The 144,179-nt window shown below is 41.3% G+C and overlaps 2 pseudogenes; one reads left to right on the top strand and one right to left on the bottom strand.

Moving 5' to 3' along the window:
• The first annotated feature begins 28,069 nt into the window (after window positions 1-28,069).
• On the top strand, window positions 28,070-111,030 carry LOC100761547 (annotated as a pseudogene).
• Window positions 111,031-120,585: 9,555 nt separating this feature from the next.
• Window positions 120,586-126,755, bottom strand: LOC100761256 (annotated as a pseudogene).
• Window positions 126,756-144,179: the final 17,424 nt, after the last annotated feature.

Genomic DNA, 144,179 nt, shown 5'->3' with positions numbered 1-144,179 from the left:
CAGGTATAGTACTCCTTCATAACCCTTTCTGGGCTCTCTGAGGATATATGTGCATTTATGTTCTAGCTCTATCTAGCTGAACATACACTCCATGAGCTAGTTCTGTTTCTTTCTCTACTACATATACTACCTTACCCTTTCACTTATTCAAAGTAGAGCATGTGTTCTTTCTTTTGCAAAAAGATGCTGAATGAGCCGACTGAGCCAAGGCTTAGAATCTTGGTGCTCCAGCTGGCTGCTGCCTTTAAGATGGGGTTACTTTTCCAGTAGCCTGTAGTGGACAGACCTGAAATCGGCATCCATGGTCCTCACTTTCCACTGTTCATTCTCTGTGTGACTGTCTCCTTGAGCACAAGGGTGCTCTTGGATTCTCATCTACCAGTGGAATTTGATGGGAAGTGTAGGACCACTTGCCTCCAACTGTGCAAGACTGGGGTGCCTGCCTTGCTGCATCTTCTGGTGACTTTGAGTGTCATTGGGAGCTGCCCATGGGCAGGGCCAGGTGGTAAGGACTGGAGGGTGGCATGCAGTCTTCATATCTAGGAGGTAGTGAGTATGCAAGTGAATCCCCCAGGTGACCTTCAGATGGGACCCCATCTGGACAATAGCCTCATGAGACCCCAATAGAGAACCCAGCTAAACCCCATCTGTATTCTCCATTCTGAGGAATAGAGAAATGAGGAGTAGACTGTTAAAACCTGATGCTATAATTTGTTACCTAGTAGTAACTGGCAATATTTAGTTAAATTATATTTGAATGAATCTACTTATCATGTCCATCTAGTCATATTTCTTTCTTTGGTTATCCACAAAATAGCATAGTAAGTCAGACTTGTATAACTGTAACTCCAGGTTCATAATTTAGGAGAAGGCAAAGCTATCTGAAAATGAAAATGTTTCAGGCTGTGTTCTGTAGCCTGCAGAGCTACAACAAACCCTTTATAATGTAGCTGTGCTTCTTCATGGCCTCCTCATGGAAGTCAGGGTTTGTCTCTCTTTAGTTCTGAGTCCCTGGTTGACAATTAATGCAAAAAAGAGATGTTGGGCATCAGAGTGAGAGCATCTGTTTATATCCACACACAGTTTAGAACCATTTTCCTGGTACATTGGTACTTCAGGTTGGCCTCACCAATCCAACAGTAGGTGAGTAACAAAATGCTATTCTCTAAACTTGCTTTTCACTTACCATGGCTTATTTGTATTACTGTGTGCATTAGCAAGGGTTGACAAAGCCTCTTAAAAATATAAAGGCAGTCACTAACTTTTAGGAGTCTAAATGATTACACTGATTTTTATTACTAATTTTTGTGGGTTTGACAGCTCCTTTGTGTGATAAAATTGAGCCTTTGTATTACTCCTAAGCCAGACTGTTTAAAGCAGCTTGTGTGTGATTTTGCATGGTACTTGTTCTGTCTCTTTATTTTCATGAGTAATTGATTATATCAGTGTCTTTTTCTTTATGAAATCAGGGCCACTTAGTAAAATTGGCTTTATATCAAATCTCATTTTTCTCCAACTGATTGTACAAAATGTTACTTGGATATCCATAAGTCACCACACAATAAATTGAAATGTTATATGAAAATGATGTTTATTTGGTAGTCAGCTATGTGGGCTTCTTGAGAAATAGAATAACTTTTTTCTTTCTTTCTTTTTTTTTTGGCTAGTCTTTGGAAGCACTATGACACTTAGACACAGTTTTCTTTTATTGCTTCCTTTATCTTTCCTACTGCACAATGAAAGAACACAGTTTTCTTTGGAGAATGTCCTTTTTCCTATTTTCAAAGCACTTGACTTTTCTCAGGCTTTTCCCGTCCAGGCAGTGTTCACTGCCTTAGAGCTAGCCTGCAATTCCTGATTCTAGCAGTAGGTGCTGCTCTTTCACACATGGCATCGAATGCCAGGCTTTGTCCCCGCCCCACACCCTCCACTTTGAGCGTGCAGAAATAATCTGTTTTTGTTTTTTTTGCATGTTCAGGCTTTTAAAAAGTTATTCATTTGAGGAAATCTTTTCTTTCCTTTTTTTTTTTTTTTTTTGAGACAGGGTTTCTCTGTGTAGTCTGAGTGTCCTGGAACTTGCTCTGGAGACCAGGCTGGCCTCGAACTCACAGATATCTGCCTGTGTCTTCCTCCCTGAGTGCTGGGATTAAAGGTGTGTGCCACCACCACCCAGTTTGTGCCACCACAGCTTTTCTAAACAAATCAGAAGCCATGGTCTTTGCTTGAGAATCTCTCAAGTTCATTACTTGAGTTTATGTGAAGAAATTAACAACTCATTCTAATAATGCCAAAGGCTTTACTTTCACAGAATACTTTTGACTCTTCAACAAGAATATATTTAAAATTTATTCAAAATGCATAACTTGGGAATCATATTTGAGCTGCAATTTTAATTCAAATTTTCAGATTTTTTGATTAATAGAAGTAGAAAGAATTCAGTAGAACTCTCGTTGAAAGGGTTTGTGATGGCTAATTTTGGTGTCAGCTTGACATACCTGGGAAAATGGATCCTTGGTTGAAGAATTTCCTTCATCATGTTGGCCTATGGGTACATCTATGGAGCATTTTCTTGTTAACTGATGTATGAGGGCTCTGCCCACTGTGGGCATTATCATCCCTAGGCATGTGGGTGGTCTGTATAAGAAAGCTTGTTAACTGTGACCTGAGAGCAAAGCCGGAAGTAGTGATCATCCAAGGCTTCTGCTTTGGTTCCTGACTTGGCTTCCTTACATGATGGACCCATAGTCCAAACAAAACAAAACAGAACAAAACAAAACAAACAAAACAAAAACAAATCCCTTTTCATTCCCAAGTTGGTTTTGGTCAGTGTTCTTTCACCCCAACAGAAAACCGAGTAGAAGAGGGTAGTACTTCTAATCTTGGTTCTCCCATATTAAATCTGAAGTTATTGTCCACTATTATCCAAGTTGGATCTGAATGCTTTGGTGTTCTCTTGGTCCATGAAAACTTGAGGGATATCCCAGGGTTCAAATACTGCTTATGACAGCAAGCAGCCAACAGGCCTTGGCAGAACTGTGGTGGGTTCACCCTGTGAATTCTGTTAAAGTTGGTAGTTCATTTGTATCATTCCCTTCTCTGTGCAGTGGAAGACAAGAGTTAATCTGGCATATGGGTGAGAGGTATAAAAAACAAGCAAAACAAACAAACAAACAGACAAACAAAAAAAAAGCTGGAGAGCTCACTATAGTTCAGCCTAGAGGTTCTTATATTTGTGTTTAAAATTGTTCTTTATTCTTTTTTTCTTTATAAAAACAACTTGCTGATTTCAGACAAATTGTTTCCTGTGAATGAAACTCTTCACTTTCAGGTTGATGTGTTGTGACTTATGAAAATTTGAAATACCTGTTATAGAGCCGCTTTCACTTTGCAAGGGCCATGTGTGTCAGCTGATGACTGAAGCTGTAAATCAGTATCTCGGATCCGGAATCTCCTATAGTGAGCAAATCACCACAAACAACAGCTTTAAGAGTAAAATAAAATGAAACAAGCAGTAATAATAATAAAAAAAACCTTGACAGGCAAATTTAGTGTTATACATTGTGCACGCTTTTCAGTCTTTCAAACTTTCTGAACACTATAATTTGTTTGTGCTGCTGTATCACTACCATCAAAGATCCAGGACTTTATTAGCTTTTCTCACCCAAGAATGCCATTTTCCTTCTTAAGAGGAAAGGATGCATAAAAGCCCAGATACTTGATTCTGTGTGACCTCATCCATCCTAGCCAATGTTGTCTACTTTTTGAGAAAAAGTGAAAGAAAGAATATAAATATGTAAGTAAGGAAAGCTGAAAGGGTAAAAGGAGATAGGAAGGGAGGCAGAACAGGACAGAGAGAAAGAAACCCAGGGACAAATGTTTATCTTGAAAGAGTAAAGCATTAGGAGTAATGGTAGCATGTGACGAGGCTGAGCTAGCATCCAGACCTTGCCAGTCACTTGTCTTTCTGAGTTCAAGACTCATTGGAATAAATAGCTCACCTGAGATCATAGTGTTAGTGAACCATGGGGTTCACTCTGCTAGCTGATGGTGGAGACATTGTCCTTGATGAGAAACGGGCTGAATGCCATCTTATTTTTGTTTGAGCATCTCTACAAACCCAAGGGGAATTAAAGTGGCACAAGCTGCTCATTCAACCTTAAATTCATACCTAAGTAGTCTTTGCCTGCTCTCCACTCTGGAGGTTGTGGTCAGTTCTTAAGACAGCTGAGCAGGGGACAGAGGAAAGGTAGATGGTTAGAGGCACCTTACACCAACTGCTGGGAAAAACTACCAACTTTTTTTTTTTTTTTGTATTAGCCATCAGCTTTTCTCCAAATTCCAAGCTCCGCACTGCAGAAAAGACACTCAGTGGCCTATGTGGTGGCTATGCCATCTACCATCTGCCAAAGTCCGGCCCCATGTCTCAGTTATCACCCCAAGATTCACTCTTCTGTCACCTCCCAGCTTGTTCTTCATTCTCTGGATTGTCAAAGGTTATAAGGGAGGGCGAGGATGGACAAGACTACCCGGGGCCCCAGGGTTTCCAAGTCACTGTGTTTACAAGTGCCTGGAGCTCAGGCTGCACTAACAGGTGGTGGTGGGGGGTCACCCACCTTGCTGAGAAAAATTCTTAGCCCAGTGCGTGGGGCCATCAGCTGGAGGCTGCCTTGTGCTGGTCAAGGTTCCAGTCACAGGCCACGAGAGAGAAGTGTCAGGGAAGCAGCAGTGTTGAAGGAAGGCTGTGATGGAGGTAGTGATTTTGCTTTGGAGATCTCTAGGCACTTGGCTGCCTGGCTTTTATAGGACATTCTCTGCTTCTGGGACCTTGTGGTTACTCTATTCCAGCATGGCACATTGCCTGCTGGAAATTTATCCACATGTAGAAAAGACCTTCCTAAGCTAGTGGGGAAAGGTCAACTCTCACAAGACCAAGAGCAAACACATCCTTTGACCTGCTTCCCCCCACTTATCCACACAAAAAGGCAGCTAGGCTAGAAGGGAGGTGGAGGTGGTCCATTAGAAGCACACTGCTAAGGTTATAGAGACTTCATGTGATTGAGGTGAGAGTTCGTAAGGCACCAAATCCCTGAAGTTGGGGATGCAGTGTGTGTAGTTTCCTCTTCACAAACACTTCCCTTCCCACTAATAACCCAGGGTGCCCTTACCATTCATGTCTTCCTTGCAGGAATTCTGGTTTTCAGACTCCCTGCGGGGCTTCTGTCCATTATTCTCTGGACCTGGATCTGCATAGCCATGAGAGCCCTCTGTTGAAAGAATTGGATGGGAGTGAAGAAGTTCATCTTGGACTGGACCAGGCTGCATTCTCCAGCTCCAACTGACACCAAAGGGCAGGGGACAGACACAGGGGAGCTGTGAGAGAGCATCTCATGTTGTCTCTGCTTAGATGGAGGATGTAAGCAGCTAAGAGGTGATGTCTGGGATGACTCCCAGTCATAGGGAGGTTCTGTCTCAATGGCAGCCCTCGGACTTCAGCCTACGTTCAAGTCCTTAAGCAGGCTTGTTAGACTCAGGGTTCTGTGTGCACCCATGCTCAGAGTGTCTGACTCAGCAAGATCCAGTTCGAAGTGGCCCATTAGTTGCTTTAAATAGCTCCAGGTTCCACTGAATCCTCCATTCTAGGAACCACTGAAGTTTGGAGAGAGCTCTGGCTGGCATAACTCCACCAGCAAGCTCCACAGATGCACCCATCTCATTCTCCTGGGGCATCCTCAGCTTGTGCACTTTCCTAGCTCTGCAGTCTGAGAGGAAATTTCTGTTTCCAGGATGCTATTTGTCAGGTCAAGGGTGTTCAAAAAGATAGTGTTGAAGGGTGATGTTTGAAATGCTTTGATATGTTTAGAATCACAGAAGGGAAAATTAATGTGACCTGATCAACCAGGCTGCCTTACAAGCAGGGGACAGAATGAAGTACAAGGAGACAAAGTTTACAAGGTGGTCATACACCTCGATGGGCTTACCCTTAATTACAGTGCAATTGTCACCAGTGTCACAGAGCAATGGTATACTATGGGCTGGAGACCAGGCTATACTTTATAATAATTTTCATTTAGTGTATGTATTGTCTCTCTGCCTTATTTAATATTTAGAATAACCTAATGAGGGCAGACAGATTTTTGTACTCACTTTGCGCAGTGGAGACTCTAAGAGGTTGGCAACTGTCCCAGCCAAGACCAGGGATGAGACACTGTGGCTGGAGAATGGGCTGTTGTTCATTTCACCACACTGCCTTCTTTGTGAGAGATGCTCGATGTGGACCACTGTGCCACACTGCCTCTGTGTGGGTGACCTCCACAGATTCTGGACTTAAGAAAGGCTCACATTCCCTTATCTGCAGGGTAAGAGGAGAATCTCTTAGTTCCAGGAATTTTGAAAGCTAAGATGGAAAATAAGTTAGTGCTGTTTGAGAATGTGATGTTCTGTAGACTGGGGGAACCCTGTTGGGGGATTGGTGCTCTCAAAAGTGTTTTAGTAGATGCTACGTGTGTGTGTGTGTGTGTGTGTGTGTGTGTGTGTGTGTGTGTGTGTGTGTGTGTAGATGCTGTTCCCTCTTTGTGAATACCCTTCCATGTTCCGTCCACTGTCAGTTCAGGACTTGGTTTTGGAGTCTTATCAACCTCTCCAGGATGAAACACAACCCCTGTACATGATTGTTCCTTGTAATGTTCATTCTGCTTCTTTTTTCTTTCCTTTCCTTTCCTTTCCTTTCCTTTCCTTTTCTTTTCTTTTCCTTTCCTTCCTCTTTTCTCCTTTCCTTTCCTTTCCTTTCCTTTCCTTTCCTTTCCTTTCCTTTCCTTTCCTTTTCTTTCCTTTTCTTTCCTTTCCTTTCTCTTGTTCATATCTGGAATAGGAGACTGTTTCTGTTTGGTAATCTGGTGGTTCCAATGGGGCACTGCATGTCCAGGTGTCTGTACTTGCTGAAACATACCATGGAGGGCCCTTGCTGCTGGTTGATCTGGAAGTAGGTAGCTTCAGTGGGACTGGTAAGGGGGACTATGCATGCCGCCATCTCCAGGAGGAAAGGCAAGAGGCTGTGGCTGCTGAATGCCAAGATCATGCACAGTTCATAGTGCTTCTCCCAGGACTTTAACAAGAGTGCGGTAAAGTGGGAAATTACCAATACAGAGCTAAGTAGAAATATAAGGGTATTTAATAGGGAAAAAGCCTGACTTACAGAGCAATCTAGCCAGCTGGCATGGCAGCAGTCTGTACAGCAAGCCGAAAGGCAAAAGTGAAAGTGAAACTCAGCCACCTGAAACTCTCCTCTACATCACCCTGACCATGCCCTCACAGGAGTGGTTAGGCACACCCCTAAGCAGGCAGCTTCCCCTACAATTCCCCTTTTAGTCTAAAAGAGGATTAAATGAAAAGTATCCAAAATTAACAATCATAAAGGTGAAATATAAGAAGATACAACAATCTGCTTATGTCACATCCTAACTATCTATGTTAACTAAACCCTAAAGTCATCTGAAAGAGGTGTCCAAGCCTGAACACCTCCTTCCAATCCCAACCATAAACAATAGGAAGCTATCCCTAACTAGGTATATACATTATCCTAAATGACAACAATGGGGAAAGAGGGCATAGCATCCTCCAAGTTACTTCCTGCTGAAATGGGACGACAATAGTCATGTGGGGACCTGTAGGAAGAAAATGTTAGTATAGTGAAAGTCTTGAATGGATTGTATTCAGTCCATGTTAGATGGGATTTGCTTGATTGAAGATCTCACTTGAAATCCTCAACTTGATTGAAGTCAGCACCCGAAGCTCTGGCGGTAGTGTCAGTTGAAATGGAGCAAGTTGGATCCAGTGCAGTCGAGGAGGTGTGGCCCATTTTCTTTCCAGGGTGTTCAGGGATTGCTGTCAGGCAGGTCTTCATTGGCTGTGTGGGACTCAAACATAAACAGTTAGCAGAGAAATGTTTGCTTGTGTATGTACACATACTGGGAAAGGCAACCATGGGAGAATAACGATTATGAGAGAGTGTACACCTTGAAAGAAAGATCCAAGAAAAAGACAAAGACAGTCTCCAAATTTTTCTTTTATTCTGTATTACATCAATTAGCTTCTAGATACAATAAAGAAACTTTAAAGTTTAGTTAAATAACGTGCTTGGATTTTAGAGGAGGAAAGCCAAATACATCTCTAAATCCAGCATTGGTTTAATTGAATAGGGACTAGGAAATAAGGAGAAATAGAGTTCTCTGAGAGACAGCTGTAAAGTTTACCATACGGTACCTTCCTTTTGTTTGATGGTTATAACTACCTTTTCTTCTTAGGTATCTACCCATGCAGTGTCCTTTGCCTTCTGGAGATGAGTTTTCCTGTGAAGATAAAAGCAAAACACTTCCCTTTCCTTTGGGGAAAACACTTCTATTTAGCTTATAAGATATACCTTAGTAGAATACTTGTCATTTCTCCTTGTCGAGAGATTTTTCCTTTTCAACTAGAATCTTCATCAACTTTGATGGTATCCAAAATTTTTCTTCTCCTGTGGAAACCAATGCAAAACCCCTACCCCAATGTAACACATGTCCTGGTTTCCATATAGAGGTTAGTACGTCTTTGAAGTATACCAGCTGATTCAGTTCAGCAGTTTTCTCCATAGTCCAGTGTCTTTCTGCAGCTGTTTGTCCTTTTTCATTGGTGTTAAGAAAGTTTAGTGTTAATAAAGCATTATGCAACCTATGTTTGGGTGTTTTGACTTACCAGCTTGTCTATGGAGCATCTCCTTAAGTGTCCTATTAGATCTCTCAACCACTGCTTGTCCTGTATGATTGTGTGGTATACTGGTAACATGCTTTATGTTATAATATTTGAAAAAAAAACTTCCAATTTTGTAGAGACATATGCTGGAGCATTGTCACTTTTTATTTGTGCAGGTATACCCATAATTGCCGTTACCTCTAGCAGGTGTGTAATAACAGAATCAGCTTTTTCAGAATTTAGAGCAGTAGCCCATTGGAACCCTGAGAATGTGTCTATAGTATGATGCACATATTTCAAATTTCCAAATTCTGCAAAGTGAAAGACATCCATCTGCCAAACCTCATTTCTCTGAATGCCCTCAGGATTACAACATGCTGGCAATGGAGTTTGATTTTTAAAAAGAACAAGTAGGAAAGTTTCTCACTATTTCCTTGGCTTGTTGCCAAGTGATGGAGAAGTCCCTTTTCAAACCTTTGCTATTTACATGATGTTTCTTATGAAATTCTGAGGCTTCTAGCACACTTCCAATTAATAAACAATCAATCTCATCATTGTCTTGTGCTAGTGGGCCTGGCAGACCCGTATGGGATCTGATATGTGTAATGTATATAGGATTACTTCTGTCTCTGATAGTTTCCCATAATTGTAAAAACAGAGAAGTTAATTCTGTATTATCAGGAACGAATTCTGCAGTCTCAATGTGTAACATGACTTTCTCTGCATATTGAGAATCAGTAACTATATTAAGAGGTTCTGTAAAATCCATAAGCACCATGAGAATTGCATATAATTCTGCATTCTGTTCAGATGTATATGGACTTTGAACTCCTTTACTTACCTCACCTTCTTTTTTTAAAAAGATTTTATTTATTTATTATGTATACAACATTCTGCTTCCATGTATAACTGCACACCATAAGAGGGCACCAGATCTCATAATGGATGGTTGTGAGCCACCATGTGGTTGCTGGGAATTGAACTCAGGACCTCTGGAAGAGCAGTCAGTGCTCTCAACCTTTGAGCCACCTCTCCAGCCCCCCTCACCTTCTTTATAACCTGCCTTACCTGATTTGTTGGCATCAGTGTAGAAGGTAATAACTCCAGAAATGGGAGTTTGTCTTACAATATATGGAAGAATCCACACTGTCTTTTTTATGAATTTAATTCTGTCAGTTTTGGGATAATTTTTGCTAATCGTTCCCCAAAAGTCAGGAAGAGCTATTTGCCAATATTCATTATCCTTCCACAAGGAGGAAATTTCTTTATTAGTTAAAGGTACTATAATTTCTGCTGGATCTTTTCCAGTCGATTGACAAAGTCTTAATTTTCCCTTTAAAATCAAATCAGAAATCTTTTTTTTAATGTCTTTAACTTTTTATTCTGTTCATGTGGCATAAATATCCATTCTAAAATAGTGTCTTCCCTCTGCATCAGAATTCCAGAGGGGTATTTTTTTTTCTGAGACAGGGTTTCTCTGTGTAGCTTTGGAGCCTATCCTGGCACTTGCTCTGGAGACCAGGCTTGCCTCGAACTCACAGAGATCCGCCTGCCTCTGCCTCTGGAGTGCTGGGATTAAAGGCGTGTGCCACCAATGCCCGGCTTCCAGAAGGGTATTCTCTGGATGGCAAGAATACCAGAATACAGTCTAAGTTAGGGTTTATCCGATCTACATGCACCTCCAATATTCTGTTTTCTACCCATTGTAACTCTTTTTCTGCCTCAGCAGATAATATTCTCAGACTGTTTAGATCCTTATCACCTTTAAGGGCCATTTTTAAATGCTTTAAGTCATGTCCTTCTACAACAATAATCGTCTGTAGTTGAGAAATTTTCCCTAATAATTTCTGAAGAGAATTAAGGGTTTGATAATGATCTCTCCTAATTTGTAACTTTTGAGGTCTGATTCTTTGTAAGTCAATCTTGTAACTTAAATAGTTAATAGAATCTCTTCTTTGTATCTTTATTGGGGCAATCTGTAACCCCCAACGAGGCAGAAATTCCTTCACCATTTCAAACATATGTTCCAAAGTTTCTTTATTGGAATCTGATAAAAGAATGTAATCCATGTAATGATAAACAAGAGATTGTGAAAATTTCTTATGAATTATTTCCAAAGGTTGCTGTATAAAGTGCTGACACAAAGTAGGACTATTTAGCATTCTTTGTGGCATCTTGTGCATCTCATCTTGTTAAATAGATAGCTCTGTCTTTAGCGTATTGGACACAGAGCCAAGCTTATCATCCAGTTTCTGTTCCACTTGCTGCACAATTGTGGTCTCACCTAATCTGTTCTCCAAAACCTCATTGCATAAAGCTGTTATTTCCTGCAAGCAGATGGTGAGGTTATCTCTGTCCCTGTTCCTGAGCCCTCTGGCTAATAATATTACTTGTACCAGCAGGCTAACTGCCATTACGGCATATAGGCCAGTAATTGGCAAACCAGCTTCCTCCTCAAACATTCACGTAATAAGCAAAAATATTACCAATTTTAGCAAATGATAAATATTCTGCCATAATTTTACCTGATTTCTACTCCAGATGCAGTTACTATCTTTGACCAGCAGGTGGCACAGGCATTCAGCTACTTGGCGCAGCGTTTGGCAGCAGTTGGTGGCAACAGTAGAGAGAGGTCACAAAGTGGCTGCGCTTATCTTAGAGAGTATATGGCCTTGCGGCCGCAACCACTAAAAGAGATGCGGTTTTACCACAGCAGTAGTGGCCAGGGGAAGCCACTGCTGAAAGCCGAGGCCTACTCAACTCTAGGCAGCTAGAAACTGTCTCCAAGCTGGGCAGATGGTTCTGAGCAGCTCAGCTGCAGCAGGAATGCGCTTGTGTGGCGCAGCGGGTCGGCTGGGAGCCGGGAGCACCAGTGGAGAGAGGAAGCTTTCCCGGCCTAGCCTGCAGGCCTGGTTGAACCCACAGCCTGTCCCAAATGGGGTGTAGGTTTCCAATATCCCACTCCTGACAACCAGATAAAGTGGGAAATTACCAATATGGAGTCAAGTAGAAATATAAGGGTATTTAATAGGGAAAAGCCTTACTTACAGAGCGACCTAGCCAGCCGGCGTGGCAGCAGTCTGTACAGCAAGCCGATAGGCAAAAGTGAAAGCAAAACCCAGCCACCTGAAACTCTCCTCTTGTTCACCCTGACCACGCCCTTGCAGGCGTGGTTAGGCACACCCCTAAGCGGGCAGCTTCTTCCCCTACAGTGCAGCCCTCTGTATTTCCACCACACCCAGTATCCCCAAAATCTTCGACCAGAAGCATGGACACCATCCTTATATCTCCTTGTGGTAACATTTCTTTGGTTGGCCAAACATCTTTTATCCTTCCTTAAATGCCTAGGACTTCCAGAAAGGATCAGGAGGTTTTCTATGACTGCTCAGCCACAAATTTCCTAGATTTGGGGATATTTTGCTTCTGAGGGCATCTAGCCTTGGAGGAGGAGGAAAGAAAGAGATGATGCTCAGCTTTCTTAAATCCCCAACCTGAGCTGGTCTTCCAATAGGATAGTGACTGGGCCAGAAATCATACTGCTGTCCCTCTTAGGGACCATTGCCCTTTCTTCCTCCTAAACTGACTGCACCTTTGGGAAAGTGGTCCTGTTGTAAGATGGGAGTGTTTGGGTCAGTCCATATCATCCTGTACTTGAAGCTTTTTTTCTCTCATTCTTGGTTCTTAGTGCTGGATCTCCTTCCTTTGGTCTATGGCATATTTTCAGCTAGAGATAAAATATAGTTCAGATTCACTTTCTTGGGAAAAGTTATTCATTCAAGGCCGGGACCTCAGGAACCATTTCCTGGTGTGGGAATGAAGATCAGGCGGTGTCTGCCTTGGCATATCCTATGTATTTCAAAGGCAGGGGCAACCCTTCCCTGTGCACCCAGTCTCTTGAGATATTCTTAAAGATGGCTCCTTTCCCTACGTGACATAGGGTGTGCTCTTGTTCACTCGGTGACTGAGGAAACCCTGGTGAAGATAAGCTTGTATGTAAGCTATGTGGCCACTAGGACTCTGGCTGGCCAAGAGCTGCATTAGAACCAAGACATCCCTGGGCCCCCTGGGAAATCTCATAGGAAGGCATGGAGACTCAAAGGCTCCAGTCAGCCTGTGGGGAACATTCTTTCGCTTCCCTTCCTTTGCTCTGAGCATCCCACTTTCTTTGGGTCCTACCTTGGCTGAGAATCCCCCTTCTTTGCTGCATAGCACTGGTCTGTTCTTCAGGAAGGTTAATCCCAAATGCCTAGATGTGGGGGGCATTCCCAGCATCAGATCTAAGACAGCATGCGGCTAATGTTGGACTAGTGTCCACAGACCCAGGGCCCCTCCTCCACTGTTGTTTTCAGAGGGAGCACTAATCTCTCACACAGATGCAACCAGTCTGATTTCCCCGAGGAACAGGGAGAAGGGAGCAGGCAGAGTAATCATGTCCTCTTAATGGAGTTTGGAAACCACAAAGCCTCCATGTCAAGGAGTCCATCTAGTGATAAACTCACAAAACTCTATGGCGTTCTGGCAATAAATCCATTCCCTTCTCACTTTCAGGAGCAGGATGGATACAAGCAATAACAGCTTCCTCAGGATGGCAATCTTGACTTTCTTCCTAATTATTAAATCAAAATAATTTATGCTCAGATTACAATGCCATGATAAACAATTTGCTGTGACACATGTCATATCCTACTGGAACAGAGTTAATTCCCAACCGAAACTGAGAACTGGCCTGGCCCACATGATCCACCTTGGGCAGTAGACAGTGCTTACTCTGTGTTTGCTGATTTGGTTTTCACTGTTGCTTCCCAGCAACATTGCAGGGTCATTGTACACATCAAGGCTGGGAGGAATATCTAGCATCTAGCTCAAACTCGCATTTCAGTGATGAGCAAAAGATGGCTCACAGAGGGAAAGTGGCTTGCTCAAAAACACACATTGAAGTATATGAGCTGTAAGGGAATTTGGTGTCTCAACTCTCAGTTCAATGTCTTTTTCTCATTTCTGATGCCACCTGTATTGTCCTACTGTGCTGACCATGCATCCTGCTCACAGAAGGCTGGGGGAGTAGATAGAAACCTCATTGGGCACCAGTTTCAGACATAAGGGCTGGATATGCCAATAAGGAGAAAGCATGACCCAGTATCTTCACTATTTGGGCTGGTCCTTGTTGATATAACTAGCCATTCCCACCACTATCTGATTCATGTTTCAGAATATTTGGAAGTAGTTAGTGGATATTCATGCAAGGAGGTGTAAAAGAAACAGGTTACAGAAAGTGGAAGAATGCTTAAATTATAGAGGTGTGGCTTTACTTAGGAAAAATTTTATGCATACCAATTTTTTGATTAATAGTACACATTAACAACTTTTAACTTGGGTACTAGATTGTGAGTGTGATTCTTATTTTCTTTCACATTTCTCTCTCTTTTTCAATGAAATTTTGTTTTAAAAGATGATTCTATATTGGGGAGATTTATTCATGGCCCTCCCCAGAGTCTCTTAGGAGGGTATGTTACAGTACAACTGAAAACTCAAGGGAATTATAAGACAGGCTCTGGGAAACAGGAGCTCTGATCAAAGGACATGGAAGGTCAACTCAGTTTGATTCTTCTTCCCTTTATTGGCTTGAACCTGAACATTTGATCCCTCTCTGTCCTCAGTGTTCCTACCGCTTATATGGGAATAAGCCTCCTGTCTCCCATAGGGAGGGTCTATAGAATTCATACCTGTGAGCTCTTCAGAAATCTTACATCTTCATCCTAAGAACCAGAGTGAGCCAGTGGTAATGACCAAAGGGACCCATAGCAGTGCTGTTGAGGCTTCTAGAAAGTGAAGGAAGATGTGACTGGATCCTGCTATACTCAGCAGGCCCCTGCTGGCCTGAAGTGAGGCATGGCAACTCTCTCTGCTAGTGCCTGGCAGCTTTTATGGAACAATCTTTACTTGAGCAGGTTTTGTTTGCCTTTCACAAACTGATCAGGGGACTTAGGGGCATCAGAAGTCTTTTACAGCCAAGATTTTATCTCTGCACCTTCTCCCAGGATAAATAGTTTCTGTTGTGGTGCTGGTGTTTCTTGGAGGAGGCTGCACTGAAGCCCTCACAGTGGACAGGCCTATATCAACCAAGAACCAGTGTATGGATTCTTCTTCTTGTCTCTCAGCTCCATCCCAATGAGTCACTTGGGGAAAGCAGGAAATGTCTTGCAACTAGGAAAACTGCCAACTCCAGGGGAGGAGCAGCAGAAATCATCCTCCTGCTAGCCAAGCACAACCCTCCTGCAGGCACTGCCCACCTGACTCTGAGCATTGGTCATGTGACTATGACCTGATCTGGGAGGGTTTGTAAAGTTAAACTGTTCCTTCCTATTCCATATACCCACAGGTTAGGGCTTCTGCTCCTTATGTTATACCTTATGGATTGAAATAGCCTGACTCACTCCTCAAGCCAGAGGTGAGGCCTCTTTACTGCACCTCTGAGACAAGCATGGCACAGCCCTTCAAAACTTGTACTGTTCCTCCCAGTTGAGCACAGCACTGCATGGCCACACAACACTTCACTGCACCTCCAAACTCAGCATTGCATGGCCCTGCAACACTTCACTGCATGGTCCTGTAGTGCTTTTTCTGCACCTTGGAGCTGAGTGTTGCATGGCCATGTAGCAGGGGCAAGCCTCTGCCTCCTAGCTGCTTGGTCTCTTTCCAGCCTAGACATTAGCAGAGGCCTGGAAGCCAAATAAGGCCCCTTTAATCTCTGTTGCTCTTGATCCTCGTGGCCCAGGGGATCAGCGATGAGTCTTGCAAATGGACCTAATGACAAGTGTTTAGAGCCCCTGCTCATGACATCCTCGAGGGCTTTCAAGGCTTGGCCCCTTGGCTGTCTTTACAGGGACCTCTCTCTCACCCACTGACACTCCTGGCCTTACAGTCTGTGTCTCCCAGTTCAAGTTAGCACTGGTTCCCTTCTGTCATGCATGAGTGTTGATTGCCCACTGGTCTGCTTCCTCAGCTGTAAACTACACAGTGCTTTTTACTGTGCTTTCCTGGCAAAGTCATCCAATAAATGCTGGATGGCATGAAATAAAAGGCTCCGCTTTCACCAAGTGCTTTGACACACTCCTGGTCTCCCACGAAGTTTATTAACTTCTTACCAATATCTCTCCCGGCTAAGGCCCCACACAGGCTACACAAGACAGAATCCAGCGGGAGGGAACTGTTCTAGCTTCATCCTTTCAGGGGTGTGTTATAGCCAGAGATAAAGCACAGCTCAGAAACCTATTTGGACAGTAGTAGAAGCTGGGGTTCAGATGTGGGATGGAGTGAGAGGGTGACAGGGGCAAGGGGGAGGATGACCCAGTCTATAATTCTCTAAACATGCAGGAAAGAAAACAAAACATGGGGCTTGTTTTAGAAGTCCTGAGTTTATTTTCTAACAGTGACATGTAATTTTTTTGTGGATGAGTCACTAAGTCCTCAAGCCTCAGTTGAAGAATTTTGAAATTATATTTTTTATTTAGTGTGTGTGTGTGTGTGTGTGTGTGTGTGTGTGTGTGTGTGTGTGTGTGTGTGTGTGTGTGTGTTGCCATGCCATGACACATGACACATGTAGGGTCAAAGGACAACTGGAGGGAGTTGGATCTCTCCTTCTATCTTGTGAGTCCCTGTGATCATTCTCAGGTCATCAAGCTTGGTGACAATCAGCTTTACCCACCGAGCCACCTCAGCAGCCTGAGCATCACTTTTTCAAAGGAAGCCATTCTACTCACCTTCCCTTATGAAATGTCTCATGGCATGAGATTGGAAATTTCTTGCAAATGAGCAAATGTTGCATAACTATTCCCGATTCTCCTCTGGGGCAGCAGCCCATGAGGGTTTCAGACCTGCAGTGACTCTCCAGGCATTCACTCCATTGCTTTCAGTGCCACCAGGTACTTGTCAGCTTCTCTGGAATGTTTTGTTGTCTTTCTGACCTATTTTGATTTTTACATGATTTTAGCCATGTATATTATGTTTTTTTCCTTAATGCATTCTAGTGTTTTAAAAACTGTCTTGTAATGACAACTCGGTTAGCAATGATTTTATATTGTTGGTCAGTGCCAACATAGGCTAGTTGAAACACACAAAGACATTACAAATAAAAAATTCACAAAGCCAAGTTCATTTACTATCTGAAGTACACTACCAAATCACTTCCCTCTCCTTTTCCTCTTCTCCTCTCCCCCTTTCCCTTTTCTATTCAGCCATTCCAATTAAAAAAAAAAACTGGTTGGAAGCTATTATATTGATTTGAAATCTTACTGAAAGGACAGATTAAAAATAACAAAATCAACCAATCAACCAACTAAACAAACAAAAAAGCCAAAGAACAACTCTGCTCTGGAGTTTAAAAAACAAGATATGTAGAACCACAAGCTAGGGATGGTCTCAGGGGCTAGAGGGATGGCTTAGTGGTTGAGAACATGTACTGTACTTAAGGAGGACCTGGGTTCAGTACCCAGCACCTCACCAGATGGATCACAACTGCCTGTTATTCCAGCTCTAAGTGATCTGACACCCTCTTCTGGCCTGTGTGGGTACTTCACTCATGTGAACCTACCACACACTCATATACATAATGAAAGATTTAAAACAAAATTGAAAAGTCATGAAATGAGACCTAAATTTAGTTCCTATTCTAAGCTGGTCATTTATAGGGAGTTGGGAGTTCTAAGTGATCTGGGACACCTTGTGCCTCTGGAGCACAGTAAGAGTGAAGAAAATACGAGAATCCAGTGGGACAGTGTTAGAGGGAAGAGAGAACAGATGCAGGATGAGATACCTGTGGTGAAGGAGGAGAGGGTCTTGTTGGTAGAACGGCAAAAAGTTTTAGGAACTGTGTTGAGCAGTTTTGAGGACTCCTGTTTTGTCATGTAGCAGGGCAGTATACAGAAGGCTTTGGGTGCCCATCTGACACAAACTGTTTGATATGGTGATTTGGCTGGAACTGGGAGGCCATGGGAGACAATAACAGTCCTTGACTAGAAAGGTGGCTTGCTGAAAGTAATAGTTTTGGAAGAAGGGATCCAATAGGGTTAATTAGGACCAACTTTCTCTCAGAGTCTTTTTCCTTGTGATGAGTTTATCAAATATTTCTCCCCAATGGCCCTGTATGAACACAGTAGACTAGAACAAAACTCTGTTCCCTTCATCCATCCTCCTTCCGTCTTCTCCCTTCCCTTCCCTTCCTCCTTGTCTCTCTCTCTCCCTCCCTTCCTTCTTTCCTCTCTTCCATGAAAAGACTACTATGGTGATTGCTGTGGGAAAGTGACTTTGCATGTTTTCACTTGATAGTGCTCATGAGAAGCAAGCTTTCTGTGATGTCTTCTGGAAATAGTCTCTGAGTGCCTGGGGACTCTCGAGTGGCTGCTCTGATTCAGGACACTCTGCCGTGCAGGTGCCCCTTTGGTAGTCACTTACAGGTGAGAACTGGGCCTGTGAAACAGTTACATTTGCCTATGAACTTAGCAGAGAAAACTTCCAGGAGCAGCACCATGTCTAAGGCATTTCGAGTACCAATAAGAACTAGCTCATGTGTGTCACTTCTGTGGCAGGTACAGTTCAAAGACAGCACAAAGATGCCTTTCTCTGTCACTCACATTATAGCCCTTTCCTTTTGACTGGGTGGTACCTGTGAATATAAAAGGTGACTTGAGGTTGAGTTAAATGGCAAAGTTTAGGATGTTTTGCAGAAGTAATTAAGGTTCTTCATCGGTTAAAGGAGAGCTAATGAAGAGATTGTTGTAGGTGGCTTCAACTTAAACAATGAAAGTCAAAGTAATTTCCTCATTGGCATCAAGAAGTAAGCAATGACCCCATGGGGAGGCCATAGGCAAAGAGCATGAAGATGACACTATCCAGGAGGAAAAGGTGGCATGAGGTCAGTGACTATTGCCAATAACTAGTGAGGAGCTCAAGAGAGGACCACAAGCCTCAGATGAAATTAAGCTGCACCAACACTGTGAATGCTGACTCATAAGAGCCAAGTGCAGAACCTAGTTGTTCTGTACCAGGCCTCTGGAGTGCATTGCAGTCCTCAAAGATCAGGCTTATTCAAACATTGGGGCTTCATTAAGACCATGGGTGTTTGCATGTTTTATACAGTGAAGAAAACCAATGTAGGATTTCATGTCATTGCCTTGATAAAACATCCTTAGAAACAAACTAGGTAGGAATTTTGTAAAAACTAGAATTCTTTTTAGGGAGAGTATGTTTTATAGTTTCTACCCAGAGACAAATTATCTAAGAAGTGGGAAGATGGGCAGCAGCCTGACCTGAGTCACCCTCTCAGCTTTCTTCTAGTTACTACACGGGTTTCCAGACAAATAAAGGCTGGACTGTTTGTTTGTTTACTGTCTTTAAAGACTGGGTATAAAAGAGCATTGAATCCTAAGCCATTTGAGATCACGCCAAATTATTAACCTCTTCAGGGCCCAGAGCTCTTTCATTTGGTCTCGGAAGCCACAATCGGCACTAGCTCCTTCTTGCTTTCTTTGATTTGAAAAGATGCTTGTTACCACCTGGTTTATAAGGGCATCCTGGTATTCCTGAGGAGGTGTTGGTATGTGAAAAGAGCCAGGGCATGCATGAGTCAGTGTGATAGGTCTACATTGCTGAGAGGAAGAGAACAGAAGTCTGAGATGTGAACTTGAGAGCATGGGCATATTGGCCCTGGCTCATCAAGTATGGTGACAGAGTCAGCTCATTTGAAATCTGAGCCTCTGATTTTGTTGATGTGATTTATATCTGAGATTATTCAAGTGGGGTTACCCTATAGACTGATTGTGGTAACTTGAACTTTCAGACAAGATGGAAGGAAAAAATTGGTAGCCCGTACAGAAGAAGGGGCTGCTGCTATTAGCTTTGAGCTTGAGACATACAAACCCAAGCATGAGAGGCTGGGATAATGAGGGAAATGACCCCAGGCTGGAATGGTGTCCTACTCCTCATGTTCCATGTAGTGTGTGCTACTCTGACAAAGAGTGGGATTTTCTGCTTGTCTCCCTCACGCTGACGAGAGTGTTTACTTTTCGGTTTGGGAAAGGCATGTTTGAACTCTGTGGTACGAGCAAGTTCACTCCTCCTCCACTTTCATTCCCCCCCACTCTTGCCTGAAATGGTTTGCCCAGTGACAGATAAACACAAGTTGTTTTTACAGGTGTAAAACCAACAGATCAAATGCTGGCCTGTGCCTGGGCTTGTGAATGGGGACTGTGTTATGTTTGGAGAACACCACCACATCATTTACACTTGCAAACCCTTTGTAATCTTAATCTCTTTGTTGCTTTTATGTTATACTGGCCCCCCAAGGTTAAAGAAAGAGATTTAGACCTTAAACACAAATCCAGCCTTCAAGCTCTGGAATTATCTTTGCCTTTAAATGCAGCTGATCAATGCCCATTTCTTTTGAAAATAAAACCCTTTTGAACCTTGAAAGCCTTCTACTGTTGAGCAGTGCCTAAGTGCCACATGGGGGAATGGGCAGAAAAGAGCCCATTTTCCCCTTAGTGCTTGCATTAGGGGTCCCAGAGTTCAGTCCAATGCAATCAATTTAATTGGCGCTAGCTCTAGTGACAAATTATGCTGGTTTACACTCCAGCGTAGCAGAGATTCCTCAAACGCAGGGGAAGAAGGGAGATACACTTCTTGGTCTCTACTTAAAGAGGGCAACAGTATTGGAAAAGGAGCACATTTAATTTATCACTGTCAGAGCAGGTGCAAAGTTTAATTCTAACTAAAAGCATTAAACAATTAACCCAGACAGTCAGGCCTTCTGAAAATGCTCAGTAGCAGGGAACACACGGACCAGATTACTGATGGAAATGTCTGTGCTTCCTGCTCATCATTGCACTGGAGATCTTCTTGTACAAAAAAAAAAAAAAAAAGGAAATAAAGAAAGAAAAGGAAAAAGTTCAGAAATACAATAACTTCTCAAGTGTTTTAGTAGATGTCTGTATTGAAAGAGTCAAACAGTCATCAACCTTCACTCAGAGATCATTGCATAAGTGTCCCTTGAGGCCAGGTTGGTTAGCTGGAGGAAGAGAAACAGGAAATCATGAAGTTTAGAGACTTCTGATCATGTTGTCCACCTTTCCTTATAGTGAGATACATTACCTCACGGGAATCATTTCATGAACCTGAACTGTTTCATGGAGATATTCTCTCTCTCTCCTCTCTCTCTCTCTCTCTCTCTCTCTCTCTCTCTCTCTGTGTGTGTGTGTGTGTGTGTGTGTGTGTGTGTGTGTGTGTTGAGCAAGAAGAAGAGAGAAGAACTTGGGAATGATAAAAACTTAGAAATCAATGAAAGCCAATTAGATGCAGATGGAAAACACTCTTTCAATATACTTAATTTCTTCCAGTGGTTGTTGAGTTGACGGAGGAATCATTACATTTTAGACTTCTTAGGTCCTTGAAGACTGTTGGGGTTCAACCTGAACATTTAAGTGTGAAAATGTAGAGGCTCTGTACTAGAACACTTGTGCTCAAGGTTCTGGGGTTTCAGTAGCACTCACATTGGGCCATATATTCTGACCAATATGTGTGGAGACTGTGGGTGCCATGCACTGGCCTGCTCATTGTCTCTATGACTCCTGAAGGGTGCCTTATGTTACCCAGGGCTTACAGAAACCCGAGAGGTCAAGAATGAAGCCAACCACAGTCCAAAAGCGGATCAAGCTGACTTCAAGTTCATGTCTTTGCTGTCCTGCTGGCACTGAGTCAGCACACCAGCATACACACACACACACACACACACACACACACACACACACACACACACACACACACACACACACACCCCTAGATGAGAGAGTATTGGCAGAGAACCTGGCCCAGTGCTGGTTCACATAATAGTCATGTCTTCAACATACTAGGAAAACTAGACTAACATGATTCTAGTACCTTTGGATAGACAATTTGTCTTTTCCTGGATTAATTTAATCAGTTTAATCTATGATAGGAACACTTACTTTAAAAATTCCATGACTAGAAGATACTTGGATTAAGGGGAACTGACAGATGGCAGTGGCCCGCTCACTGTTTCAGAGGAGGAACTATCCCTGAGATTGATTACTTTGCTAAGGACACAGTCAGTTACCATGTGTGGCCTCATTTTGTGATCTCCAGCTTTAAGAGCTGCTCAGGTTGGGGTGGAAATGGGGCCTTCATTTCTGTCATTTTGTCTCCTTTCTTGCAGAATACCCTATTTCCACTAAACCCTCTGAAAAACCATAGGGCCCTGCTTGAAACAGCCACACTAGCTGCCTTCTAGTGTGCCAGATTGCTGCAAGGGGCGCAATTATGGCCCTGTCCTAGTGTTCTATGTAGGTTTAACTACTTTACACACAAGTTTGTGTAGCTTTTCATTATAATTTTGCCATAAAAAAGAATTTAAGAGAAGCCAGGCAGTGGTGGCTCACACCTTAATTTCAGCAATCAGAAGGCAGAGGCAGACAGATCTCTGTGGGTTTGAGGCCAACCTGGTCTACAGAGTGAATTCCAGAATAGCTAGGGCTGCATAGAGAAACCCTATTTCAAGAAAAGAAGAAGAAAGAGGAGGAGGAGGAAGAGGGGGAGAAAGAAGAGGAGTGAGAAGAAGAAATAAGAAGAATAAGGAGAAGGAAATTAAGAGAAATGAAAGAAGGGAAGATAGAAAGGAAAGAAAGAAAAAGGGAAGGAGGGGAGTTGTGGTCTGGATGGGAATGGCTCCCATAGATTTGAATACTTGATCACTAGGGAGTGGCACTAAATTTGAAAGAATTAGGAGGCCATCACCTTGTTGGAGGAAGTCTGTCACTGGGCATAGATCTGCGGTTTCAAAAAGCCCAGACTCTTTTTTTCCTGCTGTCTTCGCTAGAACTCCCAGTTACCTCCCCAGTACCATGTCTGCCTGCATGTCACCATGCTCCTCACTGTGATGATAATGGACTGAACCTCTGAAACTGTAAGCCAGGCCCAATTAGATGATTTCTTTCATAAGAGTTTCTGTGGCCATGGTGTCTCTTTACAGCAATAGAACACTGACTAAGATGAGAGGAAAGCCAAAGGAGAGAAAGAAGTTGACCTTTAGTCACTCCCCACCCTACCCAGCATCAAGCTTAGGGCTTGGACCTTAAAGTTGAGGGAGCTGGCGCCTTCAGCTCCACAGTTGTAAGGAATTCAGTGTCTGAGTCTCAGTCCCACAGATAAGTCTCCATTTCTACTTTGTGAAAATGTTTGCTGTCTTTTCTCTGTCAGTTTAATACCAGGATGTCATCTTCAGAACCTTGTGGCAGCTTACATTTCTCCTAAGAACGAGCACTGCTTAATGAGTGCCAGACAGAGTTGTTTACTGAGCACCTATGGACACACACATCTGTTTAATCCTTAAGACAGAAACAGGAGAGAGCAAGAGAGAGCGAGAGAGAGAGAGAGAGAGAGAGAGAGAGAGAGAGAGAGAGAGAGAGAGAGAGAATGAGAATGCCCACAGTGACCAGGAAGAGCAGGGCCAAGATCCCAGCCTGCTGCCTTGCAAAGCCCACATGCTTTGTAATCTGTGTACTGTGTCTAATACCAGAATGACATGTGACCCATATCTCAGCCACCACAGGAAGAAATCCCACAGTGTATGGGATCACAACATGTTGATGTTTTTGCTTTGTAATCTATGGCCATCAATTTTTTGCATCTTTCTAAGTTGCTTTGCTTTCATGATCTCACATATTTTATGAGTCAGAAAATGTTCAAAAGGAATCTTCATGCACTGCTTGTATGTTGTTCTTTAGGAAGAAACATTTAGCCGGGAGGCATTTCCTATAGACCTTATCAACTTTGAGAAGCACAGTAGCACTCTTCTTATTTGATTTTATTTCATCTGTATGAGTGCTTTGTCTACATGTATGTCAGCACACCATGTGTGTGCCTGATGCTTCAAGAGGTCAGAATCAGGTGTTGGATTCCTTGTAACTGGAGTTACAGATGGTGAGCTACCTCGTGGGTGCTGGGAATCAAACTCTTGCCCTTTGGAAGAGCAACAAGTGCTCTGAACTGATGAGCCATCTCTCCAACCCCCAACACCACCTCACCAGTAGCAGTCTTTATGACACTGAGTTTTGTGAATGTGGGGGCTTCTAGAGACAAAAATGGGGGTCTTCTATAGAAAATACAATCCACTTCCCTGGAAAAGCTGTAAAAAGGAGATGAAGGAAATGATGCTATGCAATCTCTCTTCCTTTTCCCATGCAGGAGGAAACAAGGTGTGGCCTCCATACCTGTTCAGTTTGTTCGAGGCAATCAGGCCTTCTAATAACTGGCCAAGGAGTGTGCAGTTTAAATTATTAGTGCAACTCCCAAAGCTCTCATTTATTATATTGAATTGCAAAATAAGGGATCTTTCATGCATACATCACACTCTATTTCTCTATTATTTGCTTTATCTATTCAGCTAGACTTAATTGCCATTTCACAGCAGTCTCCATGAAATCTGGTTAGATTGCCCATTGTCACTATAATTTCAGGAGATTTATGTAACTTAATGGTATTAGCAAGAGCTGCTCTTCTTGTGAGGTGTCTTGTGAGCTCCTTTGCTTTCACATGTTCTGGTCCAGGACACAGTGACCTGAGAGATGTGTCAGAGGAGACCACCTTCACAACTAGGGGATGAGGGTCCATGGGTTTTCTACAATCATTTCAGAGGAAAGCCTGGAGGCAAAACTCTCAGTTCTCCCTATCTGTGGCTTTCCCATCTAAGGAAACAACCAACTGTTGATCAAAAATATCCCCCCACAATTCCATCTGTTAGGACATATGCAGACATTTTTTCTTGTGTAATGGCTACTTACATAGCATTTACATAGTACTGGGTATTTCAGAGAATAAAAAGATTTAAAGACTATGGGATAATGTGCATAGTTTATATACAAACACTATAGTGTTTATGTAAATGATGAGCATCTGTAGATTTTGATATTCCTTGAGATTCCTGAATATCCAAAAATGATTGCACAGAAAAAAATAAAGAAGGCTTTATGAATCAACTTGTGTTCTAACTTCAAAATATTGCAAAATTTTAAATTCTTTAATCTTGGTGGTTTCATGGAGGAGAATAAGATACAAATTTGAAGGTAAGAAGTTATGGAACAACTGAGACACACACACACACACACACACACACACACACAGAGAGAGAGAGAGAGAGAGAGAGAGAGAGAGAGAGAGAGAGAGAGAGAGAGAAAGAGAGAGATTTGTTTCCCCTTTATTGCCCATATATATATATATATATATATATATATATATATATATATATATTTGAGACAGGATATCCCTGTGTAGCACTGGCTATCCTGGAATTCACTAGGTAGTTCAGGCTGGCTTTGAACGCACAGAGATCCTCCTGCCTCTGCCTCCTGAGTGCTGGGATTAAAAGGTGTGTCACAGTCCCAGGTTTGCCTTTGTCTTCTTAAATATAACCAGGGGAAAAAAGCTGAAACTACAAATAACAAAATGCACTTCCATATGGTAGGATAAACTCTCAGCTGTGCCATTTGTGAGATCGAAATGCCATAAACAAAAACAAAGCAAGCCATTTTCATGGTGAGTTTTGTGTTGAGTATATGAAGTATTTCTGGATTGTCATCAAGCTAGTGTTTATGACCACTGTAGAAAAATAAAATATTTAACAAAGAAAAACAGGACCTTGTCCTGATTTTGACAAGGGAAAAAAGGAGACTACAAATGCTCCTTAAAAATAGACTTGCATCTCCTGAGGCACATGGGGACAAACTAGGGGCATGATTCTTGGGAGAGGCAGAGATTTTCAAGTGTCCTGATCTACTGGGGAAAAATAACTGGTTTTCTGTGCTGATTAAATTACCATCAGTTCACACCTTGGAACTCACCCTGACTATTGGAAAAATAGGAATCCCACATTTGTTTCCCTGGTGCATCAAATTAACTCAGGTTCCACCCCTCCATTATATTATTAATAAATCCCTTAGTGCTGACAATAGCCCATATGTACTGTGTAATACCAAATTATCCTTCTGGTTAAAAAATATAGAGTAAATTCCTTGAAACCTGTTCATCTGAACTCTGGGACAGAGCATGAATAGCACCTGTCCTCAGCTCGGACAAGACTACTGCTGCAGCCAGGCGTGGTTGCACACCTTAATCCCAGCAATGGCGGCACGAGGGCCTGGCAGAAGCAGGCAGATCTCTGGGAGTTTGAGGCCAGCCTGTCTACATAGTGAGCTCCAGGACAGCCAGAGCTACACAGTGAGACCCTTCCTCAAACAAGAAGAAGAAAGAAGAAGGAAAAGAAAAGAGAAAAGGAAAAGGAAAAGAAAAAGAAGTCCGCAGCTGTTCAGTGCTGGCTTCCTCCGCCTGCCTGCCTCTTAAGTAACATATCCACGGAGGCCAGAAGACAGCTGTCTGATTTGGTTCATTCCTTCCATCAAGTAGGTTCCAGGGATCGAACATCCTCAAGCTTGGCAGCAGTGCCTCTCTCCATCCTACACAGTGGCATTTCTTCTCAACACCTTGTCTGGCTTCAGAAGCTGACCCAGGGTCTGCATTATCTCCTACTCTGTCAGGGAGCCACATGCAGACTGTAATGCCCTCCTACTCTTTAGACCATTGCAAAGTCTCCAAATACCCCTGAGCATTTGCCCCTCCCCTCACTACCAGTGTCTCTGATTCCTTCCACATGTTCCTTGGTGATTTCTCCCTTTATGGTGGCAGTTTTTACAATATGCCTCAAGAGCTGTTCTTTTCTAGAGCTCATGTTCCCAACATGGTGAGGTCTGTAATTTTGACTCTGGCAGGAATTAATAATCTCCTTGTTATAGTTTTAATTAGTTTTTCATCAAAATCACTGTTAGAATCTACTCATTATTCTGTTGAGGCTTCCCCTCTCAGATGACAATCCAGAGGTATTCCAAGGAGCCTTTAGTCTGCTAAGGGCTCCATGGACCTATCTTCTCCTCCATTCAATTAAGAATCTCCCCTTAAACTCTCCCAGGAGGATCTAGGTGTTTTGACAGACTCCACCAAATAGCCTAACATCTCCAGGAGACCCATAATGCCCTTTGCATTGGGTTTGCTGCTTGGGTTCTAGGCTTTAGAGGACAACATCCAGTTACCATACTGATAGAGTATAAGACTGGCTCATGTAGTTACCCTGATGGTAGACTTTAGACTGTTTCATGTAGTTACCATGATGGTAGACTTTAGGACTGTCTCATGTAGTTACCATACTGATAGACTGTAAGGCTGTATGGTGCAGTTATCATGATGGTAAACTGTAGGACGGTCTCATGTAGCTACCATGATGGTAGAGTGTAAGACTGCCTCATATAGTTGCCATGATGGTAGACTTTAGACTGTCTCATGTAGTTACAATGATGGATTGTCTCATATAGCTACTCTGAAGGTAGACTTTAGGAATGTCTCATGCAGTTACTATGCTGATAGACTGACTGTAAGACTGTCTGGTGCAGTTATCATGATGGTAAACTGAAGGTCTGTCTCATGCAGTTACCATGATGGTAGGATATAAGACTGTCTCATTCAATTACCATGATGGTAGACTGTTTCGACTCAGCCCCCATGGGTCCTCTAAGAGTGGTTTTCCAGCATAACCACACGTACCTCCTGTTTTCCTGACCTCACCCAACTAGGATCAATATCCTGTTGTGAACCCTTTCACCTGGGGTTTTTGTAAGTTTGTGTATAAGGCTGCTGCACAATAAAGGTGAGAGACATTCTCTCAGACAATGGACCAGGTGTCTTGTCATTCATCCATATCTCCAGGCTTTCGCCCAATACGAAGACTTAGTGATGGCCAAAAGCAGCCACGAGTGGAGGTTCCACCGAGATCAGGCAAGAAAGGGGACCCCCGAGAGATCACCCTCAGAAGGCTGGCAAGCAAGTAAGGAGTTGTGAGGGTGGATTGCAAAAGGTACAAGAAAATAGGTACCTCAACCCCTAAAAGAGTTGGATTGGAAGGCACTGGAAAAAGGGTGCCTCAACTCCTGAGAGAGTTGGATTGTAAAAGCACTGGAAAAGGGGTGCCTCAACTCCTAGGAGAGTTGGGTTGGAAAGGCACTGGAAAAGGGTTGCCTCAACTCCTAAGAGAGTTGGATTGGAATAGAGATCACAGTCAATCACACAGAGAAAGTTTAAAGAGACAAAGTACTGGCAAGATTTCATTTTAACTTTGGATTAAGTAATAATGTTAAGAAAATTATTAAAGAAATATGGGAAATCCTCCACTGAGGAATCCCTCCTCCATGAGCTGAGCACCAGCAGCCAGCTGACCCAGTTGGGGTGATATGCTTGGAAAAAACGCTGGTTTATCCTGCAGAAGGATCAAATGAGTGGTGACCCAGGTGTTCTAGAATACTATAAGAATGAACACTCCAAGAAACCCCTGCGGATCATCAACCTAAACTTCTGTAAGCAGTAGGGTGTAGGCCTGACCTTCAACAAAAAAAGAGATCCAAAAGAGTTTTATGTTTGATATCATGACCAATGAGTGCACCTTCTACCTGGTGGCTGAGACAGAGGCTGACATGAATAGGTGGGTTCAGAGCATCTGCCGGATCTGCAGCTTCACTCAGACTAAAGAGAGCACTGATGCCCTGAGAAACCTTTCTTCAGTCAGTCATAGTCTCCACTCTTCTACAGCTGAGTTCAGCAGCTCCAGTCAGCACCTGCTCCAAGCAAGAAAGTCCTCAGCTCCTTCACACTCTAGCCAGCTACCTGTGTCAAGCCACATCCAGCCTGCCTTGTCCACCAGTGCACCTCAGGAGTATCAACACTTGCACCAATGCATAAGCCAAAGGACAGAAAATGCAAGGAGTTCCAGCTTTTCTCAGAGCACCTGACAGGAGAGTGATACAGCCACACAAAAACTTGCCCAGGGCAATAGACACTGTATCAACGGAGTCAGCGGTTAGGTCTATGGCTTCTATAGCCTTCCCAAGTCAAGCCGACACAATACAGAATTAAAAGACAGTGCTTTTGACCGCCCCCATAGCCTGGCTGCACACAGCCACACCAAGAGCAGCCTCACAGGGTCTGAGGCAGATAGCAAGGTTGTGTACACCTTCAAGGCACAGACACTTCAGTGGGGCAGTCCTCAACAAAGACCTCCTGTCAGTAAATACAAGTACCCAACACAAGGTGTAGAAACAGCCTGCTGGTCTGCTAAATCTCCAGAAAAGACTATCGTGGGTCAATCAGACTGGGCCAGCTCTGATGCCAACTATGTGCCCGTAAACCCAGGTTCTGATATTTCCATGAGCACAATGCCCCATCACTTTGCCCGCTGAAGAAATGAGATCCAGCCACCCCTGGTCAATCGCCACCTCAAGCCTGGCCGAAAAGCAAAGCCAGCACCCCTTGACCTGAGAAACAACACTGTCACCAATGAGCTCACCTTCAAGTCACATGTCACCAAGTCTTGGTCCTCAGTCAACCACACCTTTAACTCCAGCTTCTCTCAGTACTGCAGTTCCATCTCCACACAAAGCATCACCAAAACAGACTCCAGAGACAGTGAGAACTATGTCCCTATGCAGAGCCCAATGTCTTCATGCCCTGTACCTGGTGGCACTAACAACCCAGCTCCAAAAAAGAGTACTGGCAATGTAAATTACATAGCCATGGACTTCCAGCCGCTCTCCCCAAGCCCTCACCACAAGCCATCCCTATCATCTGTCACATCAGATAAGAAAGGAGAATATGTCCAAATAGATAAAGAAAAGACCTAGGCCCTACAAAAGACCATATAGGAGTGGACAAAGATGCTGCAGCCCTCAAGACCCTCCAAAGATATGAAGGTATGTTAAGTATGGCCATCCCCTGACACCTCCTCTCCTTTGTGAGTTTTGTTCAAAAGATGTATGTATGTTCTGTATGTATGGTGTGGCCACACATGTGTGTGTGAAGTATGATCATAAATGTGTGACTGTTAACAAATGAATGCTATTGTGTTGTCTTTAAATCATTTAATTGCTGGGGAAGGAGCAATAATTGTTAAAGTACAGGTTACTTGGGAGGGAAATTTCTGCTTTTTTTCCCATGGAGGGTGAATAGCTGTGGATTCCTTCCAGACTGGTATGGTTTCATGGGACAGGGCCCACTGAAGCAGTGGCCCAGGTGATCTGAATATTTGTTTTCATTTAAATTTGGTCGGTTAGAAATGGTAGTGGTCACAGTCAATCACTTTTTAAAGGAAAAAAGGAGGAATATGATATAGAAATGATACTTTGTATTGGAATGGATCCTCATTTGTTGATATTAGTTAGATTTTCTAGATATATAGATATTCATCAAATTTTTCAAAGACCTACAGAATATATGACATTTAAATGGTTTAGGGTTTTTCTTGACAGTGAGACACAACTACTCCTGGCACACCAATTACATCTGAGAGGAAGATGGGCATCGAAGAAATAAAATTTGCCTTTGACATGGCAAGACTAGTCATTTGGGCAAGAAGCTGCTCTTGCCTGAACTTGCTGTTTGACCGTTGCTTTATAAACTTGACATGCAGGACCCACAGGAAAGTGACTGCTAAAATAAGATGGACAGTCATAAAAAGTTCCTGCTTCATGGAAGTGTCTGCCAGACATTCTATAGGACACAGAAAAAAAGGTGATGACAAACTGTCAATGCATGTGGATGGTTTAGAATTTTCTGCTTTGCTGAGAAGTCTGCCAGACACATTGTGGCCTGTAGGCTAAAGATGGATGTCCCAAAGTTACCAAGAAACTTTGGATGACTGTCTAGGAAGCAAGATGTCTCTATCAGTTCTAGAGTTTATATATTATTCTTCTATGGTCTTTGATGGAGTTGAAGATAGATAGTTATAGTAATGCACTAAGGTAGAATGGTTAAAATCTTATAGTTCTTACTTGATAACTGTTTTGTTATATATAAAGAAGGGGGAGATGTTGGGACCCAGCCCCCACGGGGCCTCTAAGAGTGGTTTTCCTGCATAACCACAGGTACCTCCTGTTTTCCTGACTTCACCCCACTAGGATCAATATCCTGTTGTGAACTCTTTCACCTGGGGTTCTTGTAAGTTTGTATATAAGCTGCTCCACAATAAAGGTGAGAGACATTCTCTCAGACAATGGACCAGGTGTCTTGTCATTCATCCATATCTCCAGGCTTTCACCCGATACTTGGACTTAGTGGTGACCAAGGGTGGCCACAGTAGACTTTAGGATTGTCTCATGCAGTTACCTTGATGGTAAACTGTAGGATCATCTCATGTAGTTATCATGATGGTAGACTATATGACTGTCTCTTGTAGTTACCATGATGGTAGAATAGAAGACTGTCGCATGCAGGTACCATGATGGCAGACTTTATGACTGTCTCATGTAGTTATCAGGTGGTATAGTGTAAGACTGTCTCATGCGGTTACCATGGTGGTACACAGTAAGACTGTCTTGTGCAGTCCAGTTTACTGTTTTCCTAATTCCTTAATAATTCCAGAGGATGACCCTCTGAAGGAATGGCAGGGAAGTCTCAAATAGACTGAAGAAGAACACTTATAAGGTCTAGTTTTTGTTTTTTCTACTTTGGGCAATCAGGCTCATAAGAGACTCAGGAGAACTTCTTGAAGGTATGTTGTTCCTAAGTTCAGGCTCTTACCTGGACTAGAGTTCAGACCGGCTCAGTGTGAGAATCTAATGAGTGCTGTGAGTTGGAGATTGGAAATTGCTTGTTGTCTGATGGTCTGGAATCTTTCTCTCCCTGTCCCTCTTGGGAGAGAGAGATTTTAGGTGTGTGTGCAGGGGATCTTCAGATATGCTTATCTACTCTATCTTCCAGAATTTTTAACTCTTCTAGTAGATAAACTTGACATAGATTCATATAAATAGTTGCAAAGGTGTTTAAAGCTTCTCTTTACCTTCATTCACCCCAGAGCTTAATTTAAACCACAGCAAGCCCACCAAAGCAGCATCTCAGACTTGAGGCACAGCAACTGTTTCTATTTGATGCCAACAACAATGTGTATCTCTGGGTCTGCTCAGGCATTTGCCTGACACAAGCTTGGAGCAAATGCTGGAATAGAGAGTTGTCAAGGCTCCAGTTGGACTCATCTTTGCCTAGTTAACATTGTGATGGCCCAAGTACCTACCGTCAGAACCTGCCAGGTCCTCTCAAAACTGAAAACACTGTCAAGTCCCTTATTATGCAAGGATGGAAAAGTCATGGTTGTATCCTCAAAGAGTTACCAGAGAAGTGCACAGCCAAAAGATAGAGGCTGTCTTAGTTAGGGTTTCTATTGCTGTTAAGGGACACCTTGACCATGACAACTTTCATAAAGGAAAACATTTAACTGGGGCTGGCTTACAGTTTCAGAGGTTTAGTCCATTATCATCATGTAGAGAAGCATGGCAGCATGCAGGTAGACATGCTGGAGAAGGAGATGAGAGTTCTACATCTTCATCAGCAGGCAGCAGGAAGTGAACTGTCACAATGGGCATGGCTTGAGCATATATGAGACTTCAAAGCCCATTCCCAGAGTGACAGGTTGTCTCCAATAAGGCCACACCTACTCCAAAAAGACCACATCTCCTAATAGTGCCACTCCCTATGACTCAAGCATTCAAACACATGAATCTATAGGGACAATTCCTAATCAAACCACCACAGAAGCCCCGAAGGAACCTGATCTGACTGACACACTGCTACCTCCTCTGTGGGTGGAGAGTCCAGTGGTGGTTAAGTATTACTGGGTTACACATGCCAGAAATACTCAGAGATGCTTCATCAGTGGAAGGATGGAGGTGCCTCTCCCCAGGGCATGTAATGGTTCATTTGCTCTGGGCAGGTACTCCAGGCTGCAGAGGGTGTGGTACTGGAATTCAATAGTGCTAACATTGGCATGATGACTATAGAGGGCACCACTTTCTGCTGCCTTCATACTTTATCATAAAATATTATTTGTTGTTATTGTAGGTATGCATGCTGTGTGTGGATGTGAACATGCCACAACCCGTATTTGGAGGGCAGAGGACAACTCTGTGGAGTTACTTCTCTCTTCCCATATTCATATGGGTTGGGGAATCAAACTCATTACACACCAAGTCATTTTACCTGCCCCAGACTTTATTTTTAAAACATCTTATTTTGAAATAATTACAAACATGAAAAATGCAAGAGTATTTCAGAGATCATTCATTGGTCTTTTATCCGGATTCACCAGTTTTTAAGATTAGAATATTAATTTTATATCTTCTAAATTATTTTCTGAACCACTTGAGAGAAGAATCACTGTGCCTTAATATGTCAGTATAGAGTCCTAAGAATCAGAGTATTCTCTCATGTCACTAGAACACAACTATCAAGTAATAGAAAGGACAGATGATTTTTTTATTATTAGTTCATATTATAAATTTGTCAACTATACCAATAATGTCCTTCATAGCATTGTTTTTTCCTTGAGTACAGGATCTATGCCAGACTCATACATTATATTTAGTTATCATGTTCTTTTTTCTTTAACATGAGAAAAGCATTTTGATCTACATCTTTCATCATAACGAGATGAAATACTAGTTACTTAACAGAACATTTTAAATTCGGGTTTTATGTAATATTTCCTCATGATAGGACTCAAGTTATATGTTCTTGACCAGAATTATGAATAGATATGCATAGATGATGTTAAGTGAACATGTCCAGGGACACATGAGCCCTGCTTGATAATTATTAGTCTAAATTTTCATAAACTTATCGATGTATAACTGGTGTTAGTCCTGTAAAGTTACTTTTTAAAAAAAACCACAAGATTTTAATTAATAAACTATGCAGAGACTTTTCATCACTCCTTGTTAGTCATTGGGTTTGAAGCCAAGATTTAATATCCATTGATAACTCTTACTTTGGTAGTTTAATGTGGTGATATCCTTCACATCTAGCACTGTCTCCAAATCCATCAGCATTCTGTTGTATAGAAGGGACCTCTTCTCTTCAGATGTTTATTTGGTAATAAGCAACGTGATTGCATCTACAGCTCTTGTTTAGAGTTTATATCTGTTGTTTTGATGCCCAATGAATCAGACATTGTTGAGTGGGGACCCTGTTTCCTCACCTCATCGTTTCCCTCTCTCTCCCTATCCTCCTCCTCTTTCTCTCCCTTCTTCTATTCTTCCTCCCACTCCCATTTTCTCCTTTTCTCCGGTGCCCCTATTATTCTCTGAAAGCATTTCCTTACTGTCTGGAGTAAAGGGGTTTCCTGGGCTCATAATGCATTGTCTCTGCCCCAGCTCTGTAAACAGCCCCTTCTTCAGGCAGCTCTCTGTTTCTTTTCAGTGGAGAATGATGTTTAGAAGCCAATACTGGAGTGCTAGACATGCTTGCTCCTTAGCATGACACTATGTTTCATTTCTTTTCAGCAAATGAAGCCAGACTATAGAATTTACAGGCATTTTTACAGGTTGCCCGTAGATTTCTATTAACATGTGCAGGTCTTTTTGGCTGCCTCTTTTTTGTTTGTTTTCTTTCTTTCTTCCTCTCCTCTTCTCTCCCTTGCCCTTCCTCCCTCCATCTCTCTTAGACATTATCACTATTGAACTCTGGCTGTCCTGAAACTTGCTAATGTAGACCAAGCTAGCCTCAAACTCATAGCAATCCACCCGTCTCTGCCTTCTAAGAGCTGAGGTTAAAGGTATGTGCCACCGTGACTAGTATCTTTTTTTTCATATTGAGAATCTAGGATCCTCAAAATTTAAACAAATGTACTCATTTGCTTAGTCTTATAATATACATAAAATAGTTTCAAAGATTCTGCTCCTGTGCTTGTACAAAATAAACCTATTGAGAAGAAGTCAAGGTTTGTTTTTGTATTTTGTTTTTCCTTCGACTTAAGATATATAGCACACTCTGCTTATCGTGATCTGTATTAGTCCTTTGTTTAAATGTCCTTCAGTATGTTTCTATTATTTAGTTCTACTTCAGTTGAATTTATTTCTTTCCATTTTCATTTATTTTTTATGCTCTGTGCTGTAGCAGTAGAAACTCTATTTTACCCACTGTTGTTAATAGACTTTTATCTTTGAGTATTTAGACTATTAACATGCATCTGAAAATCAGAATTACAAGAAAGGCATTCTCAGAGACATTTCATTTTCTCTTATCTTTTCAATCTTACCCCACTTCTCCAAAGTTAACCAATTTTGTTGTTTTCTAATTTGCTGTTTCTGTGTTTCTATTCAGAAAGCACAAATACAAATATTTATGTATAATTTACAGTTTATTCTCCTCTCTACCTTTTATGTAAAAGATAGCAGCCAGAACATTTCATGTACTTTGCATATTAGCTTCATAGAACCTGATAGCAATCACTCTATTTACAAAGATTCTCCTGTGCTTTCTTGTGGGAAATAGTTAGCTCCTACATTATTGCTTTATATGGTATCATTTATTCAACCAATTTCTTATGTTAAGACATTTAGATAGTGTGCTAGTTAGTTTTTATAGTCAACTTGACCCAGTCTAGAATCACCTGGTGAGAGTCTTAATGAGACATTATCTAGACCAGTTGGCTTGTGGGCAAGTCTGTGGGGGATTGTTTTAATTGTTAGTTGATTTGAGAAGATCTAGCCCACTGTGGGCAGCACCATTCCCCAGGTGGGAGATCCTCAACAGTGTAAGAGAGGAAAAAGCTAGTCAAGAGTATGCAAGCAAAGGTCCATGTGGTTTCTTCTGTCTCTGCACATGCCTGAGCATGGTGTTTTTAGTTCTTGTTGGACTTTTCTGTAGTAATGCATGGCAGCCTGGAATTGTAAGACAAAAGGATTTTCCCCCTGAAGTTGCTTTTTGTTAGAATATTTTACCACAGCAACAAATGAAACCAGGGCATGTGGTTTCCAGTATTTTGCCAATTGCTAATAAGTTCATGTTGAATAAGTTCATGAGCTTTTTAAGTTATTGTTGAGTTGTGAATTTTTCAAGGTGGGATTAATCAACAGAAGAGTAAAATACATACACAATTTTGTCATAAACTGCCAAAGATTGAGGGACAGCTCAGGGAGAAAAGGGCCTGCTGTCTAAGCATGAAGACCCGAGTCTGCATTAAAACCACTAACTCCAGCCTTGGGTGGTAGAAACTAGGAGATCTTCAAGTCTCATTGGCTAGCCACTGTAGCTGCAATGCTGAGCTTCAGGATCAATGAGATAGAGATAGATCTTGTCTCAAAAACATGAGTGAGGAAAGACACCTTGATATTAACTGCTAACCTTCACAGGAGCCTTGTGAGCAAGCACACCTTCTCACATGCAACTAAGGAAAAAAATTGCCAAATTCCTTTCATATTGTCTGTACAACTTTGATATCCATGCCAATATATGGAAGTGCTTCTTTGTAGTCTTGTCACAGAGTGAAGTGTCATGGTTCCGATTTATTTTTCTCAACTTGATGTCATCTCACAGTATGTTAGCTATCATTTCTTTTGGAATGAAGTTGAGCATTTTATCATATATTTAACCACTGTTTTCATCTATTTAAAAATTATTTATAATTTTGCTTACTTGATGATTATTTTAGTTTTTCATCAATTTTGAACATTCTGTAGGTATATTTGTAGGTTCTTCTGTATTTCTTAATACACACACACACACACACACACACACAAATACCAGGGCTCAATATATTTTTTTATTAGAAATAAGCTTTTTTTACATGTCAATCCTAGTTCCCTCTTCCTCCCCTTCCCTCTTCCCCCCACTAGCTCCCCTATCCCAGTTCCTTTCTGCTCCCCAGGGAGGGCGAGACCTTCCATGGGGGATCTTTAAAAGTCTGTCATATCATTTGGAGCAGGGCCTAGACACTCCTCTGTGTGTCTAGCTGAGAGAGTATCCCTCTATGTGGCGAGGGCTCCCAAAGTCCATTCATATACTAGGGATAAATACTGACCCACCACCAGAGGCAGGACTCAATATTTTTAAATGACACCCCCTCCCCAAGCAAGGATGGAGCAATGGCTCAGTGGTTAGGGACACTAGTTACTCTTCCTGAAGACCCTGGTTAAATTCCGAGCACCCATATGGTAGCTCCCAGTTGTCCTATAACTTAGTCCCTGTGGGAACTGAGACCTTCTTCTGGCCTCTGTAGACAGTAGGCACATACATGGTACATGGACATATATACAGACAAACACATATACACGCAAAATAAGTTAACAAAATTAATTAAAAATTATGTTTTCTCAATTCTTGTCTCAGGTTTTGACACTATTCATGGTATTTTCATTCAAGTTGAGCTACCATGTTCTAATTGATCTACTGAGACTGAATGTTCTTTTAATTCTCAGATCAATGCTGGGTATGCTGAAGGTACCCATCTCATAGATGTTGGCCCTAGGTTGAGAAGTGGGAAAAGGATGATCTCTAATAGTTCCTTCATTCATCTTTCTCAGTTTTGTGACTCAGTTTCTCTGCAGTTGCTTGCTGAATATGGCTGCACAGCCTGTATACGTCTGTGCTTGTCTATGACATTAACTCTGTGGAATTAATGAAGTCACTATTCAAGTTCATTCTGTTCTCCAGGCCTTTGGATCTGTCTTACATGGTTACTAATATTCCCTAGTGTCTACCATCTTGATTTATACTTTTTATATTTTCTAGTCAGTTGTTTCTCGGTTTCTTCCTCTTCTATCATCTAGTTTTTCTCCACTTTTTTTTTTTTTTTTTTTTGTCACAGTGTCCCATATAATCTAGTCTGGGCTCAAATCGCTGTGTAGCCAATGACAAACCTGAACTTTAGATCCTCTTGCCTCTACCTCCCTAGTGCTGGGATTATAGGAGTGTATTAAGACTCTTGGCTTTGTGTGAGTGCTGGGAATTGAGCCCAAGGTTTATGCATCTTAGATAAGCACTCTACACACCAAGCTGAATCTCCAGCCTTCTGTGATTACTGCAGGCATCCTAAACAGAAATAGTTAAACAATATTCTTATCATTTACTGATCTATTATCTTCAGATTGCTTTAGTTCTTATAATACTTCTCAAGTAATACATCATTTTTCTTTGTGTCCTAACTCTTGTCTGCTTTTAAAATCTTCATAACAATTATTACAGCTTTTTCTGAATCAATATTTGTTTTCATTTATTTTCATATTTACAAAAATGATACTTAGTTTCAAGTGTTTATAATAATGAAGACAAAGTTAATTGAAGCATCCAGCCTAAAAGCATATGAAACAATAAGAAAAATCAGCCGAAAACAGAGAAGAAAATTATATTATGAAGTATAGTTACCTCAGATTTGTAATTAGATGTTACCTATGCATATATTATATAGAGTTTGTGAGAAAAAATTACCTTTAATCAAATGTGGAACCTGGCTTGACAGACTGAGTAAGACCATGGTCCTTCTGTGGGCCTAGATGTTGAAGGGCTGGAGTGGTCAGAAAATGGAGATGGATTCAAGATGAAAGTAAGCAAGAACAAGCTAGAATCTTGTGAAGATGGTCTGAATTCAAAGTTATTTCTTGTTTTTGCAGAGACTAAGGCAGTTACTCCTGAATCTAAACACGCATCCCTAATCAAGATTTGGAGGAGCTGAAACCGGCAAAGAAGAGCAAAGTTAGAGGTCTCAGGCCATGATGCATCATTAATAAGGATCAGTTACAGTCTATGGTGTCCTTGAACATCTAAGGATCTCAGCACTCAGAGGCAAGGTTGGCAAGTTTGAGGCTTTTTGTTTGAAGGGAGCTGGTGAGCTTAGTGAGTTTCATGCTAGCCAGAGCTCCAGGACAAACAAACATGACATCCTACCCACCTGTCCCCAATCTCCCCGTCGTCTTTGTGGCCTGTCTTACCCAGGTGCATCCAGGAAAGGGAATCCATCAAAAATAAGCTTTCTTGCATTGTAAACTTTTAATCTAAAATTATTTATCTTCTGTTTGAAATGTGTCTGCAATGGAATCCTTTGGGAAACGATTTTGGTAGTTCCTGGCTTCTATTTCAAAATGTATTTATTATTCCCTGACATTAGAAAGCTACTTTCTTGGTCATGTAATCTAGATTAGCATGGCTGCTCTTCTCTTAGTGCTGAGGAACTTTCTTCACTGATTCAGGATGTCACTGTTCTTTGGGATTCAGCTGTCACTCTAAAGGACATGTCTGTGAAGGCATGGTCTTTGTTCTTTCTGTCTGTTGTAAAGATCTGCTGCTTGTCTTTGGTGTAGAATGTCTTCATAACCTATCTCAGTATATCCTTCTTTTTCATTTTTGAGCCTAGGCTATGTTTTTTGTTTGTTTTATGTCTGGTCCATTCTTATTAGTGAGTTGTCTTACTTATTATTTTCACACGTGGCCTCGACTGTGTCACCTTTCATCCCTCCCAGGCCTCTAGCTGGTGTGTGGGACAACTAGGAAGAGATTTCCTTTTTCTTTTTATTGCCACTAAAAGACGATTTGATCCCATTGTGATGAGAGGCTAGGGCCTTTGAAACTCTTTGAAATTTGGTAAGGCTTGCTTTAAGACTGTGGATTTGAAAATGTCTGAAATTGAAGTTGTTTTCAACTCTTATCTCATTACTGAGTTGTTCAGCATTGAGATTTGTAAAAACTGCAAGTAATAATGATACCATTTTTATTGTCCTCTACATCCAGCTCAATGTCAAGAGCTCATATTGGTCTCTTTGGTAACCTGGTTCTCCAGTTCCAGTGTAGCCATCTATAGACATGTGCTTGATGATTTCAAGCTGTTCTTTGAAAAGTGTGTGTGTGTGTGTGTGTGTGTGTGTGTGTGTGTGTGTGTGTGTGTAAACTTGATCCAGCACAAAAAGGATCTTAAGCAAGCTGAGGACTTCCCTCAAATCTAGATTTCTTATTATTGCATATTTCTACCTACAAGTAAGCCGGAATCCCTTCTATATTGACAATTTAATTGATTCAATTGTAGAAGGTTGTTGCTGATTTTTCTCAGTGCCAGGTATTTATTATTTCATGGTTGTTTTTTACCTATAGGCTAGAATGTACAGAAGAATAATCAGAAGATATTTTCAAAGCCCACCTTCTCAGTTCTGTAGTCTATTGTATAAGTTTATACAAGACAATGTATGACTTGGTGTCTGTAAGAGAATGCCTGTGATGCATTGATCAGTTGGTTAGAACTCTATAGAGAGAAGACAAACGGACTACAATCGTGAGTCCAAAGTATTGAGGCATAATTTTGGGTAATGATATTCTTGGGGCTGAGGGGAACCAGAGTCATAAACATCTGAGATGCTCCTTGTGCCTCTATCAGGGAGTAGGAAGCCACCAGAACTCAGGGCACATTCTTGTCCCAGAATAGCATTGAAATTTGTTTGCCCTACTACCTACAGATCATCATCTTGTATGAGAGAGAGGGAGGGGTGGGGAGAGAGAACGGGAGAGGGAAAGATGGAAGGGGGGATGATAAGTGGAAAGGGGCAGAGGGGGAGGGTGAAAGGGAGAGGAGGAGGGAAAGGAAGAGGGAGAGGAGGGAGGGAAAGAAGGAAGGAGAGAGAGAGAGAGAGAGAGAGAGAGAGAGAGAGAGAGAGAGAGAGAGAGAGAGAGAGAGAATCTGGTAGAAAAGAGTTGAGGATGCCTGGCTATAGAAATGTTGGCCTGCAGTGTAGACTGAATCTGTAAAGTGTTTACTTGAGGTACCATGCACAAGAGCTCATCCTTACTCCCAGTCACTCTTCTCTTCCCCACCCTCACCTTCCTGATGGAATGTCATGATGCATTTGTGCTGACTACCTCTCCCCTAGCTCATGAATTTGTTCATGCTCATTCCATGTACAGCTCTCCTTGTTTTATTAAAACTCTTAGGTTAACTGTGATTTTTTTTCCTGTTGCTCTCTCTTTCTCTTTTCTTTTCACAATAAACTATAAGCTGGATATAGAATCAGGTTCGTGTGGGAGAGGAGGACCCCTTTTTATTTGAATACTTTGAAGAATTCACAGTGGCTTAGCCAAGATACCCATTTCCTCCCCAACTCACATGATTATGCTAATTCAGGAGAAACGTGTTGATGCACTATTAAAAAGCATGATCTGTTTTCAGCTTCTGGGTAGAGAGGAGAGCAACAGCCTTTAGTGGCCGTGTCAGTTGTGCCTGTGTTATTATGTGCAGATGTGCCAGCTGCCAGTAGGCATTTTCTCTCTGATAGCGCTAACCACTTAACCGTGGGTCAGCAAGGTGCAGCTCTTAGCCAATAGATCTAATTGCAATCCTTCTATGTTCCCTGTGATTGCAGGTTTCTCTAGCTCTATAAACAAATAGTAATCAACTAAACCTGTTACCTCTGAGTAGAGATGTCACGATATGAAATATTAACCGTTCAAAATACAGTAATGATGGTTTAAAACTGTATTTGTTTCTTGAAAATAAAGAAAAAATTGTAAAAAGAAGAGAAAATCAGAGGCTGAAGAATTGGAATTCTGAAGGGCCCCTCTGGCTCTTTTCCCTCTCCATAAACGCATTGCATGTGTGTGCGACATGTTTTATGTGGTCAGATGCAGTGTAAATATTGTGTGCATCTTTTGCTGGAGTAACAATGCATTAGCAGCATCACAAATAAGCTCTGCCTCTGCATCTACATTTTTATGACATTTTTATGTTAATGCAAGTCAAACTTATGTTTTGCAATGTATCTAATCCATCCCAAATTAATCCATTTGTATTCCTATAATCCAATCAGCTCCAGCCTCCTTTGCTGCAAAGTTAGAAGCAAAGTTCAAGGCAGGAACATGGCAGCAAGTCTGGGTCTAGGGAAATTATGCTCTTTGAAGGTAATGTTCCTCATGGCACATGGGGGCAAGGCGGGTTTGATGGGCATCAGGGGTATAGGAGTGATCTGTGCCGAAGTCACCAATGTAGATGATATACTGTCTTTGTACATTTACTTTTAGTATTTAACTTTGCTTTCTTGGTAATGTTTGCATTGACTTTAACTGATAATCCTTGATGAAGTTCCTAGTCTCAGGGCCAGGGTTTAATCACATATTTATTGGTCTGATGGACTATATGGCAAGCCTTTCTTGAGCATTGCTATGTACAATATATAGCTATATGCTACAGATACTTAAAATTCACCATGATGAATTTTACTCACAAGAACTTGAATCCAGGCTTTACACATTCCATTTTGCTCAAATCAGCTCACTTAGGATGAAACACCCACTGGACCTTGTTTGGGGGGAATTCTGGGCTTCATAGATGTGCCTTTCTGTTTTCCTGAGGCTGAGCAAGGTGTACATAATGCCTCCAGAAAACTGAAAAGATGATGTTTCATGCAGTAGGAAAAACACTAAATTATAGTCTTGAGTTGAGATTCAATGGCATATGAAAAATAGCCTACAATCTTAAAATAAGTAATCCGGAGGCCCAAAGTTCTAAAAGTCCTAAAAAAATAACAACACAAACTAAAAACATGGGATAAGTACTTGAATAGACATTTTTTTTCTAGAAAGGATATATAAGAACACAGACTGATTATTGATACCATTAATTAGTAAAATGCTAACCAAAATTATAATAAGGTACTCATACCCATTACCATGGCTCCTATAGGTAAGCAAGCAAGGAAGGAAGGAAGCCCGTACATATGTGTACATGTGTATGCATACACACCCACACACACACCCACCCACACACACACACACACACACACACACAAAGCATTATTAAGGGTATGAAAAATAGGAACCTTCATGAATTGTTGATAGGGAGGTAAAAAGATACAGTCATTGCAGAGAACAATATGGCAGGTTCTCAAAAAATTAAAAACACATTTACTATTTAATATAGCTTACAGCAATTCCATTTCTGAGTAAATATCCAAAAGAACTAAAAGCAGGATCTTGAGATATTTTTGCACCCATATCAGTAGCACCATTAATCACAAAACTATAATACAAAAGCTACAGAACCACAACACTACAGTACCATTGAATGGGCAAGCAAAATGTGTCACATGTATATAATGGTTACTAAAATCTATTATTTTTAAGTTTTTTATTAATGTTCTATGTATAGATGTTTTGTCTGCTTGTGTGGCTGTGTATCACATGTGCCTAGTACCCATGGAGTTCAGAAGATGGCATCAGATTCCCTGGGACTAGAGTTACAGACAGTTGTGAGTTGCCATGTGGGTGCTGGGAATTGAACCAGGGTCCTCTGGAAGGTCAATCAGTGTTCTTAACTGCTAAGCAATCTCTCAAGCATCTTTATTAGTGAAACTTAAAGAAGAAAGTTCTGATATGTGCTACAATGTAAATGAACTTTAAGGACATTGTACCAAGTAAAATATACCAATGGTAAAAAGAAAAATACTTGTGGTGATTTGAAAGGAAATGGCCACCAAATGTACTGATACTATTAAGAGGTTTGGCCTTGCTGAAGTAGGTGTGGCCTTGTTGGAGGAAGTGTGTCACTGTGGGGGCGGGCTTTAAGGTCTGCTATGCTCAAGATACCTCCCAGTGTCTCAGTTCACTTGTTGTTGCCTTTGGATCAAGATGTAAGGAAGATGAGCTCCAGCATCCATGTCTGCCTGCATGCTGCCATGCCCCACCATGATGATAATGGGCTGAACCTCTGAACTGTAAGCCACCCCAATTAAATGTTTTCCTTTATAAGAGTTGCTTTGGTCATGGTGTCTCTTCACAGCAATAGAAACATAAATAGCATATTATATGATGCTATTTACATGAGATAACAGGAACAGTTAAAATGTTAGACAGAGAAAGCAGTGGATTGATTGCCAGGGGCTGGTAAAAAGAAAAAAAGCCATTATTGTTTAATAGGTAGAGAGTTTTAGTTTTATAAGATGAAAGAAGTTATTGAAATGAATGGTAGTGATATTTGTATAGCAATACAATTGTAATTAATGCCACTGATCTGAAGGTTTACAAATGGGCATGACAGTAAATTTTATGCATATATATATTCTATTATAATAAAAATATTAGGAGAAAAAAAGTCAATGTTGTAAAGCTACATGGTACAATCAATATGCTAGCTTGGGTCCAAATCTTCACTCTACTGTAAACTTACCAACTCGGGAAAACCCTTGGTTTTCTTGTCTATTACATGAGGTTGTGACCTAACTCCTGAGGTTGCTGAGTGTTCAGCAAGGTAGAAGAAAAAGTGGCTGACTCTTGCGAAGAGCTGATTCTTTGTAACCTACTGGCAGACATTGTTGTCCTCAGGATTGTGAAGTTAGGGACTATGAGGATTCTGAATGTTAAGTATTTCATGAATGAAGAGACCAAGAACTGAGTTCCAGAAGGGCCAAATGCCCTCCTTGTAATCGTGCAGGACAGAGCTAGGTGACTCATGGTCCTGAGCTTCGCGGGACTGCCTGTCTTATGCAGTTGGTCAGCTGGTCAGCTTTTGGCTTCTCTGTGGAGATCAAATGTGAGCAACACTATCAAAAGGCTCTCTGTCTTTGCTGTAGCTCTAAAGCATGGAGGTCAAGACAGGTAACCCTTTAGGTTAGATGAAGGGGCATGTTCGAGGGCAGCCTATGTCGATGGGCTTTAGGACCACACATGCGTCAGGCTCCTCCCTCTAAGTCTCCTTATGGATTAAGCATCCCCAGCCCAATCCCTGATGATATTTAAGGATGTCACTCATGTCTACCTGGGGATGGCTGGGACACAGCCAGAAGTTTCCAGGAGACAAAGGTTGTATTCATCATCTTTTATTTCCTCTGAGCTGGTGCTGTCTGACTCCAAGTATCTGGCCAGTGTTTGGTCTGACAGTTTCTGGTGGGCAGGGACAGGAAAGAAGCCTCAATTAGGACTGGAAACCAAAGACTAGGAATTATTTTTGTCTTTTGTTCTATAATTTTGGCTTCTAGTAAAGATGGCCTCCTCTTAATGTGGCAGTCTTTGTCTGTGCATCAGCCTTTGCCTTGATTCACCCTTTGCCTGTTAGGTTATGGGGTTGCTTTGACTGTGAGGGATTTATGGGAAGGAGGCTCCTGCCAACTGTGCCTATAGAGGGAGAGTTTCTTCCTTGAGCTCTCTGGCATGATACTAGGCAAGATTTCTTTTCTGATTTGTATTTAACTCTAATGGGTCCACATGGTTCATATTCAGAGGGACACTGTCAGCTGTTTTCATGAGAGGAGAGAAGATGGCGGTGGTGGCAGTGGTGATTTGTGTGTGTGTGTGTGTGTGTGTGTGTAGGTGGGGGTGGGCATGAAGGGATGGAATTGGCTTGAAAATCTGCAGTGGGCTCTTTTCTCCTTTAACATTGATGCTGGGTAATTAGCAAAATGCGCACAGGGTTTTATCCATATTCATGCGCCCTTTCCCACAAGCATAAACAATCCAGTCTCTATTATTTCCTTGCCTGTGCAGCTCCCCCTCTCCCTGCCACCTGCAGAGCCCTGTGCTGCTCTGTTCACTTCATTCTGGCTCTGGTTGGGGGTGGGGAGCCTCCCATGGCTGGGTGTGGGCACCAGTGGGGAACTTCATGGAAGGCAGAGGGGCTCCTCACCAAGGCAGCATCTATGGCCTGCTGAATTTTCAACAAAGTACATTAGCAGCTCTGATTATATGACCCTTGGGAGGACTGTGAGGAGTAGGTAGGGTTACATAATTGCTTCTGTGTGACAAAGAATATAATGAAGCAAAAGGGTAGGACAGTTGATTGTTTTGCTCTTCCAGGTCCATGGTCCACTCTCCAAGTGATTTGTGTGGGCTTTTGCCCTAGTAGGTTGACTTCAAAAGACCCATATTGGTATTTCTTGCCTTCTGGTATCCAGAAGCCAAAGGTGTTTTGATATGAGATAGGAATAAGTTGGGATTTGGTGGTCACTTGTATGGTGTTGGTAATACTTTTGTGTTTCTGTGGCCATATTGCTATTGGAGGCTGATTTTCCAATGCCTGTAGCCATCTCCTTTTTCTGTAAGTGTTACTGGAGCTTCCTGTGTCTCCATGAAAAGTGTTTTCTATGTTTATTCTTTTCTATTAAGTTCTTAGAGAGACCAACTGTTGCCTACTGCTTGGAATAACTTGCCAGTGACCATACAGCAGAGTCCAACATTCCTCTACACTCACTTGGGTTACTCCTACTGGTGATGATGTCCTCCTTTTTAATCTCCTCTCAGCAGGCTATGAAACCACTAGCCATAAGAGATCTGGACCTTGTCAATATGCTTCAATCCTTATGAATATGTATTAGTGTTCACGACTGACTTTTCTTTGTGGAGGCAAGAACCCAAGTATGAGCACAAACTGTGTGAAAAGCATGGTGTTTGTTTTGTTCTGAACATGTCTGTTCTGCCACAAAGGAAATGCTTGAACACAGTATCAGGAGACATGGCAAAGTCAGTATGAGAGGTTGCAGTCAGCGATCATGTTGAGTCATTTTCAACCCAAGTCCCTCCTGTAAGTAGGATTTGCTTAGCTTCTTTGAATTCAGCGTTTGGGAGACACAAACAGCCTTCTTGGCTCTTTTTCCACCCAAGTCATGAAAGCAAACCACTGAAACCCTCTATTCATGATATGACAATTGGAGGTCAGCCTCAGCAACATGTGTTTATTCAACAGTCCCTGGATCTTCTTTCTTTCACCTGGTTGATATGATCATAGGGCTAGCACTACTGGCTGAAGTTGGCATGATCATAGGGCCAGCACTGCTGCTGGCTGAAGTTGACATGACCACAGTTTTCTCCTCTTTGAAGCTCAAAACTATTTTGTGACAAAGGACACAGAGATTGAATTTGATCTTCACAGCCAGGGTGTAATCCCCTCTTCACAGCTGCCATTGTCCACCCTGTAACAGCCTTTGGCTTAGGGAATCTTCCCTTCTGTCCTGTAGAACAGAAAATGTGGATGGTGACAAAGTACCTTTACGGGTGGGTGATGTATTTCCATGGAAAGTCATTTATACAGACACTTGGTTACCATCTTCATTCTTCCCTAACACCCCAAAGGGAGAGAGTAGCTTGAAAAAAATCACTAAGAAGCCCTTAACCTTGTAACATACAGTTTTTGCTAAAAATATATATTAATAATATATTATTGAGCGAGCATAGATGAAGAAGGCCAGGGAGGGAGGAAGCAATAAGAGTGTGAGCGAGGTCAGTGCTCTTTGCCCGCAGACTCTACAATCAATAAGATCTGGTCAATAACTGCTTTATTACTGCACTACCACCCGGAGCAAAATCATTTTTAAATTAAGAATATATTTTGCAAAACTGAATTAACAATATTGAATATTTTGCTCTTTGATATGGCTAGCCTTCAAAATCAAATTATTAAGTATGGAAAATGCTTACTGGCTGAAGCTTCTCTTTCTTCTTGCTCCTCACTTTCTCGGCCTCATTCTCTCTCTCCTTTTGGTTGTCCTCAACTCCACTCCTCCGCCCCCACTCCCAACCCCCCACCTTACAGCCTAGGAAGGAAACAACAGCAGATTTCTAAGATCTCCGGCACAAATGTGGATGTAAATTAGCATTGAATCCAGCACATGGAAATTAGGGAAGGAAGACACATTTCTTGGAGTCCAACAAAACTTCATTTCCTCTGAGAGAAAGGACTAAGGAGAGAAAATGGGGAATTTTCCACATGGGTAAAAACTGAATGTAAAAACCATCAACCTTTGGACTACTGTACAATCTTTGGCAAGCAACGAAATCTGCCCACCACCCCCTCCCCCCTCTCACCATTGCTTACCCTGTTCTATTGTTTCCTCTTCTACAGATTGTGGGGACAGAGGAGAGTTTTAATGAGTCGTGCAGTATAACTTTGAAGCTTCAATAGTGTTAAATTGACCACCCTCAAAAAACAAAAACAAAACAAAACACAGAAACAACAACAAAAACCAAAACACCAAACAATTTATAAGATGTAGCTCTTTTATGAGAATTCTGTTATGCAAAAGTGTGTTTTAAAGGCCATCAGGGGTCAGAGCCCTGGGAAGTACTTCACAATGTCATCAGACCTGATCAAATAGTATCTTTCTTTGAGAAACAAGGTTCTCATGTTTTCAAGCATTACAATAAGATCCTCTCACTCCTGATATCTTGGGGCACTTACCATTGTGGGCCACTAACAGTTAAAATCTCGTACAGATATCATGTAATGGTTGGGGATGGCTAATATAAAATATTAACAAATAACATAAAATAAAGAATAGTCACTGTTCAATATTGCTTTTGTAACAAAAGTCTATGATTGTGCCCCATATGTTTTAGTAAAACATGATCAGTCTACACAACAGTATGTACTTGTTATTCCAATGACAGGTTTGTACTCCATGAAAGGATATTTATTGAAAACATTTGCGTTTGCTAGTGCAAGAAGGAGAGGGGAAATGGGAGGGAAGGGTCTCTCTCTCTCTCTCTCTCTCTATCTATCTATCTTTCTATCTTTCTTTCTTTCTTTCCTTCTTTCTTTTGTCTGTCTTCTATCTATCACCTATCATCTATGGAGAAAGCTGTTGAAGAGAGTAAGGAATTAGCATTTATGTAGTGCTTTCTCTGTAATAGGCATACTTAGGTAAGTATTTAATTTTTCCAATTATTTGGGAAGGTGGCTAGTATTGCTTCTGTCGTGCATGAAGATAGATAATTTAAATACTTTGTCTAGGGTGCTGCTAAATGGTAGAAGTTAACTGCAAATGAATCTGACTCTAAAGTCTGTTCCTTTAGCACCTCATACCACTTTTCTAATGGTAACATTTTCAAGCCTGTTGTCCAGCAAATGATTTTGACCAAACATAAATTACCTAACCTATTTAGTCATTAACTTTTTATCTTGTATTTAGATTATGGATCTCTTTGAGAAGTCCATACGTGCTGTAGCCTTTCTACCAAAAACAAAATGCATAAAAACTTCAAAAAGTGCCTATGCCTTCAGGTGAAGATACTGTGGGCCGAGTACCCTAAAGAAACCCCAAGGTTTCACTGTCACAATTGTTCTTTGAGACCAGGCCTATTATAAAAAGACTAGGGAAAGTGGATGAGAAGTCGAGTTGCAGTTGGCTCTGCCTGTGTAGCCAGGTCTGTCTTGTTCCTTGGAGTTTGTGGCTGTGCTTCACAGTGGTTGGCATGTTTGCTGTGACTCTATTGTCACAGAGAAGACCATCCAGCTAAAGTCTGTCTATGCTCATACTCAAAGCTGTTTCCTTGGTATTTTATGTCTCTGAAAAGCTGAAGAGAAATTTCCTTTCTTGTTGTTGTCAAGGAAGCACCACAGAGTCCCTGCATGTATCTTAGAATAGTGTTCTGTTCTGGGGAAACAAGGTCAATCCCAGTCTACTATGAGCTTGCTACATTTTAAAACATTTTTGTTTTCTTGATGAGTCTGAAGAGTACATTATCAATGAGGAAGCACTTTCCATGGGAACAATTAAACATTAGTAGGATCTCCAGTCTGATACCTTGTTCCTGATCCAAAACCTTCTTCAGAACCTGGACCTCACCTTCAGGTCCACTGTGATGACTTTGTGTCTGACACTGCTGATTCTTACATGTTTTTCAAGCAATGACAAGGTGCCAGACACTGTACGTGGTACAATGAGTCCCTGAGGATGAGTTGGCCTAGGAGGAGCTGACAGTCTCCCCGGGCAATAAAACACTTACACTGTTCCATTGAAGACAGGATTAGATGTGCAAAGAGTCCATCTCAGTATCATAGGCAAAAGCCAACACATTGGAATTTCCAGTCAGGAGTCCTCAGGTAGCTTTAGGACACGTCAAGAAAATTTTAGGACAGGAGAAGTCATTGGTGAAGGTGTAACCTCAGTTGGAATGGAAACTCCAGGATTGAAGGAGTTATGGAGAGAAGTTGAGATTCAGCACCAGGTGGCAGAATCAGAATCCCTGAAGAGGCAGTGGACAAAGGTGTATTCTTAATTGCAGTGGAAACCCCAGAATATTAGAGATGCCAGAACAGTGGGGTGTCCACCAAGGACAGCAGCAGGTGTACAATAGGGCCTATGAGACAAGCTGTGTGTGTTATAGAGAAGTGGAGATTATCAAGCCCCTTTGGAGCCCAATAGATCAAGGATGAATCCCAGCTCAGTTTTAGACACTGAGCTACAAGATTTGGAGCCACATTGCTGGATTTTGTTTTTTCTTAAGTATGATTGTTTTTGTGCTCTGGTTATTTTTCTCTTTGGAGTAAGAATGTGTCTAAACTGTTTTTTCCTTTTCTTTTTCTTTCTTTTTTTTTCTTGGAACCAATAGTTAAGAGATTGGATATTTTGAAGAGAAGTTGAAGTTTGAAAGTGTTTTCTTTTTTTCTTTATTTTTTATTTGAATTAGAAACAAGATTGTGTTTTCTTTAAAGACTGTCAGACTTCAGTTATACTATGTTTTATATTGTGCTATTAACATGAGATCTTGGGATTAAACAAGAAAGGTGATGGTTTCACAGTGATGTGTTTGTGTGTCAAGTTGACAAGGAGACACTTGTGCTGATTAGTTTTTAGCAACTTGAGACAAAATAGAATCATCTGGGAAGAGGGAACCTCAACCGAGAAACTATGTTCATCAAATTAGCCTGTGGGCATGTCTTTGGGGTTATTTTCTTTCTTAATGATTGACATGGGAGGGTCCATCCCACTGTGGGTAGTATCACCCTTGGGCAGATGGTTGTGGGTTATATAAGAAAGCAAACAGAGCAAGTCATGGAGAACAAGTGAGTAGTCAATTTTCCTCCATGGTTTTGTTCAGTTTCTGCCTCCAGGTTTGTGTCTTGAGGTCCTAAAAATAAACCCTTCCTTCCCTAAGTTGATTTTGGTCAATAATTAATTTATGATAGCAACAGAAAGCTAACTAGTACAGATGGATATATTAAACTTTTTTCTGTTTGGTATTCACATAGGCTATCTAGTAGAATGATGTTGTGTTAGTACTTTTAAATATGTAAAGCAAAGAAAAAGTGATTGGTGAAGGCTTGCTATCTTGGCATTACTAAAGACAGTAGACAATCTCATCTGCAAGCAGTGTGTACTCCATCAAGGATAATGGAAGTTAGTCTTTAAAACAATGACAGAGAAATCTTGGATAACTGAAACCCCAGTGTCATTTTTTCCCTTTGAGGCATTTAAAACCTATTCTAATAGTCGGAATAGCCCAAAGGTGAAGATGTTTGTGCATGCTGCACTGACCAAATCCATTTCTATGGTTATGTTTTTGAAGTTAAAACTGAAGATCTAGCTAATTATCTCTATCTATCTATCTATCTATCTATCTATCTATCATCTATCATCTATATCTTTGTCTCTATGTATGTATGTATGTATGTATGCATGTATGTATGTATGTATGTAATATATCTATTGTTTTACTTTTGGAAAATTCCCCAACTGAAAAGAGTCAACATGTTAGTGAATAATTTACTCAGGCCTTTCCTATCCTGAGTCCCGACCTCTAGAAAACCATCACATGCCTAAGCATTTGATGCAGAGTGCAAGGTGTAGGACTAAAGATTTTCCTATCCACAGGGGATGTAGAGCCCCAGGAAGGGTTTGAAGATCCATAGTAAGGTGGTACTGAAAACAATATGTTACAGAACAGGAATCATTTTGGATTTGAATATGACTGTTGGCTCCACATGAATATGTAATTGACTATTGAGGTCACGATTAAGGAGAAACTGGATTGCTAGAATCCCATAGAATCACCTATGGGCTCCAAACAAAATACTGCCTCACTCATGAAGAGATTTTACCTCTCTCAACACATATATCCCTTCATGCCAATCTTCACACAACTCACCATCCATCCTAGCACTTACTCACACGCCAGCCTGTCCTGTTATTTAGAGGTGACAAACACATGTAGCTTGGCTCTTCGGTAAGAACACATGAAGACGCACGTTCAATAACCACTCATTTCAGTGTAGATGCCTGACATTCTGTTAGTGTTGGTAGAGTTGTTTTTGATTGAATCTGATGAATACTGTTCAGCCTCGGTTACTGTGTTGACACTCCCAAACTACCATGCAACTTTCCCTTTTTGTGTGTCTTTGTCCAGCTCTGATTGCTTCTTGGAATTCCCACATGTCCTTTCCTCTCTCTAGGACTGATGCAGAGACCTCAGTTCTCCTTGGCCATTTGTTAGCCTTTCTTATTTGGATGATGTCACCTAACATCACCTCCAGTTTTCTTTTCTTTTTAATCAGGATAAAGTCGGAGGTATTTTACCTAATTTAGATCATGCCTGTTAATTTGCCAATGCCACCTCCTGCCTAGGGCACTAGGATGGGCTGTTTCCACAGAGGCATAATGCATATGGCCAAGGGCCAGTCGCTCTGACCTTCTAAAGCAGGAGGGTGGATCAGGAGGGGCTCATCTTAGATTGAGAGGAGCAGCCTCACAGAACCACAGGGACCTGTTTGGATGCCCATCAGTTTGATGTAGCTGCTGTTCTCATCCCTGTGGGGCCCCGGTGTTCCGATGCATGTACTGGTTCCAGTGAGTGACAGGTGCAACCAACGGCCACATGAGTTATTTCCTTTGGAGACCACAGCTGTGGCTGAGGCCAACGGATGGCAACACTGCCAGTGGGCTCTCTGGGAGCAATTCACTTGGCTGTCTAGAGTCTCAGGAAGGGCTTTTCAACTTGATGAAAATAACCCAAGAGCCGGGGCTTTGGTTGCAATTGCATGAGCTTCAGAGACGGGAAATACACAGAGGACAGAATATCACAGGATAGTGGAGCTAAAGTTATAAAACGGGACAGATTGGAGTCATGTCCAAACTCTGCCACTAGTTTCTAATCTCTGCTCTCTAATTGCCTAACAGGTAGCATGGGGGTGAGGTAATTCCTAGCTTATATAGTTATTGCAAAGATTGGTTGAGATAAAGTATTTTGCATAGTATCTGGCACAGTTGATGTTTGATACAGGCTAGCTATTGTTGTTACCACCATTGTCACAAAAGGTGAGAAGAGATGTGTACTTCCTCTTGGAACTCACAAGCTAGCCCTTTAGTCCATCTTGATACCTGAGTGATGAGAATGATGACACTGCTCACATCACTAAGTAGGAGGATAGACCTGGTGCTAGAATATTCTCAGGCACATGAAAACACCACAGTACTTATGTTCACTGTTTTTATTATCATCACTGTTTTCATTTATTAATACCCTTGAGCATCATCCTGAGATGTGGCCACAGAGTTGCCTTGTGTTGATTTGGACCAGGAAGTTGGTGGGGCCTACCAAAGCAGAGGAAACAGCAGCAGCTGCTTCTAGTTAGTTTGAGATTTGCAATACTTTATTCTCTTAATTCCTCAGAAGGAATGAAAAAAGGAAGAACTCCAGAGTTTTCTGCAGTAGTGGGACCCAATCCATTTCTCCATGTGCCTCCCTTTTACTGACTGATCCTGAGGAGCCAGAGCTCCTCACACCCCGAGTGTTTGGACATAGTGTCATATTAAGTGACCACTCCAAATCACCTGCTGCAAAAGTATACTCTTGAGTTGTCTTTCAGTACAAGAGGGTTTGCTGACTGAAACACACACACTACACACAAACATGTGCACAAGCACACTCACACACACACTCATGCATACACACATGCACACATCCACATGCACACACACAGGCACAGACACACAGGTGTGGATCTAGTTTTCTTTCTTCCTACCTTATATTAAAAAGAAATGGAAATACCAGAAAATTCCTACCTAAGAAGTGGATATACATGGAAGGTATGGTTGAGCCATTTCTCAGTGATGAGGAAAGCCATGCTTTATACACTCCATGCCACACCCCTTTCCTTCACTGCAGGGGTTTGTCTACTACTCTGCTTAAATATGGTTTCTGGATCACGTCTGAGTTCTATGAGGCATTCAGTCCAGAGAGAGGGAGCCAGAGCTCTGATACCCAGCCTGGCATGCAAAGGAAGTGCTTTAGCTCATTCCACCACCCTTTGGGACAATAATTAGTTTCTGGGATTTTAGTACATTGGATGTACACCTTTTCGATAGTTTTGATAATTCGGATATCTCCCCTTCCTCTGAATTTATGGAGATTGAAAATATTTTTGAATGGCTGAGGAGCATTTATTGCTGATAACAGATGAGGGATCTACAGTATCTGAAAAGAGTAAGTTAACAATTTACTAATAGAGCTGTATTGAGGGTGACTTTCTGCACTTGTCTCTGTTGTGCAGGTAAATTCAAGTTATTGTAAGAAATTCCTTGGCATGTCATATGTAAACTTGGTCTGTGAACTGTGGAGAAAAGACTTCTTTCAGCAAAGCTAGAATGAGACCAGTAAGGATTGGGGATTCTAGACCAGCTAGACAGAGCTAACAGGGAGGGATTTGGGAAGCAAAACAAAACAAAACAAAACAAAAATAACAACAAAAAGTGAAGAATATTTATGAGGATCTGGTTTAGGAAAAGAATTCTAGAAACTGAGATGCAATGGACCTTCAAAAGTGGGCCATCCAAGGGAGGATTCGAGTCCCCCACCCCTTCACCTATACCTGAGTCAAGTTTGCGGTACAGTGGTTGTGTAAACTAGTTTGTAGTGGAATTATAAAGCTCAAAAGGAGATGATACATAAAAACCTTGGGTGGAGACCCTTGGTGGATGTGCCAGTCTGATGGTAACTTGAAGTGGTCCTACTTTGGTCCTTCACAAAGAAGGGTGTATTGTGTCTTCACATTTCTCAGGAAGACACCTTGTGAATGTCTCCTGATGTCCCCTGATCAGGAAGCTCTTCCCATAGTCTACACTATGTGTCTCTCATTACAGCTGACATTTCTAATCATCTTGAGTTTCCCTCACCCTTTTCTCCTGGATCTCCTTGTCTTCTCCTTTGTAAGGTCAACTAATAGCTTCAGTTGTTTTCTACAGAGGTGGCTCCCAGACCTCGAGTCAGTTTTGAGTATGTCTCTATACCTCATAGGTATTTTTATGGTTAGGAGGAGAGTCCTTCTGGGATGGTATTTTTACCCCCGGGTGGATCTGTGCTGTGAATAACCTGAGCCATTCTGGAATCATCCCCAGACCGGGCAGGTGGCAGCCCCATTTGCTCTTTCCTGAGCGCCAAGGCAGAGAAGCAACTCTGGCTCCTTCTTTCTGGACCGTGTGCCTCCGGAACACAAAACTCAGTCACAGACACCATATTTAAACAGAGCAGGGAAAAGACGAAAATAGACCAAAAACCTGTCCATGTGGGCCAGGAAAGCTGCATTTCCAATATGCTGTTAGTGAGACCCTGCTGAGATTCATAAAGCAAGGAGTTGGGGTAGAACCTGGATGGTAAGCAGAACAACCACCCATGGATTCATCTCCGAGCACCAGTGTGTGTAAGACTGTGAGGAGCAAGGTCTGGGGCAGGGAAGACACAGGCAAGACACTTCCTTAGGGTATGAGGAAGTGAGACATAAATAACTGAAACTATTAGAAACAACACAAAGGCTTTGTGGTTTAGAGAAGTTTCCAAATTTTTAAGCTAAGGAGTTCTTTGAATAGGTTTCAGAACCTCAGTAGACAAAGCAAATGTTGAAGAATGGCTGCTGTGCTTTCTTCCTGTAGTACTAGGATTGTGAGTAAGTTCAAAGACAAAATACAGTCATGGCCAGGTACCTTTCTGTGAGCTTTATAAGCAGATTAGTTGTGGAGAATCACTCTCCAACCTGATGAAAAACAGAGAGCAGAGATGTCTACTGAGGAAGGGCACATGAGGAAGTCCCCCTCTCCTCTTTGAAAGGCATCTGAAAGTGAGCCAGCCTTGGCCCAAGAATCTTCTGACTGTTTATCATTGGGTGGTGACTGTGGAAGGCATTAACTTCTAAACATTATGGCTGAGGATTATAGTTGGTGTCATTCAGAAAATATGGACAAAAGTACTTTGCTATAAGACCCAGAAGTCATTTGGAGGCCATGCCCTGTCACCTGGACAGGCTGATGTCCCCATCCTATTTCTGCAAATCCAGAGACAATGAATCAGAGTAAAATATGTGAAGAATAACATGGTTATTATAGTAAGGCTGGCAAAAGAAGTTCATTTCCAGAATAGATCTGGAGGGAAAGGTTAGAAGAGATTTAAAAGATATAGGATAGCTCAGTGGTAGAGCATGTGACTAGCATGTTTGAAGTCTTAGGATCAATTTCTAGCATATGCACATATGTGCACACACATATGCACATGCAGAGCAGATATGAGGAGTTGTAAGAATGAAGCTATAAGGTGGGTGGATATAATCTCTAATGGGCAGAACTGTGAAGGGAAGATTCCAGATGTGCATGGAAAAGCAGGATGCCAACAAATCCTTTTCCCATTCTTTTCCTTGGTCAACTTCACTGACTGCACAGCTATCACCTTCAAATTGCCCTGCTGAAGGCAATTCCCAGGACAGACTCAAGGCTGCTGCTTCCATTTAGTAGGCCACCTGCTGGACTAGCTGAAGAACTTGGTCTTATGTTTCATTATGGCCAGAATTTTAGACTTAGTTTTATATTAAGTAAGGGTCAGTTCTAACTCAGTTCTGATTCCAGATTTATCACATTTCCTGTGTACTCATTATCTAACTCATCCTGCGCTAGATTCACTTGACAACATAAGGAAAGGAGAACAGGATAAGAAGGACCACATCTACTCTTAGCAGCATGTCTTTATTGATATTATTATCCTCTCACCCTTCCTAGTCAAGATCCACACCACCAACCATGGGACTCCACCTTCCTTTCTAATGATCTGTCTCTCTCTTCACAGTTCCTCAGTCTGGACTTAGTTAATCTCATCTCAGAAACCGTATGGAAATCAGTTCCAGAACAACAAAGGCTTGCTGCCAAGACTAGAGGTGCCATGTCTTACAGTCAGTAAAATCTCAACATATTTCTGTCTTGAAAGCATCAAGGAATGTTCTACACAGAGACACGCTTTATCATACTTGTGTTTTTGAGGGTCTTGGCGCTGAGAAGCCCACATTGGGTTGGCAGCATGAAGGGCAGCAGGCAAGGCTCTAGTTAAAACATGACTCAAATCTGAAGAACCAAATGTTCTATAAGGGATGAAATGGAAGCTTAGGATTTCTTAATACCAGGGACTAGAAAAGTGTCACAATATCACTTCTGCCACGATCTGCCAGGTACCCCAAGTCACAGACCAAATTACTGGATGGGAAATTAGATTTTTATCTCTCAATAGAAGGAGAGGAAAGGTTTCTGGGCATCTCTAATCTATGACATGCTTGTAAGAATATGATCATGAGCATGTAAAGCAGAACTTAGTGTGTAAAACAAGAGTTATAAGGACTCCTTACTGGGTCTCTTCCTCTACCCCATCATCATTTTGGATAACTTTTGGAGTTATAATCTGAATTTGAAAGCTGCAAGAATTGCTGTTTGGAGTATGAGATTACCAGGAAACAAAAAGAGACTGTTGTGTAGTTAGTGGCAGAACCCTCCAAACATTCCCCATTGGGACTCATTTTATCAGATGATGGGATTAGTGTTTTTGGTTAGTGCTCTGGCCGTTCTGTAGACACATCTCAGTTCAGGCAGCAGGGCCACTTGGAAATCACTCATGTCACAAATCATCCATGATAGGGCTTATTCAGAGAGGAAAGTTGGTCCTTTGAGGCATCCTGGGAGTTTTCCACCTATTATCTTGCCTTAAGTATACTAGGAGGGCTGTGCCTCCCTTCACAGCCTAGAGAAGAGGACTTAATCAATACAGCCTTGCCCCTTTTTGTTTGAGATTCTTAGCAGGTGTTATCTGAGAACAAGCAGGTGTTTGTAGAAATGTGACCTGGAGTCCTAATTAGTGGCCTGCACTTTTGTTCTGTGACGTGTGTGTGTGTGTGTGTGTGTGTGTGTGTGTGTGTGTGTTGTTGTTGTTGTTGTTGTTGAATGGAGTCAGTTTCTGTTTATGAAATGGCTGTGGCTGTGAGACCATAGTGACGAGCTTGGATACTATCATTCTCTGTGTAGGTATCCTCCTACCAAGAGGCTGAGATACTACAGAGAACATTGGATGTTTTGCTGCCAGAGACGTATCATTCATTGTTGCCCTAAAGCTAGTGTGCAAAAGAAGCAAGCAAGTGCAGCATTCCTAAGTCACAAGGGCTTCTTCAAAGAAGGTATGCTTGTGGGAAAAGAGAGGATGCCTGTAGTCTGCTGATAGCAGGCCATGAGACAGACTCCTGTCTGTCCTGGGAAGTTACTGGGAATATCTGAAAATCTTTGACAACTAAAAAAGAACTTGGAATTGTGTTGAGCAAGAGAGTAAGTGTCTTTAAATGATACTGACTACAGAATTTAAGCCAATGTGTTATACTTCCTCATATGTCCATTTTCCTAATGACCATCCATCTATGTATTTGAGTATGTGTGTCTAGATCTATGTGCAGAATTAATGGTTTACTTTTCAGGGCTTTCAGGTTCTGAAAAGTGTGATTTCAAGTTGATTCTGGAAATAGGAAGTGTTTATATATGTAAGCCAAGAACAGCATGCCTATTTAAATACATATATCTATATATCCCATTTGACAAAATTATACATTAGAGCAACTTTCAGGGGATATACCACTGGTGCAAAAGCTATTACAAAATTATGAGGTTTGGCATCAATCTAGTCTGTAGTCTATGCAGGCACTAGAAACATGGCCAATAACTCTACAGTCACTACAGCTAGACAGAGAGATAGAGGATTATTCCTACTCAGAAGGCAAACTAATTTTAGGATTTGATACATGGTTGAAAGCATACACAATGCATGTCTATACATTCTTTGGAGTGTCAGGGTCTAGAGTGGAGTTCTCCCATGATTGCACTATGATGGTGGGAATAATTGGAGAGGCTTGAGGTCTAGATAGCTGATGAAATTATTGGGGCAAAATGAGCTGTGCTGTTCCCTCAGTCCCTTATATGGCTTGTAGTAGGTTTCTCATGAAATCTGCTTTAGTACTCCAGGAAGCACAAAGATGGGAAACACTTGCATTTAGGTCAATCTGAGGATAGAAGGATTTTTGTCACAGTTGCCTAAGTGCACGGTTTATCAATACAGCTTCTTCATGGCCTTCTAAGTTATTCTTCTTCTCCTAGAATCTAGACTACAAGTTGATATGCCCTGTCAGCAATCTTGCCAGCATCTGCCTGCATGCTCATCTGCCCCAAATGCTAGACAAGCACTCCTTCAACTCTTTTCCTCAAAGATCCTACAGGACTCTGCCATTGCATGGCAGTAGGGTTGGGGAAAAAGAAGGCTTTGGGATTTGCAATGCAGTCCAATACTGAGCAGAAGGACCCTTTTAACAATCTTTTGAAACTGAAAGATCATCTTTGAAATATAAGTGGCCCGAAAAAAACAAGCAGATTCTGTAATATCTGCTTAGGGTATCCAGGAATGCCACGTATTTGAGACTCCAGTACACCTGATGGTAACCATATGGCAGGCTCTGATGACTGACAATTGGTGGAAGCCATACTAATTAATGAAAAGTAGATGCCATTGTGGCCTCCACAACAAAAGCATGGAGAAGAGGCAGTCTGTTTGCAAAGGCTGTGATGTGCCCAGAGTGTGTTTCTACAATGGGACCAAATGGATCCAAGGCTCTACTGTGAACAGGTGTGAGAGGAATGGTAAGGTGGGATTGTGGGGTTGCCTTTGGCTGAAGAACCACTGCTCCTGCTTGGGCTGCAGGGGGTGGAGTAGAGGGTGACTCTGATTTCAGTTCTATGCTTGAGAGATTCTAGATAGAAATCCAGTTAATAGGGATGGTAGGAACACATGACCCCTGTGTACTGTGTACTGTGTACTGTGGGTGATTTTGACCTCTCTGGAACTCAGATGTAGTGTCTTTACTTATGCTATTGAGGACGACTGACTACTTCCTGTTGAATTTCTCTGGACCAAAGAGTACCAAGGTTTGCCTAGTGCCTGACAAAGGAAAGTCGGGGTGGAGGGCAATGCTTCATTGTTTTAAATCTTTCTTGGATATGGGAGGGATTGGGGTGGAGGATGGGAGCTGTCTGGGAGAAGTGGGCCATGAGGAGATTCCAGAGAGCCTGATTGATCTTGTCAAAAAGAATAAAGGTACCCTCTCCCCTGCACTCCCCTTCAGCACATGGGCATGTGGGATTGAGGCGGTCACTGTGAAGTCTTGTGGTTAGGAGTTCCAAAAAGAAGTCTCTTCATGATTCCTGATTGCTTAGGACAGATATAAGCAATACCAGCTGGGGCCCAGCAAGCCTGTCTCCAGTTTTATTGTTTCTGATTTATCAGTGGTGTGTCTGCCTTAAAGAACCCATTGGCCCTTTATTGCTAGTCCATTTCGTAGCCCAGATATGAAAGTTGAACATTAACAAGTGGGGTTGCTTTCAGTAACTCTGTGTGTGTGTGTGTGTGTGTGTGTGTGTGTGTGTGTGTGTGTGTGTGTGTATGCACACACGCCGCAGCAAGATAATATCTTGCTCAGGGGTGAGCACTCACATTCTTTATTTTTTTGTCTCACCTTGAATTTCCCCTGATTTATTTGTAGCTGCCTCTTGCTATAGCCAGAGAGCTTCCACAAGGCTGTTCTGTACAAGTCCCACGTAAGTGGTGAAACTCAGTTGGAGCCAGGCTAGAGGCACCGGGCGCTGTGCATTGAAGAGACATTTCAAGTCATCCCTGGTGGACAATTTGCACTGTTCGGTGTTAAAAGACTCTATCGCAGTGGCTCAGAGAGGCCGCCTCCAGACCTCCTGCCTAGGCAAGCACAACTTACAAATGACGTGCTCCACTCGGCCTGCCTGGAGTTTCTGGCTTAAATGGCTGGCAGAGTAAAAGTAAAGTGTCAGAGCTCTCCAGCTGTGTAGAGGGAAAGGTTTTACTACTGAGTGGAAAATAATCATTGAGGTTAACTGTTCCTGGATTGACCAAGCTGACAGATGGGCGGCTCTGACTCACGGCTGAGGGAGAAACTTTTGGGACTCTTTTGCCAGAGGAAGGGGCAGGTGGAAATGCGGGATGAATGATTCACGATGAATCCATCTGGATGTTTGCCCGTTTCGTTCTTTCTGGGAGGGAATAAATAATATCCTGCCAAAATTATAATGCTTCCTCTGGGGACTTGGGTTTGGAGTTTGTTTCCTATAGTTTGAATGTACATGGATTTCCATTTGCATAGTTTTGTCCTTCCATCCTTCCTTCAGGACAGGTCATGATGACTGCTTCAGAGAAAGTTTGATAGGCAATGCTATCTGTACAGAAATGAGATCTTGTGCAGGGGACTCTGCCTGTACCCGCAGTGACTTTTAGCTCTCGGTGTGTGGTTCCTAGAAACCAGGCTGCCTTTCTCCGGGGCAGATAGATCCAGTCCAGTCAGGATAGCAAAGAAGTTCAGCTGACCAATTCCTTAGCTGCTAGGCTTAGCAGACAGTCTTTATTCATCTGTAGATGGGAGACAAGGAGTATTTTAATCGCATTTCAATTACTGAAGCTGGATCTACAGCCAAGCCTTAGTGGTCTAAATTTAAAAAAAAAATTCCCTGTTAGAATGAGGATAAATTATTATAGCACTCACAGGTATGTGTTCTTTTACTTTTTTTAAATAAAGCCAAGCATTAAAAAAGCCACAGACTAGTGGTATTTTGTTATTGCTGTAGAATATTTAAGAAGTTACAAAAGACTGTGTATCCTAATTTGGTTCAGTTAGAAATGTGTATGTGTGAATGGGGACAGCTTTAAAATATCTCAGCTATAGATTCTTTCTTCACAAAAGGTAGAAGGACGTTGCCTTTAGCACCTTTCTTGCTAGAGAGAATTGAACATTTGGTTTTATCAGACACCAGAATGGTAATGAAGCTATTTTGATAGAAATAGTCTCATCACTATTCATTTTTTGCTGGCTCCCAACTAATTCTTGAACCAAGGTTCTATTTTTGCCTCCAGAAGAAAAAAAACGGATAATAAACAAAATAAGAAGATGCTTTTAGCCTACAAAGCCAATGAAAACCTCAGATCAATTGTTCAAGGAGCACCAGGAGGGCTCTGCTTCCACGACTCCCCTTGGAATATGGCACACGCCTTTGTAACGTGTACCATTTGTGTCTTTCCAAAATTAGTAGCTATTTCTTCCTTTTAAAAATTAATTATTTAAGATTTATTTTTTATTTTATGTGCATTGGTGTCTTTCCTGCTTATGTGTCTGTGAGAGGGATGCCCTGGAACTGGAGTCAGACAGTTGTGAGCTGCCACATGGGTGCTGGGAATTGAACCCAAGTCCTCTAGAAAAGCAGCCAGTGTTCTTAGCCTCTGAGCCATCTCTCCAGCCTATGCCATTTTCTTTCTAGAGATTTCTCAGCTAACTGTCCTCAGCATACCGCAGTGAGGAAGGCAGAGTGATGGGATTGAGGAGATGCTGGCTTTGTCTTTGTCTTTGTCTTCTCATCATGTGACCTTGATCCTGTCATCAAACCATCTGGGCCTAATTTCTGCGTGTGACAAGGGGGTTTGGTTCAGTATCTCTTACATTATCTCAAGATAGAATGTTCTGTACTGATTATTTTCTCATTTTTTTTCCGAGACAGGGTTTCTCTGTGTAGCTTTGGAGCCTATCCTGGCACTCGCTCTGGAGACCAGGCTGGCCTCAAACTCACAGATCCACCTGCCTCTGCATCCTGAGTGCTGGGATTAAAGGCGTTCGCCACCAACGCCTGGCTATTTTCTCATTCTTTTACCTTAAATTATTTTAACATAGTTTTAGACTTGCAAATAGATGCAGAGATCGGTGTTCCTAAATGTCCCTTACTGGATCTCCCTGCACTCACATCTTGTATTCTTTAGCTCACTTTTAAAAACTAAACAACCAAGGTTGGAACATCACTATCCAGTGTCGTCTACATTCTGTTTAGACTCCACTAGGTTTCATGCCATCATTTTTCTGTTTTGGGATCCAGTCCAAGATACTAGTTAGCTATCACGCCTCCTTAATTTTCTCAGTCTGTGACAGTTTCTCAGATTTTTCTTGACCTTGATGGCTTTGAGGAGAACTGTCTGGTGCTTTGTAGTATGTCTATTAGTTTGTGTCTGATAGTAGTCTCATAAGGTTAGGTGGGGCCTTGTGTTTCAGAAAGAAGTCCCCTGAGATGAAGTGTCTGGTGTCAGAGGATATCAAAGGTTTACTATATCAGAGATGTACTTATACCTCCTTTTGATGATAGGATCTTGATTACTTGGCAAGGTACTGTTTGCCAGATTTCTTCACAGTAAGTCCTTGAGATTTCTTTACTATAAGTTCATTTTACCTTTCCTCCTAACTTCCCTTATCCCGTCTTGAGTGTGAGTGGCCTCTAATGACTTGCCCCCAAAGAGTATATACACGGTTCCATAGAACAAGGTTCTATTTTTAACTCCAAAATAAAAGTTAATAAACAAAATAAGAATATGCTCTTATTAGCCCCAAAAGTCATTGAAAAGCTCAGATCAACTCTGTTGGAGAAACCTTGAGAGGCCTTTCCTGTGGCAGCCATGACTCTCCTCCAGCCATGGGACCTCAGGTAGATGTATAGGTTAGAAAGCTAGGTTTCACCTCTTATGGGGATTCGATTACAAACATTATTGGAATGCTTCTGTGTGGGAGATTTCTTTTCTCATCTATTTATTCAATCATTTATTTGCATTAGCAAGGCCTGGTGGACATTAGTGTACTTTGGATTATAATTGGACAGCATGTTCTTTAATGTTCTTTATTGTAGTCTTCAAATTATTCCAGCTTTGGCCATTGGGAACTTTGATATTGACTTTGGCGTCTCTGATGAATCTCCATCATTTTATTTGCTAATTATTTCCTTATTTCTAGCATGACTTAGCATCTTAGTCTCATCCTATGTAATCTCTGTGCTCTTCCTTGGATCAGCCATTTGCTCAAGGAGACCTAGGGAACAGTGCTGAAAATCAAGATCCAGATATTGGGCATGACTTTAGTTTTGAAAATAGACTTTTAATGTACATAACTGTGTCCTGTTTGTCATACAATAAGATGTGAGATGTCATGCCCTACATTGCTGTAAGTCAATAGCAGAGAAACTTTTGTATAATTGCTACAGTGGGTGGCACTTTGCTTAAAATATAAAGCATGTATGGGGTGTCACAAACAGAATGTATAGGTATAAATCAAATAATTATATTTTTTTGCCTTTCTCTCTCCATTATTTCTCATCCATTTCAAATGAGTGTACCCTGGACATAGGCAATGCTATTTTACTTACATAGGATATCTATAGTCTGAATAAATGCTGTTCACTTCATACATGGTATTCCCACCTTATTTAAACTCTCCTGTGTTTTCAGAAGTGAGAAATGCCAAGGGAGCAGAGTAGTTGGAAACAGCTTCCTGGAGGAGGTGGCTGCCACTTGACCTGGTATTTAAAGGATGGAAATTGGAATAAGGCAAGGATTCTTGGAGAAGATAGAAAGTAGGTGCAAAGATGAGGTCTGCTTTCCTATGTGCTGTGCTGTATGACACAATGTCAGAGATGAAGTAATTTATAGTAACTAGAAGTTCATGGCTCACAGTTCTGGAGGATGGGGAGTTCAGATGGAGGTATGAGTATATGGTCAAGGCCTTCTTGCTGTTTCATCTCATAGAAGGAGGGAGAGATAGAGATAGAGATAGAGAGAGAACTAATTCTTTCATAATGGCACAGTTCTCATCTATGAGGTGGAGCCTTCATGGATTAATTACTTCTCCAAGGCCCCACCCCCATTCCTAATGTTACTATGACAATTAAATTTCCACATGTATTTTGAAGAGGACAAGCACTCAAACTGTAGCAAGGTCCTAGAGGGCTTATTAAGCATCATTGTTCTTGGATGACCTGAGGTCTACTGTTCTTGTCAAACTTATGATACATTTCTCCAGCATTACAAAGATAGGCTTCAAAATGTCCACATTTAGTTGAAATATCTGCAATATTTTCTGTATAAGAGAGTGTGTGCTCATTGAGCTTTCATCAAGTATATATTTCTGAACAATTATGGTCTTAATTATTAAATGTCTGCTGAATACTTCAATAGTCCAGCTTGGGGCAAATCATACTTTCAGTGCCCATGGTAGCAGCTTCATGCTCAGGGCTTCCAATGGTGCTGGGCAGTCCCTTTTAACTCTTAGTTATCTTTTATGTGAAGAGTTCTGGAGAGTCTACAGAAATTGAATTTTGAGACATTCTCAAATTTTGCTCTGGAACAAGGAAGCCAAAGTGAATAAGATCAGTACTGGCACAGGCTCTTACTGTCTACAGTCTCATGAAAGTGTTCATTAGCCCCAGTGTTCATTGGGTCATCATCACATGCAACTGACCTTTCATCCCAGCCCTTGGGTCAAGTGTGCTTGTTTCAGACTCAGTATTTTCAAGTCTTTAAACACTTGGCTTTATTTTTGTTTCAATAGAAATGAGTAGGCTTGACAAGGTATCTTCTTAAAAGTTAAATACTGCTAAACCAGTTATTTTCTTTATCAAGCATTCCTATACCAATTGAAGCATTGGTAGGAAATAAGTCTAAGGACAGAAAAATAAAAACCTTTTACACACTAGTGTAAATAACACAGCATGTCAAAAATGTTCTTTTTAACATACAAGCTTTTCTGCATCACTAAAAGGGAATTTTAGATGTGGAAGATGGAAGAAACTGATCTAAATGATGCTATTGCATTGCTTAATTAGATCCACCCCAATGCCTGGACTCATGTGCACTTTGGGTTACCATTTGTCTCAGGAATGACAATGATGGTACAGAATGTACTGATCTAGAAAGCTTCAGTGTAGAACAAGGAGTCTCCTGTACTTCCTGTTAGGGAGATGGTGCCCAGCTTCCTGGGCATGGCTTTGACTTGAACAAGAAGGCTGGATGATTGTTTGTAAAGAATTGTCTTTATCCCCCCCTAGTCACATTAAACTTCTTTGGACTGAAGAGTGATTTTGCCCCTTCAACTACTGCAGCCATCTCCCACAGAGGGCCCCGTCTGATGCATCTGCCACATGGCTCCTGGGAGAGTTTCTCTAGCAACTTCCACCTCAACTATACTTTAGCAGCTGCTCCTACAGCAACGACTAGACCTTGTCACCAACTGGAGTTGCTCTGTTTTTGAAATCCTGAACTCTGAAATTCTCCTTTCTGACCACAACCTCTGATCCTCTGTCAGTCCTCAGCCTTTCATGCCCTTGAAACACATCCTTTGGTCTCATTGGGACTCCCTGTCTCTTGACCTTTCCTTGTGTTAGCAGTGTGCCACTCCCTCCTAGCTTCATTGCTCTTCTGCCTTGTTGGAGCAACCATTTCAACTTCACTCTCAAAGCACTCCTTTCTCACTCCGTTCACTTCTTGTTCAATGTGTTTTTCTGATTGTAGCTAATGGACTAACTCTCCTCTCTCCCTTCCTCCCTCCCTCCCTCCTTTCCTTCCTCTCTTTCTTTTTGTCTACGTCTGGTCCTGGGGATCTAAGGACCATGGAAGAAATTTCCTGTGAGAACAAACTACATCATTAAGAACCTGTGATTCACAGCCTCTCTTAGGCTGCTGAGGTTGTCCTGTGATTCTAGGGTCAGGGTTCGGGTGGGACAGTGAGGAGTATAAAGTTAAAAAAACATATGGCCCTCTTGGTACCAATGTTGCATTTGTGTGACCCTTAGAATGACTGCTGCTTCAGTTTTGTGCCTGATGCTCACTTACCTCAGCCTTGGTCCTAACAACTGTGTAGTTCAACCACCTCTTGTCACCTCTTTGTGGTGCTACTGATATGTTCTTCATCACTTTTTTCAACCAGTCTTTCCATCCACATGTAGAAGACCACTTTTTCTATTTCAGGGGAAAAATTTGCCCAGCAGATTTGGGTCTTCTCATCTTGCTTCCATCTCACCATGGAACTTGCCTTACCATTGAGTCTTCCTTTCATCCTGTCAGCTTGAAGGGTGTTTTAAGTTGTTCCCTTTTGCTCTTATTCTCCACCTCACTACACAAACCCTCTCAAGTCCTCCATCAACTACTCTCTTGGACTGATGCCCCATAAATATAAATGGTTTCCTTTATGAAAGACTGCCCCCCTTCTGGTTGGTGCTCTTATTTCAGTTGTAAGTGCATGCTCTTTCAGCCTGCCCTTCTGGGTCAATGTGATTTCTGTTTCCCCACTCACCTCCTTGATACATTTTCTTTAGTCTTTTCCTGACTGATGTGGCATCTCTCTCTTGCCTGGACCCTGTGTCCTAATGTTCCAAGTTTCACCCCATATCCTCCTTTCACACCATACTCTCCCACTGAGTAAAACACTCCTGTGAACTCAGCTTCCATCTACACATTCCCTCATGAGGCCATGTCGTTGCATCTGTGCTCTCTGGGGGAACTACATATCCAGGTCTTCAAGTTCAGTACTCCCAAAATCCAATTGTCATTTCCCACAGACCAGCTTTTCTTGCTAGTCTCTCATCTCCATTAAGAATATTTACCTCGCTAATCCATTAGAAATTTCAATCATTTTAAAAATTTTCTTCTTTATCTCTTTCACATACAGTCAATAAAGTGAATCTTGGAAATGTTTCCTAAAACTGTATGACCTACTTTACATTGATTCCTTCATTTGACATCTTAGTTCAATTTGTTATTCAATTTTGTTTGGATAAATTTGGGAAGGCTTAGCTGACCCTGGCCTTTTCTGTAGTCTCTTCTATTTATAAAATATCATATTTAATACCATACCAAAATTCTCCTGAACAAACTTATCTGTCGTCTTCCACAGACAATATGAAAATCAGATCCCAGTTCCAAATTTCTTAGTGTGATCATGACCTTTCTACCTTTCCAGGCTCATTTTCTCCTTTAACTTGACTCCCCCTCCCCAACACACACACCCGACTGCTCACTTGCTACTTTTTGAATGTGATGTCCTCTCCTAGAATGTCTGTGTAACCTCTTTCCAGCCAATTCCTATTCATCCGCCAGTCTGTGCTTTTAAGATTTGATTTCTTTCCCTAACTTTGTGATGACTTTATCCAACTTTTTATTAAAGCGTGTGTCATTGTACTGGTTCTATTTATCTCAGTCCGTTCCACAAGGTTGTAGCTTCTCTGACACCAGGAGTTAAGTCTTGGCTGCTTTAGCCATTGCAGCCACCATAGAAATTTACATGGAGTATATCTTCAGATATGTATCTTGAAACAATGGTTCCTACTTGCATGAATTCTGACAATGTTTGGCCTCAGTTTTCCTCTAGAAGAGGAGATGCATTAGAAGGTTTCCAAACCCACTACATCTCTTATTTTGTGGCACCTATGAGTCAGCTATGGGATGGCTAGGTGAGGCTTCTGTATGAACTATTTCAGAAGCACTGTGGGAAAACAACTTTCGGAGAGCAAGGAAAATGTGAGACAACATGGAGGACACAAAGGTGAAGGCTCACTAAGAGACAAAGACTAGGATAGGAAGGGAGTTACTGTCACACCCCCAGCCTTCAGCAACTTGTGCTTAACTGTCAAATGTGCAAGCTGCAGGGTCCATACCACAGGCCATGCAGACACTGATTGCCACCTCCAGTAAGCTTATGGCCATGCCAGTTAAAAGCCGAGCTACACAAGAGTGGGATTCCAACAATGCTTGAGTGTTTCACGTTATCTTAGATGAGAAAATTGGGATAGATGGGCAGCCTCTTCAGCCAGAGCATCTGCTAAAAAATCTGCTTCTTCTTCGTTAGTTGCAAAAATTTCACCTTTGGTTTGAATTATGGCAGCTCACTTTCAAGCTCCACTGACCACTGTCCAGCCTAGGTTTGTGCAAGGCAAAAGATCCACTTTCCTGTGGAGACTGCTGCTCCCAGATTTCCTCCTTAGCCCTAGAGAGGACTTTCAGAGAGCCCAGGTACCAGGATCTCAGATTTGCCAGGTAGAGCATGGGTGGGAGGCTAATTTTCACAGTACGGATTACACCGTGGTGTAGAGCTGATCAACCCATGCAGGGGCCCTGTGAACCTGGTTCAGTTTTTCTTGGTTTCCTCTTTTCTCTTTCTGAAATTGAGATTGGAGGTTTTGGTTTTGGGCTAGCATTCTTGTGCCAGAAGGAATGATACCTGTACTGGAAACGGCCTCTAATGATCTTCTTCCCCTCTTCATACATGTGCTATGCTGGACTTGCTGGGGCCCAGAAGTGGCTGTGGAGACAGTGGACTGTGGTTTTTGTTATTCAGTCCACTTGTTGTGAGGGCACAGTACTCTGTGGCCTGCTGCCTGTGCAGGGTTCTGGCATGTAGAAAAAAAAAAAAACAGCCAGTGACATGTGCACTGAGCTCCCCTCCCAGGCTTCCAGGTCTCTGTCCCTTCCCTTCTTCCCTTCCCTTCCCTTCCCTTCCCTTCCCTTCCCTTCCCTTCCCTTCCCTTCCCTTCCCTTCCCTTCCCTTTCCATAGGTCATTTCTCTTTTTTTCTCCACTTCATTCCCATGTGGGCCAGCTGGGAGTGAGCAGAGGGAAAAAGTAATTGAAGTCCTTAAGAGGGATTGTTTGAGGGAGGAGAAGGCAGGGTCAAAAGGAGAACAATTAAGAAGCAATGTGATACAACCATGCGCAGAAGAATTTAGTATAAATATGATGATCAATTCCCTAATAATTAGGTCTCTTAAACAGTGGATAGTTCCCCAAGAGGCAGTGGTGGGAACCCCATTGCTTGGTCATTTCTAATTAGACTGGAGAAGCACATTCAGAAGATGCTGTAGAGAAAACTCTCCTCTCAGGGGGGGGTGGCCATGTGACCCAGGGGGCTGTCGCATCTCCCATTGATGAGCACATACTTTACCGCTTAGTTAGGCAGCTGAAGTTCCAGGGGCTCATGGGTGTCTTGCCTCCCCTTCGCCCCCTTTAAATTGACCAGATCTATTAACTTCAAAGGGAAAAATTCAGAGCAGACAGTGACCTAGGCCAGGGCAGATTCTGCCTCATCTGAACAAAAGAAGTTTAAATCCTATCCGAATCTTCATCTGCTCCACACTGGTGTGGACCCTGATACTTTAGCCTGTGGATCTGGAGAAATCTTAGTTATTTTATTTAGGTCTGATCTTGAGCAGCAGCCTGTTACTCAGCAATCAAGTGCTTTCCCAAGAGTTCATACAGCATGCTGCTTGAGTTACTAAGCTTCTATGGATTTCTGAATCTGTAATGAGGCACCCATAAAAATGGTTACCTCTATGGGGGGGGGGTGAGGATTAAGTTAGATAGTATTTGGAATTTAGGGCTCTTCCTCTCAAGTGCTCCAAATGGAAGGCATTGAGATAATAGGTGGTCGTTATTATGACTGCATTCCAATTTCTGCTGTAGAATTGAGCCTCAGTAAACACTGCTTGTTAGTGATCTACATACCCAATGCTGGTAGAAATGGGTTGATGCTTCTGAGTGTGGTTTTGTACTTGGGTTTCACCTCTAAAAAGTGCTTATTGAATCCTCACTGTGAACAAGAGAAGAGATGACCTCTGTCTTGGAAGGGTTAATGATCGTTTGGTGTGGGAAGCAGTGATATGCATGATTTGTTTGGGATAGAAAAGGGCAAGGACAAAAATACTTCTCCTGTAACTGTTTCTAAGTGTCATGAGAGCTCCTCTTCCGTGGGAAACCCAAAGATTTGGTCATCTTGTCTGACTAGAGACAGCTATAGGTTAAGAAGAAAGTGTCCTGAAGGATGTAAGCAGTGGCAAAGGCATTTTTGGTTCTATAATTTCAAGAGAGGAGCACTTGACTGGGTGTGAGGGTATTGGAGAGGGGATAAGATGCCGTGGGGGAGATCTCTTGCTTCCCCTGGTGGGGCTGGGGTGAAGGGAAGGCCTGTGAGAAAGGAGAGCCAGGATTGCTGTGTTCTCAGGCACATGGAGGGAGCAGAGCTGCGGATGGGGAAGTTCTACATGTGGCTGGGAGCCAGAGCTCTGACACCTTATTTTCCAGTCATGGGCTCTTCTCCAGGATCCCCACTCTGTTCCATGGTAGGAACCTAGCAGAAGTGTACAGGGTCACCACTGTCATGTTCTGGCCCTCTTCAAACAGGTGGCTTTCCCTTGGAGGCACCATGGTAGGATGGTCCTGTGCTTTATGGAAATGATTTCCATCTTTCCAATCTCTTAAGCTTTTCTCATCCAAAGCCTCACAAGTTGTATCCTATAAGAACTGCACTATTTGAGAAAAACTGGACATTTTCTTTGTGTCTAGCAGAAGAAGATAAAGAGCAGTTTTATGTTCTCAGAGAGAGGAGGTAGCCAAAAATATTTTCATCAGAAGGAAGGAAAGGAAGAAGAAAGGGAAAACAGGACATAATTATTGGTCATCTGCTTCATCACTAGATAGATATGTTGCCATGCACACACATTTTTATTCTCTAGTCTACATCATAAATCTGCAAAGGAATGATTTTACTTATATTAAAGATAAAACATCAAGGCATGTATAGATTAAATCTTCTGACTGTAAATCACAGACCATACTCCCTGCTTCAAGACCATCTTCTACCAGGATAATACAATGCCATCTTAACCTGGCTTAGCTTCTCTCTTGTAGCCACTTTGATCTTAATCAGGGCCACAGCAAGGTGGTGAGCATCGGACAAGCCTCATTCCCAGGTGTAGTGCTAGGCAGCAAAGTCTCAGGACTTGGCACCTTCCTGTTGGCTTCCTCTTCTCTCCACCTAGAAAACTTGCTAGTTTTTAATTAAGTTCATACTGTTACTCACTTATGCATCAGGGAGACACACCTGAGCACCCAGCTGAAGCATCTCTTCTCATCACTCTGCAGAGGAACCTGGGCCTCCTTGTACAGCCTATAGATTGCTGAAGGGAGTGAGATGGCTCCCTCCTCTCTCCTCAGAGCCTCCATGTGTACCTCAAATGTAAGGGGTATGGCTCTAAAGGTCCTCCAATAGACATATTCCCTGGCTTCCCTTGGTGATACTAAGGAAGAATTTGGGCCACTTTAGCTTGGAAGAGAATCGACGAGCTATTGCTTGTTCCTTATGTGACAGTTGCTTTCTCATTGTTTTTGAATTGCAAGGTTCCCCGCCCCCCCCCAACACACTGGCTATGGCCCTCCCCATCCCCCACTTTGCTGGAGACAAAAATGTTCTTGAATTCTCCATCAGGTGTTCTGGAATCCCACCAGTTATCATAGCTGTCTTTCCCTTACCCTAAAAGAATCAAATGCTTTCCCTTCCTCCTTCCTTTCTTAACTGGGTGACTCGGAAGATTCCACCCACTTACAAAGATTTGACAAGGCTCTGGTCCTCTCCTCTCCTCTGTGGCAGAATTGTTTTTTGTGTCCTTTTTTTTGGGATGAACAGGAGGCTTGCTGGGTGGGGGGGAGTGGAAGGTTCTGGTGCTAATTGAGGCCATGCGTTTTGTACTTGGGTGCCGGCTGGTGAGGCAGATTTAGAGGACTATCGGGAATCTTAGATTAAATACCATTAAAGCCAACTTCTTATACCCCTGCTGTTCAGCACGCATGCAGGGAGAACGGAGATCGGATGTTCGGGATTCTTGTTTGAGAAAACCATATGGAAAAACCACACAGCAGTAAGTCTATAATCAGGGCTTACAACATGCAGCCCACTGGGTGCCAGGAGTGTTGCTTCTCCGCCTCCAGAAGGTACAGGGGATTTGGTTCTCTGATGAGGAAACTGAACCCAAGAAAGGAGGTCTTATTTCCACAGGGAGAGAGGCAGCTTTCCTCCCACGGTGCTTTGCAGTAGTAGAGTTCTTACTCATTGTTTTTCAGAGTTATTAAAACTCATCCACAAAGTGCCTTCAGATTTGTTCCATGGGTCTATTCACAAGCCTTCTGGTAAAAGACAGAGAAACTATGCTCTCCGATCAGCAGAGGACAAGGCTATGCCATAGACCTGCAGTGACCTGACCAGGATGGCTAGGGACTGGCAGTAGCACTCTCTGACATACAGAAGTGCCTAGCTGAGAATGATGGATGGCCTGAAATCCAGTGCCATTCTGCCCACCACACAGAGTGCCCAGGCTTGGGCTACGTCTGTTGAGATATGGAGCCACCCTTGCCTCATGGACAAAAAGGTTCAGCATGGGTTTCAGTACCTGGACTTGGTCCTTCAACTCTGGACGCCAGGACTGGCCTTGCTCCTCTGAAGTTCACCAACTCCTTTGTGTCCCTGATACATGTGTTCCAGAAGGCCTTGGCATTTCCATGCTTACAACAACTTGCCCTTCTGTGTTGTTGGTGGGGCAGTTTTTCTTGTTGCCCACAACAGGACCATGTGGTAGTGAGAGGCTTGTGTCCTGGCTCAATAGGTGAGTAAAATGGCATTAAAATAAATAAGCATACCTAAGGGAAAAAACGAGATAACTCAAGTTTAAGAGTTAGAACAGCTCCTTTGAAACATGAAGGCTCTTATGCAAGGAGTGTGGTCACCCATGGTAGCAGACAGCTCACACATTACATTCATCCAAAGAGCACTAGGGCACCAGGAGGCCTCCTACATCTGCTACAGATACAGTAAAGAAGGGTCCAGGGCCTTCCCTGAAGGTGTTCTCAGGCCAGCATGGGAATTAAGAAGGGGTGATACCCTCAGGGTATCACAAGAAAACTGTAGATGTGAAGGTGGCTTCTGTGGTCATTGGGATAGCGTAGGATTGACCAGGAGGAAAAGGACAGAAAACAAAGTTAGGGCAGAATACAAGAGAAGCTTGGGCTTGCACAGCACCCAGGCAGCAGAGGGAGAAACATGAAGTGAAGGTGTGAAGACAGAATAGTAGCGGGGACATGAGAATCCAAGTGGAAACCATCCCGTTTCAGGCTGAGAGGTCTCACAATTCCAACCACAGCTACCCTGCTGTGGAGTCAGATGAATCTGCACAGATTAGCTAGAAGACCATCCTGGCCATGGGGAGCTGGCTCCACCTGAAGGTGGACAACCTGCCCATGTGTCGGAGGTAGGTTGCTGAGAAAGTCCAGAACAGACACACTCAGGGGCCAAATGGAGAAGGTGACAGCAGAGGCATATATATATATATATATATATATATATATATATATATATATATATATATATTTAGGTCAAGTTTTTGAACATCTGCCAAATGACAGCACTCATTTTTTATTTCCACCAGCCTCTCTGGGATGGACCAACAGACATGACAGCCCACTTGAGCAGCAACTGAGAGGGCTAGTGGTGGGAGGGGCATGGGGGTGAAAAGAGGGAAGGCCAAAGAAGGGCTCCTGGAGGGGGGTGCTTCCTTTTGTAGTGCCAGTAGAGGCATTTTTGTTTTCTTTCCTCCCTCCCTTTGAAAGGAGGGTAAAGACCAAATGAAATATCTGCAAATGGCATAAAGGCAGAAATGGGATTTTTAAACAGAGCACATTAACAACATTAAAAGCTTTTGTCTGCATGACAGCCAAATGAACATATAGGGTTGTGGACTGGAACAGTTTATATTGTAATGGCTTACAATACCCCCTGCAATGAGAGAATGCATCATTTTTAGAACTATTTGATTCACTTAATATACAGGCTGATGCAAACTGTATATAAAAAACATGTAAAACAGCATCAACGAATTTCAAAGCGAGCAGCAGATTTTTTTCTTTGCAAAAACCCCGTCTTCTATGAAAGACTGGTTTTAAAAAATGAACTGTGTTAATGACACGTGTAAGCTTGATGCATACAAAATATTTTTTCTTTTTTTTTTAATGGCCTGCAGAATAAATTTGAGCATCAACACAATGCTTCACAGGCTTAACATTTCTCAGCTGCTATGAATCATCAGCGCTAATGTATTCACAACAGACGAGGACCAACTGCTGCTATCAAAGGACTTGCTTGAATAACTGTAATAACTGGAAAATTATTTTGATAGCCTGAAACAATCTTATATATCACAGAACTTTATTAAAATAATATCAAATCAAATTAGCCTGTATCCCCATAATGAATTAAGTAACAGGTTATGCTGATATTAATCTCAGCTAGCTTGCAGGCATTGCAGCAGGAACATTTAATAAGTTGGTCCCTGTTGCTCTGAACTAGCAGAAATCCTTGAATACCCATGCTTATTCAGAGAAAATACATCAAAAGGCTCTCTCTAAATAATGTGCCCATTTTTGTGCCTTTGGTGAAATTATTCATAAGCAAGAAAAAAAAATCTTTGGAAAATCTCCTGAGAATTCTGATTAGCTGTTGACCTGTAGTGGAAGCTGTTTTTCATAATCCCCCAAACACTGTCTAATTCCTGCCTCAATCAGCTCTGGAAACGCTGGCTTTACCTTAAAATAATGTGCTAATGCTTCCTTATCGTCTCTCAGTGAGACAGGCAGTGGCGGGAGGGTTCTGTCATTTGATTTTCCATGTCCCTTAGCGTTGTTCCGACTGAAGTCCTGATCTTTGATCCTTAGCGGGTTCTGGGTGTGCCGGAGTACGGCACAGGGGCAGGGGCGTGAGTCTGCAGGCTGGGGCTTGCTCGGTTCATGCCACCATTGGTGAAGGAATGCCTCTGTCTTCAAGTTCTGTTTCTTCACTTCTGGAAACACATCCAATTACACCAGCTTCCCGTGTTTCTAAGGAAAGAAAGAAAGAAAAGGGAAGCCAGAAATGTTAGTAGAGAGTATGTTGGTTGTCACTCTAAAAAACTAATAGGTTTACAGGGCAGGGCGGCAGAGTGCCTAAGTCCCTCTTCATCCCTGTTGCCGAGGCCTAAGTGATGCCCCGAGTCCGAGGGCTTCCATCAAGGCTTATGGCTCCAAGAACACCCCAGTGCCATGATTTTCAAATCACTGCCTTAACCTTGGTGGGAAGGCCCGGTTCTTTCGCCTCTGTTCCCACAACATCTAACCTGGTGCTCAGGGCTTTCAGTACTCCATGGCGATGTGTGAAATTGGGTCACTATTTTCTAGCAGGTCAGATGGCATCAGGGCACAACCTCATGCAGCAGAGGGGGATATAATTTTCCACCGGTGAATTAAAAATAATAATTTCAATCCCTTTGGCAGAGCTGTATTCCAGGCCCCTGTGTTTAAACAGTCTCTCTTGCATGTCTGGGCCTACAATTGCTGACTGCTTGTCCTCAGAGGCCCCTCCACCTCATTGTTTGGAATGTGGACTCCCGAGGCAACGAGTGAGCACATTTAGCTCCCCTCGTGGGTCAGCTCACACGATGGTAGAGAATAAATGTGTTTTCTTGATGATGATGGAAGCGTAGTGAGACATGGTCCCTGTGCTTGAAGAAATGGGATTGTAAAAACTTCCTGAAGTGGCTGAACTTTTAACTGTGCTAATTATCGGCACCTACCCCTGGGAGCTGAGCCTCCCACAGTGAGCTTGCTGGGCCTTCACAAGTTCAGCTATTCTGCAAGTGGCCCCGATGTTAGAGCCTAAATGGACAGACAGCGGACGGCGTGACCTTCAGAGATTCATCAGCTAAAGCGTCCCTTATGAAACTGTTTTAGATTATTCTTGACAGTAGCTGTTTTTGACAGGAGAAGGTCAGAATCAAAGTCCTTTTTCAACCATTGTAGGACACACGTCTGCATCAAATGCAGCAAACATCAGGAATCATTGAGGAGCGGCTGGGGCGTTGTTTTTAACTCCCCATTTTCATGCTTTCCTTTAAAGCAGGGACGTTTGGAACATGACAAATGGGGAAAATGTTTTCCACCTGCACGCCCAGGCCTATCTGCAGAGACACATAATACCCCTTTGCAACAGAGTCTCTAACATATTTGAACGTTTCCCCCTTTGATGCTGAACCACGGGTCTTAAGTGCGCTCCCCACAGTCCACTTTTACTCTGCGAGTCAAATTGAAGTTCTTGAAATGGGGCCGATGGCTTTGCTGGAGTGTGAATGTGCTCTCATTCTGTAAGGAAGACTAACCCAATCAGGGCATTGTGTTTCGGTTTCTTTTATGAAATAAGTCACTTTCTGGCAATTGCTGTTTGCTTTTAAAAGCTAGAAGAGTCAATTTGGGGTCTAAGGGGCTGAAGAAGAAACCCCCAACTGCTGGCAATTGCTTCTTCCATGTGAGTTTGAAGCTATTGTCCAAACCAAGAGAATGTAGGGTAAGCCGGTCCCTGACTCAGGGAATTCCACAGCTTAAATATGTCATATCATTTTCTTCAATTCAGTTAGATGAAGCTAAATGCATAGTAGAGTAAAAATATGGATTAATTCAGTTTCTTTTGGGGATCATTCAAGAATTGATCTGTTTTCAAGGAAATGGTGTATTAGTAGCATATCCCCTCTGATGTACATGTTTTTCTTTCTGAAAGTCCGAAATGTCATCTGTTTGTTCGTAGATGGTAGTGGATCATCACTGATCCCTTTCCATTGCAATCCAACTCAACAAATGCCACAGCCTTGAACGCATGACAAGCAAACAGTGGCAGCGTTGCTTCTCTGTTGGGAAACTTGCATGCAGCAGTTTGGACTCTGACGGGGAGGATGGAGACCTTGAAGTGAAGCAAGGACTTTATCACATTGCCTGACTGTGGGCAGAATCATAAAGATTCTGTCCCAGTGAGTACAATGAGAGGAAAGAAGGAATTGTCTCTTCAGTCCCTTGAATCTTGTGCCTTTCTTATGAGTAAAAATTCACCTTGCCCTATCCAGAGGACAGATTTTTGGAAGCTAAAAGAATGTTAGTCTCTGCAATCCAGGCCTGTGGCTGCTTTAGACACAGATGTTAGCAGGCTGGTATGACACACAATGGTGCCGACATTCTGTTTCTAGGGATTTTTTTTTCCATTTGGAGAAAAGGGTCAAGGGGCCCAGTGGAATTAGCTGTTGGGGTCTATTTTTTTTCCTTAAGTAAAAATCTCTGTTTTGAATACCTTTAAAGAATTTTCAAATAAAAATATCACACATAGTAGCCACTCAAACGAGCAATTGATCAGTCCAGATCTTCAGAATCTAACCAGAACTTAAATAGAATAGCTAGAAATCTAAATAGAAGTTTGTTGAGATGCATGAACTTAAAAAAAAGCATTTCCATCTTTGTGATGTTTACCAGCCAAGAACAAAGTATTTGACATTGTGGAGACATGCAAAAGTAGGTTGCAATGTACAGTGTGTCAGAGGCAAATCACGACACCCTGAGGATGTGCAGAAAGAGGCCTGAGGTCAAGAAGATCTGATATTTTACTGATCAGGTCCTTATGAAAGACCTATTCATAATCCTGCTTCTGACAAAACAAACAAAATCTGTAGCCATATGTGGTGGTTGGAATGAGAAATGTCTGTATAGACTCATGCTTTTGAGCACTTGGTCCCCAGTTAGTTGTGTGTTTGGGGGGTTATGGAACCTTTAGGATGTACAGCCTTGCTGGAGGAAGTACGTCACTGGAGGTGGGTTCTGAGGATTTATAACCTAACTCCCCTTTCTTCTTTTTGGGTGTGGATGAACATGTGACCAACCACTTCCCTGCTCCTGTTGGCATGCCATCTGTTTCCTGTCACAATGGACTCTCCCTTTGTAACAGCGAATCAAAATAAACTCTTTCTTCCATAAGTTGCTATCGGCCATGGTTTTTATTATAGCTACAGAAAAGTAACTGAAACTTTTCTCAGAAAGTTAGAGACCAATGTCAAGAAGCCTTTGTTGATAAATTATAATACTAGTAAAGAAGCCATACTGAGCAGCATTAACTAAGCTATTATTCTACTATTGTAAAACTGTGTGCCACATGATTTCAGTGTATTTTAAAAGAAACCTTAGTCTTCATTAAAATATTGAGACACACTTTCATTATCCTCTTTTGTAAGTGAAGGCACAGATTCAGAATGAATGAATTGTTTGTGTGGTAAGTGACAGAGGTGATAATCACAACAAATTTATAAATTCTGGAATCATCACCTGATGAGCACAGTATGTCTCCTGGGTTCAATTTTATGTGGCCCCTACTGTCATATCTGAGAGAGATACTGGGTTTGAGTCTGAGATAACACAGGTAAGACACAGACTTGTAGGTACAAGTCCATCTTCTACCCTTAGACAAGAACACCTACTTATGTCTACTCTAAGAGGATGAGTTTGAGGAAAGAGTTGAATGATAATCAAGTGACTATAGTATCAGACATACTCAACCTGATTTAGAGAGAAAGCACATGTCTAGGAATAGAAACTGTGACCCTCCAGTGGACATGCTTACCCAAGGAGCTGAGGCTGGTCTAGGAAGCACAGAGGGATGGGAGCTTTCCACACAAAGTCACCAACTGACCATGGGGATTTGGGACTCAGAAGTCACCACTGCTTCTACCAACTTTCTGGGAAAATAATTGCTAGTTGGTGAGCTGTCAGCCAATTGTTTAATTTCCCCTTAGGATAACTGGACTCTGATCATGAACATCCCAAACCAGTGCTCTTTGGCAAGGTTGCCCGGAACTCTGCACGGGATGACATGCACCTTGCTGTGACCATGTCCAGTTGAAGTGGGTGAGGATCATGAGAAGGTACAGTCTTACCATGGACTTGAAGCCTCTGTCTACTATCTTTCAGGACAGCAGCAGGACATATGAGCCAGTCAGTTTTACTTCGACTGCCACAGTGCCTAGCAGAAACAACTTAAGGAGAATTCAGTTTTGTCATGGTTTCAGAGATTTCAGCCCATCATTGCAAGGAGAGTGTGGTGGAGCATCAGAGATGCCAAGAAAACAAAAGAGGGGGAGGATTCCTGCACTAGCAAGAATGTTGTCAGGCTCCATCTGTGTGATGGTACCACCCACATTCAGAGTGGGCCTTCTGTTCTCAGCTCACCTTCTCTAGGAAAGTCCATGGAGACACTCCCAGGGATGGACTTTATCAGTTGCCTAGGTGTTTCTTGATCCAATCAAGGTAAAAAACAAATCACAACACAAAACAAGTTAACCCATCACAAAGGGCGACCAGGGACTTGACAGAACACTGAGCCCTTGAGCTCCTGGGAAGACCATGGAGTCATACTCATAGTTGTGCTTTGAGTTCTTAATGGACAGAACAAAGCAAATGGTATGCAGATTCTTAAAAATACATATATTTACATTTTAGCAAATCCTCCAAATATCTAAGATGGAAATGAATATCTATCAAGCCAACCCACTAGTTATTGACATCAGATGAAAGGGTTAATACATGCCTAGAAGAGGGCAGGTGACTTCAGGGGCAGAACAATGATGTAGCTGTTTGAATTGCTTAACCCCTCAGTCTCAGCTTTCACTGTATTTCCTGCTTGTCGGGACTTCCAAGAGGATTGAATAAGACAATTCATGCAATTAGTTTAGTACCATCAACTTTGGGAAGGCTTCCGAAGAACAATGTTCCTTTTAATTCTCCAGTGAGAATAACCAACCAGCTTGGCCAGTTTTAATCGCATGGTCAAGTCCTTGGTTCTCATTCCAAGTAGTTTTTCAGGTGTTGAGATGTGTTTCGCTAGAAGACATTAAATGATGGTATTAGGAAAACTTGTGGATTTCCTGTGTGATGTTTTAAAAGGTGTGTAATGATTATGGGTCTAAGTAACTATCCAGCATCCTCTCCCCGGTCAATATGGTGACCCATCTTATTTGTTCGCTTCCACAACTAGGCAGACACCACAGAGCTTTGCAAATTGGGTGCCACTAGGTGCCCCTCTCATTCAGACTGTCTGAGATGCCTGGATACCCCACCTATGGCCTGAGCATCCATCCTGGGTTAGGAATGTGAGGAGTTGCTTGAACACCAAAATGGAGGAGAGGCTACACTGTCCTGCGTTCCTGAAGATTCATATAGGATCTGGTAAGTTAGTGCCTGGAATTACTGTGCTTCCAACAGTGTGTGTGTGTGTGTGTGTGTGTGTGTGTGTGTGTGTGTGTGTGAAATTTTTCTCTATATTTTAAAAATGAATTTAAATGTAAACACCCCTTTTTGCTCATGTTGAACAAAATGTCCAAAGCAGTGCTAAAATATACTTTGAAGAACGGGAGCTGCATCCGGAAACAAGGTTAGTGGGAAGTACAACTGTTTGAAGAGGTTTAATTCTCCTTTTCCTCCCTTTCCTAAGCAAATGCTCTGGAAAGTTCGTTTTATATCAGAACAGCTTTTTCTCAAACCTGTTTTAAAGTTAATTATCAAAAGCTCGCATCTTCTATCTCTTGCCGATGGATCCCTGCTGGGTTTGTTGTTTAGCTTTCCTTGGGAAAGAGTCGCTCTATGGAAGATCATTGACATGATGTCACAGTCCAGGGACTCTAAGCGTCCTAGCTAATCAGCTTAGAACATCAGTACCTCCTTAATGTGGGATTGGGGACCTTCCGGATGCAGGGCGAGGAGCTGCACTAGTCTGCAAGCACATCACTTTATTTCTTCTGCTTTAAGCAAGAATAATTTGCCATTTTTTCTCTCATCTTTCTCCCTTGTTGTTTTGCCCCTGAAAACCATGCAGCCAAAGCAACCTCGAGGGTGGACACTAAATCTTCGGATGCAGGCAGAGCAGTGATAACATCTGAACTGAGGGTGCCTTTCCAGGGCATGCTTGACAGATGTAGTGGGGCCTTTTAGGATTTAGTGCGGGAGCGTATCTATTACAGCGCTGCAGCACAGCTTGGCAGGAGCTGTGTGGTAATCTCCCATGAATTCACTCTGACTTATCAGAGCAGCTGAGCAGGTTGCTACAGGACTCCAGGGCTCTATGGCCACTTGGGAAGAGGCAGCCCTTCGGAGGGTGACTCTTTGAATTTCTCTTTTGCAGGGGTGCATTTCTGGGTGGGATTCTCCTGTTCTGGAATTTAGCATTCTCCAAACCCTTAGCCTTTGAAGGTGTCAGGTGGAATTTGCTTTTATTATCCCCCTAGCTTCTTAGAATTTCAAGGGACCAAACTTAATTTCTAACATGGCTAGTAGGGCCAAAGAGATTGCTTTTGTGGAGTAGCAGTCTATTGGGGTCTGTGACAAGGCCAAGTAAATAGGACATGTGCCAGGAGCACTCCTTTTCTCTATCCCTCTGGTCCCTATTTTTCTCTCCCTTCCAACCTTCCTTTCTTAGCCTTCACCTTTTTCCCTACTCTTCACTCCTCACCCCCTCCTACCCTCCCCCTTCTATCATCTTCATCTTTCCTTTATGTTGTTTTCTCCTTTCTGCCCTGTCTCTACCACCTGCCCCTTTCTCTGTAGATGCAACCACACAGCAGCACAATGAAGCATCTTCCCTGGCTCCTGCCCCATGGGTCTCATTTAGTTCTAGGAGGGTGTGCTATCGGACAACCCAAACTCCTCTGCTTCAACAATTACCTTGGCATTTTATAAAAATACCACAATTGATCACAAACACCAAATTGTTTAGATCGCAGATTAAAGTTTAATTTTGGAGTTTTGCTGTAGGGTTAGAATTAGCTCCAGAGTGTGTGCCACATAGGAGGTGCTGTAATTTGTTTTAAGGATAAGGCCTTCAGGCAACTGTGCATAAAATGAGTATGATTCCTTATTCCCACGGTTGATTTTTGAATGGGAGTGCAATTAGAATTTTTTCACCCAGAAGCACATACGGTCAGAGCAAAGATAATACCATGAATGCATATCAGCTTAGGAGACCTCTCTTGGAAATTTATTTATTGTTCACCAAGTTCTAATACAGAGCTCCACTCTCTGTAACAATAAACTCACCCTTTCAGTTCAAGTCTGCTGTGTTTATAGACCCTTCAGTGTTTGTGTTAGCAGTGAGATTTCAACGGTGAGTTTTAATGCTACTCACAAAAATATGGAAGTGGTTATTTTTCTTTATAGAACAGAACCTTTTAGAAAATGTGCCCTGGTAAATCAGTGACCTCTCTGTACCCTCCATGGTGGCGCAGTTGTTCCTTACAGAGAATTTTATTCCTCAGTGTTATGGAGCAGCCCTGACACAAAGTGGTAGGAAGGGACAGGGGTTCTGATTGAAGATGGTCCTTGGGACACTTGTTCTTCACTGGATATGTTGGTGTAAGGATACTTAACCTATCAAACACTGACTGACCAATATGCAGAGGGCTCTCTTTCTCCCCACTCTCCCCTCTATTGCACACATGATCCTTCCCTCCCTCCCTCCCTCCCTCCCTTACTCTGTCTGTCTATCCATCTATCTGTCTCTCTCCATCGTTTGTTTTTGGAAATAAATTATCTCAGTGAGGTTGGTAAATAAGGAACATAGCTTCCCCCACTTTTGCATCTTCAGATAAACCTCATAGAGTATGAGGTTTATCTGAAGATGCAAAAGTGGGGGAAGCTATGTTCCTTATTTCTGAATGACATTTGAGACCATCCATAAAATTGTTCCTTGTAATTCCTCTCACCCCCATCTCAGAAAGCTTACCAACCTAAGTTTCAAAATAAACATATGCACCAAGCCTCTTCTAGTAAACATGAGCGGATCAGGGCAAATGGTTACCACCATCATTTTTGATTCTTCCAAGGGAAGGAGTAGTGTTATAACTCTACTTATTTAAGAGCCAGGCAGGCTCACCAGCTTAGTCCAGTGTTCCAGTTGGTGGTACAGTCAGGCAGCTTGGAAGCTAGAGAGCATGTGATTTGCCTGCACACAGGCTGCTTATGACATGAACAAGCTTTTGTGAGTCTGTAGTCTGTCAGGTGCTAAAGCTGGTGGGCAGGTATGGTCATCTTAGAGAAGACCCTCATGTTATCACTGCCTTTCTTTTGGAAATAAAACCTTGGTCCTTTCTTTGTCCTCAAGAAATTCCTAAGGATTCTCTCATTTTACCTGCCCTCTCCAGTTTTCCCTAGAATTCAGTAAACACCGTGATTTGTAGCATCTGATTCATTTTAAAGATGTTTAAACTTTTAATATAATTAGACCATTTCCTTTTCCTCCCTCTAAGCCCTCCCATATGCCCCTCCTTGCTCTCTTTCAAATTCATTGCTTTTTTCCATTAATTGCTTTTACATACATATATGTATATACAAATATATTCCTAAATACATAAACACACACAGTTCCTTCTGTGTAACATTACTTGTATGTGTGTTTTCAGGGATGACCACTTGGTTCTTGATAACCAATTGCTGTGCTTTTTCCCGGGGAAGACAATTTCTACTGCTCTCAGCATCCCATAGTCACCTGGCGTCTGATTCTTTAAAACACTGTCCTGATTTTTCTTGTTGATGCAAACCATTTGCACACTTTCTCTTTTTGAAAACTTAAAGTCACACTTCTCTGCAAATTAATATTTTTACTTAATATAGTTTAGCTATATTTCCATGTCAGTGAATGGCTGTCTACAGAGGCACCCTTATAGGCTACCTATGGTTCTAATGTTTGCTTTTAATAAACAATTTAACAAGTCCTCAATGTTGGGTATTTGGTAAATTTCAAATGTCTCTGAGCTACAGTTGTCATCTCCTATAGTGATATTTAAGTCTTTCTGCACTTCCTTGATTATCTCTATAGAGTAAATTCTTAGAAGCAGACTAGATGGTTCAAGAAATATTAGAGGTGTGTGTGTACCTGTGTGTTTGTATGAAATTGTACATGCAGGTGCATGTGGTTGTGCTTGCAAAGTGTGCCTAAGGAGGCCACACTACATCTGGCATCTTTCTTAGTCACTTTTTGTGCTATCTTCCTAGATAGGATCTCTCACTGAACCAGAAACTCACTGATTTGGCCAGACTGTCTGGCTAGCAAGTGCCAGAGATTTGCTTGTCTCTGGGGCTCCAGGTATGCTGCTGTGCCTGGCCTTTTAGCTGGGTGCTGGAGTCTGAGCTCAGGTCTTCATGTTTGCAAAGCAAGCACTCCAACTGGGCTTTCTCATCAGCCCCAATTAAAAAAAAAAACAAAAAAACCTTTGAATAATTCTGTTAAATGATACAACTGAGTAAGTTATGCAAATTCATACTTCTTTGAATTGTATGTATAGACTACTTTTGTCCTGAGACTTTCTACATTGTCTTTTTCAAAAATATCAGTCAAAACTCGATAGATGAAAATTTATTCTTCCTTTACTGTCATTCATATCCTTTTGGTGGTTCTTGGTGCTTTCTTATGATTTGTATCTGGTGCCATTCTCCAGGCAGCATTTCTTTATTTCTTGGGGTAAGGAAGATGGTTCCACTTCTTGAAACCGGAGAGATATGGTAAGTGTTGTGTAAGCCTTGTTCACTTGAATTCACCTAAAATGTGTTAAAGAGCAAACTAGAGGGAACTATTCCTTTCATAGAATGGGGCAGTTCAGAAATTTAGAGAAAATTTGAGAAAGGATTAAAAATATGTGAAAGACTTCCTACTATAAATGGAAAGTTTAAAGAAATCCAATGGGGTCAAAGTTCGAAAGGATTTGGGACAGTGCAAGCTTCTATGCACTGCTAATGGTAGAACCTCTTTGGAAAATAGTTTGCTTCTGTCTTACAAGTTGATATCAGCCCACCGTTTGATCCAGAGAACCTACTTCTAGGAAAACTTCTGCAAAATTCATGAATACTTCTAGTTGCCTCTCTCATAATAATAAAAAAATCTTGAAATGATTTGAATGCCTGTCAACAAAATGAATGGGTACACTGGTCTTTGATGGGAGGAAATCGACATTACAGTGTGGATAAACTTAAAAATGTTGGTGAGATACAGTTCTAGACAGACACATCCACATGATACTGTTTTATACTTCTCTATAGCAAGAACAACATGACCAAGCTTATGAACAGCTGTGATACAACTGGACAGTATGAATTGGGACTGTGATTTTGTTTGTAGGTTGAGGGGAAGATGGAAAAGAAATGAGAGATGCATTCTCAATCAAGAGCATGCCCTGAGCTCCACAAATTCTCTTATAAGTTTGCATTACATGCATTTCAGATATCCATAAATTTGAAGGCTTTAGAAATTTAAAACAAAGAATAAAAACCAAAGTGAATGGTGGTGGTGGCAAGGGTGTGGTTAAGTCTTACAGGAAGAAAAACTCTGTGTCTTTGTCTTGAAGTCATTTCTTGGCTGTTGTAGCTGCTCATTTTCTAAATAACCACTCCAAAGCACTCCCCCAAAGTCACTAGTGGAAACGTGCCTTAATGGACAAGTGTGTAAGGTGATTTTCCAGCATGCTCAGCACACTCCAGTTCCATAATTTCTCCTCTGCCAAGTGTCACCCAGTGGATGGGAGTAATAGGCTGGAATGACTCAGTTTCTAGTCTCTATGCTGGCTGAATGGGTGACTTTTGGAAGTCATAATGACAAAGTCATTTGTTTGAAAAACAAAACAAAACAACAAAAAATCTTTCATATCTGATTCTTCACTTTACTTCCCAGCCTCACTTCCCAAGATTTAACAAGGTGGGTCAAAGATTTTTACTGCAAGGCATCAGGAGGCTGGGAGCTGCAAAGCGTATTGGGACAAACTTTCCCAAAAAGCAAATCTTATCAATAGTCCATCACTTCTGGTGTGTGAATCTAGGGGGGGGTTAGCATCCTTTTTTGATAATCTTCTGTTCCTTTTTCTGCATTATGCAAGAGCAACTGGAGACATTTTGTCCTCTGGGGTGGGGCATTTGACAGTGTATTGGGTCATCTTGGTTGCAGAATGAGGGAAGACCAGGGATACGGTTGAGCATCCCACAATACACTGAGCAATAAAGGAAGATCTGGCTCTTTTGATTCCTCCTCCAGAGTTGGGAAATTCTAGCTTGGAAGGCTTAACTTTAAATTTGGGGACAAAAGTGCTCTTGGTGCCTGATGGGGGTTTCTCTTATTGGTTAATGAATAAAACACAGTTTGGCCAACGAGGCAGGAAGCTAGGTGGGTTTAGGAGACTAGGAGAATTCTGGGAAAGGTAGGCAAAATGAGCCAACCACACAGAGATCCGAAATGCTGCGGAAGGAATAACAACATGCTAGGGCATTACAAGGTAAGCCACAGCCTCATGGCAATACATAGATTAATAGACATGGGTCAATAACTAAGACAGAGTTAACCAATAAGTAGCCCTAGTCATCGGCCAACAAATTTATAACTAATATAGCTTCTGTGTGTTTATTTGAGGCTCAAGTGCAGCAAGACTAGGTGGGACAAAGAACCTCATTACAGGTGCCTGAAGGCAATACGTGCTTTCCCTTAAAGGCTGGCCTATTGGACAGAATATGGAAGCACCAGAGGGAGGAGAGGATGGCCCATTTACCTCCACCACATGGGCTTGGATTGCTAGTACATTCTCTACAGGTTTTGGTTGGCTATTTCACAGTAAGTAACTTGTCTAAGTTCCCTTCCTCTAATTGGGCTCCTGTCTTCTGCTGATTTGATTTGTGCCTTCCACAGAATCTCCTATGAAATAGGTATGTCATAAAAGTGAAAAAAGAGAAAAAAAAAAACAAATCAGTTGCTAATAGCATTGGGAATGTTGTCCACCAAGCTGTGAGCAGCATATGCCTGATGGGTGAGAAGGGTTTTGCTAGGAGCAGGGGTGGAGGATATTAGCTCTTTCCTAAGCCTTCAATTATTGTGGATTGCCAGGGTGTTGTCTTATGAGGGGTCATTCCATTGAATTTTTCATTCCTAGGAGAAGAAATTGAGACTCAGAGGGGTTGAATATTTTATTCAAGTTTTCATAGCAGGTTCCTGGCAGACCTGAAGCAAGAAAATGTCTTTGTGCTTTCTCTTCACATAGCTGCTCAGAAAGCTACCTTTTTAAGGACCTGCCTGAAGCAGTGCCACATAAAGGGCTCATGATTTTTAAGGAGGACGTACATGATTCTGTGTCTGAGAGCATGCATGTGTCCACACGTGCATGCCTATGTGCTGAATGTCAGTAATGAGCATGCTTTGAGGACCGATACCCCCTGACCTGTCTCTGACCCCCAACAGGGGATGTCAAGTCCCTGTCTTCTGGTGGACCAATACAACCTAGAAAACACTTTCCATATTTTTTCAGATTGTGAATTTGACAGCGATCTCCCATTCTATCTTAGGGATGATAAGAACTAATTTGCTTTTGTTCAAGGACTACAAAAGAATTCCTTAGCAGTGGTTCTCCATGAATAAATAAATAAATGACAGACTACCAAGTCAGGATGGTCATTTTAGACTTCAGTTGTGGGAAGTTGTTTATGGGTACTCTCTGCTGGCGGTGTGGAGATTACCAAAACCAAGAGTGGCTAATGAAGACAAATTTGGGCTACATGACATCATGTTAGAACTGAGAAAACCCAGGGTGCTCAAAACTGGGGTAGAACAGCTGGTAGGGCCTTGGTGACACCTAAGAGCACTGGTGGTGGCCAGCATGACAGACAGCCACTCTCCCTTTACACTGTAATGCTTTTGTTATAGGTGTCATTGATACCCATATTTTCCCAACAAGGACAGTGTCTGAGCAATCTTCCCAAAGCTCATTACATGGAAGATGAGATAACTCATTATCCTGAAAATTCTTCAATAGCTGCTCATAATAAGGACAGTTAAGTTCAGAGTGTCCACTATCCTTCAAAAATTTCTTGCTCTCATTGAAGTCTAGTCCAACACACCTCTTTTCTTCCCCACCCAGGCTGGGTCGGGAAAGCACTCAGGGCATAAATGCAGATGTGAAATTCAACTTGAGCCTCTGTAGCTTCTAATGGTGCAGCTCAATGGGAGTTCCCTCTGTTGGGTCCTTAGGGTTTCCATTTTTATGTACAAAGGGTCTCTGCTGTTCAGAAACCACGAAAAGAAAAGTAGAATGGAGGGTGATAAAGCATGGTTGTCCCCTATGGAAGCACATAGAGGCAAAGAGGAAATGAGAACAAACCCACCCTGAAATTCACCTGTCCTCCCACAGTCCCAGGGCCACCCAGGATCACCCTATTTGGATACTGGTGTTTTATTCCCACCGTGTCATGAACACGCCCTTATCAAGGTATCCTTCCAAGTTTTTGCTCTGATGTAGGCCCTTACCACAGCCCTTTGTGCACATTTGCATGGACCCAGCTCAGAGTCCCGGGCTGTTCTGCAATACCTTGTTAAGTCCCCACTCTTCCGAGAGGCCTCTCAGAGGCAGAGCCAGGGTGCAGAGGGCAGGCGGCATTACTTCCAATTTTCCCTGAGAGCATCTGAGAGTGGGGAGACAGTGGTGTTTCCAGCCTGCATCCTAAGCCTTTTCGCTTTATCACAGCCCCATGTGACATTATCGAGTGCTTATTATGTAGCAGGCAAGGTTTATTCAAGCTTTATTTTAGCTAATTCTCACATCATCCTTTGAGATAGGTGTTATATTATCCTGCTTTTACAGAATGATGAGGCACACAGAAAGCAGATAATTTGCTCAAGGTCATTTAACTAGTCAGGAGTGTGTGGGGGAGGAGGGCTGGGATTTAAGTCCCAGAAGTCTGACCTCAGAGCCAGTGTCATGGTGTTAAGCTGCCATTTAGTGGATGAGAACTGGACCGGGCATGGAATACATGGTGATGGTTTGGGTTTTGTCTCATTTTCACTGTTGGGCTTCAGGCACCAAGTGCCTTTCTTTCCTTTTAAGTCCCAATGGCTTCATTTATAAAATAAGGACAACCAATGGACAGATGTCATGGTTTAGGAGAATATTCATGAATGCTACTGACAAACTCTAATCCCTATATAAAGTTAGGATTCTGTAATTCTTGGCTCTTGGGTCTGTCTTGTGAATGGCATTTTACAGTCATGTGTGGCTGTCCTTATGGTAGGATATTCTGCGTTCTTAGCAACCCAGTGCAACATGCATCCATCTTGGAGAGCCTATTGATGCAGGGTTTCGTTGCTCATGGCCTCTTCCATCTTAGGTTTGCTGTTAATTACACAAACATGCATCTTTGTGTTTACTGGGCTCTCTTTTGTCATCTGCTTTGTCTTCCTTGATTTCTGTCAACACCATAATCTACCTGTCCCGGGTTGACTCCCAAGTAGCTAACTGTAGCTGGGGTAAAACACCCCAGCTGTGGTGGCTTTTCATTGATGAAGACAAATCTTAGCACCATCATTTTTTCCTATTCCGTTTGTGACTTCTCTTGCCCTGTCCTCTAGATAATAATTCTGACTCCTTGTCCCTCCAAAACACCAACAGTCTGCCCTATCCTTCTCTTCACAGGAAGGATTTCATTTCTCATTCTCCCGAGACAAACAGAAACAGTGGATGAGAAACCCTCCTGTGTGTTAGCACGTAGGCCAGCCTACCACACAAGCTGACATGTGCCCTCTCATCCTTCTCAGTGGGTTCTGCCCGCCTTTGACTCTGCTCACAGAGTGGTGCCATGTGCCTGCCTTACTGTGCTAGTGTGCCAGATCCTTTCTACCTGAAGGTCTTCAGCCCTAGTGCTTCCTCATCTCCAGATCCCACTCCCAAAACAATTGCCTGGTACTCTATCGAGTTCTGAGCATGCTCACATGGGACCTTCTAAGCATGCTTTCCTTGACAAGCCTGCCTAAAATACTGCCTCTTCTTTCATATGATCACTGTCACCTTACCCAACTTTATTGCAAATTTCTATCAGAAATGTAACCGTTGCTTACTTGTTTACTGTCTGTTTTTCCTTGGAGAATGTAAATATCAGGACAATAGGGAGCTCAGATCCTTGCTGTGTTATTTGCATCTGGCTTAAAATTACCCATCATATAGTAGATGCCCAATCTGATGAACAAATGCATGCAGAAACAAAATTGGGATCATCTGAATGATCTTAGAGAAGTCATTTTATAACTGCCAGGTTTTGTCTTCTGTAAAGTGATTTCCTACTTTGCTTTCTCTTGCTGTGATAAAACACTGATCAAAAGCATCTTTGGGAGGAAAGCACTTTGTTTTGCTCTTGTATTAGTCAGCCTATTGCTGAAGAAAGTTAGGGTAGAAACTCAAGCAGGAACAACTGAGGAATGGTGCTTACAGACCTGCTTCCTCAGCTGCCGTTCTTATACAGCCCAGACCTACCTGGTCAAGGATGGTACCACCTGCAGTAGGATAGGCTAGTCTACATTAATTATCGATCAAGAAAATGCCCCCTACACCTGCCACAGGTCAGTCTGGTGGCAACAATCACTCATTTGAGATTGCTTCTCAAGCATGTGTAGGTTAGTGCTGAGTTCCCAACAACCAACCAGCATCAGGTAGATGGGGGCCCGCCTGACAGGATGGAATGTCAGTTCCAGGTTCTTTACTTCCTTAATAAGGAGTATCTCACCCACCCTAAGAGTCTGTGATCTAGCTATTGGGTTAGTTAGTCACGTTTTAAAAATATTTTAGTCTGGCCCTGCACCCCTCCTCTGCCATGTGGTGGGGAGGGCAATGGAAAGATGCCCTACCCCCTTGCCCCTTGCCACCTGTGGCTGGTGACAGAGCTGACTCTGCCCTTACCAGGTGTAATACTCAAGAAATTGGATCCTACACCTCGCCTGGGCAACACAGTAGAGCTGACTCCATTGATGGGGCACAGGTGAATGGCCCCAAGAAAATAAGCTGGCCTTGCCCTTCATCTGCCATATGGAAGGTGTAGGCCCAAGAGAGATAGATACCTTACAACCTCTGCCCCTTGCCTCACTTGCCTGTGGCAAGTGGGGGTGCTGTCCCTGAGGCCATGAGAGTGAGAGCTGGCCCTGCTTACTGCTTTGGGTGAGCTATCCAGGGCAATGCTGGAGAGCTGGTGGGGCTGATCAACCCGGCAACCACCCAGAGTCAGAACCAGGGCTATGTGTTGGTCCATCCCAATACCAACTCCATCCATGAACTGATAGAGCGTGTGAAGGGGCCAGTCCTGCAGACCCAAAGCTGCAAGATCTCCATGACACAGAACAACAATAGGATATTCAAAAGGAGTCCCAGGGAGTGCTCATAAGATGGTGTAGCAGACACCAGAGGCCTCAAACACTTGCAAGAAATGATAAATGGGTAAAAGGATATACTGTGTGACTCACTGTGTCACACTACAGCTTCTATGATGAGATTTATTCTTTTCTTTCTTTTTTTCTCTTTTCTCATCTTTTAAATTTTATTTTGTTTTATCATGGGAGGGGGTGAGGTTGCAAGGGGTAGAGGGCAGATAGGAAGGGACATGGAGATGAGTGGGATCAAGATGCATGATGCAAAAGACACAAAAAATCAATACAAAGTTAAATTGGAAAAATATTTTAGTCATTTGATTAATTAACTAGTTAATTAATTAATTATTAGAGCGTGTGTGTGTGTGTGTGTGTGTGTGTGTGTGTGTGTGTGTGTGTGTGTGTGTACGCACACACAAGCTTGTGTCTACACTCTCAAACGTGCATGCCTGTTTCACGTGTTCTGGTGCCTGTAGGGTCAGAAGAGGGTGTTTGATCTGCTGGAGCTGGAGTCATGATCACTTGGGAGCTGCTCAACATGGGTGCTGGGGACTGAACTCTTGTCCTCTTAAGAGCAGCAAAGGCTCCTAAGCACCTAGCCATCTCTCCAGTTACTTCACTGTGAATCCTGAGTGCTCTGCTTGCCTCCATTTCTACATTGTTTGGCTGGGGTGTACCAACTCAACCAGTGGAATCTGAATGGAGAATGCTGTGGAGATTTGAGAATCTGAGTGCTAAGAGATTCCAAGGGAATTTTGTAAAGGTCCTTGTCCAGATCAGCAAAACTTTAAAAAAGTAGGCAATGTGAACCCTTAGCTAAACAAGAGAGAGGGGTGGGTGTTGTGCTGTACACTCTGGTAGTCCCTTAGGTCTGTGTGCCTAGGGATCCTCTGTGTTCATACACACTTTTCCTGGAACAGGTGCTATGACAGGGGGACTTTTGGTTTGAATCAAGTTGTCTGTTTCACCTTGTGAGAAAAGTTCACAAACTGTGGGGTGAATTCTGAATTAAAAATATTAATAATGGTGACTTTTGTGTGCACACTTTCAAGATCCACTGTGTTGGGCTTTATACTCCATCCCTTAACAACCACGGGGATTATAACCCTAGACCATATCATTGTACACCAGCCATGTCTGTGGCCCCACTCTAGGGACACCCCAGATCACTAGCCATTTTCTCCATTTTGTACTAGGCCTCCCTGCTTCCATGCCCTATGGCATTTTCTGCTGTACAGGGGCTTGCTTGCCCACAGGAAGGGCAGCCCAGAAGTAGCAGCTCTAGGGATGCCTGCAGGTTCCCAAGACAGGGACTAGCAGATGCATGTAAAGGCATTTCCATCCTCCTTTAAGGGGCAATTCTCAGAAAGTCCTAAAAAGTTCCTAGTGGGGTCTATTTATGGTACCCAGTTTATTTGCCAGGGTTCTATCTCATGTTTCTCCCTTCTTCATGTGTGCCTCCTGCATTGGCCTTCTAAGTACAGTAGCTGCATGTTTGCCCTCACCTGCCATCTGCTTTAGGGGAACTGAAGCTCTGGCCAGAATTGGTTCCTAGTTTGCAAATAAAAACATTACAGACAAGAGAATGAGAGAGGCTGGAGTTCATGTCTTTGTCTTTAAACAAACAGACTGGACCTCACCTACCCTACTTGCCCTGTGAACCAAGTCACCAGATCCTTGGGCACAGGCTCAGGTGTTATTAAGATATGAAAGCATTAGATTATATGGGCTCCCTGGCAATGGGCAGAACATCCTCACAGGATTGGAGGTGAGGCCCATATAAGGCATAGAGCCAAGGTATCTGGGCCCACCTGGTTGAAAACAACATGACACATGCCTTTGAAACACCCACTGTAAAGCCTGGGCAGACATGACATGACAAGCTGTGTCTGCCCCACTGTGTCCCACACTGAGTGACTCAGGGACAGGTGCAACATCATCTTTCCATCTTTCCCAGGGTCTCTGTACCATCCCCAGACATCTGGGTCATGTGTGGGCTGCAGAACATACTTTGGGGGAGCACCCTTTAGTGTTAGAGGGATGGAAGCTCTGAGTAACAGTGTGGACAGTGGAAGGCAAATGAGGTATTTAGAACTGAAAAAAAATGGGATGTTGTTTAAGGAGGAAATATTGGCAGAAGGCGTAGGAACTCTTGGGTCTAATACCTTCCTTAGTGACATTCTGGAGTCCTAGTGATGGAGTCTTATGTATGCAGAAAGCAGGGCATGCCAGATCAGGAATACCCAGTGAGAAAGTTAGACTGCCATAAAACTGGGATAATGATCTGTTTTCTCACTGGGCTGTTCCAAGAGCAAATTGGGATTACATCAGCTGCTAGGCCCTAGGTGGTACCTGACTCAGCAACAGCACACATGGCCTGCTGTCTGCCTGGCTTCTACATGTCATGGAATGGCAAGTGACTTAGAGGAGCATTCCAATACTTCACTGAACTTCAGAAGAACAACAGTGATGTCCAAGAAAATATAAGTATACCACTCAACAAAATGATGAAAACAATCCAGGCTTTGAAACAAAAGTTCAGAAAAGAGAAAGAACTATGAAAAGAAGCCAAGCTGAAATGAAGATGGAATTGAAAACCTCAGTAACACAACTAGAAAACTCAAGGGAAAGCCTTACCAGTTGAATGAATCAAATAAAAGACAGAATATCAGTACTCAAGTGCAAAGCAGAGGAACGAACTATACCAAACAAACCAATAATATGAAAAAATTAAAATCACAAGAAAGTAACATGAAAAGACCAAAATCTGAGTTATAGGCATAGACGAATCTCTGGTCAATGACACATACCAGAACTTTAACAAGATTGCAGATGAAAACTTCCCTAAACTAAGAAAAGATATTGTGGTACAGATAGAAGAAACACACCAATTGCCTAATAGACAAGACCAGAAAAGAAACTCACTCACATGGCATATCACAGTTAAAACACTAAATATATATCACAAAGAAAAAGTATGAAAAGCTGCAAGGAAAAAAGTCACATATAAAGGAAAACATACAAGAAAACAGGTGGCTTCTCAGTGAAAGCCAGAAGAGCCTAGAACAATTCACTCTGTGTGCTAAAAGCCCATGACCATCTGCCTAGACTACTGGACACAGAAAAAAAAACTATAGTGTATGGAGAAAGAAAAAAAACTTTCCATAATACAAACAGTTTAAAAAATAGCCCTAAGGAGAATATTGGAAGTAGTACTTTGAACTGAAGAAAGGAGTAAGTACAGCCAGGGGTCTCTAGAAAGCAAACAAAGGACACTACAATTAATGAAATACAAAACATGACCAAAACAAAAACAGTAAAAACCAAACCAAACCTAAAAACCAAATGACTGTAATCAACACACACACACACACACACACACACACACACACACACACACACACACCTTTAAGTAAAAACATTAAATATTCATGACCCCAACTTTTCAATAAAATGTTATAAGCCAGCTGAACAGATTAATAGACAAAATCCAAAATTCAAAGCCAAGACCAGTGAGTGTACATGTCTTTAATCCCAGAATTTGGAAGAAAGAGGCCAGCCTGGTCTACATAGTGAGTTCCAGGACAGCCATAGCTACACAGAGCTCAAAAAACAAACAAACAAACAAACAAAAAACAAGTAACCAAACAAATAAAAAGAAACAACCCACCTTTCTGTTGTTTATAATAAACTCATCTCAGATTTAAACATAGGCACGAGTTCAAGAGTGTCCCAAGCAATTGGAATCAGGAAGCAAACAGCCACAGCTGCTGCCATTCTAATCTCTGAGAAAATTGATTTCAAACTAAAACTAACCAGAAGAGACAAAGAAGGAACTTCATTCTAGTTAAGAGGACGGTCAGCCAAGAAAAGATTACAGTACTAACTGTATGTGTGCCAAACTCTGCTGCAACAAATTTCATTAAAATCATACTATGATGGCTGGGCCTGGTGGCACAGAGGCAGGCAGATCTCAGTGAGTTTGAGACCAGCCTGGTCTACAAAATGAGTTCCAAACAGCCAGAGCTACACAGAGAAACTCTGTCTCAAAAAAACAAAACAAAACAGAATACTACTGGAATTAAAGGCATATATTAATGCACTAATACCAGTCCAATATAGACAGTGATTTCAACACCCTACTTCTGCCAATAAATATATATTTTTTGGATTAAAAATAGAAATTGAATTGAAGACCCTGATATTAATCCACACACCTATGAACACCTGATTTTTCACAAAGAAGTTAAAATTATACAATGGAAAAAAGAAATGGTGCTGGAATAACTGGATGATGACATGTATAAGATTGCAGATAGACCCATAACTGTTGCCATGCACAAAACTTAAGTCCAAATGGATCAAAGCCCTCAACATAAATGCAGCCACACTGAACCTCTTAGGAGAGAAAGTAGGAGGTACTCTTGAACAAATTGGTACAGGAGATCACTTCCTGAACATAACACCAGTAATACAGACACTGAGATCGATAATTGATAAATGGAATCTCCTGAAATTGAGAAGCTTCTGTAAGGCAAAGAACACAGTCAGTGAACAAGATAAAACGGCAGCCCAGAGAATGGGAAAAGATCTTCACCAACCCCACATCTGACAGAGGGCTGATCTCCAAAATATACAAAGAACTCAAGAAGCTAGTCTCCAAAACACCAAACAATCCAATTAAAAAGTGGGGTACAGAACTAAATAGAGAATTCTTAATAGAGGAATTTCAAATGGCTAAAAGACACATAAGAAAGTGCTCAACATCCTTAGCCATCAGGGAAATGCAACCCTGAGATACCATCTTACTTCTGTCGGAATGGTTAAATTCAAAAACACCAACAACATTTTATGCTGGGGAGGATGTGGAGAAAGGGGAACACTTGTCCATTGCTGGTGTGAGTGCAAACTTATACAGCCACTTTGGAAATCACTGTGGCAGTTTCTCAGGAAAATGGGAGTCTATCTCAAGATCCAGCAATTCCACTCTTAGGCATATAGCCAAACTGTGCACATTCATACCACAAGGACATCTGTTCAACTATGTTCATAGCAGCATTATTTGTAATAGCCAATACCTGGAAGCAACCTGGATGCCTCTCAACCGAAGAATGGATAAAGAATGGAGTACTACTCAGCAGAAGAAGAAAAAAAAAAAAACAATGAAATGTCGAAATTCACAGGCAAATGGATGGAATTAGAAGAAACCACTCTGAGTGACGTAAACCAGACACAGAAAGATGACCGTGATATATACTCACTCACAAGTGGATATTAGATGTAGAGCAAAGGATTACCAGCTTACAATCCACAACCTCAGAGAAGCTAGGAAACAAGGAGGACCCTAAGAGAGACATACATGGACCCCCAGAGAAGGGGAAATGGACAAGATCTCCTGAACAAATTGGGAGCATGGGGGAGGGGAGCGGTAGGAGAAAGAGGAGAGGAGAAAGGGAGCAAGGAGGAGAAAATGAGGGATCAAAAGGTAGAGTTGGGGGAAGAACAGAGGAGAGCAAGGAAAGAGATATCTTAATAGAGGGAGTCACTATAGGCTTAATGAGAAATCTGGCACTAGGGAAATCTTCAGGGATCCACAAGGTGACCTCAACCAAGAATCTAAGCAATAGTGGAGAGGCTTCCTTAAATTTCCTTCCCCTATAATGAGACTGATAACTACTTTAAATGCCATTCTAGAGCCTTCACCTAGTAGCTGATGGAAGCAGAAGCAGAGATTCACAGCTAAGCACTGAGCCAAATTCCTGGAATCCAGTTGTAGAGAGGGAGGAGTGATGAGCAAAGAAGTCAAGCCATGCTGGAAAACCCACAGAAACAGTAGACCTGAGCAAATGGGAACTTACAGATCCCAGTCTGCTAGCTGGGGAAGCAGGATAGGACTGAACCAGGTGGACTGGCAGTCAATGGCGCCTCTGACAGTGGAACCAGTATTTATTCCTGGTGCATAAATGGGCTTTGAAAGCCCTTTCCCTGTGGAGGTATTCTCTCTCAGCCTAGATGCAGCTGGGAGGGCCCAGGTCCTGCCCCAAATGATGTGACAGACTTTCTTGATCCCCCATAGGAGGCCTAATCTTCCCTGAGGAGTGAATGGGGTGGTGGCATGGGAGTTGGTGGGGGGAATAGGACAGGAGGGAGAGGGAACTGAGATTGGTATGTAAAATAAGATTGTTTTTTATTTAAAAAATTAATAAATTAAAAAACAGAGAAACTTCAGAATTAAATAACATATCAAATAAATTTAACATATCTACAGAATATTCCACAGAAACAACAAAAAGTACACATTCTACTCAGCAGCCCATGGAAATGTCTCTATTTTTTACTCCATTTGGGGGACTGACACAAAACAAACCTTAACAAATTCAGAAATAATACCATGTATCTTATTTGGCCATTATGCAATAAAACAAAATTAACAGCAAACAAATCTCTAGTAACTGCAAAATCTCATGGAGATTAAATAGGTCATTACTGCATAATAAATAGGTCAAAAAAGAAATTATGAAAGAAATAAAAATATTCCTGGAACTAAATGAAAATGAAAACACAATACAGCAAAACCTCTAGGGCACATTAAATGCAGTTCTAAGAGGAAAATTTATAGCCCTAAGAGACTACATTAAAAAAATCAGAAAGAGTAAAATGAAATGAGTTAATGATGCAACTTAAGAATTTGGAAAAACAAGAGCAGACCAAATCCAAATCCAGGAGATGGCAAGAAATAATAAAAATAAAGCAGAAATTAATGAAATAGAAACAAGGAATCAATGAGTCTTATATCTGGTTCTTTCGGAAGATAAACAACATTAACAGAAACTTTAGTTTAACTAACCAAAAGAAGAAAAGAAAGAAATGACCTGAATAAGTAGAATCAGAAACGAACTGGGAAATATTAAAGCACACACCAAAGAAAATCAGAACATTTTAAGGGAATACTTTATACTTTTTGTTGTGAGCCTATCCTTTATAATGGCTGAGCCATCCCTTCAGCTCAAGAGAGCACTTTAAAAACTTGTAATCCATTAAGAGGAAAAATCTAAAAGAAATGGATTTTTAGATTAATACCAAAGTTAAGCCAAGAATAGATCAACAACCTAAACAGACATATAACAAACAGAAAATTGAAAAAAGCAATAAATAATAATCCTTCCAGGAAAAAAAGCCAGGCCCAGATGAATTCAGAGCAGAATTCTACCAAATCTTTCAAAGATTTACAACAAATATTTTATAAATTATTATTTAAAAGAAGAAAGAAAGAAGGAAAGAGAGGAAGAGAGAAAGAGAAGGAGCCTCCTGAACTCCTTCCATAAAGCCAGTATTTTGCTAATACCAAAACCAGGTAAAAATACAACCAAAACTACAGATGAACATAGATTCAAATATTTCAATAAAATACTTACAAACCAAGTATGGGCACATATCAAGAGGATCATCCACCATGATCAAATTGGCTTTATTTTAGAATTGAAGGAATTGTTCAATATATGTTAACAAATGTAATAAATTACATAAATAGACTTAAAGGAAAAATTACATGGTCATCTCAGTAGATGCAGAAAAAGCCTTTGATGAAACCCAACAAGTTTTCATAATAATAGTCCTAGAGAGAGTAAGGCTGGAGGGACCATGCAGCAATATAATAAAGGCTATACGTATAGCAAACCCACAGCGAACATTAACCTAAATGGAGAGAAACTCAAAGCAATCCTATTAAATCAGGAATGAGATAGAGATGCTCACTATTTCCACTCCTTTTTAATACAGTGCTGGAACAATAAGACAAGAGAAGGAAATTAAAGGGATACAAATAAGATAAAAAGAAGCCAAATACCTCTATTTGCAGATGATATGATATTATACATGAGAGATTCTGAAAAGTCCACCAGAAAATTTCTAGGAGCAATCAACAATTTCAACAAAGTGGCAGGATATAAACTAACTTACAAAACTAAGCAGTGTTTCTACACACCACCAATAAACACACTGAGAAAAAGATCACAACATGCTCCCATTCATGATAGCATCAAAGACAATAAAATAACTTTGAATAAACCAAGTCAAGGGGGAAAGGCACTGAAAACTTCAACTCTCTGAAGAAAGAGATGGAGGAAGATGTCCGAAAACACAATGACTTCCCCATGCTCATGAATCAGTAGAAATAATTTTGTGAACATGACTGTTCTTCCAAAAGCAAATTATAGATTTAATATAATCCCAATAAAAATCTTAGCATTCATATAGAACCTTAAAAGATTCTCAGTAGTGAGGGTAATCCTAAGCATGAAGAACAGTCTTGTGGAGGATTTTCATTCCACATTTCAAAATATATTACAGAGCTATAGTAATAAAAACAATATGGTATCGGCACAAAAACAGATTTGTAAACCAATGGGGCAAAGTAGAATGTCAGTACATGAGCACATAAAATTATAGACATCTGATATTTGACAAAGAAGCCAAAAAATACACTGGGAAAAAAAGACAGAATTTTTTAGGAGGTGCTGGGAAAGCTGGATATACATACATAGAAAAATGAAATTAGCACTGTATCTAGCACAATGCATAGAAATTAACTCCAAGTGGATTAAGGACATCAATTTGAAACCAAAGGAATGCTGCTTACTGCCTTGTTCCTTAGTGCTTGCTCATTGTGCTTTTTTATAATTTTGAGGACCACCTGCCCAGGAATGTCCACAGTGGATGGGGCTCTTCCATATCAATCATCAGTCAAGAAGATGCCCTAAAGAATTGCTTACAGCCAATCTTAGGGAGGCATTTTCTCAGTTAAGATTCCCCTTTCATAGGTATGTCTAGTTTTGTTTCATGTTGACAAAAACCAACCAGCACAGATCTGAAGAGAGTTCCTAGCAGAAGAAGTAACAATGTCTAAGGAATGCTTCAAAATGTGTTCATCATTCTTAGAAATTATGGAGGTGCAAACTAAAACAACTTTGAGTTTTTAATCTCATATTAGTCAGAATGGCTAAGATCGACAAAGCAACCGACAACAAATGCAGGCAGGGATGTGGGGAAAGGGGAATCCTCATTCACTGTTGGTGGGAATGCAAACTGGTGCAGCCACTCTGGAAATCAGTTTAGAGAATGCCAAAAAAGCTAAAAATAAATGTACCATATAATCTAACTATACATATACCATTCCTTGACAAATGTCTAAATGCCTAAGGACACCCTGCACCAAAGATACTCACTTAGCTACCTTCATTACTGCTCTTTCACAATAGGAATTCAACCTGAATGTTCTTGAACTGCTGAATGGCTAGCGAAAATGTAAGCCATTACACAATGGAATACTATTCATCTGTAAAGAAAAATGTAATTTTCTGGGTAAATTGACAGAACTAGAAAAGATTATGTTGGGTGAAGAAACACAGACCCAGAAAGACAAAGTTGCAAGCTTTCATTTGTCTTTGCTTCCTAGCCCCAAATCTTGAGATGTGAGTATACAACTAGGAATAACCTCAGAACCAGGAAAGTATAAAGAGACTGTGTGTGTGTGGGGGGGCGTAGAGTGGGAAATAGCAAGATTCAGGGGTTATGACGGGGGAAATTTAAAAAGTGAAGGGGTGCCCTAAATAGAAAGAGGAAAGGAGGCCAATGCAATGCAAAGAATGAGAGAAGAGAAACAAAGAACACCAAGGATGTTTGATAAAGCCTCCAGAAGTCATACTATTTTATATTTATCTAAAATCATATTTTATATGTGAAGCTATTCTACTTGGGTTGATAATGCTCCCTACAAGAGCCACAGACTAGCTAACCAAAACTCTAGTACCAGTCATGAGAAGCCATTTGAGTTACTGGCCAGGTAGTCCTAGTGACTTCCAAAACAATATAAGGTATTATTGTTGTCCTTGGTTGCCTCTCAGAGGCTGGAGGTAAGTTCCTCTTGTTGAAGAAACCACACACTCAGGACACAGCACTTAGGATATTTGAGCTGAATCTAAACTGAAAACCTCATTACTGTGGTCTAGCTTTGATAATATCAGGAATTATTATGCAAGCCGCGAAGGGAAGAAAGCAGTCAATAGTCTCATTTAGTTGCGACACCTATGAACCACAGCAATGACTGCCATAGCAAGATACCCCTAAAGATGCAACAGTGGGACTCATATGTTGGCAGTAACAGCTATCTGATTGGACATATGGCCTGTTCAACAAGAAAGAAATGTCTTGTACTAGAAATCCAGCCAACTACATGTGGCTAGCTAGGTCATGGATATGAGAGAACCTACTGTGGTCACTGTACTAGACTGGCATCCTGAAACATATCCTTATACCCACAGGTAAGCATAACTTACCCACAACTAAACAACCTTCTCTTTACAGTGATGAGAGACCATTACAGAAACCCACAAGTGGTCATAATGTAGAAATTCAGTGGATAGTGTGGATCCTAGCCCCAACAGATACATCTACAATACAACTCCTGCACTTAAGGTTCAGAGAACATCAAGGAAGAATGAAAGATGCTAAGAGTCAAAGGACAAGGAACTCTGCTGTGAGATCATTTATCCTAGAAATGACAGAGAAACCACACCCATGATACATATGCATAATATATGCATATACATGCATATATACACACAATATATGCAATATGGCTGTCTAAACAAAGCCTGAACAATGACAATTTTCAATAGACATACTAACAGGAGCGGGAATCTCAAGGGCTCCTATTCTAGATGAAGAACTATAAGCAACTAAAAAGCTGAGAGAGGAAGAATTAGTTTTACCTAGAGATGAGCCCCATAATTGATTATCCAATCCAAAGTGGTCAGTCCTGAAATTATACATGCACAGGCAACAAAAAACAGACTTAGCAGGTTGTACTAACGTATTTATGCATATGTCTGCATATATACATACACTAAATTGATGGCTTCTGAATATTATGTTTTATATATAAAAATATATCATATATAAATATATGTAACAATGAAACAATAATAACCGAAGAGGCCACTAATTTGAGAAGGAATGAGGGACAGACGAGGGAAAGGTTGGAAGGAGGGGACATGGAAGAATATGGAAGTAGGAAAGGGTAAGGGAGAAGTGATGTAATTACATTTTAATTTTAAAATTATCTTTTAAAAAGGCGTTACTTTAGGGAGTTCAACATGATGGTGATTATTTGGCAGCACCCTGAAACTCTAATTTAGTAGGTGTGTACATCTAGGCAACACCAGAATATTTAATCTCGTTTTTCTGAGCAATCCCATGGAGTAGTGTGATGCAGGGAATGCTAGCACCTACAAAGCTATGAAGTCCTGGATACTCAGAGCTTTATCTCTGTGGTTTTGGTCGAGAGTTAATTGCATGTATCAATTTGAGTGGGGTAAAAAAATGTCTAAATATTTGGTTAAGTCTTATTGACAAGTGCATTTATGAGACTGTTTCTAGAACTTAGTGTTGGAGTCAATATACCCAGTAACAGAATAACCATCCTCACCAATGTGAATGGCCACTGTCTTAGTTAGGGCTACTTTTGCTGTGATAAAGCACCATGACCAAAGCCATCTGGGGAGGAAAGGGTTTCTTTGGCTCACACTTCCAGCTAGCACTGTTCAGCATTAAAGGAAGTCAGGACAGGAACTTAAACAGGGCAGTAACCTGGAGGCAGGACCTGATACAGAAGCCATGGAAGGGTGCTGCTTACTAACTTGCTCCTCATGACTTGCTCAGTCTGCTTTATTATAAAACCTAGGACCACCAGCTCAGGGATGGCCCCACCTAAAATGGACTGGGTCCTTCCATGTCGACAACTAATTAAGAAAATGTCCTACAGACTTGCCTACAGCCTGGTCTTATGGAGGTGTTTTCTCAGTTGAAGTTCCCTTCTCTCATATGACCCTAGCTTGTGTCAAGTTGACACAAAACTAGCCAGCATTGGAATTATCCAGTTGGTGGAGGGAAGGAAAACTCTCTTTTCTTGAGCTGAGACAGGGATCTTCTGCCCTGGGCATCAACATTTCTGCCCCTTAGGCCTTGAGACTCTCAGTGGGCTATACCACTGAGTTCTCCCATTCTGCAGCTTGAATATGGCATGTTGTAGAACTTCTTGGCTTCCATAATTACATGAACCAGTTCCTATAATAAACTTCCTCCTATATATGTGTGTTGTTAGGGATTGAAGTGTGGCCCCAAGGCCCATGTATTTTAAAACTTAGTTGCTAGCCTGTGGTGCTACTGGGACAGTAGAATGTCGTAGAAGGAAGTTAGGTCACTGGGACATCTTTGAAGTGGGTACTGCGAGCCTGGCCTATTCGAATTTTTTCTTCGATTTCTGGTTGCTGTAAGGTAAATGTCTTCCACCACATGCTTCTTTTATGCTCTGCTAGGTTACTACAGTTCCACATCAGCAGGGTAAAAGTGGCCATGGACGGGAACCTCTAAAATGTGGAGCCAAAGATAAACCACCTTTCCCCTTCATAACTTGATTATCTTAGGTATTTTGCCACAGTGATAGAAAGCTGGTTTGTGCGTGCGTGCGTGCGTGCGTGCGTGCGTGAGTGCGTGCGTGTGCATGTGCGTGTGCGTGTGCGTGTGTGTGTGTGTGTGTGTGTGTGTGTGTGTGTGTGTGTTTATATCCTGTTGTTTCCAACTCTATAGAATACTCTGATTAATATAGACAACTTCCTCCAGAAGGTCGCCAATGAGAGAGATGTCTTATGCGAATCCTGAGCAATTAGAAAAGATGACTAATCAGAGTCTTTCACCACAAGAGTGGCATCTCCCATGGATACAGGCAGGGCAATCTCAGTATTTTTTTCCTAAGGAAACCTGCTACCTAGAAAGTAATTATCTCTTCATCCAAAGAAGAGGCAGAAAAGTTTCTCCAAAACTTGGTTTTATGCTTCCTTAACAACTCAAGTGTCCTGCCCCTGTGCATTAAATACGTGTGTGTGTGTGTGTGTGTGTGTGTGTGTGTGTGTGTGTGTGTGTGTGTGTGCACGTGTAGGCCATAGACAACTTGTGGAAGTTCTCTCCTTCCATTTTCTGAATTCCATGGATTGAACTCAGGTTGTCAGGCTTGATGGTAAGTGCCTGTATTCATTACACCATAGTTTGTATAGTTGCCCCTGAGATGCCACAGTAGGGCATTTCAGCTGAAGTTCAGTTTGCTTGTAAAGAATTGAAGGTTTGAATCCCTTTCCTATCTTCAGAGATGGGGCACATATAACCTCTGCAGTCCATTTGGCATTTTGACTTGCAGATGGGTTCTTGATAACTATTCTAGGCCAGGAGAACTATGGGAAGATTCACAGCAGGCCTGCTGCCTGGCAAGCCACTCTGAGAAAAGCACTCTCTCTGCCTCTCCTCCTTCCTGTGTCTTTCAGTGTCTCTGTCTCTCCCTCTCTCTGTCTCTCTGTGTCTCTGTCTCTCCCTCTCTCTGTCTCTTTCTCTATGTGTCTCTGTCTCTCTATCTCTCTCCCTCCCTCTCTCCTTTCTCCACATTCCATGTCTGCATTTTTCCAGGCTCTACAATGGAAACATCTGTCTTAAATCTGAAAGGCTAGTCCAAATGTTTACTAGCTTATTTAATAGGAAGAATAATGATAACTGCTTCTGTTTGTTTTGCTAAGTGATCCCCAGGCAGGAGGAAAGAAAATCCATTGCCTAGAGTGAGGCTACAATCACCCTAAATTTGTATTCATAAAGAGGAGGAAGAGACTAATACTGTGATTATGGCAGTGATCGCTCAGTATCAAGTCCTTTTCTACATTCCTATCAGGAACCATTGCAAACCAAGGGCTGAGGAGGAGAACTTCTCTGAGGACTGGGTGAGGTGAGGATGGCTCTATCACTTTATGGAGCTATATGTGTTTTAAAAAGAGCAATATTGGTGTATAATTAGCACATCATAAACTATATATAAAAGGTATACACTTTGATGAATTTTGTTAAATGCACACCCTTGGGAAACTGTCCCTGTGATAATGGTAATGAGTTTTACTATCTAGAATGTTCTTGTGTCTGTCATCTTTCGATGTAGTCCCTCCATCTGCAAGCAGCCACTGATCTGCTTTCTGTCACCATAATTATAGTTTGCTTCTCCCAGAGTTTTATATAAGTGGATCTATGCAGCTTGTGTTCTTTATAGCTGACCTCTTTCATCCAGAATATTCTAATGTTCATCATGTTGTTGGACATATCAACAATTTTGCCTTTTACTGTTGAATATTAATTATATGCATCCAATACAATTTATTTAATCAACAATCTATCACTTGTTATTTTTATGTATTTATGTATCCTAGGCTATCCTTCATCCAGCATCATATTGCTTCCATATCCCCAGTGCTGGGGTGGTAGATAGGATCCACCAGCCCTGCTCCATTCCCTTCCTGACAGGTGTTTGGAACATTTCTAGTTTGGTCATGGTAATAAAGCTTCTAGAAAGTTTGTGCACAATCTTTGTGTGGGTAATTTCTATCTTCCTTTCTATTCAATACATAGATTGGAATAGAGTGTGGAGCCATGTGCCCTTTAAGAAGCATGAGGGATGATTGGAAAGAATCTAGGCCTGGCAGTCAGAAAATCTGTGTTTAATCTTAATTTTCCTAGTTACTAGCTGTGGTACCTCAGGCAAAGCACTTTACAACCCTGAGTCTCAAATTTCCTTGTCTGCCAAATGAGATGAAAATTGATCTTCATTTCACACACAAGAGCAGACGACCATAGGACTTAACCCAGGAGGACACTGCCAAGTTTAAAGGGTTCATAGAGCACTTTGGAGCCATTATCGAGAATAAGCTCCCAGAGGGAATAAATTTCTGCTTTAGTTCTTGCTTTGCCAAGAGATGGAACTGTCCAAAGCCAGTGCAGGTGAAGAATTGCATTTAGTATTTACTTGTTGCCTGTGGTTCCCAAGTTGCTGCAATTTTTCTTTCCTTGCTTTCCTGTCCCCTCCATCTCCTGTGACGTTCCCTCAATGAAGACAGGCCCATTGAGTAAGGCTGAACTATTAGAGTCATCAATGAAGCAAGCTGCAGTTGGAATTAATTTTGCTTTCCTTGCTTTGGTTCATAAATCCAAATGGTAGAAGCAAATCAGGAGGGCAGTGTCAGAGCTGAGAGCCCCGAACAACTTTGTGGACCTAAACTTTTACTAAGAAAAACATTGTTAAAGGGGCCTCGCTATGGTGGGCTTGCTTTGCAGGTGCCTGTGCTCCTATCTCTGAGGTGGGATAGGCTGTGGCCACACCCAAGTCTCACTGTGAAATATGAGTGAATGATGATGTTTGAGTGCTTGGTTAGCTTTGGTGCAGCTCTGGCCACAATATATAACAGAAACAACTTGTGGGAGGAGAATTTTATTTTGGCTCCTGGTTGAGGACTCATTCCATCATGTTGGAGGAAGGCATGGTGGAGTGGTTAAGAGCATAGAGACAGGACCTATGGGAGATGCTGCTCATATCCATGGTGGCCTGGGAAGTAGATAGTGAGGCAGGCACCAGGGACCACAAACAACATTCAAAGGCCTTCTCCTAGGGGCCTCTTTCTACCCTTAACTTCCACCTCCTCCAGGTCCTACCAGCTGGCAAACAACACTAAGAACATGAGCCTTTGGGGGACATGTGAGATTAAAGTAATAATTTTCACCCACATGTCCCCTGTTCAGCCATGTTTTTGAAGTACGTGGTTTTGCTCTTCCTTTGTAGCTATCTTCTCTGGGTTGCATGACTTCAGAAAGGGGTGGTCTTAGTGTGGATGGGGTGGTAAAATCCTCCCTGGTCAAGATGTTTTCTCCATCATCATCTTTCCAAGACGAACATCTCAGTACTAGTTATTCCTTTGAGTCACCAACCTCAAAATAGCAGTACATTTATCTCATGGTAGTCATCCATGAATAGTGTCTAAATTAGGCCATTTCCTAGAAAAATTTCAGAACATGAGTACAGTGTGGAAGTGGGAAAGATGGCTGGGAATGCAGAGCCCTGGATTTTCTCTTTATCTGCATGGCCATTCCTGGCCAGGGAAGGAAGTTGAGGGGACTATTTCAGTAGTCCATTGAAAATCCATTCTTTATCTGCTTTGAACTTTCCACTGTGTTTTCACAATTCATCTGTCTGCATTAGTGAAGCATCATGGCTGTCCTTTTACCAGACCAAACAAAGCACGCTTAGATAAGAAGAGTTGCCTGTTAGCTCCTTCATTCTCCTGCTCTTTCTGTGATTGGGGAAAAGAAACAGGTGGTGCTGTGTCCATTACACAGAGGGGAAATCAGAGGCCCTGTAAGAGAGTCCTTTTTTCAAGATCATGAGTTTAATGTTGAAACTAAGTGATCCGCTGCTGAGAATGCCAAGTTTGGGGGCTTGAGGACTCAGGTTTTGTTGTCATGGGACTTGGAGTGTTCTAGAGAGGAAGGTGTTCCTACCATGGGCAAAGCTGGAATAAAGCAGCCATCATTTTCCTGAGACCTTGGGAAGCCAGAGTTCTATCAAAGCCTGTACCCTGCTTCCTTACTCACTCCAGAGCCTCCAAATTGCTAGGATAAATGGAAGACATTGTTTAGTCAAGAACATGGCTGCCTGCGGTTCAATTTTCTAGGGATGGGTATGACAAGGTGGTGATGTGTTTTATTATCCTCCTGGCCACCATACTGCAGGGGCAGCTGAGAGGGGTTCCGGCCTGGCACTGTTTTTAGAGTGCTGCTCTTCCTTACTGCTGAAATCCAGGCATAGGATCTCAGCTTTCCCAGCTTCCTTCTGTAGCACAGAAAGGCAGATGGGGTTTTCACAGAACAACATTTTTAGCATTTCTCTGAGGAAACTTGGACACAAAGACATGCAAGACCCACTCAAGGTCATTCAGGCAGTTGGTGAAACTCAGATCTCAGTGTTATCTTTCTCATTCCAGCAGTGGTGTATCTCTCCCCACTAAACTTGAGAATTGGGCCAATTTGGGGGTAAATGCTACACTTCCCACTTACTGAGGTCCTTCTCTGGTGCTGGTGGTGTGATGGTCAGGATGAAAGCTGCAGACAGGCAATAGTATCTTACCTGATTCTTCTTGGAAATAGGGCCACAGAAGCACTAGTATGTGGCAGCTCCTTTTCCAACAAGATGATCCACTGCCCATCCAAACCCATGTGTTTGTATCTTTCATACCCTTAGCTCACCTTTGGGATTCTGGCTCACACTTCTATTAACTTTCTGAAAATGGAACTAGCACTAAGAAGTCTAGGTTACCAGAGAGTTAAGTAGACTGACTGGGAATAAAGAAATAGGTTAGCCAAACAAGTACTTAGGAAGTAGGTAGCAGTCATAATTCAGTTCTTTTTATACATCTCCTTTCCTGTTTTGTATTTTCTGAGCACCAAGATATTGACCATTCCTGTTCCTCACCTGGAGACCTCCTCAAGCAGCGTACTTAGTAATATACGCTTCACATAAAAAATGTCTTATGCTTTGACTAGATTTATTGCTGGGGATCAATCAGGCCTATTCCAAGGGACATATTTCTGAAGAGTTGGTGACTGCAAATGATTTATCATGCTGTTTCATGTTCTGACTCAATCAGAACACTTGAGACTCACTAGTACCCGTCCGGGTAACAGGAGAGTGCTCACAATGCTCACTCCTGCTTCCCATCCCATATACTAAAGACTATAAAGTCCTAGAACTCCAGAAGAAGCCAACCTCCATACGTGGTTACTGCCTAGCAGCTCCCTCCTTCTCACTCTAATATTTTAAGCACCGGAAGAGCTCCTGAAACTTTAACATGTTTATCTAGTTCACTATCTCTGTGGCAATTCATCTTCATTGGCAACTGTACTAGATTTGGAATTACCTAGGAGACACAGCTCTGTCTGAGACTTCAAGGGACTTCCCAGAGAACTTTCACTTGTTATAGAAGACCCACTGAGTGTGAGCGTCACTTTAATTTGGGTCCCAGACTGAAAAGAAATGAAAAAGGCAGGGATATTAACCTTCACCTCTCTTTGCTTCCTGAGTGCAAATGCAATGGATCAGTTACCTCTCACCCTTGCTACCATTACTTTTCTGTTACGATAGAGTCTACCTCCTCAAATCAGAAGTCAAAACAAACCCTTCTTTCTTAAATTGCCTTTGTGAGCACTTTTGCCACAGAGGTTAGAAAAATAACAAATGTGATGTCTCTTCTTAAAATGGCAAAACAGAAAAGGTGTCATTCATCTGATCACGTGTACATAGTCACAACTTCATCTACCTGCCATCTTGAATGTTTTGAGAATGGGCTATAGGCTTATCCTAATACTTGTAAGGTCTAAGACTCATATGATGTTCAAATATCTAAAGGTTGTAGATGAAGCTAAGAATTCATATAAAATGTATCTATTTTCATGTCGTGTATTTTTCAATGGCAAAATCAATAAATATGTGCAAAGCTGTTTTTTATATAGCTAAAAGTTGGCATAAAATCAAAGACGACAGAATTTAATTGTTACTGAGAAAATCAGAGTCATTTCTATGGCTGATGTGGTACTTAGGATGTAATTGGCCACCATAATCTCACTTGCAGTGGCATGATTAGGAAGTGTGGTTTTGTTGGAGTTGGCATGGCCTTGTTAGTGTGGGCTTTGAGGTTTCCAATGCTCAGGAGACCGCCCAGTGTCTCAGTCGACTTCCTGTTGCCTGTAAAATATAAGACTCTCAGCTGTCTCTCCAGTACCATGTCTGCCTGCATAACACAATTCTCCCCACCATGAGGATAATGGACTGAACCTCTGAAACTGTAAGTGAACCACCATGATTAAATGTCTTCTTTATAAAAGTTGGCATGGTCATGGTGTCTCTTCACAGCAATAAAAATCCTAACAAAAAGTCAGTGATGCTTGGTCAAATAATACAATGAAGGTATCTATGTATTTTATCTCCTTACTTTAATTTCAATAAAAATTGTTGATTATGTCAACCAAAATTTTTGCATATTTGGCTTTCTATTGACAGTAGTGATTTAAGAAATAAAAATTAAACTTGAAAGTGCCAATGATTACGTTTTCTGAAAAATGATGATGTATACTTTTGAAAAGTTCTTTTTCTTCTAAATATTTTGGACTATTATGGAAAATAGCAAATTATAACCTGCACTTAACCATATCAACATTTTTGTTTGAAATTATATGAATAAAGGTTGCATTTTAAGTTTGTGAAAATAGAATTAATTTTTTTTTGAGAAAGTAAAATTGTTCTAGCTTTAGCACCTAAAGCTAGGGTAAAGCTTCCCACCATGCTTCATGAATGTTACTCCTAGATTTACATACATACATAAATTTAAGTGTAAAGGTACTGTGATATTGCAAAATGTTCTCTAGTCACCTCATGCAACTACTGTAAATGCCATATTTATTTGTGAGTGCCTCTGAGATTATGAATTGAAACACAAATAAAAGCATGAAAAGAATGCTCAGTGCTTCTGGGAAGGCAGAGTTGTGCAAGAACAGTTTGAATTCCAGCTATCTGAAGAGGACTTGACATGATAACTTATATGTTTACCTTTTCAGCTAAGCAGTTCTAATGCTTTGTTTCTCCATATTGGAAAACAGTATCAGTATCAGTGTCAACAGCAGCAGTATCAGTATCAAAGTCAGAAGCAGGAACATCAGTACCAGTGTCAATAGCAGCATAATCCACAAATGTTCATGGAATCCAAACACAGGTGCTTTACATGAGGTTATCGGGAGACAGCTGTTGAGAGGTTGTCCTGGGATTCTGAGAGATACCAGAGGGTGGTGTGTAGGGTGGTGGGTTTTCTGTAACAATTATGAGCTCTGGGCACCTAACTGCCATTTTTCTTCAATAAATGCCCTTTTACCTTATTTATGACAAGTAGCATTCTTTAAATTGTAAGACCTAAGTCAAGGATCCCTTTTGTCTAGGTGTTGTGCAAATTTTCCTGGAGATACATAAACAAATGTATATTCACCAAAGATAGGGCACCAACAATGAACCCAGGAAATAATCCCACCCAGCCTTATCAAACCAATGACTTCATTGCAATTGTAACCTCACACAATCCTAGTTTAGTGAACAAGTGACTCCACTGAGCGTGCACGTAGGAGTGTAAGAGAGGGGTTTTTAGAAGAGGATGGATGACCCAAAAGTAGCACATTAGTCACATCAGTCTCACCCTATCATGGGACAGTTCATGAATGCTACATTCCAAGAGCTCCCTGGATGACTTGCAGACAGCTCCAGCGGTGGGGTCAGACAGTCTCTTCTCCTTAGTAATTGTTTACCTCTTTAAAACCTTAGGGAAGTTTTGTGAATCTTGCAAGCTTTCCTGGACTTGGGTAGGTTTTATTATTTTTGAGTCTTTCGAGTCCCCCTCTTCCATATAGGAGGGATGTCTCAAGTTGGAGACTATTACTATATAATACATATTTATCTATCATCTATCTAGCTATGTATGTATGTATGTATGTATGTATGTATGTATGTATGTATGTATGTGTCTACCTATCTAGCTGTCTGTGGTGGTTTAAATGAGTATGGCCCCCATAGGCTCAGATATTTAAATACTTTGTCCCTAGTTGGTTAAAGTGTTTAGAAGGATTAGGAGCTTGGCCTTGTTGGAGGAGGTGTGTCACTGGAGACTGGCTTGGAGGTTTCAAAAGACTCGTGCCATTCCCAATATGTCTCTTTCTGCTTTGCTCTTGTGGATCAATATGTGAGCTCTCAGCTACTGCTCCAGCACCATGCCTGCTGCCTGCTGCCATACTCCCTAACATGATGGTCATGGGCTCTAACTAACCCTCTGAACTGTAAGCCCCAAATAAACTCTGACTTCTGTAAGTTACCTGGGTCATGGTGTGTTAATACAGCAGTAGAAAAAGTAGCTAAGTCAATGTTTATCTTGTCATACATCCATCATTTATCCAAGTAGGGCATGTGCTGTGGAGCCTGAAAGGTACTAAGATACACTAGAGGTTATCAGATACAGATTCTGGGCTGCTCTATCAGAAGTCAGGCTAGGCTATTATGAGGCTCTTTTCAGAGCTCTATAAGCAATCAGTTCTGTGACTTTGCAGCTCTTACATAGGATAGATGTGTTCTATCCTATCTGCTTGCAGTTTTGAGCAAGACCGGTTCCCTGATGTACAATCCTGACAACCTTGAACTAAAGTTCTACTCTTATCTAGTGCCTTTCTCCCTGGATCCTGGCACAGAGACTAGGTCACAGATATAGAAACTTATCTCACCATCCCCAAGGAAAGGAACAAGACTGACAAACTGCTTTGGCTTATGGAACCAGTCTGACTTTCCCCATCTCTCCCTCCAAGACCACATTATGCTGCCTATATTCTGCATGTGTGGTGGTTTGATAGCAATGGCTCCCTTAAGCTTATGTATTTGAAGGCTTGGTTATTACGGGTGGCACAACTTGACAGGGATTAGGAAAAATAGCTTATTGGAGTAGTAAGTGTGTTACTGGGGATTGGTTTTGAGGTTTCAAATGTTCAAGCAGGCCCAGTGTCTCTCTCTCTTCCTGCTGCCTGACAAACCAGATGTAGAACTATTAGTACCTGTCCAGCACCATGTCTGCCTGTATGTTGCCACACTTCCTGCCATGATGATAATGAACTAAACCTTTGAACTGTAGGTGAGTCCCAATTAAATGCTTTCCTTTAAAGGAGTTGCTATAGTCATGGTGTCTCTTCATAGCAATAGAACATTGACTAAGACACCCTGCTTTCTTAATATTCTGGAAACTAACCGGTATCTTGTTTAAGGGCCCCATCATTCTATATGGATAGCTATCTTTCCTAATGAAGTTTTCTCAGACATGAAGCTTTGCTTTTCCACTTCAGGATATGATGTGGTAGCTCTCCCAATAAAGCTTGTCAGGAGGGTAACTCATCTTAGCAATCTCTCTCTCTCTCTCTCTCTCACACACACACAGATATATATATATATATATATCTGTGTGTGTGTGTGCGCGCGCGCGTGCGCGCGCACACGCATGCGTGCGTATAAGTTGTACTCTGATAGCCAATAGGCTCAAGACCTACGAAGAGTCAGTTTTTCAGTTTGAATCTAAAGGCAAGGAAAGACTCATGTTTAACTGAGACAGGAAGCATTCACATTTCCCAGCCCCTTTGTTCTGCTTCAGTCTTTAATTGATTGGATGGGGTCCATCTATAGAGTACAGTGGTGTTTTTTATTTATAAATCTATGAACTCAGCTGTTAATATCAGTCAGATATACCACTGCAGATAAACCCAGAATATTTGGTAAAATAAAACTGACATATTCAATGAACTAATATAACAATGAGAGCCAAATATACAATAAGAACTATTTAAGTAGGTATTCCTAAATTCATGGGCTTACAACTATTGCTTGGGAGATAGGACAATGGTATAGAAACCTTCCATTTTCAACATTGACATGGCATAACCCTACTATAGGTTAATCCAGTAACATTGAATCCTTATATCTGATTAAGATATATGTAAATATGTATATGAAGGACACACCTGTATACATATCAATGCACTGGAATGTGTAAAATGTTCACATTGTCTTCATCTAAAATTGTTACAGTATCTTGAAGAATATTTATGATATTATAAATTTTAAGTATCAAAAATAATTATTAGTGTGGATAGATTATTTCCTAATGCAAAACACATGTAATGTATATAAATTTGTAAACAAATTTCATTCAATAACTGTGAACTTGCCAGGACTTAAGTGCTATAGATTTTCCAAGGCAGTTATGACAGGAATAAAACACTTGACATGGAGTCTAAAGTCTTATAAGGAGTATAAGAAAGAGCTAGGTATGTTCCCATAAGCATTGATGATGGAATGCACCAGGACATAGATAATGTACATACTTCACACTTCACCTTTTGTCTTCCTGCTTGTTTCTAATTTCTAACCATCTGTCCTGTGGGCTATCAAACGATGCTTACTTTTTTAGCCCAGAGCAGAGTTGAGAGAGAGAGAGAGAGAGAGAGAGAGAGAGAGAGAGAGAGAGAGACAGAGACAGAGACATATTAAGAAATGTAAATATTTCCTGGGTATCTAACATGTGCTAGACAATAGACACATACTTTAAATGTATCATTGATTTTTAAATAGTTCAATTTTACAAATAAAGAAAACAAGTCTTTCTTATTCAAAATAACATTCATTTTTATTTTTGTGTATGTGTATGGTCTTGTTGTCTGTATATTTTCCATTGTATGCAGGTTTCCTTGGAGGTCAGAAGGGGGTATCAAATTGTGATGGTGGAATTGAAGGCAGTTGTGAGCTGTCCACTGTGGATTCTTGGAACTGAATTAGACTTCCTGAAAGAGTAAGTGCTCTTACCTGTGGAGCCATCTCTCCAGTCCCAAGAGATCAAGCATTAGAGAAAATAAACATGTATCCAAACACTGCCCTTCAGAGTCCAAAGCTTCACATCACTCAAATAGACTTTCAAGAAATTCGGAGTCAACTTCAGATGGCATACTATTCTTGTGAATACTAGATCACACAATCCAATAGTAAATTGCCCACTGCAGATCATCTTTATCTCTTTGTTAGAGACAGTGCTGAAGGAAGCTGACAACTCTGTATTGCTAACTTGTTTAAGTTTAGTGAATGCATTTTGAATAATAAAACTATCTTCTGCCCGGTAGTCGAATAACTTGACTTTTGCTTCCTTTCTAAGCTACCCTGTCCTTTCATCTCAGGATAAATTAATTAAGTTTGACTTGTGAGCTGAATTGCAGAGAGCAGAAGCATGCTAGCATGGACTTATTTGTGAAGTTTGTAGCTTTCTGCATCTTTATAAGGATGGGGCTTGCCAGTCCATAAAGACAATCCGCTTCTTCAGTCAGGACTTCTCCTCCTCTGATCCCAGCTAGGAAGTTTGGATCTACAAGTGGAGCCTTATACTTAGTACAATGGCAATCACTCTGTGTAATTAAGCCTGGCCTTACTGGGAAAAAGCTCACAGATACATGGGCCCTGCCATGTGCACATGTAAGCTTGCTGAAAGTGAGATGGACTGGTGGCATCAATGGAGGTGGAGACCCTCCATTTTAGAATCATAAAAACAGTGGTTGGAATGAGCACTCTGCTTACAATTTCTTCTTGCAATGTCTTGCTACTTAAATAAAAGGAATTGTCTGTGCTCAGCAGATCTTTGCAGGTAACTAGTGTAGCCGAGTTATCTCAGAGAAGTCCTGTAGATCCTGTACTCGTGGATGCTGAGAGGCTATTTTAGAGCTAGCTGGTGTGGTTTAGATTTTGAGCTGCACCTTCGGTTTTCTTGTAATTCATATTGATTTTTCTGATTAGTATGCTGCTTTGCTTTGTGGTTCCTTGATCCACCCGTTTCTCTCATCTTTGGCTGTGGGTTTATGTTTCTAGTTTTCTGTTTTCTTTTCTTTCAATATTTGAGCAGAAGGTGGCTCCTTATTTTCTTTCATTGTTCTGTCTTGTTTTGGCTTCTTTGCTCTTCCATCAGGCCTGTTTGGCCTTGTCCACGAGGAAATGGGAATGGAAGTGCTTTAGAAGCCAGTGAAGCCCTACTCAAATGCATGAGAGATTAGTATTTTATTAAGAATAATAACCTTTCTGTAACTCTGAACCTTCAAGCTGTAATCAGGGGTAGAGGAGGAAACCTGACTGGACAGGTGGGCCATCCTCCTGCACTGAGAGTCTCCTGTAGCAGTTGAGCAGCCTATGTTCTCTGTGAAAATGTATTCTACCCTCTGTCTCCTGTTTCTTGAGGATGGAGAAATAAGACTACTTGGGAAACAGAAGGTCACATAGGACCATAGATGGCTTCAGAGGGCTCACAGAGGATAGCCCCAACATTCCAGCTACTCCTCCTTGACAAATACTTCTAGTTTTGTGTAGTTTTTTTTTTTCAGTGTTTTTCAGTGTTAAGCATGTTGGGTACCTCCCCAGCCCTGGTGTCTCATGGTTATGCCCACACCATTATTTTGGAGGCCTGAAATACTCATCCAGTCTGAGACTGGATTTCATCATCTTTTGGTTGAAGAGGGAAGGGAGTTGTGATTTGCTTGGACATCCTGTTATAGAAGGTGGGTAGCAAGGGGGCAATGCCTTTGTGGACTCTCTTTCTTTGTAGACAAGTTCCAAACTCCATCTTAATAGTTGTTTTAGAACAGGGTTTCCATCTGCCTAAGTAGTTCTGCCTCACCATCAAAAAGGCCTACTGAATTTAGGCCTGTATCAGATCTTAGCTCCATGTATAATTATCCTTTTCCAACTGGTGTAAACTGGGCCCAGGGTACAGCTAAGTTAAGATAGCCATAGCTTGTTTTTATTTTAAGCAACTTTCTCTCTTCTGAATAGTTGATCTTTATTTTACTTAAACTGTCATTACTGGAATCCAAAAAAATCATGAATTAATTAATCAATTGTTCATCATCACTGTCACCATCATCTCTATTGGCTCCCTAACAATTTAAACATGCTAAAGTTTCCTTCCAAAAGGGAAGGGGAGGAGTCGCTGTGTCACCATAAAACAGTGTGTGAAGAGCCAGAATGGGGTTTCAGGAAGGAGGGGGCCCTTTCTAAGAGGCGGCACACACCTCTATAACCAAACACCCATAGGACCAGTTCATAGGTGACATTTGTGTCTAACTATGTCTTCACATCTCTACTTTATTCTGCATTCTTAATCATTTATTCAACAAAGATGGACTGAGCACTTACTTAGCATCAGGCATACTCTGGGCTGACAGCAGAGAAGATCACAACACATGGGTCATGCAAACTTGGCCTCTAGTGTCTTTCTTCCGATTTACTTCTACTGTTACATGACAAAATGTAATACATGGTGTTCTCAACTGCTTTTATGTACCTGTAAATCAGAATAACAGTAATCACTCAGGGTTGTGTGAGGGTTCCATAAAATGACATTATGAGACTCATCTTCCATATTAATTTCTCACTCAGCACCTCAATCTCACCCATTGTTCTGTGTTCCACGGGGCAATTCATCGCCTAAAAGGAGCTTAATTGTGTTTGAAGTCTTGCTGTGGGCAACACAAAGAAGATATTGTCAGTAAAGTGTAGATTTCCTGTCTGTATCCCAGAGCTCGTATATAAGCTGCTGCCACCCCCAACATTGTCTCTATTTTCAAAATAAGATTTTCTGTTTTCCTAGTTTCCCAAACAGAGTCTTGCTATGTGGCACAGGCTGGCCTGGAGCTCATGGTGCTCCTTTATCCTACCAGGTGCATGTACCTAGCTATTTAATTTAGTTCACAATTTACTTCAGGTGCAACTGAATAGTAAAACTTGTATGTATTTACAGTGCACAATCATTTTTTTAAAGTTTTAATCAGCTGACTAGTTAAAACAGCCATACTAGCTAAGTGAACAACTGTTAAAACAATAGCAGAAAGAAATGAGGATAACAACATTAGAGATAGAATGGAATCATAAACAGTATTTCATTGGTCCAAAGAAAATGGGAAAGGAGAAAAAAAGAACAAAAAATAGACATATTTATACTAGAAATAAAAAGATTTTGGATTTAAGCTAAACCATAACAATGATCACAGCAATTAGTCATCATAAGTATCAATATACAAATAAGTTATACTATAGTGAGATAGATTGAAAGAAAGAGATCTACTATGCTAACGCTGACTATATTAATACCAGACAAAATAATTTATGCACTAAATGGTGTTACTGGGGGTAAAGAATACCATTTGAGGCTGGAGAGATGCTAAGGCAAAGAAGAGTATTTGCTGATTTTAAAGAGTACCCACCCTGACTTGTTGCTGCTAGAGAGCCTAGTAGTAGCTCTAAGAGAAGGTTGTTATTTCAGAAGAAGAGCTTACCTGGCTGAGGATGATGCCAGAGATTGAATCTAAATCAAAGCTCTACCCCTCACACTTACCTGGTGAGGAGCACAGAGGCCTCTGGCTGTGTCTAAACCTATTAACATCAACATACTAGCATCATCCTCAGAGATGCGGCATCAAAAAAAAAAAAAAAAAAAAAAAAAAAAAAAAAAAAAAAAAAAACAGCAACACCAGAATTCCTGGACTGTTGAAGGTGAGCAATGAAGACCTCCCCAACCTTCTGATGAGAATTATTTATTTCCTTGGATAATGTTAGACTGGTCTTTTCCCTTACCTTTCCAAATGCAGAAAATTTATCAGCAATTAGAAATATGATAAAAATCTGAATTTTGCATATAATTGATTTCAAGTTGTAAGTTGTAATTTATGTGGTACAAATTGTAGCAGTCCGGATAAAGAGGAAAATTATTTTATAGGAAGTTTAACAGCACTACACATAGTGAGCCGTCTTTCCTGAGATTCTAATGGACCAGAGAAGAAGGCAGCATTAATTATAGATGTAGCTGTGCTGCAACTTGCATGGCTTTGGGATTGATTTGACTGGGGTAACAGGGAATTGACAGACACACATAAAGGAAGGCTGGGGTCGGGTGGGCTGTGCACTTTCATGGACATATACCAGCAATCCAGACACTCAGCATGTTTATTTTATATAGTTGAATGAATGAGGAGGCAGGCTAGCTAATTTGGTAGGGGTCTCTCTATGGGAGTAGTCCCAGGCTGCTGTCAATTTGTAGGAGAAAGCTGTGGTTGACCCTTCCTACACAGTCAATGTCTATACTTGAACCAGAAGGCCTTGCTCTTCCCCACATCCTGATCTGGGGAAGAAAGGTCTTGCCTTTCCCATGGGTCTGGGGCATTAGGGTCCTTGACATGGCCATACTCATGTCAACTATACACATTCACTTAGGTATCTGCTCTCCATATGGCCATCTTGACCATTACACATGCCTTGCCATGGTACTTGATGAGTCCCGTATTTCTATAGGCTAACTGGATTTTTCTATCTGTAGCTGCCCCTCTTGTTAATATGAAGCCATTCCCACTTTATAGCATAGAGCTTCATCAAATCTGCATGGAGCTGTGCTGCTTGATGCACATGTACTTTGTAAGAGTAGACTGACATTTCTCCTCTCCTGACCTTTGTGCTATTATACTTTCGTGTATATTAGAAAACTCACAATAGATTTTAACTTGATTTTGCATTAAATACCCAATTATCTTTCAAGTAATTTAAACAACATAAAACACATATCTATCTGGTTTTCTTTTCTAGTACACTTCATATTTCTGTGTACTTCAAATCTGCCTCTTCTATTTTTCTTCTGCTTGTGAATTATTTGGCACTTCATGTAATGGGTTTCTTTTAATTGTGAATTATTTTACCTTTCATATATTTAAAGATATACTCACTCTGCCCCTATTTTAATTACTATTTTCATGTTGACAATTTATTTCTGTATTTAATAACAGTAGATAAGCTACTCCAATGTGTTCTGGCTCATGTTATTTCCAAGTAAAAATTTCCTCCATTCAGATCCTTGTTTCTCTTATATTTTTCCTCTTTATCATTCATTTGTAAGAAATTTGATAATTATGTGCCTTTACATAGTTTACTGCTGGTGTGTGTGTGTGTGTGTGTGTGTGTGTGTGTGTGTGTGGTTTGTAATTTTTAGAAATATTTACAATTATTTTGGTGAATAGTCTTCAATGTCATTTCTAAGCCTCTTTCAGAAAGTCAAATACATGAGTAGTATGCCTCTTGTCATTGTCCCATGGTTTGTAGTTTCTTGATTTTCTGTCCATTTGGGAAATTTCTGTTAATGTGTCTTCTATTTACTAACTTTTTCTTCAGTGGTGTTCAACCCACTCTTTCTCTGATCTAGAATCTGCTTCACTTCACACCTCAAAGTTTTTAATCTTTAAAAGTTTGACTTGGGTCATTTTTCAAAACTTGTCTTTCCAGTTTTTAATTGGCATGATCAAATATTCTTTTATCTTCTTTTTTCAGTCTTCAAATCTTTTTTTTTTTTTTGGAAGGCCATGCACAGCCTTCATTTGTTGTACTTGAAATCACTGTACAGTTACTTTTGTGAAAACACTGCTTGCATTTTCTAGGACAAAAAGAAAACCCTTAAAATTGTTTCAGGAATGTAGAGAAACATCCAATTTAAATAGGGAAAGAAGTGCACCATAATTACTGCTGCACTGCGGTAGTTTCTGCATTTCCAATCTTTCTTAAGTAACTATCTTGTCTGATGATATAATATAAAGAACAATTATGAAAAGGAGACATTTGCATATTCATACTTCTAAGTCTTATTGAGACTATCTTGTTGGCTTCGGATAGCTGATCATAGGCATAGAAGCTGGAGTCGCAGGATCTGCGTATGCCTGTTGGTGCATAACTTTGTGCATGTCTGCATCCTTACTTCCTTCCATATTGCTGAGAGCTATCGTAACTGTTCTGGTAAATACTGTTGAATTATCTGTCCTAAAACTGGTCTGTATACCAGAAAATACAAAATCACTTCCAAAGCTCCCATTGGTATAATTTGCAGCACTGTAAACACCATTGAGTATTAGCCCCCAAATCTCTCTTAAGCAGACTAGAGTAGCCTCTGCCATAATTTTTCCTGTCTCTAAAGGTATTAAATCCACCCTTTTGCCCTCAGAGTATCTGTCATGATGATCACGCTTCATTCCTTCTCTATCCCTGCAATGACCTGAGCCTCTGTCTTCACCCAACTGAAGCATTCTGGGATTAGCTGCTTGATTAGCTTCCTGAAGCTCAGAGATAAGATCACTTACTTGCTTTGTGTTATTAGGTGTAAAGAAGGTGTATGCTGTGCCATTTTGGTGCTGCAAGCCAGTTCTTCCAATCTGATAAATACAATCGTGAGAAGTTAAGATAGTCATAACCGATGACAAATTTCACATCTTCCTCTGGAGACCACATCGGTAATGATCAGAATAGATCTTCCGTGTTTGAATCCATTTAGAACCCAGTCGTACTTCTGTTGACTACTGTCACCATGGATACCACCCATGGCAGGCCACCCATCTTCTCTCATTTTTCTTCTGGTTTCAATAAAAACAAAGGTTTTATTCTCCTCATGCATGATCTCTTTCATTAGATGAATAACTTCATCCTTTTCTACATCATGACATACATCCACCATCTTTGTTATGGTTTGCACTCAGTTCTCGTACACCAATATTGATATGAATATAGTCTGTCAGGAAATCTTCAGCAAGCTGTCTTACTTCTTTTGGTCAGGCTCCACATTGGTACTTGCCTCCAGGACTTATTGATCCACAGTTGTCCTTATTTGGGATTCAATGTCCATGTCAAGCATTCTATCAGCTCTACGGAGGACAAGGTAGGTTGTTCTTCTCCAATTGGTTTCCCCATACTCTAAAATGTCAATTAGTCTTTCAGGTGTTGCAACACAGATTTCCATACCTCTCTAAAGTATGAAATGCTTCATGAGTTTTGTGTCATGAGCAGGAGTCATGCAAATCTGTATCATCCCAATTTTAGTACATGTGCAGCTGAAGCAAGAGGGCAATCTCTGCCTTTTTCAAAGTAACAAGAATTATTCTAATTACTTTCCATGTTCTGTCTACCAATTCTACCATGGGCCAGCTTCAAATTTCTTGTTTTTTCTCTTAATTATGATGACTTTTTTTCCTACTTCTTTGTAGGCCTTATTATTTTTATTGGCTAACAGATACTATGAATTCGATGTTAGGTCTTATATATTTTAGTGTTCTTATAAATATTTTTTGAGCTTTATTATGAGACACTGCAAAATTATTTGGAAGATTATGGTTCTGCTTTTTCAGTCCAGATCAGAGAAGTTTACAGCAAAACCTTACCTTATACAGTCACTGTTCTTGTACTAGCTAGCAGAGCAGCCCTGTTCCTTTTTTCTATTTTCCCTACTGGCCTGGCTTATTTCCCTAGTTCCTTCACAGTTGGCCAGTGCTTGGCTTAACTCCCAAGTGGACCTTCCTCAGCCTTCCCTCCACAGGGTTTTGTGCCTCTGAAGCCACTCCCTCTCCAGTAGCTTCCCTGGATACCCTAACTATTGGCAAGAAAACCAGATTCATGTCTTTAATACTGGAAGAGCACTGGGCTCTATGTGGGTCCCTTTCCTTACACAGTGATCTGGAACCTTCTGCAAGTGGTGAGTTGGGGAAATGCTGTGTGTGAATTTTGATCTGATTCATGCCCAAAGCCTCATGTGTCAATGGCTTGATTGCCACTCAGTTGGCAAGTGGGGCTTAGTGGAGGTCTTGGGAGGGGTGTGATTTAAACAGAGATTGAGATCACCACTCCTTTCTCTGTATTTCCTTCCTCAGATGCTATAATAGGATCACCACACTCTCCCCAGCCACCCAGCCACTATGGGCTGACCCATGGGCGCAAATGCCCTGGGTCAGGAGACCATGAATTCAAATTTGTAGATCACAAGCAGACTAAAACCTTGCTCCTTGTAAATGGTTTTAGATGCTTTGTCACATTAATGAAAATAAACATGGGCTACCATGAGGATCAGGTGTTTCTTTCCCAGGGAACCCTGGCCTTTGTTGCCAAATAGCCACTGATCAAAATACAGTTTTAGTTTCATATATGTTGTTTGGTTTCTAATTGTTTTAGACAGAAGTGTGAATCCAATTTTTTCTCACTCCATCTTGTCTAAAAGCAAATTTGCAGTATTCTTTATAATTTAAAAAGTATTTATACTTTTTTACATTTGTCTATTTACAAATGTGTGTATGTGTGTGTATGTGTGTGTGTGTGTGTGTGTGTGTGAGAGAGAGAGAGAGAGAGAGAGAGAGAGAGAGAGAGAGAGAGAGAGAGAGAGAGGAGTTTATTTAAAAAGACAGGAATTCTTCCTTTGGATTTAATGCTAAAAATGCCTGCCTTTTGCTTATTCTTTTCCTGTCATAATTTTTTTTTGCCATGGCTACAGAGTCATCTTTACTAGTCTAATTGTCTGCCATCCCTGTCTAAATTCCCCATAGATTTTGAACAATGCTTAATGTGCATTTGGGGTCCCAGCCCAGTATTCACCATTATTCCTGTTTTCTGTCTTCCCCCTCAGCCGATCTTCTGTTGTCTGCCATGGTAGAAGGGTATGGTCTCTGGAGTCAGAGGTGCTATTGTGGAAGATTACTTTAACTGGGCAAAGATGTGTTACATTGGTTTATACTGCTTTTGTTTAACAATTAAAGATGCATTGTTTTGCCTGCCTAAGGCACCTGATTGGTCTAATAAAAAGCTTAACAGCCAATAAATAGGCAGTAAAGGGATGGGTGGGGATGCCAGGCAGACAGAATAAGTAGGAGGGGGAATATAGGCTTGAGAAGAGACAGAGACAGAGAGAGAGAGAGAGAGAGAGAGAGAGAGAGAGAGAGAGAGAGAGAGAGAGAGAGAATGAGGCAGAAAGAAAGGGAGACACCCAGGGCCAGCGAGGCAGGAAGCCACCAGCCAGCCAGCCAGAGGAAACAAGGAGTTGGACATACATAATGAAAGAAAGGTAAAACACCCCAAGGCAAAATGTAGATGAAGAAAACCAGGTTAAATCACAGTATAAGAGCTAGTGGGACAAACATAATAAGATAAGGCTGAGCATTCATAATTAATAAGTTTCCATGTCATGATTTGGGAGCTGGTTGGTGGCCCAAAAGAAAGCCTGTTACAGGCTGCTGTTCACAGTGCTACTCACTGGCAGCTTGACCTTGAGAAACTTCCTTTTCCCATATTTTATCTGACAAGAAGAACAATCATATCACATTCCTTCTAGAGCTGTTGGGGCATTGAATGAACTGTGAGAAGTTTTACTGTCATTGCTGGTGGTAAGTTCCAGCGGGATATTGTCTGTTATTACAATTATTCCTCCAATGCTCATGCTCTTTAGGTGCCTCCTAACATGGTTCTTCTTCCTTCTGGAACCTCTCTCTAGCCTCATCAATGTCACCTGAGGAATTCTCTTTTCAGATGCATCTCCAATTTTCCCTGCAAGGAGGCTGTCCCTGCCTCTGGTCGTGACAGAATCTCTGTTGCACATGGTAATGTTTTGCTGTTGCTTTCTCCTCTGTCTCTGTCTCTGTAACAGGAGTAGAGACCAGGGTTCACCACAGGTCATCAGTGGGTATTAGCTGAAGAGTGAATGAAGATGTACTCTTAATGACTCTTGAACATCGTAATAAAAGGGATAAAAAGATGCTCCCCAAGCAAAGCAGAGCTGCTTGGATAGGGACCAGTAAAAGTCCAAGACGTGCATGCAAAAGCACAGTAGATGCGCAAAAGACACATGCTCCAAGCCGCCTTTGGAGCCTGTCTGTGAACTAGCAGGTCATTTCTCCAGTTCAGCGGTAAGTAATGCTGGGCAAAGAGTGCATCCTGGAGACGAGAAGGGAAAAGAAAAGGGGAAAGGGAAAGGAAAAGGAAAAGAAAGGAAAGGAAAGGAAGTGAAAGGAAAGGAAATGCCATTATGAGCCAATATGAACAAGGCATCCTAACTCCTGTCCTTGCTCTGTAGCACAGGTACCCATCATAGACAACATTACTGCTACACAGCTGGGTTTTTAAGAACCGTCTGGCAATATTGACATTCCCCCATCCTATGTTAAAGAAATCATGGTGGATTGGTGATCAATCACTTTCAGTACTGATAGTTGAAATCTGCAGGTCAGTGCTCTCAAGCTAATGCCTATTGGCTTAATAGGAATTTTGGTGTCTTCTTCTTCTTCTTCTTCTTCTTCTTCTTCTTCTTCTTCTTCTTCTTCTTCTTCTTCTTCTTCTTCTTCTTCTTCTTCTTCTTCTATTTTTTTGTTTGTTTTTTTTCGAGACAGGGTTTCTCTGTGTAGCTTTGGAGCCTATCCTGGCACTCACTCTGGAGACCAGGCTGGCCTCAAACTCACAGAGATCCACCTGCCTCTGCCTCCCGAGTGCTGGGGTTAAAGGCGTGCACCACCAACGCCCGGCTAGTGTCTTCTTTTCTAAAAAACATATTTTTGGTCTCTTTTCCCTGTGGCACAAAATAGAATTCTTAAATTTTATTTTTTAAGGTAGATTAGGAGCTTAAGTTTTCTGCACAGTTATTTTCTTTCCACTCTTCTGGCTCTTTGGAACTTCTTTCCCTCTTTCTATTGTACTTTAACTTAGTAATGTCTGTCTTGGTCATTCGATCCTCTGCAAGGAGACATTTAGATCCTGGTTAACTCCAATTCCATCTTCCTTTGTCCTCCAAAGTTCCTGGAGGTTGGGTGAGGAGATCCTTCATGAATGTGTCATTGGTGATGTACCTAGAGTTCTGCTAGCCTAGCCATTTCAGGGCAGCTCCCTGGAAAGAGTGAATGTTGGCAGACACTCAGTGTCTCATTGGCAGGGTTCTTGCCTCCATGCTGAACCCTGTGCTTCTGGTATTGGCCCACCCAGAAGAGCCTTATTCCAATGTTCATATGTCCTTGTCTTCCCCTCACCCCACAGATCTCAGGCTACAGTGAATGACAGCAGCAATGTTTAGGGAAGGAAACTGACAAGGTACCTGTCCTTTCTCCGCTAACGCTTGGCATGAATTTGAGTCTATCAGTAGATTTCCACTTATTGATGAGTAGATCACAGAGTAGCCTCTGGGCATGTTTTCAAACTTAATGAAGAAAAGACAAATCCTGACACTAGAGTGCTTCATCTTACTGACAGCATCAATCAAGGGGTTCTCTGAGCTCCTGGAGGCTCCAGGAATAAAACTGTAAACACAGGAAAGGCTGGGGCCAAGGTGGGAACAGTATGGGGACAGAAGTTATTAGTTCATCTCAGTGTCCCTCCTTCACTTTACTTCAGTCTCTGCTGAAGACAGATGGAGACCATGGAAACAAGGGGATGATGTGCAGCCTGGCTTACACTTGGTGAAAGTTGTGTCATCCCTAGATGGGAGATTCTCTTTAAGAAGCTCACTCTCTGTTCTATTTAGTACACCAACCAACCAATCAACAAGCAAAAGACCAGAATGGCTATCTGAAGCTTGTCCTGGAGGTTACTCAGTTTAATGATTTTCAAATGTGTCTTCTTCCAGGAGAAAATTCTTTGTTTCCTTCAAAGGAAAGCTACTACTTCTATAAGAGCACAAGAACTGACAAACGAAAAAGGAGAAATAAGGCTTGGTAGTCTGAGGACAGGAAGATGTGTGAAGAAGGTAAGCGTTGGCTTAGAATCCCCACATGACTACAGGTTCTGTGAAGCTGTGGAAGCCATGGGTCTAATTCAGGGCTCTCCAGATGAGCATCAGAAAGGCAGTTCACCTATCACAGTGCAAGTTTTCCTGCAGGGTTAGTTTCTAGTACCCTTTCTTCTACAGATGGGCATCCACTTTTTGCAAGTTATTTACTGACCCTGGGTAGAAGAGCTTTCTGTTCATCATCGAGAACATGCTGCCCAATAGTTCGGCAAGATATCCTACTTCTTTCTCTGCTTCTGCAGCCATGATGTTTCTGTAACTCTGCCAGGAAGAGCAAGGATTTGCTCACATTGGCCAGAAAACTACAAATTGCCCTTGTTATGGCCATCACTATGCAGCTCAAAGCAGTCTGCTGCCCTTGCCTTATGGAGTACTGATCCAGAACAGCATTCAGTGGAGACAACAACTCGCTGACTTTTCTAAAAGCTGCTGTCTTTGATTTCAATAGTTTCTTTGTTTTTGTTTCTTGGGACAGAATGAGACTGTCTTTGAACTTGCCATCCTCCTGCCTCAGCCTCTAGAATACTAAGATTACTTATGATGTAATTATGCTCAGAGTCCATGCCTGGCAGCTGTCACTGCTGCTATTCTCTAGGCTCCTCACTAGAGCACCTCTAAAATTTTGTCACTTTTGGAAGGGGATGTTTCTAGATTGGAGTGCTAACCTCCATTGTCCATGAGTACTTAGTGGCTGGCAGATTGTCCTTATTAACCCTTGGACCCAGACTCCTCAGTTGGTCAGGATGTTAGTTATGAATGGCAGCAAGGGGAAGTCATAGTTCCAAGAACTTCATCTCTGGGAACTCTTCTGTCCCTTCTAGCTCTGTACAATCTACCAGATGGCAAATAGAATTTGGTCACTTTGTCTGCACTGAGAAGTGAGACTAGGATCCTGACAGAGAAGTTGGGAAGGGGCTGTCTGCAGACTTTGTAGAGTTGCTCTGCTTTCCCTACAAGGTCTGGCATGTGGTAGTTGTCCTCTACCCATTTTTCTGAACTGGTTTTAGCCTGTGCTACCCTGGTCAATAGCTGGCTCCTACATTCTCATTCTTTTCTTAGTTGTCACACTATTATGAATGACTTCTCCATGTACAAAGCACCTCCCAAATGTCTACTCAAAGTTTGAATACCACTCCCCAAGAATCTTGCCACAGGGTAGGGTATATCTCTCTATTAACCTGTCATTATCATGGTGCTACATGATCTAGCAGTCTGGCACACAGGCAAGTTTTCAGGCCGAACAGTTTCTAGAGGTTCACTGTATTCCCTTGCTTTTCTTATCACTCAAGCTATGATAGAGTCATCAACGGGAGTGAGTTGAACTAAGGTGTTGAAATCATTTTTCCATCTCTGACTATTAGTAGTAAATGCTTTCTTACCCATTCATGGTTAAAAACACTGGTTAGGGTAAATTTGGTGTAGAGTCTAGTGAAAAACTCTTAAGAGTCTTCTTCATTGGCTGCTGGGGTGCATAGTCTCTTGGAATATTAGGACCAGGTAGTTGGGGCTGAGTTTGAGTCTTATTTGAGATGGCTAGGATATTTTTTGATGGGTCTCCTTGAGCTTTGAACCCTTTAATGATTCTTTGATTGACATTGGCAACTGAAGGGATGGCTTTATGGCACACAGTGTAAGAACGCTTCTGGAGCTTTTCTTCTGAGCTTGGAATGAGAGCGAATGCTGTTTCTTTGTATACCCCTTAGAGCATTCCTGCAGAGTCCAAGCATATTTGAGAGCCTAGAAGGACTGCATTTGCAGCTCTACACACAAATACAGCCTTGAATTCTGAGAGAGATGAGTCAATGGCAAGGTGGCAGAGTAAGGACGGCCCTGCCAACTGCTATCTCCCCTTAGTATTTAGTCTTCCCCCAATTCTCTCTGAACTCTGCCTGAAGAAGTCCCAGTGCCCCAGTTCTAAGAATTTATGGAGAAAATGCCCCTGTGTTCTTTGAGTTTTGAGTAAGGCTGTGGCTTTGATACCTGTCAATTCTGGATGTAGCTGAGGGCAAGGTGGTACGGAGTTGGTTAAAAGTGTCAGCATCATCTCTATCCACATCCCTCTTGCTATGATGACCCCAAGAGCAGCAAAGGAGCCTCAGCTTTGCAACCAAACACTGGCCAGTCATGAGTCCCCTGAACAGGTGCTCTGGCCATCAAAGTCTTGAAGCAGTTAAACTTGCTTTCACCTTTGTTGCAGTTGCCTTAAAAGAAAATAGAGAGATCTTCGAAAGGTGGAAGGGTGGCAGGCCAGAAACGTAAAGTGTGTGCAATCACTCAGATACAAGTGGCACCACTAAAAATTGCCTTCATATATCAGCTTATGGTTTACACACTCTGGCAGAAAGGACACTAAAAGGTCAGCAGAAAAAAAAAATGTCTATGTCAGGCCTGGAGCTGTAGCTTCAAAGGTGGTGAGAAGACACAATCTCAGAGAGTTCTAGAGGGACCCGCTAAGTGCTTGATAGGGTAGGAATCTTTTTTTTACTCTTTATTTTGCTTTATTTTTAAGGAAGCTGCCTGCTAACGTCAGCAGAGAAGCTAAGGTATAGACTCAAAGTAACCTTTCACTCCGACCCCTGGTGACAAGACGGATAGTTCATTCATCTGTGGGTGAGCAGCAGAGGCTCCCTGCATTTTTTCTCCCTTTTGCTTGGATTCAGGATATATTTGTTTGCAGAGAGGAATGTCACGCTTGTGAATGCGCTGCTCAGTCATGTGCCTGCGGTGGTGAAATCTGCGCAGGGGAGAAGAGACAGGAGGGAAGGGGGGTGGTGTTGGGAAAGGGCAAGCTATACTCTGGGGGCTTTGAGTGATGCCAGCTCAGATCCAGGAACAAATCTTCAACCAAATGATAATGGAGAATGTGCCTTCCAACCAAAAGAATCACAAAATGCACTGTGAATTAATAATGCACCCTTTTAGTAGTGATTGCCTTCTGAGATGGTCTCAGGGACAACCATTCACCCACTCTCCCTCTGATCTAAGAGAAGGAACTAGAAGCACTGTGGCTTTCTTGGAGTTTTGTTTAAGGCTGACTCTCCCCCTTACTTTATTAACCGTGTAACATTTTAAGGTTGTTTTTTCCTCTCTGTCTCCTCCAGCAAGTCTCTATTGATCACTGTTTACAGTTATAATCCCTTTCAAATTTATCATCCATGACTAACACCACATGTATTGATTAGCATTGACGGATGTCCCTCTACAGTATAGAACTGCTGTGATCTTGGCTGGTGAAATCAGCAGAGATGGAGAGAGGTAGAAACATACATTCCCCTTTTGCCTTCATTTTTCTTTCAGTATTCTTTTGATCCCCTGTTCTTCCTAGCTGAGATGAGTGCTTTTCTCCTGAAAGTGAAGAACTGCTTTGCATATTTTAATAACACTTTCTTTAACCCTCCCATACTTTTGGGGGGAAGAAAATAAAGGGCTTCTCAGAGACAACTGCAGGGGACAGGGGATGCCAATAGGTCCCAGAGGAGATCAGATTTATGAGTGGCAACCAAACATCTTAACCTACAGCCTCAAGTAGCAAGGATGTAAAGGCTAGTTATTTTAGGGACAAATTTGATGTCGCTTGTGTCCAAGGACAAGGAACCTGAATCTGGAGTATAAATGGTGACATTTGTCAATAGTGGAATTTTGTGTCCCTTTTTGCTTGCTCTCTGACATGACTTCTTTGCTTGTTGTAGCAGAGGATCATGAAGCTGTTCCCCTCAGTCTTGCCCAGTCATGTTTGTGTGTCTCCCTGTCTCAGAACACTGTCCTGTCCACTCACTCTCATTATGCATATAAGGCACCAAAACGATGTGGCAAGTCTACCCAGCTAACCTGCCAGCTTAGCAGTGAGCTGCTCAGGTCTGGTCCTTACCTCTAGCCAGCCCTACATGGGAAAGCAATCCTGTCAGATGTGAGTATAGCCGTGTCATTTGTGTGATGTGTGATGGAAATCAATTCTGTCCCACCTGCCAAGCAAGAAGGCTGAGGGAAGAGTCAAAGGCTTCAGAGAGTCACCCAGAACCAAAGCTCCCCACCCTTATTCTTGGACTCCAGGCATGTCTCGTTACTCTGGAGGGTTTTTGATATGGTCTGCCCCCTAGGACAAGACCTGAAAATAGAGGAGAGAGCTATAGAACTCATGGGGACCTTAGAGGTCTTGTAGCTCAGCTTACTAATTACACACGATGGAGCGTAAACATCAGGAGTAAATTGTTCCACATCATACAGCAAGTGTGAGGGGAGCCCCCACCTCTGCCCCCACCAAATAACTCATTCCCCACCCTTCTAAAGTACTGTCTCCTCTCCTCCTCACTTTCCTTTGTGTCTCTCAACCTGATGTCACACTCCTTCCCTGTCCGCCATGCCTCTCAGCACTCCCTCAGGTCTAGCAGGGGAGTCACAGGAGCTCTCTGCTCAGCTCACTTTACTTTGCAAAGCCATTTTCTAACAAATTCAAAGGTTTCTTTACCACAGAGAATTCACATTAAAAAGTTAATTTTCTTTCCAAAGGAAAGAAGGGCGGTATACCCAGCTCCTAGGGGAGGGCACATCTGCATAGCAGTGTGCAGTTCTGTCATGCTATGGCGCCTTTGAATAGCTATTTAGTTGACTCGTATGGAAATGATATTTTGTCCTCCCTCACCGCCTCTACCCCCACTATTGACAATAATTTGATGGGATGTTTTTTGCCTCTTCACTTATCTATTTCCCAAGTTTTCATGGTCTGTTTGTAATAGTGTTTTGGGTTCTTTGCATTACTTTAAATTAAGTTTCTCGTATGGGTCTTATTACACCTGAAGACTGTTCAGCTATTTGATGACATAGTTGTAAATCCTCAATAAAAAGATCTTTAATAATCAGTTGGCATTTATTTAGTACACCACCCATCTTATTAAATCTAACTCCTCAGGTTTAGTAGGACGGTTTATTGTGTCTCGGCATCAGAACAGTGGCATTCTAGTTCTGCTTCGGAGGGCACTTTCATTATAGACTCCTGTTTTTAGGCACTTATAATTTTCTCAAGTAGCACATTTAGTTCAATGTGCAATCATTTTCAGTTCTCTTCTGCCCCCCTCTCAACTTGTACCATTCCCTCCCCCCCTCTCATGTTTTTTAAAAAAGTTTAATATGGAAATATATCACAAATTTTAGAGGAAAAGGCTGTGTCAGTGGCTGAGAATAGCTGAGCAAAGCTGCCAGGCTCCTCACAACCCAGACTCTCATTTGGTACCATAGTTATCTTGATGCAAACATTAATGGGGGAGGCTCACATCCCAAAGCATTTTCAAGTGCATCTTTCCTTCTCGGTTCAAGTTTTGCCAGCTATTTCCAGTGGTAGGAAACCAAGGAATCCAGCTGATCCCCTTCTTGTCCACTTTGTATAGAAGTGTGAACCAAGATTCCGTTTTCACCCAGCATCTATACGCAGGCTGTCCCTCCATGCCCACTGTATCTGACTACTGTCTACTCTTCAGATGTCTGGGCAAGCACAGCTTTCTCTAAGACACCTGCTAGAACTGGGTAGAATGAGTTGATTCCCTTACACCTGGCATTAGAGCACACATTGCACTTCCTTTTATTTTTGGTCCACTAATCTGGTACATACTGTTTTATGAAAGACATTGCACACACTGTTCCTAACAAGCCTAAAGCTGGTCATAGTGGAGTAATTGCACAAAAAGATGGACAAATAGGGCATCTCAAAGTCTATTTCCTCCCATAGATGCTAGGGTTAGTTTGAGACTGAAACCTGTTCACTCTCTTAAATCTTATACTCCAAGAGAACAGGGACTATGTCTATTTTGGTCTATGTTATATTTCTGTCTCAGTGTCTGGCATATAGTAGGTAGTCAAGCCTGAATTTAGGAAGAGATACTTTAGAATAGATGCAGCCTTTTTTAAGCAAAGGACTGGACCATTCAAGACTTCTTAACTCACAAGATCAAGACATTCTATGCTTCACTTCTAGAAGTATTTAATCTTATACTAAGATTTGTCTTCCTAAGAAAAGGAAAATTCTTAGATGTTCAGCTGATTATGTTATGCTTGTGAAATGACCCATCAGATAGCTGGTGAGACTGTGTGACCAGATACAAAGAAGACTACAATTAGTGGAGAGAAGAGGTTGGTTGGTAATTTTTAAAAAATAAACACTATTTTATAAAATGTATTATAAAAGCATTACAAATAAAATAAATATCACACCCAAATTAGCCAGACAGTCTATATGTCTCAATAACTTCTATACAGTTAGAGTAGCCATCTGAAGCTGTAGAGATCACTCTTGAATGTACACACCCCCAAAATGAAAAATCCACTGCAGAATTAGAACAAGGAAAACAATGAGCTCCATGTTCTCATTCATGGCTCATGTCCACTAATTCAGTCCTCTTTCATCCTGAGTATCTAAAATCTATGTTATTATGCATTCTCTTGTCAGCTGGCTGTTGTGGTGTATGCCTAAAATCTCAGCATGTGGGAGATTGAGACAGGGACATCACAAGTTCAAGGGCAGCCAGGACTATAATCAACAACGTGTATCAGAAACAGAGCAAACTACCATCACTATGGCCAGTTCTGTTGTGTTCTGCTGGATAGGTATTCTCATGGGTTTTATTTTTTGATTCTAAGGTGGATGCTTATTTGGCTTTCCGTCCTTGTTGTTTCTCTCCAGGCAATCACTATCCCTTTGGGGACTTCCAGCTTCCATCTGGTGAAATGGGGTTTGAGCTTGACACTGGGGAGACCTGGCTATGTAGCTGATCTTCAGTTCTATTATGTAAGTTTAGAAATTGATTCCATCCTGCCAGGTCTAGCAGTCTCATGACTAAAATATGATATATCGTTTAACTATTATATCACATATTAGACAAATACATGTGTACAGTCATCTCATATTGCCAAACTTTGCCATTTTTCTCTTGTATTTGGATTCTTATTTTGTTGAAGTTGAAAAATGAGTGCTAGAGAGGGTAGAAATCCTTATGCATGGCACTGCTTGGGTGAGATAAGGAAAGACTACTTTATATTATTGATTTAAAACATTTCTTCTTGAAAGTTTTATTAGAGCAACCTTCACACTGAGAACAAGTAGGAAAAAAAAAACTATAACAAGGATCTACTGGCAATGGAAGGTGGCAATGGAAGCTAATGAGACCAAGAGTTGGGGTATCATGAAGCTGAGACAGGTAAGTCCAGCCTTGAGACACTTCCCTAGTGGAGTCTACAGGAATCCTGGAAGAGACTGTCCAAAGGCCAGGCTGAATGCTGGCTGTGGTTCTTGATAGTCTCACAGAGCTGGAGAAAAAATTGAGTTCATAGACTGCCAAAGAGAAAAAAAGAGTAGAAACCAAATTTTGCAGTTAGATCAAGATAAAATTAATATTGTACCAATGTGCAGGGACTAAAGTACAGCTCAAATCACCGTAAGGTTTTATTTCAATAAGGTGACTAGTGCTCCTATATGTCCCTTAAAGGCAAATGTAAACTTTTTCAATAGGACAACTTTGCATCCTAGTCCTGAAGCTACTGCAATGTTTTCTATATATAATGTTGTACAGCAAATAAAGATATCCAGACATATAACATATAAAGCAATCTGATGCAAATTAAGAGAAATAATATATTTTATAAACATACCAGGAGGCATCAATGTAATAGAATTATCAGACATTACTTTTTAAGTGATTATGTATGTTTTTATTGCCAAAAATTAAAAAGGGATGATTGTGAATTTGGGAGGATACATCAAATACTTTAATAAGTAAATATTCATAGGATTGAAAATTATAATAGTAAGAGCTCAAAATAGGTAATAAATAGATAGTGCGGAATAAAGGATAGCTGTAGTAGGGCTTAGAATAAAATATTCAAATGAAGTTTATGTATAATAGAAACCAATAAATGAAAGATGATGTAGAAGAAAAGGAGAGAAAATATGACCAGTGAACACAAAGAAAATCATGGTGAAAAAGGAAGATGGGGTAAAAGCAGCCTTCTAAAAGACAATGGCTGAGTTTCTTCAAACTGTAACAAGCCACATATGAAACAATGTGAACTCTGAATATGGGTAGAGTTAAGTGGCATGTGACATTACTCTGCTGAAAGAAAAAAACAGCAACCAACTTCTGACAATGACAGTGATAGCCAGAAGTACATGAACTCAAATAACAGCAATGTAGAATTATGCACCAGTTAAAATTGTCCTATGAAGGCATATTCAATATATTTCCTGATAAGCAAAACAGAATGTATCACTACAGGTCTACAGTAGAGAAAGACAGGGGAAATGTTCTTTAGTAATTTCAGAATGGAGGTTGAAAATACAAGAGAAGTAAACTGTGTAGAAACATAGATAAATAGAGATGAGTCTGAATTATGTAAATAATATAAATAATAATAATAAATAATATAAAAAATAATATAAATAATATAAATATAATAATAATTTGGGAGGAGTAGCTGCAGACAGTCTCTGATGTTGGCTTCACTTAAGGGGTTCCAACTTCACAAAAGTACAAAACAAATGTTTAGTAGAAATTGTGCCTCAAATTCTGAAGTGTTCTGGACCTAGGAATCTATGGTAAAATGCTTTGTATAATACTGGACAGCATCAGGGAACTGAGGGGCCAGTCAACCACATGACCAGACTGTACACCCATGTTCTCAGTATGCCATGTTGCTAAGCCAGCATGTTCTCAAGGTTTGTTGTATTAAGTGCATTTTCAACTTAACAATATTTTTTCAACATACAATGGATTTATTAGAGAATAACCCCATCATAAATTGGGAAGCATATATATATATATGCATATATGTATATATATACATTTAAAATGCACTATAACAATGGAAGATAAATTGGAGAAAATGATAGAATTAAAGTGTTGTGAGACCCCTGAATCATATGGGAAAAATGAAAGTGTGAATTAGACTTAGATAGAGGTATAAGTCATGAATGTGTATTTTTATTTATTGGTAGCCTTAAATAAAATGCAAGCATTCCATTAAAATAATGCATAGAAATATAATAAAATGGAAGAAGTAAATATGTTCAACCAATCACAAGGAAGGAATTGGTAGAAAAAGAATATAGAAAATAGAACATTGTAGGATAGGAGAAGTAAAAAGATCATAACTTTTAATCCAAGAACATTGGCTACTGTAGTAAACATATACAGATTAAATGAACTATCATGTAAATTCTTAGGTTAGATAAGTGACAAATTGAACCACGTGCTGCTGTAAAGAGTCAACTCCAGTGTATCACCTTATCATACAGAGGGGTTGAAAATCATAAACATCAATCAGAAGAATGCAAATATAGCCAAATAAATGTTAAAGAAGATTTCAAAGCAAAAATAATTTTAGAGATGAAAATGGATATGTTATAATGACAAGAGGGCTAATGTAGAAGACTGCTTTACTGTAAAGATATTATAGGTCCAAATCTGTAGCCACCTATTAACAGCCCTGAATGTGTACTATGCAGTTCACAGAACAACTGCATTGGTTGCCTTTCTATAGCTGTGATAAAATACCATGACCAAAGTAACCTATAGAAGAAAGTTTATTTTAGCTTACGGTCCAGATGCTACTGTGACGGCAGTGAGTGTGATGGCTGAAGAGCAAGCTGAAGCTCACACCCGGATCTGTGAGCAAGAAGCCTAAAGAGCAAACTGGAATGGCATGTGGCTTTTGAACCTTGAAGATGCCTCCAGCAAGGCCACACCTCCTAAAACCAAGTGAACAAGTCCAACAACTAGGGATCAAGTATTCAAATTCCCAAGACTATGGGAGACATCACAATCAAACCACTGCAGCAACCAAAGGAGAAGTAGAGAATTCATAATTTAAGTAGGAAATTCTATGCAATGAATAGATCATGCAGATCAAAAGTTAATAAAGAGATATAATGCTAAGTAGCAAGGATAATCAATTCGCCCAAGGAGCAAATGAATAATGCTGTCTAGTAACGTAATTTTTATTATGCTAAAATATGTGTGTCATAGTTTAGCATTTACATATATAATTCCATTTCAGTGGTATCAGACATATCCACTACCTTGCAACCACCACCGACACCCAATTCTAATAGATTACTTTTATATCCACTGGCAGCATATGTCAAATTGGACAATGTAATGGTTTGTTAAGGCAAGTAAAAACAAATGTTCAAATGATTGAAATCTTATAGAATATGTTATATAAATATAGTAAAAGGAACTGACTTATGTAAGCATAAGTTTCTATCCCATCAGCAACTCCCAAATAAATATATTGAGACTTAATATTACTTATATATACTTATAAATGCTTGGCCAATAACTGAGGCTTATTACTGACTAGCTCTTACATTTTAAGTTGATCCATATTCCTTATTTACACTCTGCTATGTGGCAGTACCTTTATTAGCATGGCATGTTTATCTCTCGTTCCCTCTATATCTGGCTGGTGTTTTCTGACTCTATCCTTCTCTTCCACATCCTTTTATATTTGGTCTCCCTAACTATACTTTCTGCCTGGCTACTGGACAATCAGAATTTGATTAAACCAATTCAAGTGATAAATATTTTGTGTGTGTGTGTGTGTGTGTGTGTGTGTGTGTGTGTGTGTGTATTTCATAACTTTTCCCCCAGAATTTTCTTTTTCTTTTTTTCTCCATTTTTTATTTAAATTAGAAACAAGACTGTTTTACATGTCAGTCCCAATTCCCTCTCCCTCCCCTCTTCCCTTGCTCCCCACTAACACCCTACCTATCCCATACCATTTCTGCTCCTCAGGGAGAGTGAAGCCTTCCCAGGGGGGGTCTTTGGAGTCTGTCACATCCTTTGGGATAGGGCCTAGGCCCACCCCCATGTGTCTAGGCTCAGGGAGTATCCCTCTATGTGAAATGGGTTCCCAAAGTCCATTGCTGTGCTAAGGATAAGTACTGATCTACTACAAGAGGCCCCATATATTTCTGAGGCCTCCTCACTGACACTCACATTCATGGGGTTTGGATCAGTCCCATGCTGGTTTCCCAGCTATCAATCTGGAGGCCAAGAGCTCCCCCTTGTTAAGGTCAGATGTTTCTGTGGGTTTCACCAGCCTGGTCTTTACCCCTTTGCTCATCACTCCTCCTTTTCTGCAACTGGATTCCAGTTCAATTCAGTGTTTAGCTGTGGGTATCTGATTCTACTTCCATCAGCTGCTGGATGAAGGTTCTAGGATGGCATATAAGTTAGTCATCAATGTCATTATCAGGGTAGGGCATTTAAGGTAACCTCTCCACTGTTGCTTAGATGGTTAAATGGTGTCATCCTTGTAGATCTCTGGACATTTCCCTAGTGCCTGATTTCTCTTTAAACCTGTAATGGCTCCCTCTCTGATGAACCTGGAAGCAACCTAGATGACCCTCAACTGAAGAATGGATAAAAAAATGTGGTAATCATAATTAAGGAAAACTATAATTATAACTATCTAGTCTTTAACTCCATCAAAGACCCCAGAAGGGTAAAATTTTACCTGATGACAGGGACATCAGGCCACCTGGACAGTTATCCTAGGTTCTTCTGTAACCTTGGGTCATCCATCTTTAGCCTGCAGACCTACCACCTCTGACAGACTTTTCTGTGGTGCAGGAATTTTGAAGTACTGTCCTACCTTGTCTTGGCAAAATTTGGCAGTCACTTTCTTCTGTGTCCTGCTGGTCCAATTGGATAGCAACTGTCAACAGACAAGGTGAGGGCAGTTTCTTGCTCAGCAACTAGCTTTGCCACAATAAAAGCAAACCCAATATGGAGTTTCTCTGATGCCCATCATCTTTTCTGAAGTAGCTTGGTGCTGCCAGGAACAGATATGTCTCATTCTCATGAAAAGCCTAAGTTATTAAAACATTTTAAATGTCATAATCTGTTGGTCTTTGAAGTATTTGAAGATTACCTATCCATATGAAATGTATCTCTGTATACCTAGAAGACCTAACTAATATGACCACAAGTTTGATCATTATAGCTGACTATTAATTTGTATTTCTTAGTTATAGATTGCATTTTTAAGTGAGCTGCATAAACACAACACCTTAAATAAGAGTAGAAATATACATACAGTATAGGTTAATAGAAGTAGGTTAAGTTGTAAGAGCTAGTTAGTAATAACCCTGAGCCATTGGCCTAACATTTATAATTCATCTTCAATCTCCGAGTCAGTTATTTGGAAATTAGCAAGTGGGAAAGAAACGTTCATTTGTACACTTATCAATAACAAAGCTTGAGAAGACTCAACTGCCAACTGCTTGGAATTAACTAATATTCTTCTTAATAATTATTGCATCAAAAGCAACAATGATTAAAATGAAAGTATAGTATATATCAAGATTTAGAAGTGCTATCAAAGGTGTGATTAGAAAGAAACGAAACATAGTACATCAATAAAAAAATTGAAAATAATTAAAAAAGCTTTATCTGGTAGTTTAGAATGGTGAAGAAAGAAAACAATAGAGTTAGGCTTAATGAATACCTTGTGACTAGTTATGAAGATGTTTAGAACAGCCAAAAGTCCATTCGTGGTATGCAAATCGCCATGCCACATGTCTGACTGATTACAGCAGACTGCTCACAAAGGTTAGGGAAGGCACAAAGTACCAACTAGGAATGGACAGGAAGATGCAACACAGATATTGTTACTATCTTAAAAGAGGTGGATAAAGAAAATTATATAGCACAAAATTTAAAAATTTCAAGAAAATGAATGAGTTCTGAAAAAATAAAATTGTACAAGAAAAATGTCAACCAAAATGTAATCTGTACTAACAAGCTTTTTACAATATTTTAAGGCCTACATGACCTGATAAAGTATTTGAACTTTTATTTAATTGAAACCATTAATCCATTAGTGGTTGTATGGGCAACTTCCACATCTTGGCTATGGCTATTGTACATATTGCGGCAATAGACATTGATGTACAAATATAGTTTTGAGGTCCTACTTTCTTTCTTTCTTTCTTTCTTTCTTTCTTTCTTTCTTTCTTTCTTTCTTTCTTTCTTTCTTTTCTTCCTTCCTTCCTTCCTTCCTTCCTTCCTTCCTTCCTTCCTTCCTTCCTTCCTTTCCTTTCTTTCTTTTTGGGGGGTTTTCGAGACAGGGTTTCTCTGTGTAGCTTTGGAGCCTATCCTGGCACTCGGTCTGGAGACCAGACTGGCCTCGAACTCATAGAGATCCACCTGCCTCTGCCTCCCAAGTGCTGGGATTAAAGGCATGTGCGACCAACACCCAGCGAGGTCCTACTTTCAATTCATTTGTTCATATACAAACATGAAATGAATGGATTATATGGGAGATATATTTTTAATTACCAAGTGTGTTTATTGGTTATAACCCTTGTCCCCCCCACACATACACTGGTAGAATCTTTAGAGTTCATATATGTGATCATTTTGTATGAGAAATAATTTTACTTCAAGTTTAGAAGCCTTTTGTTCTTGTGGGTTTTTTTTGATAAATTGACTGGTGACTTGTGACATTACATTAATTAGTTATGAAAATGGCCATTCTTTCCACATCTTGACCTTAAAGGAGAGGCTTCCAGTCTTTTACCATGAAGTGTGACTTTTTCCCCGTGGGTTTTTTCTTTATACAGATTACTTATGTTAAAGCAGTTTCCATCTGCACCTAGCTAGTAGAGTGATATTCTGTTTATTTTTAGCAAAAATATGTGTTTTTCTGTTGTTGGCTGAATTTTGTGTAAATGTCTGCTAGGCCATATTGTCTGACTATATTGTTCTGTTCTCTGTCCCTACATATTTTTTGTCCTATTTATTCTAGCATTTATTGAAAACATTTTAAAATCAATTTCTAGTTGTTTATTTCTCATTTTCTCTATCAGGCTTTGCTTTGACATTGTGAACATTCTGTTATTAGATGCATAAATGTTTAAGATAATCATTTCCTCATATTGAATTGATTCTTTTATACTTTTGAAATTACTTTTATACATATACTCTTAAATCTATATCAAACAGTTTTAGTGTAACTATTCCTTTCTCTTGAAAAAAGTGTTAAAATAATATATATTTTAGCATTTCTCCATTGTAGCCAATTTACACTTTTATATTTTAGTTAGTCCAAAGTATTTCTCTGACTATTGTGTTTTAATCACAGTGTTAGACCATTTGTATTAACTGTGATTATTATTATCATTGGATTTAAATGTGCCTCATAGAATCTTTTTCTACTTGTGTCATCCAGTCTTTGTTCCTTTTCTGCTTTATTTTGCATTGTGTTAGCATCATGTGACTCAGTTTCCTCTCTGCTGCTGATGTATGACCTATAACCCTTACCTCTTCTGTCAATATTATTACCTATAAGCTTTGGTTTTCTTTATAGTAGGGTGATCTTACTTGCAACATATCAGTTTACTCCTAGTCTTTTGCTCAATATTTTCCCTTGAAATGAAAATGTGACTATGGTATTTATTAGTGAATTTGAACTTAGAGGATATACATGAAAAATATTTACAGTGCATGGTTTTGATAAAATTCAACACATATTCACATTTAACTCCTATAAAAGGCAGAAATACGATTAATAATTAGTAAATGCTTAATATGATCTGTCTGTAAAAAGGCAAAGTTGTTTAAACATCCATGTTTAAAGATGTACTATTTAGTGCATTCTTGTGCAATGGGGAATGAGACAAGGAGGCTGGTTAGCTTTGCTTCATTCAGCATTTTACTGGAGTTCTCCCTAGCACAATAAGCAGATTTAGAAAAATAGACCCACACTTCCAAAGACATAATACTCCCACTATTAATTGACAACATGATTTTGTTAATAGAAAATTCCTCAAATATGTGCATATATTATTAGAATTTTAAAATGAACTTAGGAAGACTGACATAATATTGATGCACCTAATGGGTGCTTTTATGTTCCTAAAATATAAAATGAAATAATAGAAAGATAACACAATAGTATTGAAATATGAAGCTAATAGAGCTAAGGAAGTATTTGATAGTTATAAGAAACACTTTAAATATTATTGATAACTTCTTGAGTAGAATGTTTTTGGGGGTAGGGTTCCAGACAAGGATTTTCTGTGTAGTCCTAGCTGTCCTGGAACTTACTCTGTCGACCAGGCTGACCTTGAACTGAGAGATCTGCCTGCCTTTGCCTCCTGAGTTCTGGGATTAACCACCACTGCCTGGCTTGAGTATAAGTTTTAAGATGTTAGTTTCTCCTATATTTACTTACAGAGCTAATGAAAACTATTGAAAACCCCCATTAGATTAGCCCTGTAAATATGGGAAGGCTTATCTAATATTTACATGGAAATGCAAAGAACTATGAATAGCTAAAAGAATCTCATAGCAGAACCAGGTGAGAAAGTCCCTGTGTTATGTAGCCACATGTGAAGCAATGGCTAGCAAGACCGTGTGGTCCTGGCATGCATTGCACAAGGCAATCACGAGATCCCAGGAACAGGATACACATATATGGATGCTTGATTTGGGCCAACAGCAGAACTCTGACAAAGGAAGATATTAAGTCCCTTGTTCATGATATAACAGTGTTTATTCTATAACTTCCAAATGAAGTTTGATTCTTACTATACACCATACATGAAAATCAAGTAGAGGTGACTCGTGTGCCTAAATATCAACAATTCTGGAAGATAGTTAGGAGAATCTCTTTATGACCTGGTGGTGGGAAATGTTATTTGAAAAACACTAAATGTTTAGGAAAAGACTGAGCTACATTGAAATTAAGAAAGTATGTGTATCTATTAATATTATAAAGATTAAAACCCAAGCCACAGAGCGAGTGATACTTTCAATATTCAGTACCCACAAAATGTTCACATTCAAGCTACATTAACAGTACCCATACATCAATATGGAAAATATATATATAGACTAATATATCTTTTAGACTAATAGACTAATGGAACACAGGCATGTAATTTGGTAGGCCTTTCATAATGGGAGAAATCCAAATACCCATGAAACTTTAAAAAGTCATATGACCTCATTAGCAATCAGGGAAATTCTTAAGTACAAGGAGCTGTCACTATACATATTTTTTTCTAGTGAATTGAATGAGAATGACCCCATAGCCCCATGTGTTCAAATACTTGGCCCACAGTTAGTGGAACTATTTGGGAAGGACTAAATATGGTCTAGTTGGAAGAAGTATGTCACTGAGAAAGGGCGTTTAGGTTTCAAATGACTTGCACCACTCCTAGTGGGCTTTCTTTACCTTGTTGTAAATGGAGATGTGAGCACTTCGATGTCTCTGCCACCATGTCCTTGCTCCACCAGCATGGACTCTAACTCTTTGAAACTGTAAGCCCAATAAATGTTTTATTTTTTTTTTTAATAAATCATCTTGGTCAAGGCATTTTGTCACAGCAATAGAAAAACAACCAATTCAATATTAAAATGGTAAAACAACAGCAACAACAAAAGTAAAATAAAGTCTTAATGGCAAATAGAGTTAACGGGGAACAACCATGCCAGCTTATAAGAATGTTCTAGAAAATATTCAGTCATGACTCACTTAAGTTGTGGCTGCCCTACTGTCCAGATGTTATGCTTCTAGATTTATGGCAATAGACACTACACTGAAGGATGTGAGCAACTATGCCCACAACACTGCTTTTAAGAGTCCCATATATGTCTTTAAGTAGTGGCATGGATAATAATAAATGTGTATATTTCATATAACCCACCCCAAACTGCCAAAGAACCCAGGAATCCTGGGTTTTCAAATGTGGACATCTTGGGGATCCCATATTCTTCTAGCCACTCCAAAAGTCATAAGGACTCTACTTCCATCTTCTTTTTCTTTCTATTTTTTGAACATAATCTGAATTGGCAATCACTCCCATTGCTAGGCTTTATTCCACTACTAGACCTGAACAATTATTTCTAAATGTCTAAAAATATAAGTTTGAAGCCTAGGGTGGCAACAGAAATGTGATCTATGTCCTGCCCAGTGTTAGTGATAGATACTGGTGGCACTTTCTCTTCTGCCATCTGTGTGCTGATGCTATCTGAGTGAGACAAGGAAGTGGATGTCCCGTGCTTAGTTTCCTTCTGGAAGTATCAAGGGCAATCTGTGGAGCTCCCATGTTGCCTTGCAGGCTGACAACCTTCTCTCTAATGCATCCCAAAGTCTCAGGCTTCTCACTCTGCACCAGGGAGTCACTAGATTCCCTAAGAGTTTGTTGTGCAGTGTTGACTTTTAATTTTTCTTTAATCCTTTGAGTTAGACATCAGCTCAAAAGCCAGCTTTCCCCTGTTCTTATTTTCATTGTGAAAATAAATTTCAGCACAAGCAGCCATAGAGCAATATCTTTGCCACCTCGTCTGTTGGAGCAGACTCTCCCCAAGATGACTCGGGGAAGGTAGTCTGGCATGTGCTCAGCATGCCAAGCACACATCCGTGTGTTATGGAGACATGGTGCACATGGCAATTAGGAAAAAAAAAACAGATTAGATTATTAGGACAAGTGCATTTCCAGTATGTTCCTTTCTCTCATGTATGTGTAGATCTCCCTCTCTCAGTCCTAGCAGAGAAGAATTACAACTACATTTTGGACTGACTGGCTTGTTTCTTTCCTTCAACATCACATTGTTTCCCTTGGAGTGAGGTTTGGCTCCTCTGCTAGAAAATCAAAACCCGTAATACTGTCAA

This window comes from Cricetulus griseus (genome assembly GCF_003668045.3).
Source record: "Cricetulus griseus strain 17A/GY chromosome 1 unlocalized genomic scaffold, alternate assembly CriGri-PICRH-1.0 chr1_1, whole genome shotgun sequence".
In the NCBI taxonomy this organism is placed as follows: domain Eukaryota; kingdom Metazoa; phylum Chordata; class Mammalia; order Rodentia; family Cricetidae; genus Cricetulus; species Cricetulus griseus.
This window is presented reverse-complemented; position numbering and strand designations above follow the sequence as displayed.